The sequence below is a fragment of the Saimiri boliviensis genome, chromosome 9 (genome assembly GCF_048565385.1).
Source record: "Saimiri boliviensis isolate mSaiBol1 chromosome 9, mSaiBol1.pri, whole genome shotgun sequence".
In the NCBI taxonomy this organism is placed as follows: domain Eukaryota; kingdom Metazoa; phylum Chordata; class Mammalia; order Primates; family Cebidae; genus Saimiri; species Saimiri boliviensis.
Window position 1 is genome coordinate 30791643 of NC_133457.1, and position 113100 is coordinate 30904742.

The 113100-nt window shown below is 41.7% G+C and overlaps 2 protein-coding genes, 1 non-coding gene and 2 pseudogenes across 3 annotated transcripts; 2 read left to right on the forward strand and 3 right to left on the reverse strand.

Moving 5' to 3' along the window:
• The first annotated feature begins 1281 nt into the window (after nt 1–1281).
• Nucleotides 1282–94014, forward strand: PRKCI (protein kinase C iota). Its single transcript, XM_039480162.2, has 18 exons — nt 1282–1654; nt 16617–16738; nt 39838–39927; nt 43074–43124; nt 47917–48002; nt 50720–50860; nt 54477–54531; nt 56747–56805; nt 66481–66657; nt 67737–67834; nt 68450–68536; nt 70732–70867; nt 77976–78063; nt 79367–79492; nt 82467–82546; nt 84186–84275; nt 85854–85969; nt 90665–94014. The coding sequence occupies exons 1-18, from the start codon at nt 1554–1556 to the stop codon at nt 90750–90752; spliced, it is 1791 nt and encodes a 596-aa protein (XP_039336096.1). The 5' UTR covers nt 1282–1553; the 3' UTR covers nt 90753–94014.
• Nucleotides 36710–37985, reverse strand: LOC120368315 (heterogeneous nuclear ribonucleoprotein D-like). Its single transcript, XM_039480163.2, has one exon. It carries the CDS (start codon nt 37894–37896, stop codon nt 36991–36993), a length of 906 nt encoding a protein of 301 aa, XP_039336097.1. The 5' UTR covers nt 37897–37985; the 3' UTR covers nt 36710–36990.
• Nucleotides 57934–66474, forward strand: LOC141585613 (hematopoietic SH2 domain-containing protein pseudogene; annotated as a pseudogene).
• LOC120368409 (U6 spliceosomal RNA) lies at nt 90291–90392 on the reverse strand. Its single transcript, XR_005582554.1, has one exon. It is a non-coding gene; the product is annotated as a U6 spliceosomal RNA (small nuclear RNA).
• Nucleotides 94015–95016: 1002 nt separating the features above from the next.
• On the reverse strand, nt 95017–95135 carry LOC120368349 (5S ribosomal RNA; annotated as a pseudogene).
• Nucleotides 95136–113100: the final 17965 nt, after the last annotated feature.

The window sequence follows — 113100 nt, forward strand, 5'->3', positions numbered from 1 at the left end:
GACCAGGCTACAAGGACCATTCTTTCTAATCCTTGGTAAGCCAGTTACATTTATTTATTTATTTAAGACAGAGTCTTGCTCTATCACCAGGCTGGAGTGCAGTGGCACAATCTGGGTTCACTGCAACTTCCTGTTTTCCGAATTCAATCCCTTCTCCTGCCTCGGTCTCCTCAGTAGCTGGAACTACAGGCACGCACCACCACGCCTGGCTAATTTTTTGTATTTTTAGTAGAGACGGGGTTTCACCATGTTGGCCAGGATGGTCTGGATCTCTTGACCTCGTGATCTGCCCGCCTCGGCCTCCCAAACTGTGTTTAAAAAAAATTATTTATTTAGTTAGTTAGAGCCGGTTTTCTCCATGTTGGTTAGACTGGTCTCAAACTCCCGACCTCAGATGATCCGCCTGCCTCGACCTGCCAAAGTGCTGGGATTACAGGCGTGAGCCACCGCGCCCGGCCTGGTAAACCAATTTTTAACAGAATGAAATGCTCTTGGATTGACAGAATTGATTGGGTAAGTATTCCTTATGCTCTTGTTCCATGCAGGGGCAGTAGTCTACAAGTGCCTAGGTATGGGGGCCGCCAAAGAATAAAAATCGGGTTTTCATATCTTTTGGTTGTTTCTTCCTTTAACATATTTGCTACACATGTTATTAAATTATTTCCATAAAAAAAGGTTACGCTGAGTGAGCAGGTAACCAAATTCTTATTCCCCAAAAAGGCATGTATAATTTAGACGATTTATGCAAATAGAAGGGAGACTTCATCAGATAATAAAGTCTAGAACGTGAGGAAGCCCAGTCATTCCCAGTATTTTCAGATGCCCAAGCTGGATGCAGGTTTTCCACCCCGAGAGCTCCAGGGAGCACGCTGGGGAGGCGGACTCCACCAGCCGGACGGCGCGGCCCCCTAGGCGCAAGGAGCCTCAAGTCCCAGAATCCCATGAGGACTCCAAATCCCAGAAACCTGCACGCACATCTATCCCGGGTGCCAAGTCGGCCGACCGCAGACGTGACCAAGTTACGAGGCTAGGGTGAGGTGTCGCGGAATTTGTCCCTATCATTGTCCCTGCAGGGAAGGGACTTTCTAGTGAATCAGACCTGTTCATGTCTGTATCACAGCTCGCGTGAAAGCACCCATCCGGGGCGTGATGGATGCCATGATCAGGGTCTCCCATTTCCGCCGTCTCCTTTCTCTGCCCCCGCAAGGATGGTTCAGTCCGGCATCGAGGCTCCTTGAGTTGGCTCGATGGTTGCGCCCGCCCTACCCCGGAATGTGGGCCTTTGGAGCGAGCGGAGTGGGAGGGATCGAGGCAGGAGGTGTCCTGGGCCCGTGCGGCGGCGGAGGCGGCGGCGCCTACGGGCAGTGGGAGGAGCCGCGCGGTTCCGGCTCCTCGGGCAAGGCGACCCTTGGGTCGGCGCTGCGGGCGAGGTGGGCAGGTAGGTGGGCGGACGGTCGCAGCCCTAGGACAGGCGCGGGCGGCGGAGTCCCCCACGGCGTCCGGAGCGCCCCCGCGCCCCCCGGCCTCCAGCGTTGAGGCGGGGGAGTGAGGAGATGCCGACCCAGAGGGACAGCAGCACCATGTCCCACACGGTGGCAGGCGGCGGCAGCGGGGACCATTCCCACCAGGTCCGGGTGAAAGCGTACTACCGCGGGTGAGTCTCCTGGGGCAGGGCGGTGGGCGGGAGGGGACAGGCCGGCTCCGCTCGATGTGGAGGAGGGGAGGGTGAGGGGCTGGAGGTGTTGTGGGCGGGCGGGCGCGCGGGCGGGTGACTCAGGGTGAGTGACGGAGTGATGGGGGTGGGAGCGAAGCTAGGGGACGCGGGACTGGGGCCGCCCGCAGGTGTGGTAGGGTCCGAGGAGGAACCTAGGGATAGAGTAGGTGCACCTGGTGTGGACGAGCGACGCGTCTACTGAGAGCTTTGTAGGGGCCTTACATCCTTAAGTATGGGCGTGTTTGAGGTTGCGAGTTGAGGATTCCAACTTATGATGGCTTAGTTAACTCAGTTTGCTGTGGGCATAGAAAACGGGACTGCTTCAGTTAGCTGGCCCTTTTGATACCAGCAGGCCTAATGCCTCTGGTTTTCTTAGATTTACCTTCATCACCGTTGTGTTCACGAAGTGTATCTGTACTGCCAGTATATTAGACATAGGGCTATATTTAAGAGTCAAGTCGATGGCGTTTTCAGGGACGTGCACTGGGTACTTATGTCTCATCAAGTTGTATTATATGTAAGTCAAATTTTTGTGAGCCTTTCTTTCTCAGTGTTGTTTCAAAAACTACCCGATAGGGTGAAATACTGCAAAGTGAGGAGACTAGCTTAGGCACAGTTTTCAATTCTCTGATCTTCACTCCCTTGCTATGATTACAAGAAATAACCCAGTTCTAAGTTCATTTTGTGAAATCATTTTCTATGAGTGACGCAAAGTGCCCCCCTTCCTTTGAATTCAGTTGTGTTTTGAAATTTTTTTGAGATAATTATGTTTAGGAGCATTAGAAACGTGAGATGTGTGACCATGAAGATTGGAGACTGAGAAGTAACAAAACCCGGCTACTTTGGCTTACTTTACTGCTTGTCCAGGTAGAAGTAAATTGCTTTAAAAAGCAGTGCGAGGTTGAAATTGCAGTGCATACTTTTACATTCCTGAGAGGATCAGTGAAGATAGCAAACTCTAACTGCCTCTCTTGTTTTGATTTCAAAGAAAATCGAAGACCCGGCCGGGCGCGGTGGCTCAAGCCTGTAATCCCAGCACTTTGGGAGGCCGAGGTGGGTGGATCACGAGGTCAAGAGATCGAGACCATCCTGGTCAACATGGTGAAACCCCGTCTCTACTAAAAATACAAAAAATTAGCTGGGCATGGTGGTGCGTGCCTGTAATCCCAGCTACTCAGGAGGCTGAGGCAGGAGAATTGCCTGAACCCAGGAGGCGGAGGTTGCGGTGAGCCGAGATCGTGCCATTGCACTCCAGCCTGGGTAACAAGAGCGAAACTCCGTCTCAAAAAAAAAAAAAAAGAAAAGAAAATCGAAGACCCTAAATGTTATATTGATTTGATGTAAGGACTTACTGGTTTGCTGCCATGAAGCCTCTGGCCTGTTTATTATTAGCTTGACAGTATACAGGGGTAGTATATGGCAGTTATGTTGGACAGTATGATACCTTCGTATTTAAACACGGTTAAAATTGATTAAGAATATTTTGATTTTAAATCAGTACCAAGAAATGTGTGGATATTTTTTTAAAGTTTGTAGTTGTCACAAGAGCTATTTTGCCTTGAGGATGTTCAGCCATGAACTTTGCAAGGTGAAAAAAAAGCTTCCTTTGCTTTTTTTTTTTTTTTTTAACCCTTACCTTTAATGTGATGAGTGAGATGTTTCACTTTATCATTTTACTTTATTTTTGTTGGTTTTTGAGACAGGATCTTACTCTGTTATCCAGGCTGGAGTGCAGTGGCACGATCTTGGCTCACTGCAACCTCCACCTCCCAGGTTCAAGCCTGCCTCAGCCTCCCTAGTAGCTGAGATTATAGGCATGTGCCACCACGCCCAGCTAATTTTTGTATTTTTAGTAGAGACAGGGTTTCAACCTGTTGGTCAGGCTGGTCTCAAACTCCTGACCTCAAATGATTTGCTCGAGTCGGCCTCCCAAAGTGCTGGGATTACAGGCATGAGCCACTATGCCTGGCCCTAAGGCTTTCAGTAACATAAATTCTTGACTTATTAAATTGAGATAATCTTCTCCAATGAGTCTATGAAAAGTAAGAAATTAGTGCTTATTTCTATTTTCCCATTTTTATTAGTTTGACACATGTAAATGGGCCTAGTTAGTAAATGAAAATCATTGTAAGCTTCTCCTTTGAGAAGAAATCCAAGTCTTGCTGTACTTCATGAGTTTAAATAGCAAATTTTCTTGGATTATTGCTGCATTTATTAAAAAGAAGAGAATAAGGACCTATGGCTTTTTTAGTGTTTTACTAAAATTTTTTCAAGACATTCAAGGTAACGTTATTTTTTAAAACCTGTGAAATTTTGCTGAGGCACAAATAACCTCTTGCCTATTGTATACTGGTATTTGCTCAATGAAAGCTTTCTAATGGTACCTTCATTTCAAGCCTCATTTAAAGACAATATCAGAACTCTAAATTGTACCAACTTTCTGTCCTCTGAAATGAGATCTGTTAAGATTATGTGTTTATATAGTCTAAACTGATGGTTGTGGTATTACATAGTCAGCTGCTCATTAATATAGATGAAGCTAAAATGAGTCATGGATAAGCATAGTTAATAAACAGGTTGGCTAACTAGAACACCTACCTGATTTTAAAATAGAAAATCCTTCCTTTATAACAAGAAATACAAGAACATTCTGCATTTGAAAAAATTTTCTTTCTCTCTGATCTTCTGAAGGGCCATTATTACATCGCTTTCCCTCTTATCCCTCTACCCTTTCCTTTTTTTTTTTTTTTTTTTTTTTTTAAATAGAGGCAGGGTCTCACTGTGTTACCCAGGCTGATCTCAAACTCCTAGGCTCAGGTGATCCTCCCACCTCAGCCTCTCAAAGTGCTTGGATTACAGGTGTGAGCCACTGTACCTTGGCCCCCCTACCCTTTTCTAATATTATTTCTTTCCAGTGAATGTTGACTCATTTAATAGTAAGCATTTTTAAGTGAATAAATAGCCCTCTCCTTTCAAAGATGTATATAGTGTCGTTATTCTGTTAAACTTGATCTTAGTGAAAACATGGTATCTCTCTAATAAATATTTAATTATTTTCTAGTTTTTATTTAATTAATTTATTTATTTGGAGACAAGAGTCTCGCTCTGTAGCTCAGGCTGGAGTGCAGTGGCATGATCTTAGCTCACTGCAACCTCCACCTCCCAGGCTCAAGTGATTCTCCTGACTCTGCCTCCCGAGTAGTTGGGATTACCGGCATCTGTCACCATGCCTGGCTAATTTTTTTTAATTTGTATTTTTAGTAAAGACGAATTTTTATCACGTTGGCCAGGTTGGTCTTGAACTCCTGACCTCAAGTGATCCACCCGCCTTGGCCTTCCAAAGTGCTGGAATTACAGGCATTAGCCACTGGGCCCAGCCAATTAATTTCTAGTTTTTAAGCAGGAGATTAATAGCAGTGAAAATTTAATTTTATTGAACACCAAGTCTTACTTAGATGCCCTTCTTATGGTCTGCACCCATCTTTCCCTAGTATGGAAGGTTTTCAGTGAGTGGCCTTCAATCATTACCTAGTGGTATTAGTTTGGAGGAAGAGAAACAGGTTTTGTTAGTTAGTGATAAACTGTCGAAGTATGTGCTTATTCGTATATAAAATTACTTGATATTATGGGATAGACTTGGGCAGCATCTGGACTGCTCATTGCTTTACATTATATATGTACAGAAATTTTTGCAGAAAGCTTGTAAAAATTATTTTCAATCTGCTGTCAAGCAGTAATAATAAAGAGGATTCCTTCTGTGCACATCTAGAAATAAAAGATTGTTGACTCTGCATATTGGAAATAGCTGGTTCAGTGAAGACGTGTGTAAGATTTTTCTCACTGTGAACAAGTCTCGACAAGACTTGTTTTTGAAAGAAATGCAAGATTATTTTAGCAATATACTTTAGTAATGGTTCTGAGGAAATTCAAGAGGAATCTTGAATTGAGAGTTGGGGGGATGTTAGCTGATTGGTCCTGGAGCTTCAGCCACAGCACCCAACCCTAGGGCAACTGATCCATAGCTTGGCCACAGAGAGAGAAAAAAATAGAGCATGCTAGCCTGGTGCCAAAAAACCAAAACCAAATACGTACAAAAAAATCCTTAGAAGTTTGAATGAGATAATATGGAGATGAAATTGGTCAGCACTGGGGACTGAAGCTGAAGAGGAGTCTGGTGAGGCCAGAACCGACTATGTGCAAATGAAAGATGTGAAGAGGCAGAAACTGAGAAAGCAGGAAGAAGCAACTCTGTACAGAAAAATCCTCCCCAGAGGTCCTTAGTTCATGGTGGCTTTCTAACAATGGCAACTCCCACCTCCCTTTTACAATAAGCCCAATTTAGACATGAATTTTTAAAATTCCGGTCTTGTTTAAGGGTTCAAATATTAGAGATTATTCAAACTGAGTTTAGTAAATATTGTTGAACATCTTCTGTAATCCAGGCACGTGATGCTGTCGCAGGCACAGAGAGTATAGAGGTAGGTAAGGCTCTGCCTTTAAGGAACTGAGAGACTTTTGGAGGGAAAGACATGTAAGAGTTACAATATAAACAGTTACATTTGAAGTATGTGTGTAAGGCATTTGCAGGAATGGATATTGGGGAGAAGTTTGGGGTGATGGAAGTCTTCCTAGAAGAAATGTCTGAGGTTTTTTTTTTTTTTTTTTTTGAGACAGAGTTTTGCTCTTGTTACCCAGACTGGAGTGCAATGGCGCGATCTCGGCTCACCGCAACCTCCGCCTCCTGGGTTCAGGCAATTCTCCTGCCTCAGCCTCCTGAGTAGCTGGGATTACAGGCATGAGCCACCATGCCCAGCTAATTTTTTGTATTTTTAGTAGAGACAGGGTTTCACCATGTTGACCAGGATGGTCTCGATCTCTCAACCTCGTGATCCACCCGCCTCGGCCTCCCAAAGTGCTGGGATTACAGGCTTGAGCCACCGCGCACGGCGTGTCTGAGGTTTTTAAAGGATAAATAAGAGTTTGCCTGGTGAATAATGATGTTTGGTGGGTGTTATAGGCATTAAACAACCACATGGTAAGTTTAGTGAATTAAGATCAGTTTGGTTGTTAGTCATGCCTTATTAGGATATAAAGTGGGCACTGATAAGAAATGAGGCTAAGAAAGTTCACAGGGGCTAGATTGTGGAGACTCTTGAATGTCATACTGCAGAGTTCAGACTTTTTCTCATTGATGACATTTTTTTTTTTTTTTGAGACGATGTTTTGCTCTTTTTGCCCAGGCTGGAGTGCAATGGCATGATCTTGGCTCACTGCAACCTCCATCTCCCAGGTTCAATCAATTCTCCTGCCTCAGCCTCCTGAGTAGCTGGGATTACAGGTGTGCGTCATCATGCCCGGCTAATTTTGTATTTTTAGTAGAGGCATGGTTTCTCCATGTTGGTCAGGCTGGTCTCAAACTCCTGACCTCAGGTGATCTGCCCGCCTCGGCCTCCTGAAGTACTGGGATTACAGGCATGAGCCGCCGTACCTGGCCGATGAAAATTTTAAGAGAAATATGTGATCAGATTTGCATTTTAGAAAGATAACACTTGAAATTAGTATGGGAGATGGATTGGTGAAGGGTTAAACTAATTTGGAGGCTTTCGAAGCAGTCCAGGTGAGAGATTTTAAGGAGATAGAAAAGAGTATATGGATTCATTGGAAATTTTAAGGGGTAATATCAATAGAATTAAAGATTGCCTATTGGGGTGATGGGAGTTGGACAACTTACAGGTTTCTTTAACTCGTAGGTTTAAGAGAGACTAGGGAATGTAGAAGAGATTTGTGGGAGAAGTTAATTCATTGCCTGAAACAATTCACTGAGTTTGTTTTTTTTTTTTTAATTTTTTTTTTGAGACGGAATTTCGCTCTTGTTACCCAGGCTGGAGTGCAATGGCGCGATCTCAGCTCACTGCAACCTCTGCCTCCTGGGTTCAGGCAATTCTCCTGCCTCAGCCTCCTGAGTAGCTGGGATTACAGGCACACGCCACCATGCCCAGCTAATTTTTTGTATTTTTAGTAGAGACGGGGTTTCACCATGTTGACTAGGATGGTCTCGATCTCTTGACCTTGTGATCCACCCGCCTCAGCCTCCCAAAGTGCTGGGATTACAGGCTTGAGCCAACGCGCCCGGCCCAATTCACTGAGTTTTGAGTTCTAGGTGCTTGTGAGGTATTCAGGTGGAAATGTCCAGAAAGACCTGAACAATTGTTTATTGTCTGTCTGCTCTAAGTTGCAGTCACTGTGCATGACAGCTAACCTGTGTAGGAATGTGGCTGAGAATGATAGTAGAAACAAAAATGCCACCAGTGGCCAAATACAGAGCCCAAAGGCAAGACACTAAAACTAAAATTTAAAAACATAGAAATACAGAAAGAGGTTGGGTGTGGTGGTATTCATGCCTATAATTCCAACACCGTGGGAGGCCAGGACAGGTGAATCGCTTGAGCCCAGGAGTTGGAGACCAGCCTGAGCTGAACATGGCGAAACCCTATCTCTACAAAAAAATTAGCCTGCAGTCCTAGCTACTCGGGAGGGTGAGGGAGGATCACCTGAGACCAGGAAGTCGAGGCTGCAGCGAGCCGTGATTGAACCACTGCGCTCCAGGCTGGGCAACAAAATGAGACCCTGTCTCTAAAAAATAAAAAAGTAAAAATAAAGTAGAAAGTTCCCCTGTAGTCTCTCACTCCCACTTTGTTAGTTTATTTTTATTTTTATATATTTAAAGGGTACAAGTGCAGATTTCTTTCTTTCTTAGGTGCTTATATCATGTAGTGGTGAGGTCTGGGTGTTTACTATACCCATCTCCTGAACAGTGAACAGTAAAACCTAGAAAATTACCTGTAGCCTATAGGTATTTTTTAACCCTCACCCTGCTCCACCTTTGTAATCTGCAGTGCCTATTATTTCCCTCTTTATGTCCATGTTTACTCATTGTTTAGCTCTCACTTATAAGTGAGAATATGTGGTATCTGGCTTTGTGTTTCTGATTTCTTTCACTAGGGATAATGGCCTTCAGTTCCATCCGTGCTGCTGTGGAAGACATGTTTTCATTTTTTTTTATGGCTGTTTCGCTCCTACTTTCTAGGGTTAGCCATCATTAACAGTTTGGGATATTCTATATTATATCGGTGTATTTATAAGTATAGATATGTATGTGCATACACATATAGACATACCCTTTTATTTGTCTAGTTAATGAGTTCATATTTCTATACATGCATCTGCAACTTGATTTTAAAAATTGTGGTCATATTTCCGTGCCATGGTAGACAGACAGACCTCTTTATATTTGGTATATAGTGTTCTACAGCTGTTTTTTTTAAAGAGAGAGTCTCGTTCTGTTGCCTAGGCTGGAGTGTAGTTGCATGAACTAGGCTCTCTGCAGCCTCAGCCACCCCAGGTTCAAACAGTCCTTTCACGTCAGCCTCCTGAGTAGTACAATTACAAGCACTCGCCACCAGGCTCAGCTAATTTTAAAAAATATTTTGTAGAGACAGGGCTAGTCTCAAGCTTCTGTGCTCAAGAGATCCTCCTGCCTCGGCCTCCCAAAGTGTAGGAATTACAGGCATGAGCCATTGCACCCAGCCACCATAATATGTTTAATCTTTTTTTGGATTGATGAACATTTAAAGTTGTCTTCATCAGCTCACTATTTAAAATAATGTTAGCCGGGCGCGATGGCTCAAGCCTGTAATCCCAGCACTTTGGGAGGCCGAGCCAGGTGGATCACGAGGTCAAGAGATCGAGACCATCCCGGTCAACATGGTGAAACCCCGTCTCTACTAAAAATACAAAAAATTAGCTGGGCATGGTGGCACGTGCCTGTAATCCCAGCTACTCAGGAGGCTGAGGCAGGAGAATTGCCTGAACCCAGGAGGCGGAGGTTGCGGTGAGCCGAGATCGTGCCATTGCACCCCAGCCTGGGTAACAAGAGCGAAACTCCGTCTCAAAAAAATAATAATAATAATAAAATAAAATAAAATAATGTTGAAGGAGCATCCTTATATTTAATATATATTCTTGCAAATATGGTCAAAGATATGCCTATCTTGAAATTTGATACAGTTTCCCAAAAGAGCTTAATTTATATTCTTTTTTTTTTTTTTTTTTTTAATTAAGACAGGGTTTCACCATGTTGGTCAGGTTGGTTTTGAACTCCCGACCTCAGGTGATCTGCCCACCTTGGCCTCCAAAGTGCTTGGATTATAGGCGTGAGCCACCACGCCCAGCCTTGATTTATATTCTTTTTTTTTTTTTTTTTTTTTTTTTTGAGACGGAGTTTCGCTCTTGTTACCCAGGCTGGAGTGCAATGGCGCGATCTCGGCTCACCGCAACCTCCGCCTCCTGGGCTCAGGCAATTCTCCTGTCTCGGCCTCCTGAGTAGCTGGGATTACAGGCATGTGCCACCATGCCCAGCTAATTTTTTGTATTTTTAGTAGAGACGGGGTTTCACTATGTTGACCAGGATGGTCTCGATCTCTTGACCTCGTGATCCACCCGCCTTGGCCTCCCAAAGTGCTGGGATTACAGGCTTGAGCCACCGCGCCCGGCCTGATTTATATTCTTAACAACAGGACTAGTGAAGCTTCTCCCTCGTATTCCCATTGCATGTTATCTGTCTTTTAAATTTTTGACAATTGGATTGGCAAAAAATGGAAACTTTTTACAAGTATCTTTTTATATATTAATGATAATTTGTATTTTTCTCAATTGTTTTTCCATTTACCCATTTTCTATTGTATTATTTTTCTTATTAATTTGTTGACAGAACATTGACATTTTGTTAAAGTTGCCAGCTTTTCTCCAACCTGTTGGAGAAAAGGCTGGAGTTTTTCATTTTTATGTAATCAAATCTGTCGTTTTTAAAAATTTCCTTAATGGCTTCTGGACTTGTTATCTTAGGTGGATGTGTTTTTCATCTAAAAATATTCTATTTTTCTTCTATTATGCAACTTTTTATTTTTGAGACGAAGTCTTGCTTTGTTGCCCAGGGTGGAATGAATGCAGTGGCATGAAGAAGGCTCACTGCAACCTCCGCCTCCTGGGTTCAAACAGTTCTCCTGCCTCAGCCGCCTAAGTAGCTGGGATTATAGATGCACGCCACAACACCTGGCTTATTTTTGTTTGTTTTTTGAGACAGAATCTTGCTGTGTTGCTCAGGTAGGAGTGCAGTGGCACGATCTTGGCTCACTTCAGTCTCTGCCTCTGGGGTTCAAGTGACTCTCCCAAGTAGCTGGGATTATAGTCGTGTGCTACCATACCCAGCTAATTTTTTTATATGTTTAGTATATACTGGGTTTCACCATGTTGGCCAGGCTGGTCTCAAACTGCTGGGATTGTAGGTGTGAGCCACTGTGCCTGGCCTATTATGAAACTTTTAAAGTGATTATCTTTTCAGTGAATTTATTCATTTATAGTTTACTGACACAACCTTTTTTTCAAAATTTATTCTAATACCATTATTAGGCAGATCGTCTTTTCACCACTGATTTGAAATGGTAACTGTTATATACTAAATATAAAAAATCTTGACTAAAAACAATGGAACAAAAGAAAAAGAACTGTGATAAGTATTTTGCAGTTTTTTGTTTTTTTTTTTTGGAGAAACCAGTCATCCAGGCTGAGTACAGTGGTGTAATCATGGCTCACTGCAGCCTCAACTGCTCAGGCTCAAGCAATCCTCCTGCTGCACCCTCCCAAGTAGCTGGGACTATAGGTATGTACCACCATGTCTGGCTAATTTTTTATTTTTATTTTTTATACAGACAAGGTCTCTCTATGTTGCCCAGACAGGTCTTGAACTCCTGTGCCCAAGCTATCCTCCCATGTTGGCCTTTCGAAGTGCTGGGATTATGGCATGAGCCACCTCGCCTGGCTGCACTCATTTATTTTCATTTATTTTTTATTTTTTGAGTCAGTGTCTTCCTTTGTCACCGAGGCTCTAGAGTGCAGTGACATAGTCACAGCTCCCTCACTGCAGCCTCAACTTCTCAGGCTTAAGCTGCATTTATATTTATTTAGTCTTAATGCTAATACTCAGAGACAGATATCATTATCTCCATTTTACAGATGATAACATTGAGACTTAGTAATCCACAATACAAAGCTAGGTGTGTTTTCTTTTAGAGACACTCTTGCTCTGTTGACCAAGCTGAAGTCCAGTGGCTCGATTATGGCTCCCTGCAGCCTTGAACTCCTGGTCTCAAATGATCCTCCTGAGTAGCTGGGATTACACCATGCCCATCTAATTAAAAAAATTTTTTTAGAGACAGGATCTTGCTCTGTCACTCAGGCTTGTCTTAAACTCCTGAAGGGATCCTCCCACCTCAGCATCATGAGTAGGTGGGATTACAGGTGCGAGCTACCTTGCCCAGCCAAAACTGGACCTTAACCTTCAAAGAGATTTCTCTTTTCCCCTTACTACATTGACAGGGCTTTATAACATTGCTTTTTTGCTTTATTGTCATATTCTCATTTCAAAATTTTTATTTTTGAATTCACTATCTTCTTGATTATTAAAACATGAAAATTGCTTTATGCCTTCTGTTATAATTAATAATCAAGGAGGGTGATACTTTGAGATTATATGAATGCTCAGTCCCCCAAAAACATTTTCCCCAATGGTCTTACCATTCATAGATAATCCTGCCTAAACCAATTATTATAATAGTTATTGCAAATGAATTTTTTTTTCTGAACAGACTATATTTAATTTAGGAGAAAAGCTTACATTGAGGTAGCAGAAGGACTCAATGTGATTCTTTTGGGGATTTATTTTTAAAAGCAATTATTAGTCCTAAGGAAAAACTTTATGATAGATTCTATATTTTAGAATATAGGCACCTTGAAAGCAGTTTGTCTTCTGAAGCCCAATAGCAAAATTAAAAATGCTTCCCAAAAATTTCAGCTAAAACCATATCTAAATGTACCACTTTCGGAATCTGTGATAAAGCAGACTGTATTCTGTTGAAGATCAGGGGTAAAATCATTTATGCTATTGCTGACGTTAAACCAGAAAAAACATCATTCATGCATAATTTTTTATACCTTTAGAATGTAATATATTTTGCAGTTCAGTTTTAGCTTTGGCACTGTAACAAGGATCTGGTGATTGTGGAGTGTAATGAAGATAGTGCTTTCGCAATTCCTGAGAGAAGTGTTTATGTAAAACTCCCTTGAATGTTTTAGTGCCTGGAACTTAAGGAGTGGTAGTTGATAAAGCAAAACTCCTTCACTTGTGTCTCTTATGGGTGTCTATACTTAACGCTTTTTTTTTTTGGAACGGACTCTCACTTTATTATCGCCCAGGCTGGAGTGCGGTGACTTGATCTCAGCTCATTGCAGACTCCGCCTCCCAGGTTCAAGCGATTATCCTGCCTCAGCCTCCCAAGTAGCTGGGATTACAGGCGCCTGCCACCATGCTAATTTTTGTATCTTTAGTAGAGGTGGGGTTTCACCATGTTGGCCAGGCTGGTCTTGAACTCCTGACCTCAAGTGATCTGCCCTCCTTGGCCTGCCAAAGTGCTGGGATCACAGGTGTGAGCCACTGTGTCTGCCTTATACTTACACTTTTTAAGGATTACACAGATGTTTTAAAAGTTTTTGTATGGACCGAGCATGGTGATTCATGCTTGTAATCCCAGCACTTCGGGAGGCCAACCTGGGCAGATCACCTAGGTTGGGAGTTCGAGACCAGCCTGACCAACATGAAGAAAACCCATCTCTACTAAAAATACAAAAAAATTAGCTGGGCGTGGTGGCACATGCCTGTAATTCCAGCTACTCGGAAGGCTGAAGCAGGAGAATTGCTTGAACCTGGGAGGCAGAGGTTGTGGTGAGCTGAGTTTGTGCTATTGCACTCTAGCATGGGCAAGAAGAGTGAAACTCTGTCTCAAAAAAAAAAAAAGAATTTGTATGTTCTGCGAAATATTTTTTAGCTTTTGAAAAGTAAAATTTATGAAAGCCTTGTTGTTTGCAAATATGTTTACATATATGTTAATTTTAAATGTGGACTTCAATAAGGAAGTTACATTTTGGTGATATCCAGTGATACTAATTTTTCCCTTTAAGAAATATAATTTTACACTTTTTTTTTCCCATGTATAAACACATTTTTATATGAAATTATATAAAATACGGAAAGAGGCACAATGAATGTTGTGGATGGTGGTTACTCTTAGAGAGTAAGGGGGTGATCAGAAAGCAGCATGAAGCTTCTCAGGTGCTTTTTTTTCCCCTGAATTTGAATCCTGGCTCTACTACTTACTAGCTAGTGACTTGGTGAGCTATGTGAAAACCTCTCTCTCCATTAGTTTCCTCATATGTAAAATAGGTATAAAAATAGTACCAACCCCATCAAGTTGTTAGAAAATTGCCTGGCTTACAGTGAGTTCTAGATAATGTGCAATGAGCTCTATTAGTTATTTTCTCTAGACAGTTATATTCTTTTTTTTTTTTTTTTTTTTTGAGACGGAGTTTTGCTCTTGTTACCCAGGCTGGAGTGCAATGGCGCGATCTCGGCTCACCACAACCTCCACCTCCTGGGTTCAGGCAATTCTCCTGCCTCAGCCGCCTGAGTAGCTGGGATTACAGGCACGTGCCACCATGCTCAGCTAATTTTTTGTATTTTTAGTAGAGATGGGGTTTCACCATGTTGACCAGGATGGTCTCGATCTCTTGACCTCGTGATCCACCTGCCTCGGCCTCCCAAAGTGCTGGGATTACAGGCTTGAGCCACCGTGCCCGGCCCTTAGACAGTTATATTCTTAAAACCAGAGGTGATTATAAAAAAAAAAATCAGATTAATCCATCACATTCTCTATTTTTTAAAAAGAACATGTTCATATATTATAAATAAACATTAATTTTGTAATACAGGCCGGGTGCGGTGGCTCAAGCCTGTAATCCCAGCACTTTGGGAGGCCGAGGCGGGTGGATCACGAGGTCGAGAGATCGAGACCATCCTGGTCAACATGGTGAAACCCCGTCTCTACTAAAAATACAAAAAAATTAGCTGGGCATGGTGGCTCGTGCCTGTAATCCCAGCTACTCAGGAGGCTGAGGCAGGAGAATTGCCTGAACCCAGGAGGCGGAGGTTGCGGTGAGCCGAGATCGGGCCATTGCACTCCAGCTTGGGTAACAAGAGCGAAACTCAGTCTCAAAAAAAAAACCAAAAAATTTTTAATACAAATATTGTTGTATGTGCATCTGAGCCTAAAATTAGGTTTTATTATAAAAATGTAACTATAATTTTTTAAATAGTAAGCAGCTCAAGCCTAGCAAAAATACTGCTTCTGTTGCTACTCAGTGAGAAAACATAGTCGTATATTTAAAAAGCTAAGTGATTTGTAAAAGTACACTGAGACAGAAAAGTAAACTTCGAGTGAGGTTTCTGATAATGAAGGTTATTGTTTTTCTCCTCTATAGAGAGACAGAATATTCAAGCAGACAGTGAACAGAGCACAGATGATAACAGAACCCTGACCCTCAGCTAGGCAGCGATCAGCACAGAGATCAGGACGTAGTCAAAAATTGCAGGCTTCCTCGTGTTGTTGTTGTTCCTACTTTCAACTTGGAACCAGACAGAGAAAACCAAACATATTGCTCTGACAAATCACTTAGGATGTCCAGCTTCTAGTTGGAAAAAGAAAACCACGTTTTTCCTTTATCTCCTAAGTTCATAGCTGGAGCAGAGTCTGTTGTGGAGGCTCTAAGTCCAAGATCAGGGCTGAGCAGGTATGTTGTGTGGTGAGTCCTTGGTCTGTGCTCTGAAGACGGCACTGATACAGCTCTGATGAGTGGAAGAGCACCAGAGCTCTTGTCTCCTGCAAAATGGATAAAACGGCAAGGACACACTTGGAGTGGTTTTAAGGAGCAGAGAGTTTAATAAGCAAGAAAGAAGAGAGAAGAAAGAAGCTCCCCTGTACAGAGACAAAGGGAGGGAGGCTCCAAAGCCCAGAGAGGAGACTCCTACACTTATTCTTTGACAGAGAAATTCTATGGAGTTTTCTTCTAATAATAATAATTTAATTCCAGAATACATTCTCTCAACCCTATGCCCTCATACTAATAAACTTGAGGGTTCTTTGAAAGAAAGATTGCTTTAAAGCAAGCAGCTCTCTTTTGTCATTAAGATAAGCTATTTTCTTTTTTTGGAGATGGAGTATCACTCTGTCACCCAGGCTGGAGTGCAGTGGCACGATCTCTGCTTACCTCAACCTCCACCTCCCAGGTTCAATCAATTCTTGTGTCTCAGCTTCCCAAGTGGGTGGGATTATAGGCATGCACCATCATACCTGGATAATTTTTGTATTTTTAGTAGAGACGGGGTTTCACCATGTTGGTCAGGCTTGTCTCAAACTCCCGACCTCAGGTGATCCACCCACCTTGGCCTCCAGAGTGCTGGGTTACAGGTATGAGCCACTGTGCTGGCCCTATTTTTATTTTTTAAAACTATTTAAAACAGTATAATTATGTATGTGTTTATATATGTATTTGGTTTTTTTGTTTTCTTTTGTTTTTATTTTTATTTTTTTGAGACAGAGTCACCTCTGTTTCCCAGGCTGGAGTGCAGTGGTGTGATCTCAGCTCACTGTAACCTCTGTCCACCTCAGCCTCCAGCTAATTTTTTTTTTTAGTAGAGAGGGAGTTTTACCATGTTGCCCAGGGTAGTCTTGAGCTACTAAAGTGATCCGCCCAGCTCAGCTCCCCAAAGTGCATAAGCCACTGTGCCCAGCTTGATATTTTAACTTTTACTTTACTGAAATCGTTTACTGAAAGCAGTGCACATTGACGCACACGCAAAATTACCAAAGTTCATCAAATTTTCAAGCATTCAGTAATATATGCAGCATTGTTATTTTTAATCATTTTCAAACTTAAAACTCCTTTTCTTTTTCAGGGATATCATGATAACACATTTTGAACCTTCCATCTCCTTTGAGGGCCTTTGCAATGAGGTTCGAGACATGTGCTCTTTTGACAACGAACAGCTCTTCACCATGAAATGGATAGATGAGGAAGGTGAGTGGTAAAGAGAGGGTTGCCTATGTCAGCATTTGATTTAAGATCTTATTCTATCATTTGTTCTAAAAAATAAGAGTCCTAATAAATTTAAGGGGAAAGAATATTAGAAATTCGATGCTGTTCTTTTTCTTTAAGTACTTAAAAGAATACTGAAGAGTACAGTCTTTGCTTTGCCTCTTTTATGCCAAAATGATGTGAAATTAACTTGACTTTTTTTAAGCATAAGGTAAGCATCTCGTCAAATAGTGGGACATTTTAATTTTGTTTTTTCTTTGAATTAATTTTTTTTTTTTTAAGTTTTAGAGACAGGGTCTTGCTAAGTCCAGGCTGGTCTCCAACTCCTGGCCTCAAGTGATCTTCCCGCTGTGATCTCCCAAAGTACTGGGATTACAAACATGAGCCATTGCATTTAGCTTCACTTTTATTTTATTTTATTTTATTTTATTTTTTTATTGAGACGGAGTTTCGCTCTTGTTACCCAGGCTGGAGTGCAATGGCGCGATCTCGGCTCACTGCAACCTCCGCCTCCTGGGTTCAGGCAATTCTCCTGCCTCAGCCTCCTGAGTAGCTGGGATTACAGGCACGCGCCACCATGCCCAGCTAATTTTTTTGTAGTTTTAGTAGAGACGGGGTTTCACCATGTTGACCAGGATGGTCTCGATCTCTTGACCTCGTGATCCACCCGCCTCGGCCTCCCAAAGTGCTGGGATTATAGGCTTGAGCCACCGATCCCGGCCCACTTTATTTTTTAATTTAATTTTTTTTTAGACAAACTCTTGCTCTGTCACCCAGGCTGGAGTGTAGTGACATGATATCTGCTTACTGCAACCGCTGCCTCCCAAGTTCAAGCAATTCTTGTGCCTCAGCCTCCCAAGTAGCTGGTATTCCAGGAGTGCACCACCATACGCAGATCGTTTTTGTATTTTTAGTAGAGACGGGGTTTTGCCATGTTGCCCGGGCTGGCCTCAAGTGATCTGCCCATCTAGGCATCCCAAAGTTCTCGAATTACAGGTGTGGGCCACCACCCCTGCCCCCCTGCTTCACTTTAATTTTGAATATGTGTTGTCTTATATTTTAATTCAAGAGATTACCTCTTTTTAATCTGAATATTACCTAAAAGAAAATATGGAATGAAAGTGATTTTGACAGTCGTTATTTCAAAGTGGTGACAGAAACCTGATACCTCAGTGACTTGTATTCAGAAAACATTTATCAAATATGTAGGCTTACACCTGTAATCTTAGCACTTTAGAGGCCCGAGGTGGGAAGATCGCTTGAGGCCAGGAGTTTGAAACCAGTCTGGGCAACATTGTGAGACCTTGTCTCTACAAAAAGTTTTTAAAACTTAGCTGGGTATGGTAGTGTGCACCTGTGGTCCCAGCTGCCTGGGAGGCTGAGGTGGAAAGATTGCTTGAGCCTGGAAGATGGGCCCTGATTGTACCACTGCACTCCAGTGACAAGGCAAGCAAACAAGACTCTGTCTCAAAAAAAAAAAAAAAAAAAAATAGAAGCAAGTATCTTTGTGCTGAGGACAGACATCTTTTGTCCTCAAACCCAGAGTCTGATAGAGAGATGGACACATGTGTAACAAATGTGATAAATTCTGGAACATAAATGCATAGGGACCTTGAGGAATGCAAAAGAAGATGCATCGGTAATAAATCTACAATGTTTGACCTACATGTATACAGAGTAAGAGCTTTTGAGGTAGAGGAGGTGAGGAGAAAACCATATAGGCTAAAGAAGAATATATAGAAAGGCACAGAAATGTGAAGAACATGATGAGTGAAAAGCAATAATTCACTGTATCTGAAGTGTGGGGAGTAGTAAGGCATGAACTTGGGCTAGATCCTTGCAATTCAAAGTATGATCTGCTGAACTTATTAGAAATGAGGACTCTTAGGTCCCATAGCACGCTACTGAATTGGTCTACAGTTTAACAGGATCCACAGGTGAGTCGTATGAATACAGAAATTTGTTTGAGAAGCATGAGACTAGGTCCCCAAGAGCTTTGCAAATCACGTTAGATTTTATTTTACATGACGGACTATTGTTGATGTCTAGTTAAAAGGTACCTTATAGAAAGAGTGGGTTAGGGGTGAGGGATGAAGACCTACACGTTGGGCACAACGTACACTGCTCAGGTGATGGGTGCACCAAAATCTCAGAAGTCGCCACTAAAGAACCTACTCATGTAACCAAACACCACCTGCTCTCTAAAAACCTGTGGAAATAAATTTTGAAGAAGAAGGTACCCTAGATATACTACTTTTATACAGTTGTTTTCTATTAATCGTTATACAAATAGAATATTTATTTATTTATTTATTTGACGGAGTCTCGCTGTCTCCCAGGGTGAATGGCACGATCTCAACTCACTGCAACCTCTGCTTCTCGGGTTCAAGTTATTCTTCTTCCTCAGCCTCCAGAGTAGCTGGGATTACAGGCACCCACCCCCACGCCTGGCTAATTTTTGTGTTTTTAGTAGAAACAGGGTTTCACCATGTTGGCCAGGCTGGTCTTGAACTCCTGACCTTGTTATCCACCTACCTGGCCTTCCTAAGTGCTGGGATTATAGTCCTGAGCCACTGCACCCTGCCTACAAATAGAATTTCATTTTAAGGAATGTCATTATAACATTCAGCTCAATATGTGGGGCCATTTCTATCTTCCCTGGTCTAAAGAGCTCTGGAAAGTCATTGAGGCTCCAAGCTATAGGTAAATGCAAACACATTCTCATTTTTTAAAGCAGTGTTTCTGAAGTAATTCATGTCCACTGTTCAGGAAAAAAAATAGTGCAGAAATTTATGAAATGTGAAAAGAAGCCTCTTATTTTTCCTTTTTTTTTTTTTTTTTTTTTGAGACGGAGTTTCGCTCTTGTTACCCAGGCTGGAGTGCAATGGCGCGATCTCGGCTCACCGCAACCTCCGCCTCCTGGGTTCAGGCAATTCTCCTGCCTCAGCCTCCCGAGTAGCTGGGATTACAGGCACATGCCACCATGCCCAGCTAATTTTTTGTATTTTTAGTAGAGACGGGGTTTCACCATGTTGACCAGGATGGTCTCGATCTCTCGACCTCGTGATCCACCCGCCTCGGTCTCCCAAAGTGCTGGGATTACAGGCTTGAGCCACCGCGCCTGGCCTTATTTTTCCTTTTTTGTCTCTCCTCCCTCACCAATCCCAGTTGTAAGAGAATAACTTAGTATATAGCCTTCTATAAATTATTTATTAACAGTTTTATTAACATGACAAATGACATACAGCTGATATTTTGCAGTCCTGGTGGGCATGGGGAGCTTGGGACCCAGTGCCACCCATTTTCACCCTCCATGGCCTTCAAAAAAAAAATTACATGGGGCTGGGCATGGTGGTTCATGCCTGTAATCCCAGCACTTTGGGGGCTGAGGCAGGTGGATCACGAGGTCAGGAGTTCAAGACCATCCTGGCCAACATGGTGAAACCCTGTCTCCACTAAAAATACAAAAGTTAGCTGGGCATGGTGGTGTGCACCTGTGATCCCAGCTACTCGGGAGGCTGAGGAAGGAGAATTGTTTGGACCAGGACCTGGGAAGTGGAGGTTGCAGTGAGCTGAGATCGTGCCATTGCACTCCAGCCTGGGCTACAGAGCGAGACTCCATCTCAAAAAACAAAACAGAAATCATGTTATGTATCGTAAATATAATTTTTGTCAATTGAAAAAATTAAATTAGTTTTTCACACAACTGCATTGAATGAGAGGCTTTCTTTATTCTTGCCCTTACCAACCTTGGATATTATGAATCATTAACATTTTTAAAGATCAGTAAGTGAAATGCTAGCTTGGTATTTTAAATTTTGCATTATGAGGAAGGTTGAGGGCCGGGCGCGGTGGCTCAAGCCTGTAATCCCGGCACTTTGGGAGCCCGAGGCGGGTGGATCACGAGGTCGAGAGATCGAGACCATCCTGGTCAACATGGTGAAACCCCGTCTCTACTAAAAGTACAAAAAATTAGCTGGGCATGGTGGCATGTGCCTGTAATCCCAGCTACTCAGGAAGCTGAGGCAAGAGAATTGCTTGAACTCGGGAGGTGGAGGTTGCGGTGAGCCGAGATTGTGCCATTGCACTCCAGCCTGGGTAACAAGAGCGAAATTCCGTCTCAAAAAAAAAAAAAAAAAGAGGAAGGGTGAGTATCTTCATCTAACTACTTTTTGACCTACTCTGTCACAAGGGTAGTTTAAATATGGTTATTTATAAATGTCATGAATATCTCACAGTATGCCTTCAGACAGATAATCTGATTGTAATTTAGCATTGTGTGCAACTTATGCTTAGCATTCAGTAAAATGCTTCTTATCATAAATGAATATTATTTTCATTTTAATAATGTCCTGATCATTTCATACCATTTATTTGCTGATTAGTTTTTTTCAATCAATGATTTTCTTTTTCTTTTTTTTTTTTTTTGAGACATAGTTTCGCTCTTGTTACCAGGCTGGAGTGAAATGGCCCGATCTCAGCTCACCGCAACCTCCACCTCCTGGGCTCAGGCAATTCTCCTGCCTCAGCCTCCTGAGTAGCTGGGATTACAGGCATGCGCCACCATGTCCAGCTAATTTTTTTTTGTATTTTTAGTAGAGACGGGGTTTCACCATGTTGACCAGGATGGTCTCGATCTCTCGACCTCGTGATCCACCCGCCTCCCAAAGTGCTGGGATTACAGGCTTGAGCCACCACGCCCGGCCTCAATCAATGATTTTCAAACTGCAACACACAGAGGAATCACTGGATAATGTGTTTTATTAGAAGTACTTAGTTTAGCGATAGTCCATTAAACATTTTTATAATACCTTTGTACTATCCTTGCCTGGAGAGTTCTGTTCCTGGATTGTCACCTGATTGTCTCTCGTCATTTGGGTTTTGACTCAAATGTCATGTCCTCCAAGGCAGCTTCTTGTCTTCCTTCACTTTGTATCTTCTTGTCCTGTTTTTTCTCTTGTGTGTGTGTGTTTTCTTTTTTGTGGTTATTTTTGTTGTATGGTAGAATGTAAGCTCCATGAGAGCAGAGATCTTGTCTGTTCCATTCACATTGGAGCTCCAGTGGCTAGAGCAGTACAAAATAAAAAGCAAAAAATATTTGTGGCTGGTTGCAGTGGCTTATGCTTGTAATCCCAGAATTTTGGGAGGCCAAGGCAGGAGGATGCTGTGAGCCCAGAAGTTTAAGAACAGTCTGGGCAACATAGTGAGATAGTGAGGCCCTGTCCCTACAAAAAAAGTTTTTAAAAATTAGCCACCTATAGTCTCAGCTACTCGAAAAGTAGGTGGGAGGATCGCTTGAGCATGGGAGATCGAGGCTTCAGTGAACCCTGATTGTGCCACTGCACTCCAACCTAGGTAACAAAGCAAAACCCTATCTCCAAAAAAAAAGATACATGTGTATAAATGTATTTCTGAGTTTTACGAAAGGCTAGCATCAAGCCTTTCCCTGTTTTAATTTTACTTCGGTTATTGAAGACTTAAGCATTGGCAGTTACTGTTTATTCTTTTTTTCTTAAAGTAGCATATTTTAATTAACAGATGCACATAGTAAATCAACTTTCTGATGAAACAGTCCTATGATAATGTATTTCATACTGCTTTCTCCCTAAGTAGCTATTAAGTTTCCTAATTTTCTGCAGAAAGCTATGAAGCTGTAGGCTTTGTCTTGTTCAAGTAAAAGGTTAAATTTTTCATTAAGGTCTGTTGATTCCCATGTGATCCTTCTTACCTTGCTTAATTCTGATACCAATCTTTTCTTAATTTTAGACATACAGAGCCAACAGTAATTATTTTTAAGTTACTTTCAATTATTTTTCAGTTGTAATTTTGTCACCTTTGTCTTTAATCATGTAGGCATTGGGGCATGTTGGTCTGATCTGGAGAAAAAAAAAATTCCTAGGATCAAAGACAGGACAGTCATTTGATTTCTCTGGCATAGGAGAAGTACTGTTCCTCAAGCCAAACATTTAATTGTTGGAATTTTATGTTGGAGCAAGTAAAGCTTACTTCATCTGTGTAAAGAGGTTTAAGACAATGGTGCTTTTTCCTTGTACTCAAAACGAGTCTTAGTGATTTGTTTTACCATGGAAAAACTGGTTTGGTTAATCTAACTAAACATTTTAGAAGGAATAGTAATTTTGTAACCGTAATGCCACACTCCTCTTTCTCATAAATTCTTGTGTAACGAAAGAGTGTGGGACAGGGAATGACAAATGTGTCTTTTTTTGTTTTTTAAAACAAATGTGAGTTGTCAGTTCATATTTTTTATCTTAATTGACAGATACTAATTGTATATGTTTATGGGATACAGTGTGACGTTTTGATACATGTGTATGTTCTGGAATTAAAAAATCAGGCTAATTAATACATCTATTACCTCAAATACTTATTTCTTTGTGGTGAGAACATTTAAAATCCACTCTTTTTGTTACTTTGAAATACATAATACATTATTATGAATTGTAGTCCCCATGCTATGCAACAGATAACCAGAACTTACTACTCCTGCCTGACCACAAGCTTGTTTCCTTCAACTGGCACCTCTCCTTCCTCTGTCTAACCCACTCCCTCCAGCCTCTGGTACTCTCTACTTGTATGAGTTCGACCTTTTTAGATTCCACGTATCATGTGGCACTTGCCTTTGTATGCCTGGCTTATGCTTATTTCACTTAACATAATGTCCTCTAGGTTCATCCATGTTGTTGAATATGACAGAATTTTCTGCTTTTTTGAAGCTGAGTAGTATTCCATTGTTGCCTATATGACATATTTATTGTATCTGTTCATCCATTGATGGGCATTTCAGTTGTTTCTGTATCTTAGCTATTGCGAGTAATGCAGAACAATGCTACAGTGTAGTTCACCTTTGTTTTTAGAGTAAGAGAGAGAAGCCTTAGCCAGGAGTTGAATTCAGCCAACTCTTTGGCTGAATGTGTAGTCAATGATACTTCACCTATTTAGATAGCAGTATTATGGCTTTAAGCCTGAAAAAATTGAAAAATTAATATTAACAGCCAGGTATAGTGGCTCTTGCCTGTAATCCCAGCACTTTGGGAGGCTGAGGCTGGAGGATTACCTGAAGCCAGGAGTTCAGACCAGCCTCTGCACCAGGGAGACCTATTTCTACAAAAAAGAATAAAAAAAAGATAATTAGCCAAGTGTGATGGCATGAGCTACTTTGGGAGGCTGAGGCAGGAGGATTACTTAGCCTAGGAGGTTGAGGCTGCAGTGAACCAAGATCACACCACTGTGCTCTAGCCTGGGCCACAGAAAAGACAAGAAAAGAAAAAATTTAACAGTAATTAGAAAATAAAAGCAAGGAACCTCCAAGCATACCTAGTTTTGTAATTAACGTAGGTTTCCTTCTGTTTGAAGAACTTCCTTTGACATTTCTTCTTTTGTTTTGTTTTGAGATGGAGTCTTGCTCTGTCACCCAAGCTGGAGTGCTATGGTGTGATCTCAGCTCACTGTAACCTCCACCTCCTGGGTTCACGTGATCCTCCTGTCTCAACCTCCCGAGTAGCTGGGATTACAGGCACCTGCCAATGCCTGGCTAATTTTTGTATTTTTAGTGGAGATGGGGTTTCACTGTGTTGGCCAGGCTGGTCTCGAACTCCTGACCTCAGGTGATCCACCTGCCTTGGCCCCCCAAAGTGCTGGGATTGTAAGCATGAGCCACTGTGCCCAGCTTCTTTAACATTTCTTATAGAGAAGTTCTGCTGGTGACAAATTATCCATGTTTTTAACTTCACTTTAAAATAGATTTATTGAGGTATAATTGACATATAATAAGTTATACATATTAAAACTTTACAGTTTGATGAGTTTTGTTACGTAGGAACACATCAGCGCAAGCAAGATGGAGAACGTATCCGTTATCCCCAAATGTTGTCTTGTGCGTGGCAGCTCCTGACTTCTGCTCTTTCATCCTCTATGCCTGTTAGTCCCTGAAAAGTTTTCCTGTGCTCCAGTGGTATAATATCCCAATTAGAAGATCGCTGACTTAGAGATGTCTCCAACTAGTTTTCTTAGATCTGGCCTCTCCCCCACCTCTGTTCCTCAGACAGACCTTACACCCAGTAAATTCTGGCTGCTATCTTTTACACACCAAGCAGTCTGGAGGCCTGGAAGGAAAAGGAATTAGACTGGGGGTCACCCAGGAGAAACCCCTTGGAGTGGTAGAGTGGGGATGGATTCAGGGGTGAGGTGTGATACTATAACATAATGAAAAATATATATCTGCTATTCCTCCCTGGTTCCTCCTGACAGTGTCTAAAACCCTTGGAATGTCCTGAGTGATAGAAGTGAGAAGAGCATTTTTTGTTATTTATGATAAGCCCCTGTCAACCAAACCTGATTTATGCTAACGAGATGGCTCTTGGAGGATGACTTCTGGTTGCCAGAGTAATCAACCATGTGGTTAAGAGAGTTGGGGCTTTCAGCCTACCTTCCCTTATTTCTGGGGAGGGCAGAGGGGCCTAGAGATGGAGTTAATCACCAGTGACCAATGATTTAATCAATCTTGCCTAGGTAATGGGGCCCCTGCTTAAGAACCCAGAATGTAGGGATTCAGAGCGCTTCCTGCTCAGTGAACAAATCAAGATCTTGGGAGGGTGGTACACCTGGACCTGCCTTGGAAACTCTGCATCCCCCCGTACCTTGCCCCATGTACCTCTTCATCCTGCTCTTCATTTATATTCTTTGTAATATGTATTTTGGGAGCAAATTATTTAAGATGAGGAGGGGATTGTGGGTGTAGGGGCCAGGAGAAAGCGTCCCCCTTGCTCTCCAAAGGTTTGCTGAAAAATCAACTCACAAGAGGCAGATTAATTGGAGAAAGGGCATACAGCTTTTATTACGTGTACACAGGAGAACCACAGAGATTACTCACTACCCAATGGAGTTCAGAAGCTTATATAATATCCTGGTAAAACAGGTTGTATGGCTAGCCCAGGTGCCCTGGTGTTTACAACTAATTGATCACAGCCAGTTACAGATTTCTTTGTGCCTTTTCCACTCCCACGGCTTCACTTGACTAACCTTAAAAAAAAAATAATTAAATGAAACAAGTTATAGGCAAAGGGAGAAGAGGAATTCTGATATAGGGATTACTAGGAAGAACTGTTCAGATCAGGGACAAGAGATTAACTTGTACATTATCTTGTAGAAGGATCTGTTCAGGTGTGATTACATTCTTGGTCTTACTGGGAGGGGAAGACAAAACAATTGTTCTCCTTGGTGGGTCTGGATTTTAGGCGATAAAGGAACTTCAGAGAATGTCATTATGGCTTTGGGAGAGTCAGTTGTAGGGGTGGGTCATTGAGGGAGAAAGTCAGAGAGACCTTTAAGTATTGGTTACTGAGTCCCAACATGAGAATGCCCAGTTTGTAGCCAAGTCAGACATAAGTGTGGCTAATTTGAGGATCTACTACTTGCAGTTAGCATCTGAAGTGGGGGACAGTCTATGGGACTGAGCCCTAAACCTATGGGGTCTGTGTTAACTCCAGGTAGTGTCAGAATTTAATTAAATTGTAGGACACTTGGTTAGTCTCCACAGAGAATTGAAGATTTTCTTGTGGAAAACTTACACATTTGGTGTCAGAGCATTGTGAGTGGAGAAATAGTTATTTATAAGACAAGAGAGGCTGTGGGAGTCTTGAGATAGTGTTGGGGCTCTTAGGTGCATCTGCTCCGATATCTGGGAAGGTGTGTTTTTCTTTTTTCTTTTTTTTTTTTTTTTTGAGGAGGAGTTTCGCTCATTACCCAGGCTGGAGTGCAATGGCGCGATCTCGGCTCACCGCAACCTCCGCCTCCTGCATTCAGGCAATTCTCCTGCCTCAGCCTCCTGCGTAGCTGGGATTACAGGCACGTGCCACCATGCCCAGCTAATTTTTTTGTATTTTTAGTAGAGACGGGGTTTCACCATGTTGACCAGGATGGTCTCGATCACTTGACCTCGTGATCCACCCGCCTCGGCCTCCCAAAGTGCTGGGATTACAGGCTTGAGCCACCGCGCCCGGCCAGGTGTGTTTTTCTTATTGGCATCCCATCTCCATTTGCCCTGTCCTCTTCCTCTCTCTCATAGACAACTGCTCACATGGGGTATGCTTATGATCCCCACACTGTTTTCTCCTCCCTCTTACTTCTCCATCCCTAGGCAGTCACTGATCTGCTTTCTGTCACTATCCCATACATATAAATAACAAAATGTGATGGGTTTTCTTGTTTGTTTTTGAGAGATGGGACCTCGCTATGTTGCTCAGGTTGGCCTCCCAATTCCTGGGCTCAAGCACTCCTCCTAGCTGAAACTACAGATGCACGCCACAACACCCGGCTCAAGCATAGTGTTTTTATGTGCTTTTTTTTTTTTTTTTTTTGAGACAGAGTTTCGCTCTTGTTACCCAGGCTGGAGTGCAATGGCGCGATCTCGGCTCACCGCAACCTCCACCTCCTGGGTTCAGGCAATTCTCCTGCCTCAGCCTCCTGAGTAGCTGGGATTACAGGCATGCGCCACCATGCCCAGCTAATTTTTTGTATTTTTAGTAGAGACGGGGTTTCACCATGTTGACCAGGATGGTCTCGATCTCTTGACCTCGTGATCCACCCGCCTCAGCCTCCCAAAGTGCTGGGATTACAGGCTTGAGCCACCGTGCCTGGCCTTATGTGCTTTTTAATAAATGGCACTAGCTGGGTGCGGTGGCTCACGCCTGTAATCCCAGCACTTTGGGAGGCCGAGGTGGGCGGATCATGGAATCAGGAGTTTAACACCAGCCTGGCCAATATGGTGAAACCCTGTTTCTAGTAAATATACAAAAATTAGCTGGGCGTGGTGGTGCGCACCGGTAGTCCTAGCTGCTCGGGAGGCTGAAACAGGAGAATCCCTTGAACCTGGAAGGTGGAGGTTTCACTGAGCCAAGATCACGCCACTGCACTCCAGCCTGGGCAACAGAGTGAGACTCCGTCTCCAAAATAAATAAATAAATAAATAAAATGGCATTGTGTATCCCATATTCTGAAATGGTTTTTTTTCCCCTTGGATGTTATGTCTTTGTTTTTGTTTTTCTTTCTGACACAGATTCTTTCTCTGTCACCCAGGATGGAATGCAGTGGTGTGATCATGGCTCACCACAGCCTACCACCCAGGCTCACGCAGTCCTCCTGCCTCAGCCTCCTGAGTACCTAGAACTACAGGAGTTCTCCTCCATGCCCAGCTAATTTTTTTTTTTTTTTTTTTGAGATGGAGTCTCACTCTTATCACCCAGGCTGGAGTGCAGTGGCGTGATCTCGGCTCACTGCAACCTCCACCTCCTGGGTTCAAGCAATTCTCCTGCCTAAGCCTCCTGAGTGGCTGGGATTACAGGCCCCCGCCACCATACCTGGCTAATTTTTGTACTTTTAGTAGAGGTGGGATTTCGCCATGTTGGCCAGGTTGGTCTTGAACTCCTGACCTCAGTTGATTCACCTGCCTTGGCCTCCCAAAGTGCTGGGATTACAGGCAGGAGCCACCATGCCTGGCCTAATTTTTAATTTTATTTTTTGTAGAGACAGAGTCTTGCTATATTGTCTAGGCTGGTCTCAGAACTTCTAAGCCCAAGTGATCCTCCTGCCTTGCTCTCCCAAAGTGTTAGGATAACAGGCGTGAGCCACTATGCCTAGCAGAGCATTATGTCTTGAGATCTGTTAATGTAGTTAGAGAATTAGTGTACCCTTTTAAAACAATTTTAATTGTAATTAAACGTAAATAAGAAAATTTACCGGTTCAACGACTGTTAAGTGTATAGTTCAGTGGCATAAGTACTTTCACAGTGTTGTATAACCATTACCACTGTCAATCCATTTCCAGAACTTTTCATTGTCCCAATCAGAAACTGTACCCATTAAACAATAACTCCCTATCCTTTCTTTTGCAGTCCCTAGTAACCTGTGTTAAACTTTCTGTCTGTGAATTTGCCTATGCTAGGTCACCTTTGTTTTTGAAAGATGATTGTGATTGATAAATAACTCCAGGTTGGAGTTTTTTTTTTTCTTTCAGTACCCTGTCTCGTAGTTTGCATTGTTTCTGATGCAAAATCTACCTTTAACTTCCTTTCTGTATGTAAAGTATCTCCTCTCTGGCTACTTTTTTTGGAGACTGTCTCACTCTGCCACCCAGCCTGGCGTGCAGCAGTGCAGTCATGGCTCACTACAGCCTTGACCTCTCAGGCTCAAGCAGTACACCCACCTAAGCCTCCTAAGTAGGTATGTGCCACCATGCCCAGCTAACTTTTTCTTTCTTTCTTTCTTTCTTTCTTTTTTTTTTTTTTTTTTTTTGTAGAAATGGGATCTCACTATGTTGCCAAGGCTGGTCCTGAACTCTTGGACTCAGGCAATCTTACCTCGGCCTCCCAAAGTGCTAGGATTACAGGTGTGAGCCACTGCACTCAGCCTTAAACCACTGTTTAAACCAGTGTTTTAAAATTGTTTATAGATGGAGGCTATGTCTGTTCCTATTACTTCATCTCTTCAGATGTGAAAGTTAAGGCTGGGCGCAGTGGCTCACAACTGTAATCCCAGCACTTTGGGAGCCCTAGGTGGGTGGATCACCTGAGGTTGGGAGATTGAGACCAGCATGACCAACATGGAGAAACCCTGTCTCTACTAAAAATAAAAAATTAGCCTGGCATGGTAGCGTATGCCTGTAATCCCAGATACTTGGGAAGCTGAGGCGGGAGAATTGCTTGAACCCGGGAGGTGGAGGTTGCTGTGAGCCGAGATTGCAGATTGCACCATTGCACTCCAGCCTGAGCAAGAAGAGCGAAACTCTGTCTCAAAAAAAAAAAAGAAAGAAAGAAAGAAAGAAAGAAAGTTGAGCAGCTTCATGGATGGCATGTATTTCTATAACCACTGACTTTCACCTGCCAGAAAAAGGAAGCAACAAGCCAAAAATTCACTGCTGCTGTGATTGGGCCTAATAGTGAGAGGATGACCACCTAAACATTATGGCACTCTTGGAAAATTTTTGCGAATCTGTATTTTATTTATTTATTTTTCTTCTTTCTTTTTTTTTTTTTTTTTTGGTTGTTGTTTTTTGTTTTTTTTTGTGCGAATCTATATTTTAAGCAGTGTAACCCTTTTCAGTAGGGAGTACAGTGACTTTTGCAAATGGTTTAGTGTTCTGACCATCTATTCAGAGGCAGGGTGGCAATGTGAAGGTCCTGATGGGAACAGAGTGAGAGTCTTGTGAGTCTGTGGTCAACTTGGACATCAGGGAGGAGAATGTGTGTCTCAGAGGTTGCCAACTTTGGTATTAGACTGTGTTCTTTCATATGTGGGGCACTGAATTTAGGCATATACTGAAATAACTAAATAAAACAAGGGTTACATACATGTTTCACATTCTTCATTCTGTCAGGTTATCTCATATAAATAATTGGATCGTGAATATTTATCTAACTTTTTGAGGTCTAATGCCTTAATTTGCTTCTATCTTTTTGTAGGTAAAACAACAACAACAAAAACAAAACAGTAAATATGTTGGGAAAAAAAAAAAAACCTGCTGGTTAATATACAGATTCCATTACCTTGAAATTCACTGCACTGAGCAATTCTCACATGGGGTGGATTCCTGCACTAGGATGTGAATTTGGACTTTTGTAATAGAGTGGGCTTTGAGAAATAGCTTTTCTGCTCATTTTGTTTCATAATGACTGCATGGAATGTTTTGCTTCACACTTATGCATTCAGTTTTATCAAGCATTAAGCAGTTGGCCAAAACACGTAATACTTGAACTAAAGAGATTCAGTCCAAGAAAAACAAAATGGGTTTGAACATACGTAGAGTCATTAACTATTATTTTCATACTTCCTGATGGTTATTCAAAAGTGTTTGTCTCTAGGTACATTTTAAAAGCAAGTACTTGATCTGGCTTAGGTTTCAACCAATAGCAAACAGATACTAGCCTGATAAAAAGATGATGTCCAGTAAAAGTGAGATAGTTAGAATTGGCTTTTTTCATTCAGAGACTACTACAGTAAAATCATCCTAACTACAGAATTCACTTGAAATGTGGAATTACAGTTTGCTATGTATTCATCTTTTTTTGGTTCAATCTTTTTTGGCTTTCTGGGACATCAAAATTAGCCAGTGAGTCTAGGGAAATTTGGACTTAATGTTTTAATGTTTAGATTTTTGAAAAGTCAAGATGCTTGTAAAACAAATACTCATTGGTGTCATTTGTGACAGACAGAGAGAGAGAGAAAGAAAGAGAGAGTGAATCTTGTTTAAAAAACAGTCTGTATTCAGTTTTCTCACCTGGAATATTAGAAATGAAGTGTTTGGCTAGACATGAAGGCTCATGCCTGTAATCCCAGCACTTTTGGAGACCAAGGTGAGAGGATGACTTGAGCCCAGGAGTTTAAGACCAGCCTGGACGACATAGGGAAACAAAAAAAAATGTTCCTACAGAAAAATGAAAGGAAAAAAAAATTAGCCAGGCATGATAGCATGACCCTGTGGGGCTCAGCTTTACCTTGAAAAGCTGAAGTGGGAGGATTGCTTGATCCTGGAGGTCAAGGCTGCAGTGAACTGAGATCATGCCACTGCATTCCAGCTTAGGCAACAGAGTGAGACTCTGTCTCAGAAAAAACAAAAAGAAATACATAATGATACTGACTTTCATATTTGTGGCAAAATGAGAGAAATTTACATAACTGAAAAAGGGAGTGTTTTTTAATGCATTACTTTATTTCTTTGAGGAAAAGTAAAGCAGACTTATAAACTCTGTTCCTGGACTTGAATGCTACTTTGCAGGCAAACTTACTTTTGCAAAAGTGCTAGACTCTGGCTGCACATGGTGGCTCATGCCAGTAATCCCAGCCCTTTGGGAAGCTGAGGCAGGTGGATCACCTGAGGTCATAGTTTGAGACCAGCCTGGCCTCTGTCTTCACTAAAAAAACACACACACACAAAAAAAACAAAAAAATTAGCTGGGCATGGTGGCTCACACGTGTAATCCCAGCTATCAGGGAGGCTGAGGCGGGAGAGTCGCTTGAACCTGAGGGCTGGAGGTTGTAGTGAGCCTAGGTGGTACCACCACACTCCAGCCTGGGTGACAGAGTGAGATTCTGTCTCAAACAAACAAAACCTTTATTTTTAAATAAAACTTTATTTAGATATTATTCACCAGTTTAAAGTGTACGATTCAGTGGTTTTTAGTATAGTCACCGAGTTGTGCAACTGTCATCACTGTCAATTATAGAACATTTTCATTACCCCCTCAAAAAAGTTCCGTATCTATTAGCAGTCACTACTTGTTTCCCTCCTGCCCCTTTCTCTGCAGACCCTAGACCTAGGTAACCACTAATCCATGATCTGTTTCTACAGATAGACTGATTCTAGACATTTCCTATACAGTGTCATTACTAATTCCTTTCATGGCTGGAAAATATTCCATTGTATGGATATACACATTTATCCATTCATCAATTGATGGGCAATTGGCTATTGTTGAATAATGTTGCTATGACATTTGGTTACAACTTTTTGTGTGAATATGTTTTTATTTCATATGGTAATAATGTTTAACTGTGTGAGGAACTACTAGACAGTTTTCCAGAGTGACTGCACCATTTACTTTCCTACCAGCAGCATATGAGGATTCCAATTTCTCTACGTACAGTTAGACTCATTTTTTATCAGCGTACTGAGTTTTGATCCAGAAATAGTCTATCTGTGTGATGTGATTAAATCGTGTTGACCTCACTCTTTTTCATCTAGCCTTTTAAAATATCAACACAAGACGTTTATAAAATGAACATATGAAAACCAGTAACTTTTCTTCCTACGAATTGAAAATAATCAGAAAGTATATTCAAAGAAAATATTTAATCTACAGTAACAACATAAAAATTGTTGTTTTTTTTTTTAAAAAAAATCTAGTAATAAACCTTAGAGAAATGTGAAGAAAATGTATAAAGAAACAACAAAAACGAAAATGTGTCATAAAACAAGAAGTAGGTGAAAAATCTACATAATGAGGTAAAAATAGTCAATTCATAAATAACAGGCTCAAAGGTCACTAATAATTAAAGAAATTTAAAAATATTAAAGTGAGACATAACTTTTCACCTATTGGATTGGAAAATACAGAATTCAGTAATTATCTTTAAGAAATTAGTGCCAGGTGTGGTTGCTCATACCTGTAATCCCAGCACTTTGGGGGTCCAAGAAAGGCCGATCACTTGAGGTCAGGAGTTCAAGACCACCCTGGCCAAGATGATGAAACCCTGTCTCTACTAAAAATTCAAAAATTAGCCAGGCATGCTGGTAGGCACCTGTAGTCCCAGCTACTCAGGAGACTAAGACAGGAAAATTGTTTGAACCCAGGAGATGGAGTTTGCAATGAGCCAAGATCGTGCCACTGCATTCCAGCCTGGGCAACAGAACGAGACTCGGTCTCAAAAAAAAGGAAAGAAATTAGGAAAGATATACTGTTGGTTGAATGAATGTATGTGTTATAACTCTTTTGGAGGACAATTGGAAATGCTTGCCAAATTTTAAATGGGCAGACCTTTTTTGCTGTTAATCTTTTACTTTTAATTTTAATGGATACCTAGTAGGTGTATATGTTTATGGTGTACATGAGCTATTTCGATGCAGGCATACAGAGCATAATCATGTTGGGTAAATGGGGTATCCGTCACCTCAGGCATTTATCATTATGTTACAAACATTTCAATTCCAGTCTTTTAATTATTTTTAAATATCCAATAAATTTTGTTGACTGTAATTACCTGGTTGTCCTATCAAGTACTACATCTTTTTTCTTTTTTACTTTTTCTAACCTTTTTTTTTTTTCTGAGAGTGTCTCACTCTGTTGCTCAGGCCGGAGGGTAGTAACATGATCACAGCTCACTGCAGCCTTGACTTCCCCATGCTCAAGCAGTCCTCCCACCTCAGCCTACTGGGACTACAGATGTAAGCCACCATTCCTGGCTATTTTTAAATTTTTTTGTAGAGAAGAAGTCTCCCTATGTTATCCAGGCTAGTCTTGAACCAAATACTATATCTTACTCGTTCTATGTGACTATATTTTTGTACCCACCCACCACCACTATCGTTCTCAGCCTCAGGTAACCATCATTCTGCTCTGTCTCCATAAGTTCAATTATTTTAATTTTTAGCTTCCACAAATGGAACATGAGAGGTTTGTCTTTCCGTATCTGGCTTATTTCACTTAACACAGTGTCCTCCATTTTCATCTATGTTGTTGCAAATGACAGGATCTCATTCTTTTTTCTGGCTGAATAGTACTCCCATCATGTCGATGGACACTTAGGTTTCTTCCAAATGGCTGTTGTGAATAGTGCTGCAGTAAACATGGGAGTGCACATATCTCTTCAATATACTGATTTCCTTTCTTTTGGGTGTATAATCTAGCAGTGGGATTTCTGGACCATATGGTAGTTGTATTTTTTGTTTTCTGAGAAATCTCCATACTGGTTTCCATAGTGACTGTACTAATGTACATTCCCAGCAATAGCATATGAAGACTTCCTTTTCTGTACATCCTTTCTAGCATTTCTTTTTGCCTATCTTTTGGATAAAAGATATTTTAACTGGAATAAGATTATATCTTGATGTAGTTTGGATTTGCAGTTCCCTGATGATCAGTGATGTTGAACACCCTTTCATATATCTGTTTGCCATTTGTATGTCTCCTTTTTAAAAAATGTCTATTCAGGGCTCACACCTGTAATACCAGCACTTTGGGAAGCCAAAATAAGCGGATCACTTGACATCAGGAGTTTGAGACCAGCGTGGCCAACATGGTGAAACACCATCTCTACTAAAAATACAAAAAATTAGCTGGGCATGGTGACACATACCTGCAATTCCAGCTACTTAGGCGGCAGAGGCAGAAGAATCACTTGAACCTGGGAGGTGGAGGTTGCAGTGAGCCGAGATTGCACCACTGCACCTGGGTGACAGAGTGAGATCCGTTTCAAAAAAAAAAAAAAAAAAGCTATTCAGATCTTTTGCCCATTATTTAATCAGATTATTAGATTTTTTTTCCTATTTCTCCCATTTTGTGGGTTGTCTCTTTACTTTTTTGATTGCAGTGTTTTATAGAAACCTAACTTGATGTGATCCCACTTATCTGTTTTTGCTTTGGTTACCCGTGATTATAGGGTATTACTCAAGAATTACTTGCCTGGACCAATGTCGTGGAGAGTTTCCACAGTTTTTTCTTTTAGTAGTTACATAGTTTGAGGCTTTAGATTTAAGTCTTTAATTCATTTTGATTTGATTTTTGCGTATGGTGAGAGATAGGGGTCTAGTTTCATTCTTCTGCATGTGGAATATCCAGTTTTCCCAGCACTATTTATTGACAGTCTTATTTATTGAAGACTTGTCTTTTCTCAGTGTATGTTCTTGGCATTTTTGTAAAAAATGAGTCCGTTCTAGATGTATGGATTTATTTCTGGGTTCTCTCTTCTGCTCCCTCAGTTTATGTGTCTGTTTTTATGCCAGCCCCATCCTGCTTTGATTGCTGTAGCTCCATAGTATAATTTGAAGCCACAGAATGTGATTCTTCCAATTTTGTTCTTTTTGTTCAGGCTAGCTTTGGCTATTCTGGGTCTTTTGTGGTTCCATATGAAGAATGTTATTGGTATTTATTGTCATTTCAGGGATTACACTGAATCTGTAGATTGCTTTGGATAGTATGGACATTTTAACAGTATTGATTCTTCCAGTCCATGAATATGGAATCAATCTCTCTCTCTCTCTCTCTCTCTCTCGTGTGTGTGTGTGTGTGTGTGTGTTCTTCAGTTTCTTGCATCAGTGTTTTATAATTTTCATTCTAAAGAAAGAGATCTTTCACTTTTTTTTTTTTTTTTTTTGAGATGGAGTTTCACTCTTGTTGCCCAGGCGGGAATGCAGTGGCACCATCTCGGCTCACCACAACTTCCACCTCCCAGGTTCAAGCGATTCTCCTTCCTCAACCTCATGAGTAGCTGGGATTTCAGGCATGTGCCACCATGCCCAGCTAATTTTGTATTTTTGGTAGAAATGGGGTTTCTCCATATTGGTCAGGCTAGTCTCGAGCTCCCGACCTCAGGTGAACCGCCCACCTCAGCCTCCCAAAGTGCTGGGATTAAAGGTGTGAGCCCCTGCGCCTGGCCAAGGTCTTTCACTTCTTTTGTGGTATTTATTCATAGATATTTTATTTTATTTGCAGTTACTGTAAATGGAATTACTTTCTTGATTACTTTTTCAGATTATTTGCCATGGCATATAGATATGCTACTGATTTTTGTATGTTGATTTCATATCCTTCAATTTTACTAAATTAGTTTACCTGTTCTCATCTTTTGTGTGTGTGTGTGTGTGTGGAGTCTATAGGTTTTTCCAAATATAAGATTATATCATCTGCAAACAAGAATAATTTGACATCTTCTTTTCTATTTTGGATGCTCTTTATTTCTCTTGTCTCATTGCACTAGCTTCAACTTCCAGTACTGTGTTGAATAATAGTGGTGAAAGTGGGCATCCTTGTCTTGTTCCAGATCTCAGAGAAAGGCTTTCCATTTTCTCCCATTCAGTATACTAGGTGTGGGTCTGTCTTATATGGCTTTTATTGTGTTGAGGTATGTTTCTTCTATCCCCAGTTGTTTTAGGGTTTTGTCATGAAGGGATGTTAAATTTTGCCAAATGCTTTTTTAAGCATCAATTGAAATGATCATATGGTTTTTGTCCTTTATTCTGTTGTATCAATGTGATGTATCACGCTGATTGATTTGCATGTGTTGAACCATCCTTGCATCCCTGGAACAAATCCCAGTTGGTAATGATGAATTATCTTTTTAATGTATTGTTGAATTCAGTTTGCTAGTGTTTTGTTGAGGATTTTGTATCAATGTTCATCAGAGAGATTGATCTGTAGTTTTCTTTTTTTTTTTTTTTTCTTTTTTTTTTCACATAAGGAAGCATTTATTTGAAGTTTAACATGAAATCATACAAATAAAATGTGTATAAACAAACCCACATTGAGTCATAACACAAATAGCAAAGGACAAAGTAAAAACAAAGAAAACTAATTGGCAGCTATATACAGTTGGACACAATTGTGTCTTGTACACTAGAAAGTCTTTTACAAAATAATCATCTTAGATCAACAGAAGACCAATCTTCAATGTCGTCCTGCAAGATGGGTTACTTTAACAACTCCTCCTGTTTTCTCCAATATTCTCCTTTAGTATGGCTGGTAATTGTTTTGGTGATTGCCACCTCCTCGAGATGCCTTGCCATAAGTGCTCTGTTGGCCACTGTAGTCTGCATATCCCTGTCCATATCCATAGTTCCCATAGTTATACCCAGTATAATCATATCCGCCATAGCCACTATAGTTTTGATCACCACCATAGGCACTATTGTAATTTCCATATCCTTGATCATAATAGTTATTAAATCCTTGGTTCCAGTTTTGGCCCTGACCTCGGCCACGACCCCTCGTACCACCTCGTCCACCAGCTGCAGCACCTCTTCCACCTTTTTGTTGTTGCTGTTGCTGCCTATATACCTCTTTGGGTTGTGCAACTTTGATTTCACACTTCCCAGAACCAATTTGATGATATCTGCTTTCTAACAATTTTTTTACTGGCTCTTCATCAGTATATGTGATAAAACAAAATCCTCTTCTTTCATTTGTTTTTGTATCCATGGGAAGTTCAATGTTTTCAATCTCTCCAAAGGCTCCAAAATATTCTTTAATTTGTTCTTCAGAAGTATCCGGGCTCAATCCACCCACAAAGACCTTTTTGGGAGGTTCTTTCCCTTTTAAAGCTTTGGCCCTTTTGGGATCTATCAATTTGCCATCCAGTTTGTGTTCTTTCAGCTCCAAAACCTTATCAACACTAGCAGCATCTTTGAAAAGCACAAATCCAAATCCTCTTGATCTCCCAGTGACTGGATCTGTTTTAATTGTGCAGTCTACAACTTCCCCAAATCGAGACAAATATTCAGTCAGATCTTTTTTGCTTGTATCCCAGCTCAAGCTTCCAATAAACATTTTACCGTCATCCTGCTGATTCTTGCTCGCATTTATCTTGGATCCCTCTGCGAATTCCTCTATGTTGCTGTACTCGTGCATGTCCTCCATAGTGGCGGAGCTGTCGGCAGGGGGGTGCTGGCGCGCAGACCGGGTCGCGGCAGCAGCGGCGGCGGAGCGTTGTATGGAGCTGGATTTAAAATGGCGGCGGAAGAGAGCTAGTTTTCTTCTTTTGACTTATCTATCTGGTTTTAGTATTAGGGTAATACCGATGTCTTAGAATGAGTTTGGAAGTATTTCCTCCTTGGTCTCCGTATTTTGGAATAGTTTGAGTAGGATTGGTATTAGCTTTTCTTTAAATGGTACTGAAGCCATTGGGTTCCAGACTTTTCTTTGCTGAGAGATTTTTTATTATGGCTTTGATCTCACTACTTGTTAGTCTAGTCAGGCATTGGATTTCTTCATGGTTCAATCTTGGCAGGTTGTATATCTCTAGGAGTTTATCCGTTTTTTCCTAGGCTTTCCATTTGTTGGCATTTAGTTGCTCACAGTAGCCTCTAATGATCCTTTGAATTTCTGCAGTATGCTCCAACCTCTGCCTCCTGGGTTCAAGTGATTCTCCTGCCTCAGCCTCCCAAGTTGCTGGGACTAAGGCACACACCACTGCACCTAGCTAATTTTTGTATTTTTAATAGAGATGGGGTTTCACTATGTTGGCTAGCTTGTCTTAAACTCCCGACCTCAAGTGATCTGCCTACTTTGGCCTCCCAAAGTGTTGAGATTACAGGTGTGTTGGTATTACAGGCATGTGCCACCACACCTGGCTTGAATGACTTTTTCATGGAGGAATGCAGTTGTCCAGGCAGATGTGCCACCTCATTGATTGCCAGGGATAACTCAGTTGTCTGGCTAGTTGGGTAAGGGAGGTGTTTCTTCCTTCCCTTCTCTGTGTGTATGTTACTAAAAGTGTTCGTTTACTTTTCATAGTAGCTCAAGTGGGACTGTTCTTCAGTACTTTTGTAGCTTTTCCTTTCTGTGACTCCTTTGAGGAGGCTTTGTCGTATGAAGGGAAAAATTTGATGAAATGATTACATGGAGACTTCTGACTAATCATATTGTGGCAATGGAACTACTTTCACTTCCTCTTTTAAAGAAACAGGTAACAGAAAGCCTGCTCTTGTCCATATCCATTAGTCACATAGCAGTGACAATTTAAAATTTGGTCTGTTGCCAGGTGTGGTGGTGCATGTCTGTAGTCCAGGCTACTCAGGAGGCTGAGGCAGGAGAATCACTTGAACCCAGGAGGCAGAGCCTGGGCAACAAGAGCAAAACTCCTAAAAAAAAAATAATAGTTAAAAAAGAAATGTGGTCAGGAATAGATTCTGTGTGCTTTATTTTGGATATATACAATGTTAAGAACAAAATGACCAGGTGTGGTGGCTCATGCCTGTAATTCCATAACTTTGGGAGGCCCAGACGGGAGGATTGCTTGAGCCCAGGAGGTCGAGGCTGTAGTGAGCATCTATATAATTTGGTGTCTGTGAACCTCATGTAGTGTTTTTATATAAATATAAATGAAAGTTATGTGTTACCTACTTCAGAAAATTGAATTGTCTAAATAAATATCTAAATATCCCAGCACTTTGGGATGCTGAGGCAGGCGGATCACCTGAGGTCAGGAATTTGAGACCAGTCTGGACAACATGGTGAAACCCTGTCTCTACTAATAATTCAAAAATTAGCTGGGTGTGGTGACACACACCTGTAATTACAGCTACTTGGGAAGCTGAGGCAGGAGAATTGCTTGAACCCAGGAGGCAGAGGTTGCAGTGAGCCAAAATCGCATCACCGCACTCCAGCCTAGACGACAAGAGCAAAACTCTGTTCTCCAAAAAAAAAAATAATAATAATAATAAATATTTTTCCTTGTCACATATTTCTGTTTATAAATATGAGATTATTTTTTCACAAAATTTACATTATGAAATTTGTTTAGTGATCATCACGTTTGGGGTTTTAAAATGAGCATTACTTTGCTTTTGTATTTTTTAGGAGACCCATGTACAGTGTCATCTCAGTTGGAGTTAGAAGAAGCCTTTAGACTTTATGAGCTAAACAAGGATTCTGAACTCTTGATTCATGGTAAGAGAGTAGTCAATTCATACTTGTCCAGAGTGATAATTTATTTGAAATCATTCTTTATTCTTGACCATTTTGAAACATAATCCCAATGTCATTTTCTTAATCTCTGTGACTCATTCCTAAGTAATTGTTCTTATTCAGTAGTTTCTTAACATGCTACAGAAGGTAAAATTAATCTGCTTCTTATAGTCTGGGAAATTTTGTGATCTCTGTCAGTCTTGTTGGATATTAAAATGTGATTTCTCAGTGTATCACAGCAAGTTTATGATAGAACTTAAAAGTTGAAAGCCTGGGTAATCTAAGTCATCTCCTTGCAGTTTTGTAATGTATGGAAATAATGACCTCGAAAGGTAAGGTATCTTTAATATCTTTGCTTTTGCTTAAAGGTTAATAGTGAAACGATTTACATGATTCCTTTATTTTTGAGACAGAGTCTCACTCTGTCACTCAGGCTGAAGTGCAGTGGCATGATCTCAGCCCACTGTAACCTCTGCCTCCCAGGTTCAAGTGCCTCAGCCTCCCAAGTAGCTGGAATTACAGGCGTGTACCACCATGGCTGGCTAATTTTTGTATTAGTAGGAGAGACAGGGTTTCACCATATTGGCCAGGGTGGTCTCGAGCTCGTGGTCTCAAGAGATCTGCCTGTCTTGGCCTCCCAAAGTGCTGGGATTACAGGCATGAGCCACTGCACCCGGCCCATTTACATGATGCTTTACAGACACTAATATGTTTAAACCTCAGCCACTTTGAGATGTAGGAAGTGGCATAGAAGAAACCTAAACTCAGTTATCATGTAACTGACACATTGTAGACCTGGATTGTGAATCTATGAATTCTGATTCCAAATTTTTGTTTCTTTCATTCCACTATCCTCAAATTCTTTTTACCTTCAAAATTTTTTTATGTCATTTAAAACTTTTTTTTTTTTTTTTTTTGGAGGCAGTTTCTCACTCTGTTTCCCAGGCTGGAGTGCAATGGTGAAGTCATAGCTCACTTCAGCCTTGACTTCCCGGGTTCACGTGATCCTCCTCAGCCTCCTGAGTGACTGGGACCACAGGCACTGCCACACCACTATGACTGGCTAATCTTTTTTTTTCTGTAGACATCGGATATCACTATGATGCCCAGGCTGGTTTCAAACTCCTGAGGTCGAGGAGTCTCCTACCACCTGGACCTCCGAAAGTGCTGGAATTAGAGGTGTGAACCACCATACCCAGCCAAGAACCTCTTAACATACTGCATTTAATCGCAATATATTGGCAGTCTTTCATCTAACATTTTTGACAGTCATGACCAGACTTGGGAAACTTAAAAAAGTGAAACAAATGTAAATCTTTCCTCAAATATAATGAATCATTTTAGTACCTTATTATTATTCCTTTGTATTTTCCTTTACAATGTATTTGTTATTTAAAAAAAAAAAAAACACACACAGTTGTTTGATTTTATCTTTTTTTTTTTTTGAGGCACAGTTTCACTCAGTTTCTCTCGCTCTGTTTCCCAGGCTGGAAGGCAGTGGCACGATCTCGGTTCATTGCAGTCTCCACCTCCTGGGTTCAAGTGATCCTTATGCCTCAGTCTCCTGAGTACCTGGGATTACAGGCGCCGCCACCATGCCCAGCTAATTTATGATGATGATGATTATTAGTAGTAGTAGTAGTAGAGACAGGGTCTCACTATGTTGCCCAGGCTGGTCTCGAACTCCTGGCCTCAGGTGATCCACCCGCTTTGGCCTCCTAAAGTGCTGGGATTACAGGCATGAGCTACCACACCCGGCCCGAATTTGACATAGTGACTCACAAGGGATCCATAATCTACTTTGTTGAGATTCTAATAGAGCTTTAAGAGTCTATTTTTTTGTCATCTCTTTCCAGAATAAAATTACAATGAATGCATAAAGAAGTGATTGATGAATAGTATTAAACAGTCAGTTTTAAGTCTTACTGCCTTTTAATACTACATCACAGATGTTTTCAAACATTTGCTTATGTTTCAGCTTTTAGAAATATGCATTAGGAACTGTTCTTCCTATATTCTGTGCTCTTTATCTGTGTCCTTTAGTGCATCACAGACTATGAATAGCTGACTAGGTTTTCATAAATACATTGTTGCTTTATATTTTACCTTGTTATAAAAATGGTTTGAATTGGCATATAAATTTGTAGTTTCTAATGTAAATTTACACTTTTGGATTTTGGTACTGTTTTTGGTGTTAATTTAGTCCTAAGTTTAGTATACATCTTTTAAAAACAAATATTTTATGTACCATATTTGTATACATTTTTGTAATTTAATTTGCCTTCTTCATTGTGACAAACTTGTCCCACTATACCGAGGATTTAAGCAAATACTAGTTAATAATTTCTTTAAGGATAAGAAAATAATTAATGATGTAACAGGGATTGGAATGTCATTGGAGCTTCTAATGCATTGGTTTTGTTTTGTTTTGTTTTTGTTTTTGTTTTTGAGATGGTGTCTCACTCTGTCACCAGGCCTGGAGTGCAGTGGCATGATCTTGACTCAGTGCAACCTTCGCCTCATGGGTTCAAGCGATTTTCGGGCCTCAGCCTCCCAAGTAGCTGGGATTATAGGTGTGCCACCACACCCGGCTAATTTTTTTTTTTTTTTTTGTATTTTTTAGTAGAGACAGAGTTTTACCATGTTGGCCAGGCTGAGATCTCCTGACCTCAAGTGATCTACCCACCTAGGCCTCTCAGAGTGCTGGGATTAGAAGCGTGAGCCACTGTGCCTGGCCTGATGCATTGTTTATAGACATGTTAGTTTTCTTAAGACCTTTTCTTCTTTTTTTTTAACACCAACAAAGCAAAGGCAAATAAAGCTTTCTTTTATATGGCCTTGGTAAAATTAATTCCTTTGGCAAATAATACTGACCACATGCTATGTGTCTTGTCTCGTGAAGAGAGGGTCAAGTTGAAATCCGGTCAGTTTCTTTTACATTTGAATTTTATTTTTTTTTATTTTTTAAAAATTATTTCCTTGGGATACCAGAACAGTCTCAATCGCTCTGCCTGAACTACTGGCCTACAGAGCCAAGCTGGAGTGTTTTATACATTTGAATTTTAAATTATATGTAATGTGTATGTTTTAAATATGCTGTTAACTCATGCTAATTTGTTTTCTTCCAGTGTTCCCTTGTGTACCAGAGCGTCCTGGGATGCCTTGTCCAGGAGAAGATAGTGAGTGTTTACATACTTCATACCATTTACAAGGGTTACTATGCTGTTGTTCAAGTGAAAGGAAATCAGAAATAGAATTTTTAGCCAGGTGCAGTGGATAGTGGCTAATGCCTATAATCCCAGCACTGTGGGAGGCTGAGGTGGGAGGATCACTTAAGCCCGGGAGTTCAAGACCAGCCTGGGCCACAAAGTGAGACCTTGCCTCTACAGAAAAGACAAAAAATAATTAGCATGGTATGTGCCTATAATCGCAGCTGCCTGGGAGGCTGAGGTGGGAGGATCCCTTGAGCCTAGGGGTTTGAGACTTCGGTGAGCCAGGGTTGCTCTACTGCCCTCTAGTGTGGGCGACAGAGACAGGCCCTATCTCAAGTGAAGGGAAAAAAAAGGAAATAGAACTTCTAATTAATATGATTTCTTTTCCATTTTTTAGTCTAATTTAGAATATATTAGTTACTGCCCAAATGCTACTTTTGCCAGATCAAATTCAGATAGTTCTTAGTTACAACTTACATGGTTGTCTGTTGCACATATGAAAGGAAAATTAAGTCAAATTTAAGTTTTAAAATTTAATTTTGGAAATGTTCAAACCTATGCAGAAGTTGAAACAACATTGAAAACAAGGATACCTGCCTGAAAACTGAAGTGTTCTTTTAATTTAAAAGAAAAAAAAAGTAAAAAGAGGAAAATAAAAAGAAAAAAAGAAAGCAAGGATACCTGTATATCCTTTGCCCAGATCTACCAATTTTTTTTTTTTTTTTTTTTTTTTGAGACATAGTTTCGCTCTTGTTACCCAGGCTGGAGTGCAATGGCACGATCTCGGCTCACCGCAACCTCCGCCTCCTGGGTTCAGGCAATTCTCCTGCCTCAGCCTCCTGAGTAGCTGGGATTATAGGCACGCGCCACCATGCCCAGCTAATTTTTTGTATTTTTAGTAGAGACGGGGTTTCACCATGTTGACCAGGTTGGTCTCGATCTCTCGACCTTGTGATCCACCCGCCTCGGCCTCCCAAAGTGCTGGGATTACAGGCTTGAGCCACCGCGCCCGGCCCAGATCTACCAATTTTTAACATTTTTTCTGTTTGCTTTATCTCTGTCTCTGTGTCTCATATATGCATGCACAGTTACACATAACAAACGCATTTGTTTTATTTTTTTGTTATACCACTTCAGAGTGACGTGGCACTCAGCACATGTCATTAGGAATTGACTTCTTTTTCTGCGGTGTTTTGTTTTTAAACGATTATTAAGTCACCTTTTCTTTTTCTTTTTCTTTTTTTTGGAGAGGGGGCAGAGTCTCACTCTCTCACCCAGGCTGGTGTGCAGTGCAGTGGCACAATATCTCGGCTCATTGCAGCCTCCGCCTCTGGGGTTCAAGTGATTCTCCTGACTCAGCCTCCTGAGTACCTGGGATTACAGGTGAATGCCACCACGCCCAGCTTGTTTGTGTATTTTTAGTAGAGATGGTGTTTCACCATGTTTGCCAGGCTGGTCTCAAACTGCTGCCCTCAGGTGATCATCTGCCTCAGCCTCCCAGAGTGCTGGGATTACAGGTGTGAACCACAGTGCCTGGCCCCAAGTCATTTATTAAATGTCTTTAAATATTGCAGAATTCCTACCACTGACCCAGAGAAATGTGTATATTTATTAGATCTCAAACTCTTAGTAACTTTGGGTAACCATCTATAGTCCACAGTGGAATGGTGGTTCTCACCCTTGGACACATTAAAATTGTGGGATAGAGGAAATGGTCAATGCCAAATTTCCATTCCCAAGCCTAATGAATCAGTCTGGGGGTGGGATCTGGACGTCTTTAGTATTTTAAAACTGACTCTCAAAATGTAGCCATTGGGGCCTACAGCATCAGCATCACCTGAGAACTTGCTAGAAACTGCACTGCAGGTTGGGCATGGTGGCTCACGCCTGTAATCCCAGAACTTTGAGAGGCCGGGGCTGGTGGATCACCTGAGGTTAGGAGTTCGAGACCAGCCTGGCCAACATGGTGAAACCCCTTTCTCTGCTAAAAATACAAAAAAAGTTAGCTGGGCATGGTGGTGCATACCTATAATCCCAGCTACCTAGGAGGCTGAGGCAGGAGAATTGCTCGAACCTAGGAGGCAGAGGTTGCAGGGAGCCAAGATCACTCCACTACACTCCATTCTGGGCAATAGAGCGAGACTCCATCTCAAAAAAAACCCTGATTCATAAACTCTTGGACTGGGGCTGAGCTACCAGATTTAACAAGCTCTTCAGGTGATTCTGATGCACACTGAAGTTTGAGAACTACCATTTAAAAGCTTCTCCAGGTCAGTAATTGTTAAGGGAATTTCTTTGGAATAGCTAAGCCACTGCTTATTGTTTTGTATTGTTTTGTTTTGAGACAGAGTCTTGCTTTGTCACCCAGGCTGTGGTGCAGTGGCGCAATCTTGGCTCACTGCAGCTTCTGCCTCCCAGCTTCAGGCGATTCTCCTGCCTCAGCCTCTCAAGTAGCAGGGACTACAGGCACGTGCCACCATGTCTGGCTAATTTTTTGTATTTTGTATTTTTAGTAGAGGCGGAGTTTCACCGTGTTAGCCAGGATGGTCTCAATCTCCTGAACTCATGATCTGCCCGCGTTGGCCTCCCAAAGTGCTGGGATTACAGGCATGAGCCACCATACCTGGCCAATGGCTATTATTAATGAGATGAACTAAAAGAGTCAGACTACTCTTTGTTCTAATGTAATTTAAGTATACAAACTTATGTTTGAGTATGTTATTGCTTTTGATATTTGGCATAATTTACTAAGTATGGATTTTAGGCAACTCATTTTCATTTGTGGTTTCTGTACATGCCCATGTTTTGCTTTGAATTAATTGAAATAGCTCCAAACTTTCAATTCTGTGTTAAGCTATCCTAAGATTCCTCATTGAGAGCATTACAACTGCTCTTTAGTATCTTAATTTTAAATAGTAAACCCAGTGTTGCATTTGCTTTAAAATGTGACTTTGGGAACCTAGTGTAATCTTTCCATTGTATTAACTATTACTGTTATTACCGTTACTGTGGGATGTTATTATTAATGACTAATAGACAATATATATAATAATGATGAACTTAAAAATACGAAGGTGGACTAGATTTGATCTTTTGGAACCTCTTTCTCTAAGTATACTTAAGAAACGTTAATATAGAGACCACTGGAGAAAAGTTGTTGGGGGAAAAAATATGCTTGTGGTACAAAATATCACTTTACATATTAGTTACAAAAAGCAAAATGTACCTTTACAATGAAGAGATCTAGCAGTCACTACCTTTAATAGTGATTGAATATCAGTAGTGAGAGTTGATATTCTGACATTCGTGTACCCCGTGATGTAATGAGATAAGAAATACACAACACTACCTAGGTATTGTTTTTGCCAAAAGTATTTAATACTGCCTCGAATCATAAGTAAACAGATAATCCAGAATGTGGGATATAACATGAAACAACTAACCAGAGTCTTAAAAAAAAAAAAAAGTCAACATCATCAAAAAGAAATAACAACAAATACGGCAGAGTGAATGTTTTAGAATACAATAAGGAAACCAAAAAAGCACGATCAAATGCAATCCCTGAGTCTTGATTGCATCCTGGATAGAAAAAGTGAGCTTTGAAAGTCACTATAATCCCAGCACTTTGGGAGGCTGAGGCAGACAGATCACTTGAGGACAGTAGTTCGAGACCAGTCTGGCCAATATGATGAAATCCCTTCTTTACTAAAAATATAAAAATTAGCTGGGTGTGGTGGCATGTGCCTGTAATCCCAGCTACTCGGGTGGCTGGGACAGAAGAATCACTTAAACCCAGGAGGTGGAGGTTGCAATGGGCTGAGATTGCACCACTGCATTCCAGTCTGGGTGATGGAGTAAGACTCTGTCTCAAAAAAAAAAAAGGAAGAAAGAAGGTCACTTTGAGAGCAGTTAGGGAATTTGTATATGAATTGTTTATTGGTCGATACTGAATTAATACTAATTTTCTAAGATATGGCAATGGTATTGTGGTTATGTAGAATTGTGCAGGAACGTCCTTAATTTCAGGCAATGGATACTTAGGCATTTAAGGGTATTTAAGTGTCATGATGTCTGCATTTTACTTCCAAGTAATTCAGAAAAAAAAAAAAATGTATGTTTTTGTAGCAAAGAAAGTAAATATGACAAAACATGAATAATTGGTAAATCTCAGTAAAAGATACAGATGTCTGTTATTTTACCTTTTCTGTGGTATTAAAAGATGTTCAAAATACAAAGTTGGAGGAGAATTTTTAAAAAGAAAAGCAGTAGTAGGCTGGGCATGTTGGCTCACGCCTGTAATCCCAGCACTTTGGGAGGCCAAGGCAGACAGATCACCTGAAGTCAGGAGTTCAAGACCAGCCTGGCCAACATGGCAAAACCCCGTTTTTACTAAAAATACAAAAATTAGCCAGGCATGATGGCAGACACCCGTAATCCCAGCTACTCAGTAGACTGAGGCGGAGAATCGCTTGAACCCAGGAGGCAGAGGTTGCAGTGAGCTGAGACTGAGCCACTGCACTCCAGCCTGGGTGACAAAGCAAGACTCCATCTCAAACCAGTAGTAGTAGTCAAATATTAATACTCTGTGGTCTTTATTTTCATCTGGTTCCTTGAATCTATTTTAATTTTTGACGTTCAGGTTATCAGTATTTTTTTTTCTTGCAATGAGTATCATGAAAAAAATTACAGACTTAATTATAAAATGACTTTTACTCATACTTGCTCTTTTTTCTTTTTTTAACTACTAATCTCTCTTCAGAATCCATCTACCGTAGAGGTGCACGCCGCTGGAGAAAGCTTTATTGTGCCAATGGCCACACTTTCCAAGCCAAGCGTTTCAACAGGGTAAACATAGTTTGTTGATTGTTGATAATGTGAGATGGCTATTTTTTCCCTTTCTACTGTGAAAGAAAGGTAGTTTGTTATTAAGTCTTGTTACACAGTTTTAAATAAATAAGTAGCATAACCTTACATTTCCAGTTTGCCTGAGGCGGTATGCTTATATTTTTAAATAGCATCTCCTTTCACTCTCAAAAATGCTCCAGGCCAGGTGTGGTGGCTCAGGCCTATAATCCCAGCATTTTGGGAGGCCAAGGTGACCGGATTACTTGAGGCCAGGAGTTTGAGACCAACCGGGCCAACATGGCAAAACCCATCTCTATAAAAATACAAAAATTAGCCAGGCGTGGTGGCGTGCACCTGTAGTCCCAGCTACTCGGGAGGCTGAGGCAGGTGAATCACTTGAATCCAAGAGGCAGAGGTTGCAGTGAGCCGAGATAGTGCCACTGCACTCCAATTGGTAATGAAGCAAGACCCGGTCTCAAAAAGCTCCAGATTGACTGATTAATTATCCCACATAATATACCCTAGCTCTAAGAAAATTGGATTTTAAAATGCAGTTTGGGCCGGGCGCGGTGGCTCAAGCCTGTAATCCCAGCACTTTGGGAGGCCGAGGCGGGTGGATCACGAGGTCGAGAGATTGAGACCATCCTGGTCAACATGGTGAAACCCCGTCTCTACTAAAAATACAAAAAATTAGCTGGGCATGGTGGCGCGTGCCTGTAATCCCAGCTACTCAGGAGGCTGAGGCAGGAGAACTGCCTGAAACCAGGAGGCGGAGGTTGCAGTGAGCCGAAATCGTGCCATTGCACTCCAGCCTGGGTAATAAGAGCGAAACTCCGTCTCAAAAAAAATAAAATAAAATAAAATAAAATAAAATGCAATTTAAGGTAGCCAGAAAACAAGCAAGGTTTATTTTCCTTATTTAATATCTCTTTTGCCAGTTAATGTTGTAATTTGATTTTCACTGTTTAGAAAATAATAGTAGCAAACACTTATCTGGGTTGTACTGTGTACCAGGCACTTTTTCAAATGCCTCATATACATTGGTTCATTATATCCTTACAACAACCTTGTAAGATAGGTACTATATATTTCCATTTTATAGATGGCAAAACTGAAGAACAGGACAGTTAAGTAACTTGCACAAGATGATACAACTAGTAAGTGATAGAATCAAAGTTTGAAAGCAGCAGTCTCTCTTCAGAAGTCAGCTAATTTATTATGTATTTGTTTGTTTGTTTTTTAAGATGGAGTCCTGCTCTTGCTCAGGTTGGAGTGCAGTGGCACAGTCTCGGCCCACTGCAACCTGCACCTCCTGGGTTCAAGCGATTCTTGTGCCTCAGCCTCCTGATTAGCTGGGACTACAGGCATCAGCTACCAGGCCTGGCTATTTTTTGCATTTTTAGTAGAGATAGGGTTTCACCATGTTGGCCAGGCTGACCTCAGGTGATCTGTTTGCCTCACCCTCCCAGAATGCTGGGATTATATGCATGAGCCACCTTGCCTGGCCAGAAGCCAATTTTTAAAATACTCTTGATAACTGCAAATTTTGGGGTGCCATTGCCATTCTAAAACTAATGCTGTGTTCTAAATTAATTAATGTAAATAGAAACCACCACCTGAAGTTCCTCCCCAAACTATTGTACTGTACTTGCAGTAGCACTGACATTTAAGAAGGCTTTGAGGTTGGGTGTAATGGCATATGCCTGTAATCCCAGCAGTTTGGGAGACTGAGGAGAGGAATCACTTAAGCCCAGGAGTTCGAGACCAGCCAGGGCAACATAGTGAGATCCCATCTCTACAAAAAATACAAGCATTAGTGGGGTATGGTGTTGCATGCCTGTAGTCCCAGCTACTCAGGAAGCTTGAGCCCAGGAGGCTGAGGCTGCAGTGAGTAAAAGTGACTCCACTGCCCTCCAGCCTGACAGAGCAAGACCCTGTCTATTAAAAAAAAAAAAAGTTGGGGGGGTGGTAGGGGAGCGGTGTAGGGGGCTAAGCACGGTGGATCACGAATGAGGTCAGGAGTTCAAGACTAGCTTGGCCAAGATGGTGAAACCCTGTGTCTACTAAAGATACAAAAAAAAAAAAAAAAAAAAAAAATTAGCCGGGCGTGGTGGTGAGCGCCTGTAATCTCAGCTACTCAGGAGGCTGAGGCAGGAGAATCGCTTGAACCTGGGAGGTGGAGGTTGCAGTGAGCCAAGATTGCACCATTGAACTTCAGCCTGGGCAACAAGAGTGAAACTGCGTCTCCAAAAAAAAAAAAGAAGAAGAAGAAAAAGGTGGCTTTCAAATGAAAAGCCACTTTAGGCATTGCTCTTTAAGAAAACAGAGCTTGGTTTGACCTCTGAACAGCCTGGAAGGTTTATATTTGCTTAGGAGTCCTTCAATGGCCTTTTCTGCCATATGTATTTCTAGTTGAATTCACTTTTTCTGTTTTCATTATTCTGAACTTAATTATGTAAAGACTGAAAATTCTTAGACTTACTTCAGAAAGAAATGTGGTTGCAGATTTCACTGTCTCTCAAAAACAAGCTCTCCTGTTTCACTGACCTTCATAGCTTTTGAAAAATTATGTATGAGGAAACTTCGTTTTGCTTTTGTTGTTTTTTGTCATGGGCTGACAGTTGACACCATGATGAAGGGAATTGAGTCAGCAAATTGTTTGGGAAATGATTATGACCTTCTTTGTGGTTAATAAAATGTCGAATTGCTCTTTTCAGCGTGCTCACTGTGCCATCTGCACAGACCGAATATGGGGACTTGGACGCCAAGGATATAAGTGCATCAACTGCAAACTCCTGGTTCACAAGAAGTGCCATAAACTCGTCACAATTGAATGTGGGCGGCATTCTTTGCCACCGGTAAGATACAGTTGTCTGTCCTTTTTTTTAAGAGCATGCTTGATAACACTGCTGAAACAGAGTGCTAAAGTAGGGAGGTGTTCAGGAATTACAGCACAAGAGAGTAGTTACATAGTGTGGGTAGGAATACCTTACATTCCTCTTAACATACCGTGAACTTCCGAACTTCGAAATATCTGTGGTTATATTTGTTTGTGGGATATAGTTAGCTTCTTTGGCCTGCTGTAAAATCCTCTGGTCTAAATTAGGAGGATACGTGGAGAACATTTAAGAGTTTTATTTATTTATTTTTTTGAGACGGAGTTTCACTCTTGTTACCCAGGCTGGAGTGCAATGGCGCGATCTCGGCTCACCGCAACCCCCTCCTCCTGGGTTCAGGCAATTCTCTTGCCTCAGCCTCCTGAGTAGCTGGGATTACAGGCACACGCCACCATGCCCAGCTAATTTTTTGTATTTTAAGTAGAGATGGGGTTTCACCATGTTGACCAGGATGGTCTCGATCTCTTGACCTTGTGATCCACCCGCCTCGACCTCCCAAAGTGCTGGGATTACAGGCGTGAGCCACCGCGCCCGGCCCAAAAGTTTTTTCCCGTCTCCTTCAATCTGAACATATTAGTTTTTAGCTCACATTATTCTAGCAGCTATCTTAGAGCAGATAAGGTAAGAAGAGTCCGAGGTACCATGTTTGCTATTTAAAGTGTAAGATTACTGGGAAGAAAAGCATTTAACTTGTATTTATCACTTTCTATTTAAGTATGTAAGTAAAATGTGTTTGTTATGGAAAAAAATACAGAATATGGATGAATAAAGAAAAAATTAAGTAGAAGTCCACATATATTCTACCATCTAAAGGTAATTGTCATTTGGTGGATATCCTTCCAGAACTTTTCCTGTGCAAATTTATATGCATAAACATTTTAAATTTTCCATATGGAAAAAATGTAAACATATTTAAGAGTAGATGGAACACTGTAATGAAATCCCTTGTACTAGATACCCAGCTGCAACAGTTACCCACTCATGACTAATCTTGGTTTCATCTATACCCCCATTCACTTAACTTACCCTTACCCTGTGTTGTTTTCAAACAAATCTCAGACATATTTCAGTATGTACCTGTAAAAGATAAGGACTTTTTAAAAAAACCTAACTAAAAGCCAAATACCTTATGTCAAATATCCAGTCATTGTTCTCATAAATATTATTATTTAGTTTTTATAGTTTCCATTATGAATCAGGATCCAAATGAAGTCCACGTGTACAATTGATTGATCTCTTAGATATTTTTTAATTTACTGGTTCTTTCTTCATTTCTCTCTTTCTCTCTCCTTTTTTTCCTTAGAATTTTATTGTAAAAGTAATGGTTATTTGTTTGTCATTTACACTGTTGCAGAATTTTGCTCAGGACTTCTCCATGGTTATGTTCAGCATGTTTTCTGTCTTCTTTATTCTTTTCTCTTGTACAGTAGTTGGATGTCGAGGTTTAATTAGATTCTGGCTTTTGTTTTGGTGCGTTCTGAGTCAACTTTACAAAAGATCGTTTATCCACGAGAAGACACATGTGCTTGTGTGTGCCTTTTTTTGTTGTTATTTTGAGACAGAGTCTCTCTCTGTCTCCCAGGCTGGAGTGTAGTGCCACGATCTCAGCTTGCTGCAACCTCCGTCTCCTGGGTTCAGATGATTCTCCCACCTCAGCCTCCCAACTAGCTGGGACTGTAGGTGTGGACCACTATGCCCTTGGCCAGGCTGGTCTTGAACTCCTGACCTCGTGATCCACCTGCCTCAGCCTCCCAAAATGCTGGGAGACAGGAGCCACTGCGCCTGGCCAACCTTAGTGAACTTTCTTGCAAATCGTACTTCCTTAAGAATCCAGAACTAGGCCAGGCGCAGTGGCTCAAGCCTGTAATCCCAGCACTTTGGGAGGCCGAGGCGGGTGGATCACGAGGTCGAGAGATCGAGACCATCTTGGTCAACATAGTGAAACCCCGTCTCTACTAAAAATACAAAAAATTAGCTGGGCATGGTGGCATGTGCCTGTAATCCCAGCTACTCAGGAGGCTGAGGCAGGAGAATTGCCTGAACCCAGGAAGTGGAGGTTGCAGTGAGCCGAGATCGCGCCATTGCACTCCAGCCTGGGTAACAAGAGCGAAACTCCGTCTCAAAAAAAAAAAAAAAAAGAATCCAGAACTAGAATTACTGGGTTAAAAGATACGCATTTTAAAAAGTACCTGGATGCAGCTGTCTAAGCACACTGCCTACCAATTAGCCCTGCTCCACAGAAAAAGGAAGAAAAATACTTGGATGCATCTTTCTAAATTGTCCTTTAGAATTTTTTTTTTTTTTTTTTTGAGACGGAGTTTTGCTCTTGTTACCCAGGCTGGAGTGCAATGGTGCGATCTCGGCTCACTGCAACCTCCGCCTCCTTGGTTCAGGCAATTCTCCTGCCTCAGCCTCCTGAGTAGCTGGGATTACAGGCACGCGCCACCACGTCCAGCTAGTTTTTTGTATTTTTATTAGAGACGGGGTTTCACCATGTTGACCAGGATGGTCTCGATCTCTCGACCTCGTGATCCACCCGCCTCGGCCTCCCAAAGTGCTGGGATTACAGGCTTGAGCCACCGCACCCGGCGTAGAATTGTTACACCATATTTATTCATGGTATTTTCTTTGGATGTTGTTACTGGTAGCTCTTTGGTATTAGAATTATTTAATGAGTTCATATAAGCTTAGGAATGGATTTGTAGTTAAGGGGAAAATCTAAGGAAAAACAGAAGGCTGAATATTTCCAACATAATTTACATAGATTACTGTTAATATGTTTGAGTATTCTTTGGTGACATATGGAAGGAAAGGGGGCAGGGTTATTGATTATATTGAAATTTTAGGATGGAGGTTAAATGCATTTAAAAATCCTTAAGCTTACTTATGAGCCTGTCTTTAAGGCAGCCTTGAAATTATAACTGTATCATTAATGTTCTTTCTCAAGTTTACTTTTTCCCGCTGGTATTCATTAAACGTGAATCTAAGATTAATAAATTAGTAATAACTTGAGTTTGAATCTACATTTTTCCTGAGATTATTGGCCGTTATTTGGATAAGTTAGTTTCTACGAGGTATTTCTTTTCTCTTTTTGGGGGCCACTGGCACCTTTGAAAATCTTCAGGAAAATAGGAAACCCACAAAAATTTACATATAATTTTAAGGGGTTATAGATATCCTGAAGTCTACCCCTGGACCCCAACTAAAGAATGCATATTCCAGAGACTTCTTTTTGCCAAAGATTTGAAGTGGAGCTTGAAGGAAGAATAGGTAGTATCAAAGAGAAACTAATCAGAACATATAGCAGTTTAATTTGATTTCTAATTGGGGGTCTTAGATTAGTTTTGTATTATCTTTTCTGTAAAATATGACTAACATTACCTCATTCACAGGAAATATTGTATAGTTTCATAAAATAAATTAAAAGTAAATATAATTCTCACTTAAGTTATATTCTTTCAAAATTAAATTTTAATATGCCATATGTTGTTGAAGTAGTGTTATTTCTGGGTGTATTAGAGGTATTGGGATTTAAAAAGGATTCGTTGAGTTACTGTGTCTTTGGAAATGTTTGTAGGAACCAATGATGCCCATGGATCAGTCATCCATGCATTCTGACCATGCACAGACAGGTAAGAGTGGGGCTGGCACAACCCATTGTTCATTCACAGAATAGCATGTAAAAACTTAACTTAGGTGACTCTTACCCAAGTTTAAAAACATTTATGTTCTTCCTAAATAAAAGTAAATATATGTTTTGTAGTAGTAAAATGAGTCACACTATTTAACATACACGTTTGGCTTTTTTTTTTTTTTTTTTTTAATTTAAATGCAGCTGTGCTTAGAACATGTGGATTTTTTAAAGATAACTATGGGCTGGGCACAGTGGCTCACGCCTGTAATCCCAGCAATTTGGGAGGCTGAGATGGACGGATCACCTGAGGTCAGGAGTTTGAGACCAGCCTGGACAACAGGGTGAAACCCTGTCTCTACTAAAAATACAAAAATTAGCAGGGCATGGTGGCACATGCCTGTAATCCCAGCTACTTGGGAGGCTGAGGTGGGAGAATTGCTTGAACCCAGGAGTCGGAGGTTGCAGTGAGCTGAGATCACACCACGGCACTCCAGCCGGTGTAACAAAGCAAGACTCCATCTCAGAAGAGAGAAAAAAATGAAAAACAAAAAGACAGCTATGGGCCGGGTGTGATGATGGCTCATGCCTATAATCCCAGCACTTTGGGAGGTCGAAGCAGGAGGATCCCTTGAGCCCAGGAGTTCAAGACTAGACTGGCCTTGCTTATACCCATTACTGGAGGTAACAAAAAAAAGAAAAAGATTAAAAAAGAAAAAAAGAAAAAAATAAAAAATAAAAAGACTAGACTGGCCAATGTAGGGAGACCCTGTCTGTTTTTTCTGTTTTTTCAAAAAAGCTTTGTTAACTGTAACTAATGACCTTTTTTCCTAGTTCACATAAATTTCTTTTGAGACTCCTTTAAATTCAGCAAACTCAGTTTTTTTCCATAATGAAAAAACATGAAGCTGACTTTGTGGCCCAGGTTGGGTGTGTTCAAGTGACTTGGTTTTTTTTCTAAGACAGAGTCTTGCTCCATCACCTGAGGTGTCACCTCAGGTGATCTGCCCGCCTCAGCCTCCCAGAGTGCTGGTATTACAGGCATGAGCCACCGTGCCCAGCGAAGTGACTTGTTTTTATTAAAAGCTTTATAATCAGAAGTAGGAATTAGGTGAAAGGTAGAGACATGCAATATGGGAAATTCCAGGAAGATGGTAGAAATTAAGATGTTAGATAGATACCTTAAAAGAATGTTCAGTAGATAAAACCTTAAACACATATCTGGGAAGTTTGGAGAGCAGTGAAAGGAGGGGGAACAGCATGCTCTTCTCTGGTATAAATCAGGAAAGGGAAAACAAGGGAGTTTTTCTGAAAAGACAAAATGCAATCTCCTAGTCATGGAAGGATCAGCTCTATGAAATGTAGGCTTTTTTTTTGGCCCTAGGTAGCTTTAAGAAGTAGAAGCTCCATCCTGGTCTGTTTTGTTTTTGTTTTTGTTTTGAGGCGGAGTCTGGAGTCTCGCTGTTTTGTTTTTGGTTTTGTTTTGAGGCGGAGTCTCACTCTGTCCCCCAGGCTGGAGTGCAGTAGCATGATCTCGGCTCACTGCAGCCTCTGCCTCCATGGTTCAAGTGATTCTCCTGTCCAAGCCTCCCCAGTAGCTGGGACTACAGGTTCGTATCATCACACCCAGCTAATTTTTTGTATTTTTAGTAGAGACGGGGTTTCACTGTGTTAGCCAGGATGGTCTCGATCTTCTGACTTCGTGATTCGCCTGCGTCGGCTTCCCAAAGTGCTGGAATTACAGGCGTGAGCCACGGCACCCGGCCTGTTTTTTGCTTGACCACTGTGGTAGTAAGGAAAATTTTGAGTATGATGGAGCGAAAAGTGAAAACCAGAGGTCCTGTATCTCTGTGTCTAAGTCATACTAAAAAATTTAAACATCTCTTATAGAGCCATTCATTTAGAAGGAGTGTTTGATTAATTTGTAAAGAAGAGAAATGTTTTAAAAATAACAGAAGTACTTGTTGAAAGCAGTACTTGGCTACCAGGTCGTGATGCATGCTTTCTTTACCCTCCTTAAAGATTAGGATTTAACTATTGTATTTAACAACTTGTTATTAGTAGGACAAGTATTTAGTTTTAAATAATGAAAATTTATTCAGAAGTAAAAAGTAAAAATTAGAAAATTTTTATTTCAAACTCATTAATGGTTGCTGTGTTTTTCACCCACGTCTTTTTTTTTTTTTTTTTTTTAATGTTTGGTATTGGATTTTTAGTAATTCCATATAATCCTTCAAGTCATGAGAGTTTGGATCAAGTTGGTGAAGAAAAAGAGGTAAGATAATTTGTCTTATTGTACATTATGTCATTAGCTTTTTAGTAACACTCAGGAGTTTAAAAGTATGACCTACTGACTGACCTGCTTAGACTTTGGATCATAATGATAAAATACAAAAAATGATTTGTAACGATTCCAGAGTTTTATTCTGACTTAATTTAGTAATTACTGATTTAAGCTAGGAAGTAATTTAGTGGGATAACTTATTTTTATTTTAAAATAGCTTAATCTGAAAATTACAATGTATTTAAGGATACTGTTTAAAATACTTGGTAGTACTGTTTAAAATATATAGTAGACCCTTCCATTTTGTGTGTGAATTGCTTATTTAGACAATAAATTACTAAACATGTTAACTGTCACTATTTTTTTCTGACTATTAAGCATTTTATCAGTTTGTTTGTTTGTTTATTTTTTGAGATGGAGTTTCACTCTTGTTGCCCAGGCTGGAGAGCAATGGCATGATCTTGGTTCACCACAACATCTGCCTCCCAGGTTCAAGTGATTCTCCTGCCTCAGCCTCCCAAGTAGCTGTGATTACAGGTGTGCACCACCACACCTGGCAAATTTTGTGTTTTTAATAGAGGCAGGGTTTCTCCATGTTGGTCAGGCTGGTATCAAACTCCCAACCTCAGGTAATCTGCCCACCTCAGCCTCCCAAAGTGCTGGGATTTATAGGCTTGAGTCTCCGCACCCAGCCTACATTTTACCAGTTTTTTTTTTTTTTTTAAAGACAGAGTCTTGCTCTGTCGCCAGGCTGGAGTGCAGTGTTGTAATCTTGGCTCACTGCAACCTCTGCCTCCTGAGTACGAGCAGTTCCCCTGCCTCAGCCTCCCCAGTAGCTGGGACTACAGATATGAGCCACCACGCCCAGCTAATTTTTTTGTATTTTTAGTAGAGACGGGGTTTCGCCATGCTGGCCAAGCTGGTCTTGTACTCCTGACCTCGTGATTCACCCACCTCAGCCTCCCAAAGTGCTGGGATTACAGGTGTGAGCCACAGCGGGCTCTTATCAGTTTTTAAAACAAAACAAATGGGGCAGGGCATGGTGGCTCATGCCTGTAATCCCAGCACTTTGGGAGGCTGAGGCGGGTGAATCACAAGATCGGGAGTTCAAGACCAGCCTGGCCAGCATGACGAAACCCCGTCTCTACTATAAATAGAAAAAATTAGCTGGGTGTAGTGGTGGGCACCTGTAATCCCAGCTACTCAGGAGGCTGAGGCAGGAGAATCATTTGAACCTGGGAGACGGTGGTTGCAGTGAGCCAAGATCGCACGGCTGCACTCCAGCCTGGGCAGTGGAATGAGACTCCATCGGATAAATAAATAAATAGAACAAATTCTTAATTAAAATTATTTGATTAAAATAATAATAAGTTTTTGGGGGCCAGGCACAATGGCTTGCACCTGTAATCCCAGCACTTTGGGAGCGGGCAGATCACCTGGGGTTGGGAGTTCGAAACCAGCCTGACCAACATGAAGAAACCCTGTCTCTACTTTAAAAAAATACAAAATTAAGGCCGGGCACGGTGGCTCACGCCTATAATCCCAGCACTTTGGGGAGGCCGAGGTGGGTGGATCATGAGGTCAAGAGATTGAGACCATCCTGGTCAGCAAGGTGAAACCCCATCTCTACTAAAAATACAAAAATTAGCTGGGCATGGTGGCATGCGCCTGTAGTCCCAGCTACTCGGGAGGCTGAGGCAGGAGAATTACTTGAACCCAGGAGGCGGAGGTTGCGGTGAGCCGAGATCGTGCCATTGCACTCCAGCCTGGGTAACAACAGTGAAACTCCGTCTCAAAAAAAAAAAAAAAAAATTAGCCAGGTGTGGTGGCACATGCCCGTAATCCCAGCTACTCAGGAGGCTGAGGCAGAAGAATTGTTTGAACCTGAAGGTAGAGGTTGCAGTGAGCTGAGATCTCGCCATTGCACTCCAGCCTAGGCAACAAGAGCAAAACACCATCTCAAAATCATCATCATCAGTTTTTTGAAAAAAGCTTATAGTGAAAAAAGATGATCATGTCTCACACTACCCACTCCCAGTTGGACTTTTTAACAACTTTTTTAACCTTTTCTAGTTATGTCCCTAATGTTTGTATCTCTCTTTTTCAGTTTTTCATTTTTGTGTATTTCTGGACATGAAAGGTTTAGTTCACACTGCCTCCTCCTTTCCCCACATCTTTCTTCTTTTTTGAGTTGGGGTCTTGCTTTATTGCCCAGGCTGGAGTGCAGTGGTGTCATCATGGCTCACTGCAATCTTGAACTCCTGGGCTCAAGTTATCTTCCCAGCTCGGCCTCCCAAGTGGCTAGGACTGTAGGCACAACCCACCACACCCAGCTAATTTTTTCATTTTCTGTTGTGTAGAGACAGAGTCTCACTATGTTGCCCAAGCTAGTCTTGAACTCCTGGCCTTAAGTGGTTCTTCCAACTCAGTCTCTCAAAGTGTTAGGATTATAGGCATGAGCCGCCATGCCCAACCAAAAATTTCAAACATAAATAAAAGTAAACAGAATAATATAACAAAGCCCTTGTGTCTATTATTAGTGAAAACAATGATCAATTCCTGGCCAGTCTTATTTTGTCTCTTCACTTCCCTCACTCCTGTATTATTTTGAAGAAACCTGTTAGTCACCTATTTAATGTTGTTTTAGTTTCTTGTTCTGTTTGTTTGTCTGAAAAGCCTTTTTTTTTCACATTTTTCCTATTATTATTATTATTATTATTATTATTATTATTATTTTGAGATGGAGTCTTACTCTGTCACCCAGCCTGGAATGCAGTGGTTCACTGCAACCTCTGCCTCCTGGGCTCAAGCAATTCTCCTGCCTCAGCCTCCCAAGTAGCTGGGATTACAGGCGCTCACCACCATGCGCGGCTACTTTTTTTTTACCTTTTTTTTTTTTTCCACTGTGCTTAACACAGAAAATTTTATATTTTTAGTAGAGACAGAGTTTCACCATGTTGGCCAGGCTGGTCTCAAACTCCTGACCTCTTGATCTGCCCACCTTGGCCTCCCAAAGTCCTGAGATTACAGGCATGAGTCACCACACCCAGCCTTTCCTTTTTTTTGTGAGACAGGGTTATTGCACAGGCAGCTGTGCAGTGGTGCAGTCATGGCTCACTACAGCCTCAACTTCTTGAGTTCAACCAATCCTCCCACCTTGGCCTCTCAAGTAGCTGGGACTGCAGTCACGTATCACCACTGGACCCTTACTTATCACCATATACAAAAATTTACTCTAGATGGAATAAAGATTTAAATGTAAGACCTCAAACTATAAAAATCCTAGAAGAAAACCTAGGAAATACTCTCTTAACATTGGCCTTGGCAAAGAATTTTTGGCTAAGTCTCGAAAAGCAATTGCAACAAAGCCAAAAATTGACAAGTGGGACCTAATTAAACTACAGAGCTTCTGTGCAGCAAAAGAATCCACCATAGACTAAGCAGACAACCTATAGAATGGGAGAAAATATTCACAAACTGTACATCCCACGAGGTCTCATATCCAGAATCTGTAAGGAAATTAACAACAACAAAAAAAACCCTATTAAAAAATGGGCAACAGCCACCGCAAGGGCCTCGGCCATCCAGGGATCTCCCAGGTGACCTTCACCCCACCCCAGGAAGCCATGACAGAGGCCAGGAAGCTGCCCCCACCACTGCCCCCTCGACTGGACTGGTTTGTGCACACCCAGGTGGGCCAGCTGGCCCAAGACGTGGTCCCTGAGTGATTCAATGGTGCAATCTCAAGAGAGGAGGCTGAGAACCTGCTGGAATAACAGCCACCAGGATCCTTTCTCATCAGGGTCAGCCACAGCCACGTGGGCTACACACTCCTACAAAGGCCAAAGCAGCTGCTGCCATTTCATGGTGAAGCTCTTGGATGATGGGAGTTTTCATGATCCCCAGGGAGAAGGTGGCCCACAGCTCGCTAGACGCCCTGGTCACCTTCCACCAGCAGAAGCCAACTGAGGCGCTCGGGGAGCTGCTGACACAGCCCTGCAGGCAGAAGGATCCCGCAAATGTGGACTACAAGGATCTCTTCCTCTACTCCAACGCAGTGGCCGAGGAAGCAGCCTCCCAGGTGTCTGCACCTGAGGAGCCCTCCCCAAAGCCAGTCCTGCTTCACCAATCAAAGGAAAGGAAGCTGTCAGCAGAGATGAGCAAAATAGCCACTGAGGAAGCCACTTCCTCCTGCCCCCCAAAAGCCCCTCTTGGAGAGGCCCGTCAGAAACTCTGGAGGAACCTCAAAATGCTCCCCGAGAGAGGCCAGAGGGTCCGGCAGCAGCTGAAAACCCACCTCGCCACTGTGAACTTGTCATCACTCTTCGATGTCCAGAGATCCACGACGACCTCAGGCCCTGGGACCAGAAAAGGCAGCCAAGAACCGTCAGGGGACACCGCCTTAAGGGACAGAGTCTACACGGACCCCTTTGTGGCCACGTCCCTTGAAAACCTCTCAGAGCCTCAGGCGCCAAAAGACAGAAAGATTCCCACCAGGAAGGCCGAGAGGTCGCCAGCTGCAATGAGGTGAATTCAGGGCGCAGGAGTTGGCACCAAACGGTAGTGAGGGCTGTGTCCTCCCAGGAGTCCAAGCCGGAGTGCCAGGGCTTGGCAGAGCCTGAGAATGACCAGCTCCCAGAGGAGTACCAACAACCGCCGCCCTTTGCTCCTGGGTGCTGCTAGAGAAGGGGTCCACCCCAGTGCTGGGACTCTTGGTGCCAGGGGCTGCCACACTCCTGGATGTCCTAACATTTCTTCAATGGCCCCAGACCACAGCATTCGGGAGTCTTCGGGAACCCGGGAAATGGAATAAAGATGCTTAGTGAGTCTGTTCCTACAGTCAAAAAAAAAAAAAAAAAATGGACAAAAGCCTGGACATGGTGGCTTATACCGGTAATCCCATCACTTTGGGAGGCAGAGGCAGGCAGATCATTTGAGTCCAGGAGTTTGAGACCAGCCTGGCCAACGAAGTGAAACTCTATCTCTACTAAAAATAAACACACACACACACACACACACACACACACAGACACACAGACACACACACACCAGGGCATGGTGGCACACACCTGTAATCCCAGGTACTCAGGAGGCTGAGGCATGAGAGTCATTGGAACCGGTGAGGCAGAGGTTGCAATGAGCCAAGACTGTGCCACTGCACTCCAGCCTAGGTGACAGAGCAAGACTCTGTTTCAAAAAAACAAACCAAAGGACATGAACAGACATATCTCAAAAGAAGATCTATAAGCAGCCAACGAACATGAAAAATCGCTCATCGTCACTAATTATCAGAGAAATAGAATCAAAACCTCAGTGAGATACCATCTCACATCAGTCAAATAGCTTTTATTAAAAAGTCAGTCTGGGTGTGATGGCTTGCACCTGTAATCCCAGCACTTTGAGAGAATGAGGTGGAAGCAGTGTTTGAGCTTAGGGGTTCAAGACCAGCCTAGGCAACAGTTTCTACAAAAAATAAAACATTAGCCAGGTTTGGTGCTGCGCCCCAGTAGTACCAGCTCTTCAGGAAGTTGAGGTGGGAGGATTGCTTGAAACCTGAAGGTCAAGGCTCCAGTGAGCCGTGATTGCACCACTACAGCGTCGGTAACAGAGTGGGACACTGTCTCAAAAAAAAAAAAAAGTGAAAAAACAACAGATGCCCGTGAGGCTGCAGAAAAAAGGGAATGCTTATATACAGTTGGTGAGAATGTAAATGAGCTCAGCCACTGTGGAAAGCAATTTAGAGATTTCTTAAAAAACTTTAAACAGAGCTACCATTTGACCCAGCAGTCTCCCATTACTGGGTATTCCCAAAGAAAAATAGATCATTCTCCCAAAAAGACACATGCATTCACATGTTCATCACTGCACTGTTCAATAGCAGAGACATGGAATCAACCTAGGTGTCCATCAATAGTGGATTGGGTAAAGAAAACATGAAACCATGTAACTTGTGGCAATATAGATAGAGCTAGAGGTTATAATCCTAAACGAATTAATGCAGGAACAGAAAACTAAATACTACATTTTCTCACAAGTGGGAGCTAAGCCTTGAGCACACATAGACATAATGATAGGAACAGCAGACACTGTTGACTGCTTGAGGTGGGGCAGCATGGGTTGGAAAACTACCTCTTGAGTACTGTGTTCACTACCTGGCTGCAGTATACGCATGTAGCAAACACACACACCCCCTCTATGTAAGATAAAATTTGCATTTAAAAAGTATTACAAATAACACTTTTACCATTTCTCTAGAAAATGCAGTGACCTGGGCACACTTTAATATTTAGATTTACCCACATTTTACCCTTTTTGTTTTTCGTTTCTTCCTACATCTTTGTTCCTCCGAGATCACACTTTTTCTCCTTCAAGGACTCAATTTAGTCTTTTCTTTAGTGAGCACCTACTAGTGATGGATTCACTCGGTTTTTGTCTGAAAATGTTTTTCTTTCACTTTCACTTTGTGGCTACTTTTTCAGGATAAAGAATTCTAGGTCAGCTGTTTTCTTTTTTAGACCCTTGGAAGGTGACATTTCACTGTTATCTGGCTTCTGTCATTTCATTCAGCCTTACTACTTTGCTCTTTTTGTCTCCACTTGATTCTCTCTTATAGTTTCCAGTTAGTCATATTTCAAGTCTATGTGTTGACTTATTTTCTTACAATTATCTTCTTTCATTCATTCTTTTTTTTTTTTTTTTTTTTTTAATAGAGACAGGGTTTCACCATTTTGGCCAGGCTTGTCTTGAAATCCTGACCTTGTGATCCACCCACCTCGGCCTTCCAAAGTGCTAGGATTACAGGCATGAGCCACCACGCCCGGCCAGTTCTCTTCTTTCCTAACCTGCCCGAACCTGGTTTATTTTCGGGTGTGGCGGCTGGTACCTGTAAATCACAGCATTTTGTGGAGCTGGAGAATCATTTGAGGCCAGTAGTTTGGGATCAGCCTTGGCAATGTAGCAAGATCCCCCATCTCTACAAAAAATAAATAAAAATTAGCTGGATGTGGAGGCACATGCCCATAGACCCAGCTACTTGGGAGACTGAGGCAGGAGGATCACTTGAGCCTAGGAGTTCATGGCTGCAGTGAGCTATGTTTGTGCCACTGCACTGCAGCCTGGGTGACAGAGCAAGACCTTTTCTTAAAGAAATGAATAGGGCCGGCCACGGTGGTTTGTGCCTGTAGTTCCAGCACTTTGGGAGGCCAAGGTGGGTGGATCACAAGGTTAGGAGATGGAGACCATCCTGGCTAACATGGTGAAACCCTGTCTCTATTGAAAATACAAAAAAATTAGCTGGGCATGGTGGCATGCACCTGTAGTCCCTGCTACTTGGGAGGCTGAGGCAGGAGAATCGCTTGAACCCAGGAGATGGAGGTTGCAGTAAGACAAGATTGCGTCACTGCATTCCAGCCTGGGTGACACAGCGAGACCCCATCTCAATAAAAAAGAAAGAAAGAAAGGAATGAAGGAATAAAGGAATATCTGAGGCTGAGTATTTATTTGGTACATGGTTCTGCAGGCTGAACAAGAAGCATGGCACTAACATCTGCTTCTGGTGAGGGCCTCAGGAAGCTTTCATTCTTGGCAGAAGGCAAAGTGGAAGCAAGTGTGCCGCATAGCAAGAGAGGGAGCAAGAGAGTTGGGGAGATGCCACACTCTGAACTCACTCATTAACCACAGCAATGCACCAAGCCATTCTTGAGGAATCTGTCCCTATGACCCAAACACCTCCCATTAGGGATCACATTTGAGCATGAGATTTGATATTTGGAAGAGTCATATGTCCAAACTGTATCACCTTGTTACCAAATCAAATTATTATTATTGTTATTATTATTACATATGTATTTTTTAATTTTAGATGGAGTCTCACTCTGTCACCCAGGCTGGAGTGCAGTGGCGCGATCTCGGCTCACTGCAGCCTCCACCTCCTGGGTTCAAGTGATTCGTCTGCCTTAGCCTCTCGAGTAACTGGGACTACTAGTGCATGCAACCACGTCTGGCTAATTTTTGTATTTTTAGTAGGGACGTGGTTTCACCATATTGGCCAGGCTAGTCTCAAACTCCTGACCTCTTGATCTGCCTGCCTCTGCCTTCCAAAGTGTTGGGATTACAGGTGTGAGCCACCTGCCTGGCCTATTATTATTACTGACAGGGTCTCACCTTGTCAGCAAGCTGGAGCACACCAGCACAATCACAGCTTACTGCAACCTCGACCTCTCAGGCTCAGGTGATCCTCCCACCTCAACCTCCCAGGTAGCTGGGACTACAGTGCGTACCACCAACACCCAGCTAATTTTTGTAATTTTTGGTAGAGATGAGGTTTCTCACCACGTTGCCCAGGCTGGTCTTGAACTCCTGGGCTCAATCAGTCCACCTGCTTCAGCCTCCTGAGGTGCTGGAAATACAGGCATGAGCCACTGTGCACAGCCCAAATTATTATTTCTGAATTTTCACATATGACCTTTTTTTTAAGTTGTCATTCTCACTCAGTTTTTCTAATAACCTTCTTTCAGTTTTGTGCTTGCTGGTTTCTTTATCTTTCTCAAAATTTACTCTGCTTTTCTTTGTATTCTTTGGAGAATTCATATTTTATTCTCATGGGTCCATTGTGTGCTAATGATTTTGCAGGCATCTAATAAAAGACTATCTTGAGGCTTCTCTGTAAATTGCCAGAAGCTTACATTTGTAGTTGTGAATGAATTTTAAGGCTTTTTGTCGTCCCAAAGGGGCCTTAGTATTCTGTGAAAAGGAATGTCTTCCACTCGCTGAATGACTTCATGCTTGTTTTTCTGTCTATAGCATTAAAAAAAAATGCCTCTGAATGTGTCCTCTCACTAGCTTACATTTTATGTATCAAGCTTTCAGCAGACTCTTTCATCTTGATGTCTCCTTATAACTTCTGAATTTGTTATGAAAAACCCCATTGTTATCTCCAGTAACTTTGTCAATCTTATCCTAGCCACACACTTGATGTTCTCTGTCAGCAGGACCCCAATCTCTTGGTCACCAGAGTTAACGTCTTTTTTTTATTCCCGCATCTCTATTGCCTCTATACCCAAAAGTTACATCCTTTTAAAGACATCCTTTGATGGTTTTCTGATTTCAACTCCCTTCCCATTCTTATTACCATCCCTCTTAACTCATAAATTCATCCATATAATCTTTTTTTTTTTTTTTTTTTGAGACGGAGTTTCGCTCTTGTTACCCAGGCTGGAGTGCAATGGCGCGATCTCGGCTCACCACAACCTCCGCCTCCTGGGCTCAGGCAATTCTCCTGCCTCAGCCTCCTAAGTAGCTGGGATTACAGGCACGCGCTACCACGCCCAGCTAGTTTTTTGTATTTTTAGTAGAGATGGGGTTTCACCATGTTGACCAGGATGGTCTCGATCTCTCGACCTCGTGATCCACCCGCCTCGGCCTCCCAAAGTGCTGGGATTACAGGGTTGAGCCACCGCCCCCCGGCCTTCATCCATATAATCTTAACTCATTTGGATAGCTAGATTATATGGTTTGGGATGACATTTAAAAAATATTAAGAACTTAAAATATTTTTTATGTTAAGAAAATATCTTTAAATCATTATAGGTACAACAAGGTCTTAGAAATATAATGTACTGTGCAAAGCATTTCCCATTGTAACTCTGATACAAATGTTCTCACCAGGCAATGAATACCAGGGAAAGTGGCAAAGCTTCATCCAGTCTAGGTCTTCAGGATTTCGACTTGCTCCGGGTAATAGGAAGAGGAAGTTATGCCAAAGTACTGTTGGTTCGATTAAAAAAAACAGATCGTATTTATGCAATGAAAGTTGTGAAAAAAGAACTTGTTAATGATGATGAGGTAAGCACCACATGTTTTATTGCTTCTAAACTGTTAAACTGCTTAAGAATACTGTTTTAAATAAAACCTCAATCTTTGTGCTTTTTTTTTTTTTTTTTTTTTTTTGAGACGGAGTTTCGCTCTTGTTACCCAGGCGGGAGTGCAATGGCGCGATCTCGGCTCACCGCAACCTCCGCCTCCTGGGTTCAGGCAGTTCTCCTGCCTCAGCCTCCTGAGTAGCTGGGATTACAGGCATGCGCCGCCATGCCCAGCTAATTTTTTTGTATTTTTAGTAGAGACGGGGTTTCACCATGTTGACCAGGATGGTCTTGATCTCTTGACCTCGTGATCCACCCGCCTCAGCCTCCCAAAGTGCTGGGATTACAGGCTTGAGCCACCGCGCCCGGCTAATCTTTGTGCTTTATTATTTGATTCTTCTTTTCTAAATATGTGCTAAGTAAATGAAACATATTATTTCAGTTTACTTTTCTTTTTTTTTTTTTTTTTGAGACGGAGTTTCGCTCTTGTTACCCAGGCTGGAGTGCAATGGCGCGATCTCGGCTCACCGCAACCTCCGCCTCCTGGGTTCAGGCAATTCTCCTGCCTCAGCCTCCTGAGTAGCTGGGATTACAGGCACGCGCCACCACGCCCAACTAGTTTTTTGTGTTTTTAGTAGAGACGGGGTTTCACCATGTTGACCAGGATGGTCTCGATCTCTCGACCTCGTGATCCACTCGCCTCGGCCTCCCAAAGTGCTGGGATTACAGGCTTGAGCCACCGCGCCCGGCCTCAGTTTACTTTTCTTATAGATTGTATAAGATAAAGTAATTTGATTATTATTAGATTTTAAAAAACAAATCAAACCACATTATTAGAGGAAATACTTGAGCTTGCAAAAACTTTCTAGACGGTTTTATTATATTGAAAGATTTATTAGTGTTATTTTTCTCTTTGTAAATTTTTGTTTCATGATTATCAATGGTTTTGATATTTAGCCTAGTTAACAATTGCATTCGTGATAATTGAATTGCTCAGAGCAAATTTATCATTAATTGTGATGATTTCAGTTTGACATAGATTCCTTTCATGTTTCAAAATAGGATATTGATTGGGTACAGACAGAAAAGCATGTGTTTGAGCAGGCATCCAACCATCCTTTTCTTGTTGGACTCCATTCTTGCTTTCAGACAGAAAGCAGGTAAGACTGAAAGATAATAGAATGATTATTGGGCTTCATATTTTGGGCATATTACACAGAACCTTTCTGCTATAATTCATGAAGTAGATATCATGGAGGATGCAACAGTGTTAGGCTTATAACTTCCTGCTACTATTACTCCAGTCACTGATAACAGTTTGATATTGGATCAGCATTAGGAAATGACCTGCTTTAGGCAGAACAAGAAATAGCCATGTCATAATTATGGCAGTGGAAAGCCAACCTTTTAAATATCCCCAGTATTAATTTTAAATTAATTTTTTAGAGTTTAACAAAAAGGAAAAATGCCAACTTCTTAACCTTGACAGTCAAAAACAACTTATTTAGCAAAGGCTAAAATTAGGATGGTAATGAGTGGCTCTGGGTTGCAAGTGGTATTACTTTAGAAGTAGTAGGTTACAAAATTATGATCATGCTGGTTTACTTTCTCATATCTTCTATACCCTAGGTACTCTTTGTTTCCACCAAAATCTTGGCATCTTTTTAAAGGCTAAATAGTAGAGAATGCTCTCTGTTGTGACTGGTTTGTGAAAATGCAAAGCTACACTACCTTTTTTTGGATCTTGATTTCATGGGTTCTCTCCTGTGTTTTAGATTGTTCTTTGTTATAGAGTATGTAAATGGAGGAGACCTAATGTTTCATATGCAGCGACAAAGAAAACTTCCTGAAGAACATGCCAGGTAAGTTTTTGTTTACTGTGTGTGTGTGTGTGTGTGTGTGTGTGTGTGCGCGCGTTTCAGGGCCATGTGGCTTCTTATGTGCAATGGTTGGAAACAGTAGTTAAATAATTTATTTCGATAGTAGTTAATTCTTTGTAAGTCATGGATAGGCTGACCTAAAAGTTAATTTACATTATAATATATATGTAAAACAATTTTAGTATATATTCTTTTACATTTATACACACACGTACACATGAATGCACACAGTGCTTCCTAAGCCATTGAAAAATATAAACTATTAAAAGGGAAACCTTTGCTAAAACCAATCCTTTTCAAATATTTTGTCTATTTAGCATCAGCCATTTAAATAATTGAGACTAATAAACACGTATTAGTCTTTTCAGGTTTGTAGTGGTCTCTGAGAGAGTTTTTCGCTATGAGAGTGCTATTCATACATACTTGAGAGTAATAAAACCATTCATCTGACTGGGCACAGTGGCTCATGCCTATAATCCCGGCACTTTGGGAGGCTGAGGTGGGTGCATCACCTGAGGTCAGGAGTTTGAGACCAGCCTGACCAACATGGTGAAACCCTGTCTCTACTAAAAATACAAAAATTAGCTGGGCTAATTAATCCCAGCTACTCAGGAGGCTGAGGCAAGAGAATTGCTTAAACCCGGAAGGCAGAGGTTGCAGTGAGCCAAGATCACACCACTGCACTCCAGCCTGCCCAACAGAGCAAGACTCTGTCTCAAAAAAAAAGAAAAAAGATCCCTTTTAAACAAGTATATACTTCCGACTGTTCTTCCTATGATTTATTGTTCTTTGGCTTTTTTCCCCCTCTAATCCCATAATTATTGATAAATAAGAGAAAAGAGTATTGAATATTAATTTTGTGCTCTTAATTTGATATTGATATATAAGACTGTAAATTATGTGTTGGAGGAGATTGGTGGGAAGGGATCAGGGCCTTGAATAAACAGTTTAATCCATCAGTACCAGGTTTTGTTTTTTTATTCATAATCAGCAGTAATTCTCACCCTTTCCTGCTTCACAAGAGTAATACCAAAATGAGCATATGAGTTTGTATATGTTTGTAATTATCAAACAGGGAACAAATATTAGAAATTTCATTTAAATAAAAAACTTGTGGAAATTTTGCTACTTGATTACTGCTTGTGAAAAAGTTATAATATTCTTTAATTTCATTAGAAGATATAAATTGTACTTACCTTGAGGCCAGGCTGGGTTTTTTGTTCATTTGGTTTTGTTGTTGTTTTGGTGTTCGTTTATGTTCATTGTGCATTTAGGCTTTATCAAATGATCCACCCTTCATAGCAGAGCCACAGATGATATTTTGAATTGTGAACATAGCCAATATTTGTCCCTTGTCTGTTCAGTTGAATGTGGGGAAGCTAGTCTGGTTTTTACTGTATTCATGTGCCGATTCTGGCTTTATACCACCATCTTTGCTTTTGTAAGAACTAAAGCCCAGAATTAGGGCTTAAGTTCCCGAATCACAGAATTAAGTAGCTAGAAGGTGTACGTTATGTACCTCCACATGTAATCACGATAATGTGCCACCAAAGCAGCCATACAACAGCTCGGATGTTCCATTTTCATTATTCAGGCCAAAAGTTCTGGGTTGTCAGCAGTGAGTTGGTAGCAGTTTTTTAAAGTTCTTTGTTTGATATTAAATTTTATAGTTGTAGAATAGTTCCATTTAATTCCTTTTCTAAAAGCTTTATGAGGATTTTATGGTGTTGAATAGTTACCTTGTAGCAGTGTTTCTATTCTTGACCCTGTCAGTGGTCCTTATCCTTCTGAGTGGTCGTGGGTTCCTTGGAGGAGTGAGGAAAGCTGTCAGGACTCTGTAGCTACTGTGCATGTACATACGTGCACGCACCTTTGCCCCCAGTTGTAGAAGTGTGAACTGCCTGAACTTTCCCCAAGGACCCAGATTAAGAACCCCTGTTTGAGACTTCCAAATTAATAGTCTTATGAAAAATGTGAGTTTAAGTTAGACAGGAACTTTTATAATTGTGTCGTGGGCTCAGATGTTTTACAGTGGTACTTCAGTTTGTTTTTTAAATTTGTTTCCAAAATCACTGGGAGGAAAAAATATGTTTTGATATGAGTTTTTATGTTTCCAGTTGCAAGTTTAGAACTTAAGTATGATTGAATCAAATGACTTATTTTTTATTTTATTTTAGATTTTACTCTGCAGAAATCAGTCTAGCATTAAATTACCTTCATGAGCGAGGGATAATTTATAGAGATTTGAAATTGGACAATGTGTTACTGGACTCTGAAGGGCACATTAAACTCACTGACTATGGCATGTGTAAGGTGAGGAAAACTTTCTAGTTATTTAAAAAGGTCTTCAAAAGCTAGTAGTCTTTGTAAAACAACTTCATGTTTAAAGATGGGGAAATGATTACTAATTTTGCTAATTTGCTTATGAAGCTTTGTGGAATTCTAGCACAAAGACAAATGTATTATTTTTCTAACCATTTGCAAAATTTATCTCTTCTGTTTTATGTGTACTACAGTAAGAGTTAATTTCTTTTTATTATATATAACTTTTTATCTTGAAAGTTGTAATACAATTGAAGAAAATTTGGAAATAAAAACTCTGCAATTCTACCACTTAGCACAACCATTTGCATATGACCTTCCAATTTTTGCCATTTAGTAGTGAATCTTATATAATGCATTAAGGATTTTCCTCGGAAGTCAAACATATTTTATATTTAAATTTTAAACACCTGACATAAAGTATAATATGTAAAAAAATTTATAAATAAAAATATAGTGGCCGGGCGCGGTGGCTCAAGCCTGTAATCCCAGCACTTTGGGAGGCCGAGGCGGGTGGATCACGAGGTTGAGAGATCGAGACCATCCTGATCAACATGGTGAAACCCCGTCTCTACTAAAAATACAAAACATTAGCTGGGCATGGTGGCGCGTGCCTGTAATCCCAGCTACTCAGGAGGCTGAGGCAGGAGAATTGCCTGAACCCAGGAGGCGGAGGTTGCGGTGAGCCGAGATCGCGCCATTGCACTCCAGCCTGGGTAACAAGAGCGAAACTCCGTCTCAAAAAAAAAAAAAATAAAATAAAAATAAAGAATTTTAGTTACTCTCAGAATATGCCTTCTTTTTTTCTTGATATTTTATTCTTTTTGTAACAGTGTTCCATTTTAAAGGTCTGGTATTTTTCCCACAAAATGTGTAAGGAACTACTCCTTTTTAAGGTAACTGGTACAAAATTATCCTCACATAGTAATACAACAACCAGTATGTAAATGTGTGAATGGCATTCCCTGTTCACCTGTGGGAAGTGCCTCCAGAGCCTGGAGATTATCTAAATGCTAACATGGCATATGATAGCCTAATTGTATTTAAGATTTAACTTTTAACTTTATTATCTGTTCAGCATGCATTAAAGAATAACATTGTAACATAAAGTATGCTTGCTTTTATGTACTGAATTCAACCATATTTTTCACATGATACTTATTAATTAAATAATTAATTTTTTTAAAGACAGAGTCTTGCTCTGTCATCCAGGTTGGAGTGCAGTGGCATGATCTTGGCTCACTGTGACTTCTGCCTCCTGGGTTCAAGCTATTCTGTTGCCTCAGCCTTCCAAGTAGCTGGGATTAAGGTGTGCCCCACCATGCCTGGCTAATTTTAATTTTTTTTTTTTTTTAAACAGAGTTTTGCTCTTGTTGCCTATACTGGAGTGCAATGGCATAATCTTGGCTCACTGCCACCTTTGCCTCCCAGGCTCAAGGGATTCTCCCACCTCAGCCTCCCAAGTACTGGGATTATAGGTGCCCGCCACCACTCCCAACTAATTTTTTTGTGTTTTTAATAGTGATGGGGTTTTATCATGTTGGCCAGGCTGGTCTTGAACTCCTGACCTCAGGTGATCCACCTGCCTTGGCCTCCCAAAGTGTTGGGATTACAGGTGTGAGGCACCGTGCCCGGCCCTTACATATTTTTTTTTTTGAGACGGAGTTTCACTCTTGTTACCCAGGCTGGAGTGCAATGGCGCGATCTCGGCTCACCGCAACCTCCGCCTCCTGGCTTCAGGCAATTCTCCTGCCTCAGCCTCCTGAGTAGCTGGGATTATAGGCACGCGCCACCATGCCCAGCTAATTTTTTGTATTTTTAGTAGAGACGGGGTTTCACCATGTTGACCAGGTTGGTCTTGATCTCTCGACCTCGTGATCCACCCGCCTCGGCCTCCCAAAGTGCTGGGATTACAGGCTTGAGCCACCGCGCCCGGCCCTTACGTATTTTTATTATACAAGTTTTCAATAATAAACAATTAGAATGCTTATCGAGCGGAACCCCTGTGTACCTATCGCTTATATTTGTGGTTCCTTTTTGATATCTGTGTCATTTTTTTTTCTAAGGGATTTTTTTCTCATTTCAAAAAACAGTAACAGTGATAAAGGAGTCTTATCCCCAAGAATAAATGAAATTGAACAAAAAACATGGAGAGGATTAACCTTAATACAAAGTGCACAAAGTGAAACAAGGAGACTTTTTTTCTTTTTTTTTTTTGCCTGTGAGATACTGGTTTTAAAATCAGAATAATCTGTATGTTTAAAGAAATGGGCATATGTCACTGGTGTGTATATAAATTGTTACAGTGGTTTGAGAGCAGTTTAATGAGGAATTATCAAGAATCCTATAGATGGCCATGTTCTTTGGTCCAGTAATTCTGTCTCTTGGATATTCTGAGTAAGTATTTTGGTTTATGAAAAGAGATTTCTGTCCAAAATGTTTATTGTAGTTTATGATAAATATTATAAAGTCATTTAAGAATATCTTTATTTTTATTTTATTTTTACTTTTTTTTTTTTTTTTTTTTTTTTTAATAGAGACGAGGTCTCACTGTGTTGTCCAGGCTGATCTCAAAACCAAGAGTTCATGTTAGCATTTAGATAATATCCAGGCTCTGGAGGCACTTTTCTCAGGTGAATGGGGCGTGCAATCACACGTTTACATATTTGTCATTGTGTTACTATGTGAGGATAATTTTGTACCAATTACCTTAACAAGTAAAGCAAGCCACCATACCCAGCTGAAGATATTTATAAAAAATGCGTAACACATGATGGCTCACATCTGTAATCCCAGCACTTTGGGAAGCCAAGGCAGGCAGATCGCTGGAGCTCAGGAGTCTGAGACCAGCCTGGGCAACATGGCCAAACTCCATCTCTACAAAAAATAGAAAAGTTAGACTGGCTTGGCCGGGCGCGGTGGCTCAAGCCTGTAATCCCAGCACTTTGGGAGGCCGAGGCGGGTGGATCACGAGGTCGAGAGATCGAGACCATCCTGGTCAACCTGGTGAAACCCCGTCTCTACTAAAAATACAAAAAATTAGCTGGGCATGGTGGCACGTGCCTGTAATCCCAACTACTCAGGAGGCTGAGGCAGGAGAATTGCCTGAACCCAGGAGGCGGAGGTTGCGGTGCGCCGAGATCACACCATTGCCCTCCAGCCTGGGTGGGTAACAAGAGCGAAACTCCGTCTCAAAAAAATAAATAAATAAAATAAAATAAAATAAATAAAATTTCTAAAAAAAAAAAAAAAAAAAAAAAAGGCCGGGCGCGGTGGCTCAAGCCTGTAATCCCAGCACTTTGGGAGGCCGAGGCGGGTGGATCACGAGGTCGAGAGATCGAGACCATCCTGGTCAACCTGGTGAAACTCCGTCTCTACTAAAAATACAAAAAATTAGCTGGGCATGGTGGCACGTGTCTGTAATACCAGCTACTCAGGAGGCTGAGGCAGGAGAATTGCCTGAACCCAGGAGGCGGAGGTTGCGGTGCGCCGAGATCGCACCATTGCACTCCAGCCTGGGTGGGTAACAAGAGCGAAACTCCGTCTCAAAAAAAATAAAATAGTCCGGGCGTGGTGGCTCAAGCCTGTAATCCCAGCACTTTGGGAGGCCGAGGCAGGTGGATCACGAGGTCAAGAGATCGAGACCGTCCTGGTCAACATGGTGAAACCCCGTCTCTACTAAAAATACAAAAAATTAGCTGGGCATGGTGGCGCGTGCCTATAATCCCAGCTACTCAGGAGGCCGAGACAGGAGAATTGCCTGAGCCCAGGAGGCGGAGGTTGCGGTGAGCCGAGATCGCGCCATTGCACTCCAGCCTGGGTAACAAGAGCGAAACTCCGTCTCAAAAAAAAAAAAAATAAAATAAAATAAAAAAATAAATAAAATAAAATAAAATAAATTTCTATAGGCCGGGCGCGGTGGCTCAAGCCTGTAATCCCAGCACTTTGGGAGGCCGAGGCGGGTGGATCACTAGGTCAAGAGATCGAGACCATCCTGGTCAACATGGTGAAACCCCGTCTCTACTAAAAATACAAAAAATTAGCTGGGCATGGTGGCGCGTGCCTGTAGTCCCAGCTACTCAGGAGGCTGAGGCAGGAGAATTGCCTGAACCCAGGAGGCGGAGGTTGCGGTGAGCCGAGATCGCTCCATTGCACTCCAGCCTGGGTAACAAGAGCGAAACTCCGTCTCAAAAAAAAAAAAAAAAATTAGACTGGCTTGGTTGTGCTTTTAGTCCCAGCTACTTGGGAGGCTGAGATGGGGGGATCACTTAAGCCTGGGAGATTGGGAGATTGGGAGATTGAGGCTATAGTGAGCTGTGATCATGCCACTGCACTGCAGCCTGGGTGATAGAGTGAGACCCTGTCTAAAAGGGGAAAAAAAAAAAAAGAAGACTAGGCTTAATGGCTCAGGCCTGTAATCCCCAGCACTTTCAGAGGCTGTGGTGGGCGGATCATGAGGTCAGGATTTCCGAGAATAGCCTGACCAACATGGTGAAACCCGGTCTCTACTAAAAATACAAAAATTAGCCGGGTATGGTGGCACACTCCTTTAATCCCAGCTACTCAGGAGGCTGAAGCAGGAGAATCATTTGAACCTAGGAGGCAGAGGTTGCAGTGAGCCGAAATCACCCCACTGCACTCCAGGCTGGCAATAGTTCGAGACTCCATCTCCGCCAAAAAGATTTGAACAAAAGGTAGAGCTAAAATATATATACTATATACATATATATATTGTATTATATGGCATCACACATTGATTTTGTTTACTTTTCCATATTTTTCAAGTTGTTATTTTAAAATGTTAAATGTGGTTGCCAATTGCATTACAGTACACAAATGCATTTTGATAACATTTTAAAATGTTATCTTAAAATAATACCTTTAAAAATAATGGAATCGGGCTGGGCGCGGTGGCTCACGCCTGTAATCCCAGCACTTTGGGAGGCCGAGGCGGGTGGATCACAAGGTCAAGAGATCGAGACCATCCTGGTCAACATGGTGAAACCCCATCTCTACTAAAAATACAAAAAATTAGCTGGGCATGGTGGCGCGTGCCTGTAATCCCAGCTACTTAGGAGGCTGAGGCAGGAGAATTGCCTGAACCCAGGAGGCGGAGGGTGCGGTGAGCTAAGATCGTGCCATTGCACTCCAGCCTGGGTAACGAGCGAAACTCCGTCTCAAAAAAAAAAAATAATAATAATGGAATCATTTCATTATTTAAACAATGAAAATTGGAGAGCATGGTGGCTCACACCTGTAATCCCAGCACTTTGGGAGGCCCAGGCAGCCAGATCACTTGAGGTCAGGAGTTTGAGACCAGCCTGGCCAACACGGTTAAATCCCATCTCTACTAAAAACACCAAAAAATTAGCTGGGCGTGGTGGCACACCTGTGATCTCAGCTACTCAGGAGACTAAGGCAGGAGAATGGCTTGAACTCGGGAGGTGGAGGTTTCAGTGAGCGGAGATTGTGCCAGTGCACTCTAGCCTGGGCAGTACAGTGAGACTCTGTCTCAAAACAAACAAACAAAAAACAATGAAAATATAATCACAAAAATGAATTAAGACTTTCTTCTCTTTTTGTCCATCTTAGTCTTTTGTTATTCTTACTGAAAAATAATATTGGCTTCTTAAACATGTTCATTTCTTACAGGGATCTTCAATCAAGTTAGTTATATAACTATATATATTACAACTATATATATAATAATAGTTATATATAACTATAATATATAGCTATTATATATAATACATATTTAATCTATATATATATATATATATATATATATGTATATATATATTAGCTGTAGCTTTTGTCCAAATCTTCCTCTGCCTACTGGTTTTTAGTATGTGTGGTCTGTCATTTTCTAATACAGATTATCCTCATATTAACTTCTCCTATCATGCTTGGAGATTGTGAAATTCTAATAATTTTGTCCTTTTTTACTCTTTGTATTTTGAGGCCATGTTGTTAAGTGTATGCAAATTTGTATTTGTTACAACTTGTTGGTGATTGTCCCATTAATTATTGGGTAGTTCCTTTACTATACCTGTTAGTGTGTTTTGCCTTAATTTTTTTCCATCCTGTAGCTATTAAAATACAGGCTGGGCTGGTGGCTGATGCCTGTAATCCCAGCACTTTTTGTAGGCCAAGGTGGGTGGATCACTTGAGGCCAGGAATTCGAGACCAGCCTGGCCAACATGGAGAAACCCCGTCTCTACAAAAAATACAAAATTAGCCAGGCATAGTAGTGCATGCCTGTAATCCCAGCTGCTTGGGAGGTTGAGGCAGGAAAATCGCTTGAACCTTGAAGGCAGAGGTTGCAGTAAGCTGAGATCATGCCATTGCACTCCAGCCTGGGCAACAAGAGTAAGCTCCGTCTCAAAACAAAAACAAAAACAAAAAAACACCTTAGGAAAATAAACAGAAGGAAAATATTGTAGTCTTAACAGTGGTTGTATTAGGAGGTGATAGTTAAAGTGCTTCTTTTCATCAAGAAATATGCCTTATTCTAATATCATTAAATTTTTTGTATTAAATTTTAACTTGTATGTAAGTTATTTTAAATGCAAGTCTTACCTTAATTGAATCAATGGTATCAATATCTAAGGAGGACAGTTCTTTAAGCTATTTAGTGGTGATCTGTGATTTTAATAATAAAGGCAATTGCCAGACATGATGGCTCACGCCTGTAATCCCAACACTTTGGGAGGCTGAAGTGGGTGGATCACTTGAGGCCAGGAGTTTGAGACCAGCCTGGCCAACATGGTGAAATCCTGTCTCTACTAAAAATACAAAAATTAGCTGGGCATGTTGGTGCACGCCTATAATTCCAACTACTCAGGAGGCTGAGGCACAAGAATTGCTTGAACCTGGGAGGTGGAGGTTGCAGTGAGCTGAGATCATGCCACTGCATGCCAGCCTGGGCAACAGAGCAAGACCCTGTCAAAAAAAAAAAAAAAAAAAAGGCAATCGTTTTAGTGATGTTAAGTAAATTTAATGTATCACTACAGACACTGAACTTACAGGTGAAATAGAAAGGGTGAATTTAAAACAATTTTTAATCTTATTCTTTCCTTTTTTTTCTTTTTAATAAAAGGAAGGATTACGGCCAGGAGATACAACGAGCACTTTCTGTGGTACTCCTAATTACATTGCTCCTGAAATTTTAAGAGGAGAAGATTATGGTAAGAAATAAATTGGTGGTATTATTTTAGCTGTTGCTAGATGGGTGGTTAAATGTGTTACCAATTGCATTATAGTACACTAATGCATTTTGATATGATCTTATTAATGTAAGCATTCTTGATCCTGTTCTGAAGAGCTCTAGACTTTAAAATCAGAGACAGTGGGACCTTGGCAGTGTTTAGGGATACCAAGCTGAATAATAGTTTATTAGTGACAAACACTAAACAGTAGCAGGCACTATTCTAAGCAGTTTATATATATTAACTAAGTTAATCCTCTTAATCCTATGAGGTAAATGCTGTTAATTCTCCTTTTACAGATGAGGAAACTGACATATAGAAAGTTTAAGTAACTCCCCTAAAGTCAAGTATTCAGAACAGCACCCATGTGACTCTGGAGTCATGAACCCCTGGAAGATTTTTCAGATTTCCTGGGATATTTCCCCCTTGGAATCTGAGAGATGGTGGGAAGATTAACTGTATCTCAGGCACCCAAAGATATACTTGTCTTGAGAAAGCATTTGACTTTTTGGGTTCTGGCCCTCTGCCTTGAGCAGATGTAAAGGAGAATTTGGTACTTGTGAAAGCTGCTCACTGAATCCACTGTCCTTCACAGGTCTTTATCAGCTAGCAAAAGATCAAGTTTAAGACCAAGGAGATTACTCTTAAATACAATCTAATTATATCCTCAACACACAATATTCAATTTGGGCGTGAGTTTGAAAGTAGACATACATGGAAAAACAAAGTTCTTTTTTTTTAATCATAATTTTATTTTTAAAATTATCTTTTGGATACCTACCCTTGTTAATAAATGAAGCATTGTTATAATCTTCAGTACCTACCATGATAGTTGTAATGCATTTAGAGTTGACTTTTTCATTGTTTCTTTTTTTTTTTTTTTTTTCTTTTTTCTTTTGAGACAGAGTTTCGCTCTTGTTATCCAGGCTGGAGTGCAATGGCGCGATCTTGGCTCACCGCAACCTCTGCCTCCTGGGTTCAGGCAATTCTCCTGCCTCAGCCTCCTGAGTAGCTGGAATTACAGGCACGCACCACCATGCCCAGCTAATTTTTTGTATTTTTAGTAGAGACGGGGTTTCACCATGTTGACCACGTTGGTCTCCATCTCTTGACCTCGTGATCCACCCGCCTCGGCCTCCCAAAGTGCTGGGATTACAGGCTTGCGCCACTGCGCCCGGCCGACTTTTTCATTGTTTCTTTTTCCTTTATGTGATAAAATCTCGTTATTAACTTTCAAGAATGCAAAGTGTATAATTTATTGCTTTAAAATTTCTTTCTGAAGGTTTCAGTGTTGACTGGTGGGCTCTTGGAGTGCTAATGTTTGAGATGATGGCAGGAAGGTCTCCGTTTGATATTGTTGGGAGCTCTGATAACCCTGACCAGAACACAGAGGATTATCTCTTCCAAGGTAATTTGGAGTATTTTACAGAGATTCTCTTGAGAAAAACCTATTTTAGAGTACACATGAGAGTGATTCAGATTACTTCTTTGAGTAAGAAAAATGAGCATAATCTGGAAAGTATACTCCTGACTAAATTTATTAAGTTTTGTTGTTGGTTTTTTTGTTTGTTTTTGCGACAGAGTCTCACTCTTTAGCCCAGGCTGGAGTGCAGTGGCACAATCTTGGTTCACTGCAACCTCCGCCTCCCGGGTTCAAGTGATTCTTCTGTCTGAGCCTCCTGAGTAGCTGGGATTATAGGCACACACCACTACACCCAGCCTATTTTTGTATTTTTAGTAGAGACCGGGTCTCACCATGTTGTCCAGGCTGGTCTTGAATAAGCCTGACTTCAAGCGATCTACCTGCCTCAGCCTCCCCAAAGTGCTGGGATTACAGGCATGAGCCACCGCACCTGGCCTCCATGTATTAGGTTTTGATGTTTTTTAACACATTCTTTCTTCTCTGTAGTCTTCACTCCTGTTCGAAGTTACCTTCTCATATTCAAAATCATAATAGGCATTATTTAGAATTATCCATCACAAACAGATTAGAGAAAGGAATCCTGTGGCTCGAGAGGATAATCTTTACACAGGGACCCTGAGGCTGAATGCATAAGTTCAAGACAGTATGAGGGGAAAACAGAGTACCAAGATGATGAGTGATCAGAAGATGGAGGGGAAAGGCCCCACATCAGGGAATATGAAGAATCGGCAGGCTGGATGCGGTGGCTCACGTCTGTAATCCCAGCACTTTGGGAGGCTGAGGGATCACCTGAGATTGGGAGCTCGAGACCAGCTTGACGAACATGGGGAAACCCCGTCTCTACTAAAAATACAAAATGAGCTGGTGGTGCATGCCTGTAATTCCAGCTACTCAGGAGGCTGTGGCAGGGGAATCCTTGAACCTGGGAGGTAGAGGTTGTGGTGAGCTGAGACTGTGCCATTGCACTCCAGCCTGGGGAGCAAGAGCAGAAAAGAATTGACAGAAACAAGCAGACAAGTATAGGGACCTCTAGCACAGAATCCAAAAAAGTATGGAAACTATAAAATTCTACATTTAATTAAAGCCGTAACAGAATATAAATAGGCATTTCATATAATAGAAAACCCAAATGGCCATGGAATATGTGAAAAGACATTCAGTCTCTCTAGCCATTAAGGGAATGTACATTAAAATGTTAATGAGTTACCATTTCATACAGTGTATTTGATTAAACTGTTCAAGTCTGATAATCCCAGTGCTGGTGAGGATGTGAAGCACCTGGAACTCTTCTAGGCTGCTGGTAGGAATGAAAATGGACACAGCAGCTTTAAAGAAGAATTTGGCAGTGTCCAGTAAAATTGCATATTATATATGCTAAGCATTTTACAAATGTTAACTCATTTAAACCGCATAAAAATCCTGTGAAGTATTTTTTTAATTTATTTTACAAATGAGGAAACTGAGGTACAATCAGGTAGTCAAAGAATAGGATTCATGTAAATGATAAATAGTATTCAGATTACAGGCTATCTCTGAGAAGATAGAAGAAGAAGGGGATTAGGAATGTACAGGAGGCACTTCAGTTATATATATAATATCTTATTTTTTCTCCTGGAATGACTTAAATATCTTACAATAAAAATTTAGGCTGGGCCTGGTGGCTTATGCCTGTAGTCCCAGCACTTTGGGAGGCCGAAGCAGGCGGATCACCTGAGGTTGGGATTTCAAGACCAGCCTGACTAACATAGTGAAACCTTGCCTCTACTAAAAATACAAAATTAGCCAGGTGTGGTGGCGCATGCCTGTAATAACAGCTACTTGGGAGGCTGAGGCAAGAGAATCACTTGAACCCAGGAGGCGGAGGCTGCAGTAAGCTGGAATCACGCCATTGCACTCCAGCCTGGACAACAAGAGCAAAACTCTGTCTCAAAAAAAAAAAACAAATTTAAAGATTACAGCCAGGCTCAGTGGCTCATACCTGTGATTCCAAAGCTTTGGGAGGCCAAGGTGGGCGGATCACTTGAGGTCAGGAGTTTGAGACCAGCCCGACCAACATGGCAAAACTCCATCTCTACTAGAAATACAAAAAAATTAGCTGGGTGTCGTGGCGAGTGCCTACAATCCCAGCTACTCAGGAGGCTGAGGCAGGAGAATAACTTGAGCCTGGGATTGCGGAGATTGCAGTGAGCCGAGATTGCTCCACTGCATACCAGCCTGGGTGAGACAGCGAGACTTCATCTCCAAAACAAAAAAAAGAAAGAAAAGAAATGTAAAGATTGCCAGGTACTGTGGTTCACACCTGTAATCTCAGCACTTTGTGGGGGCCAAGGCAGGAGGTTTGCTTGAGCCCAGGGGTTCAAGACCAGTCTGAGCAACATTGTGAGACCCTTGTCTCTACAAAAAAAAAAAAAAGAAAAATTTTAATTAGCTAGGCATTGCTGGACGCAGTGGCTCACACCTATAATCCCAGCATTTTGGGAGGCTGAGATGGGTGGATCACTGACCTCTGTGAGATCTGGAGTTTGAGACCAGCCCAGCCAGCATGGTGAAACCCTATCTCTACCAAAAACACTAAATTCACTGGGCATGGTGGCACACACTTGTAATCTCAGCTACTCAGGAGGCTGAAGTAGTAGAATTGCTTGAACCTGGGAGGCAGAGGTTGCAGTGAGCTGAGATCTTGCCACTGTACTCCAGCCTGGGTGACAGAACAAGACTCTGTCTCAAGGAAAAATTAGCCGAACATGATGGTGGCGTGGCACCTGTGGTCCCAGCTACTTGGGAGGCTGAAGGGGAAGGATTGCTTAAGCCCAGGAGGTCAAGGCTACAGTGAGCTGTGATCACACCACTGCACTCTAGCCTGGGCAACAGAGCGAGACCCTTTCTAAAAAAAAGAATTAGAAAAAAGATTAAAGCCATGTAAAAATTAAATATAATACTATAATTTTTATCTTTCTAGTTATTTTGGAAAAACAAATTCGCATACCACGTTCTCTGTCTGTAAAAGCTGCAAGTGTTCTGAAGAGTTTTCTTAACAAGGTATAAATTGTGTATAAGAATATTTTGTGATTTGTTTCTGTCTATATATATCAAACTGGTCAGGAGCTGTTTGGAAAATGTAAAATTCCAAAACAGTAGAGAATGTAACTTTTTCTGTTTGATCCAGAATTTGTCTCTTACCCAAAGAGGAATTGACAGCATTAGATCCTGAGATAAGTTAGTTGTCCTTTCCATTTTGGCAATAAAATTTACTCCCCAGCTATATATTGCATATGATTTTTTTTGTGTGTAAATAATATGTACCATATTCTCACATAGGGGAAGATTTAATCTTTGAGTTTAGCCATAATTGTACTTTCAACTCTGTTTCCATTTTCTCTGTGTCATCCATAGAATCTATTTATTGCCGTGTACTTTTTGAGCACTTCAGCCATAGTGCTCCCTACAAATTCTCATGTCAAAAATGCTATATAATTAGGTAAAATTCAGAAGAAATGAAATTCTATCTTCGGCTCTTAAAAATGTGAACATCTTTCCATTGTGTGTTGGTTTGTTGCTATTGGTAGGCTAGAAGAGTTTTAGGATTTAAGAGTCTTGGCAATCATAAACTCTGCTTTAAATAAATGGTATGATAGGTTGATGTAGGCCGGGCACAGTGGCTCACGCCTGTAAGCCCAGCACTTTGGGAGGCTGAGGTGGACGGATTACCTGAGGTCAGGAGTTCTAGACCAGTCGGGCCAACATGGTGAAACCCTATCTATACTAAAAATGCAAAAGCATTAGCTGGGTGTGGTGGCGTGCGCCTGTAATCCCAGCTACTTGGGAGACTGAGGCAGGGGAATTGCTTGAACCAGGGAGATGGAGGTTGCAGTGAGCCGAGATCTCCCCACTGCCCTCCAGCCTGGGTGACAGAGCAAGACTCCATCTCAAAAAGAAAAGAAGGTTGATATACATTTACCTTCCAAGGTAAATAGATAAGATAATGATGCATTTTAATAAAATAAGAAATTGAACCCTTTAAAAAAAATCAAGAAATTGTGAGGAAAGATTTAAACTTGAAACCTAATTTTTCACATAGTGAAAAATGAAGGCAAGAGGTGTTGATATGCAAAATAAAATGCTGTTTATCAGAAAGAAAAATGGGAACATATTCTCATTCATAGTAATGAATAAGCCAAGACTTTTTCTAAGTTGCAGGCTCCTTCTCAGTCCAGTGATTCAGATAATGGTTGTATCATTGTCTTACACAGATTATGGTTCGTTGCTGTAACTGGGCATGGGCCCTTTAAATTGAGCTATAAACAAACTTCTGATGAAGTTTGGAGGTTTACATGTTTTGACTGTCACTCCAGGTCATGCCAGAGAAACGGCTGGGTGCTGCTCAAAGGATTCTGCTGTTCTCTTTTTCCTCCTGTTTTTCTTTAGCAAGAAAATGGTAATGATTCTCTTGTTTTAATTTCATGATAGGTGGAGAAAGTGCCATGAGGAAATCTTAACCTATCGCAGGCTCCAAATAACTCAATTTGTTCTAGAGTTGTACTTTCTATAAATAAAAGGTAGATCATTCCAACTTCAGAAATAAGAGTATCATGTAATAGGCACAAAACACAGATCACAAACATGATTTATTTTAAAGTATGACATTCACCCAATTATTGAAACATTTCTTTCACCATAGGACCCAAAAGAACGATTGGGTTGTCATCCTCAAACAGGATTTGCTGATATTCAGGGACACCCATTCTTCCGAAATGTTGATTGGGATATGGTATGTAAATTTTAATTACTTTCTCTATTAGATTAGGTTTCATTATTATCTTGGGCCAATATTTTTTTTTTTTTTTTTTTTGGAGACAGAGTCTCGCTCTGTCACCCAGGCAGGAGTGCAGTGGCATGATCTTAGCTCACTGCAACCTCTACCTCCCGGGTTCAAGTGATTTTCCTGTCTCAGCCTCCCGAGTAGCTGGGACTACAGGTGTGTACCACCATGCCCAGCTAATTTTTGTATTTTTAGTAGAGACAGGGTTTCACCATTTTGGCCAGGCTGTTCTCTTGAATTCCTGAACTCAGGTGATCCACCCTCTTCGGCCTCCCAAAGTACTGCACCTGCCCTATCTTGGGCCAAATTTTATTTTCTTAGCTAACATATTACAGCTTTAAAAACTTAAAGCCACTCTCTAAACTGCTTTTTAGAAAACTTTTAAAACAAAAAAAATTGAGTTTTTTTCCCCCCAAGGCAGAGTCTCATTCTGTCGCCAAGGCTGGAGCGCAGTGCTGCAATATTGGCTCACTGCAACCTCCACCTCCTGGGTTCAAGCAGTTCTTTTGCCTCAGCCTCCTGAGTAGCTGGGATTACAGGTATGTGCTACTATGCCCAGCTAATGTTTTGTATTTTTACTAGAGACAGGGTTTCACCATGTTGGCCAGGCTGTTCTTGAACTCCTGACCTCAAGTGATCCATCCGCCTGCCCCAGTCTCCCAAGGTTTTCCGGGGTGAGCCACAGTGCCTGGCCAAAAAATTGAACATTAATGTAATAAAGCAGGTTATAATGTTACTGAGGCCCATATCAATGTTTATGTTTGTTTTTATTTTTATTTTTATTTTTATCAAGAGACAGTCTCACTCTGTTACCCAGGCTATAGTGTAGCTCACTACAGCCTTGATTGAACTGGGCTCAAGCAATCCTTCTGCCTTAGCTTCCCAAGTAGCTGGGATTACAGGCATAAGCCATGGTGCCTGCTAATTTTAATTTTATTTATTTATTTTTTTTTTGAGATGGAGTTTTGCTCTGTTATCCAGGCTGGAGTATAGTGGCATGATCTCAGTTCACTGCAACCTCCACCTCCTGGGTTCATGCGATTCTCCTGTCTCAGCCTCCTGAGTAGCTGGGATTACAGGCAGGCGCCACCACGCCTGGCAGATTTTTGTATTTTTAGTAGAGACAGGGTTTTGCTGTGTTGGCCAAACTGGTCTTGAACTCCTGACCTCAGCTGATCTGCCCACCTTGGCTTCCCAAAGTAGTGGGATTACAGGCATGAGCCACTGTGCCCAGCCAATTTTTAATTTTTTATAGAGATGGGATCTTGCTGTGTTGCCTGGCTGATCTTGAACTCCTGGCCTCAATCGATCCTCCCATCTCAGCCTACCAAGTGCCAGGGCTTACAGGCATGAGCTGCCAAGCCTGGCTCATATTTGTAAATTATGTTCATCATTGCTAATATCATGGAACCATGCTTCAGGGCTCACTTTAATAAAGGAAACAAACAATGAGGGCAGGGGAGAACTGTAGAGGTGAAATTTTTCTAAGAATACAGACTTGGGCTGTCATCCAATATGTCTTTTCAGATGGAGCAAAAACAGGTGGTACCTCCCTTTAAACCAAATATTTCTGGGGAGTTTGGTTTGGACAACTTTGATTCTCAGTTTACTAATGAACCTGTCCAGCTCACTCCAGATGATGAGTAAGTAATTCTGTACACTGAAAAAATTTTTCAAGTTCTTTGGAAACTCTGTTTTTAGTGACTATGCAATGTTTCATCAGACTATACTATAATTAATTTAATTTAATTTAATTTATTTTTGAGATGGAGTCTCGCTCTATTGCCCACGCTGAAGTGCAATGGCACAGTCTTGGCTCACTGCAGCCTCCACTTCCCAGGTTCAGTAGAGGCAGGGTTTTGCCATGTTGGCCAGACTGGTCTCAAACTTCTGACCTCAGGTGATCTGCCTGCCTTGGCTTCCCAGAGTGCTGGGATTACCAGCATAAGCCACTGCGCCTGGCCTATACTATAATTTTTCTTTCTTTTTTTTTTTTTTTTTTTTTGTTTATTCCATAATTTATATAACCATTCGGTTACTGGTATTTGAATCCATTGTATCATTATAGGGTGTTTTTTTTTTGTTTTTTTTTTTTTTTTGAGGCGGAGTTTCACTCTTGTTACTCTGGCTGGAGTGCAATGGCGCAATCTCGGCTCACCGCAACCTCCGCCTCCTGGGTTCAAGCAATTCTCCTGCCTCAGCCTCCTGAGTAGCTGGGATTACAGGCACACGCCACCATGCCCAGCTAATTTTTTGTATTTTTAGTAGAGACGGGGTTTCACCATGTTGACCAGTATGATCTCGATCTCTCGAACTCGTGATCCACCCGCCTCGGCCTCCCAAAGTGCTGGGATTACAGGCTTGAGCCACCGCGCCCGGCTCATTATAGGTTTTAATATTAACTGTCATTTTCTCCTTTGCTTTACCATGCATTATCTCTCATTTTTGCAGCAACTTTGTAAACTAGTTATTGTCATCTTCGTTTTACAGATGAGGAAACCGAGGCTCAGAGAGGTTAAGCAAAGTTACACAGCTATCAGGTGGCAGAGTCAGGATTCAAACCCAAATCTGACTGACTGAGGCCTGTGCTCTTTCTACTGTGCTGCACTGTTTCCCATTTGACAAGGACTGTCTTTGTCTGAGTTCCTGAGTATTGCCTTAAGATAGATTCCTAGAAGGGGAATTAGGTCAGAGGGTATGAACATTTTAATGCTCTTGATATGTATTGACAAATTGCTTTTCTTTTTTTTTTTTTTTTTTGAAATTACGTTGAGTGATTAAATCCAACCAGCAGTGATCTGAAATATTTTTTGTGCTTATGCCGCATCTTTTAAAACTACAGTTTAGAATAATTGGGGGATATTTTGATTATTTACCTGTTGTTACAGATTCATTCTCTCTGATCTCAAGAAGGCCCTTATTGTTTGGCAGTCATTTTACTTCTATCTTATTTCTTAACCACATTCCTCCCAGCGCCTGCTCCAAACAGCCTCTGCATTTCAGAAGCCTTCAGTTCTACTCCTTTCTCCATCACTGCTAATGGATTAACCTTGACTTAATTTGACGCAAGGACTGATAACCTCTCTGGGGGGCCTTGCATCCTTTCCCGCTGTCCCCAGACCAACTTGCATCTCAGAATTGCTTTCTGACTCTTCTCCACATTTTCTCATTCCCTACTCATGGAAGGCTCTCCTTTACAAGGGGTGTTCCTTCTATTTTCCTGGACCCGTTTCCTTAGTTTTCTCCAAGATTTCATTTTGTCAGTTATCTTGTTATTGGAACTTGTTTGATTTAATTTTTTCTAGTTTGCTTCCCTCTGTGTAACCATGCTCAGATTTTTCCCCCTAACTCATGGCCTCTCTTTGCATAACCACATTTTTCCTCATTTTCATTTCATCTTTAAGCCTCAAAAAAAAAAAAAAAAAAAAAGTTAACAGATGCTCATGGTAAAAGAAAAATAAATACAAAGCACTTCTTCTTTTTTTTTTTTTTTTTGAGACAGAGTTTCGCTCTTGTTTCCCAGGCTAGAGTACAATGGTGCGATCTCGGCTCACCGCAACCTCCGCCTCCTGGGTTCAGGCAATTCTCCTGCCTCAGCCTCCTGAGTAGCTGGGATTACAGGCACGCGCCACCGTGCCCAGCTAATTTTTTTTTTTTTTTTTGTATTTTTAGTAGAGACGGGGTTTCACTATGTTGACCGGGATGGTCTTGATCTCTTGACCTCGTGATCCACCCGCCTCGGCCTCCCAAAGTGCTGGGATTACAGGCTTGAGCCACCGCGCCCAGCCCAATACAAAGCACTTCTAATCAAACTTCATACTAGTCAACGTTGATTGTCTTAAATTTTTTTTTTTTTTTTTTTTGCTGCCAACACTTCAACCCCTTACAACTGAACCTGTCCTCCAGCTTTTGAAGGTTGAATCAATTTAATTTCTAAATTGTAAAGCATTTGGGGATCAGTCCTCATCTCCCTTGATGTCTGTAAAGCATTTGGGTATTCACGGCTTTGCCTTAGGTGGCGCTGCCTATCCTGGTTCTGTTTCATCTCTGTGACTACTTTTCTCTCATGTCTTTTCCCTGTCCCCTTGAGACCAGGATGCTCCATGATTCTGTTCATGACAGCCTTCTCTTTGCTAAATGCAGTTTGTACCTTGGAGGTTTCAGCCAGCCCTGTAGCATAGATACCAGCTAATTAAATGACTCTCTGTTAAATGCAAATGTTTATTGAGCAAAAGGCATCATGCTAAATACTAGACAGTCAAAGGCAATCAAGACAGTCTAATCTCCCCAAAAGCATCCTGTCTACTAGAGGAGAAAGATGTATACCAAATTATTATTTCTAACAGCATCATGTATTAGAAAGAACACTGGATTTAATCAAAAGATAGGAGTTTGAATCCCGATGCCACCTCTTACCAACTGGGTAACCTTGGATAGGACTTGCATAACTTCTCTGAGCCTGTTCTTAAATTGCCTACCTCATACGGTTGCTGTGAAGAATAAATGCATGATGGTTGCTGAAACACTTAGCCCCTCCCCTGATAGATCTCCTGAGCTGTGTTTCTTTTTGTTTAACATGTCCCCCAGTTTGTCAGCCAAGCAGCTCAAATATATGAAGTCTAAAATCCAAGTAATGACCCATTATGGTCTCTTTCTATTGTTCTCAATCAGTTCCTTCTTTTTAGTTGCTATTTCTGCTTACCATGCCACGATGTGTTCCTGTCGTTCAGATTCCAAATGTCAGTGACTGTGGACTCCTCCTTTTTCTTAACAGATTACATAAGACCTGTGGTTGCCAAGTCTTTGTGTTTTCATTATATCATCATTTACATCAGATCCTTCCTTTCTTTTCCCATTGACACACCCTAGTTCAGGCCTCATTCAAGTCATACCTGGAGTATTGTATCAGCCTCCTAAGTGATCTTTACTCCTTCACTTTGCAACCTCTTGTGTATGCTTTGTGAAGTATCACTCCAATTCTTGAACCCCTTTAATCAGAAACCTTCAATAACTCCTTCATTGACTATCAGGTAACATCTCTCCTCTTGGCTAGCATTTAAGGCCTCCCTACATCTGCTCCAGCCTGACTTTCTAGCGATAGCTCTCACCGTAATACAAATGCTGTTCTGATTGGTCTTAGCTACTCATCATTCCCTAATAGTATTATTATCTTTACTTCTGCCTGCTCATTCCTCTATATCCCTCCTTCATTTTTACCTATTGAAATCTTCCCATCTTTCAGAGACCCCTCAGATGCAACCAGATCTTTGATGGATCAAGGTGAAACTCAGTGTAAACATCACTGGCTTCTTTGATTTAGCCATTATTTTTCTTCCAGCATCATCTGCCATCTAACACACTTCCATTCCTGTGCTCCACCCAAATAAATTACTTGCATTTCCCCAGACCTACCACATTCTTTCATCATTCCATTCATTAAGTCTCTGCAGAATGAATACTGCCTTCCTCGATTTCTCCAACCAGAAGCCCCTATCTTTAGAACTGTGGTTAGAATGGGACTTAGCTTATTGTGAATAAAATTTAACAAGTACTGCTTTCTCTTCTAGTATGAGTTACCTCCCCTCGTGTATCCTCTGTAACTTTGTGCTTCTTAGTATGGTGTATACGTTTATGTATGAAATATTTGATAGTACTACTCACTCTTACTGTGTGTTGAACTAGAAGCCCAGTGTAACAAAATGCCAACCTCTCCACTCTCTGTGACCCATGACCTCCCTGTGGTGTTCTCTCCGTATTCCAGGTCTCTCAGTGTGCTTGTTCCTATTGCCTTTTCCTTTTGGCTAACTTCTGGGCTTCACCATCTAACATCTGACTGTTGAGGTGACTACTAAATTGAATGCTAATTCAAACCTGGATGTTCACCTATAACTAAGAATGTTGTTCTGGTCAAAAGTTAAGATTAACTGGAATTGTGACAACTTGTGCGTTGTTGTTTTTGTTTTTACAATGATGCTTCACGAATTTGCGTGTCATCCTTTCGCAGGAGCCATGCTAATCTTCTCTGTATTGTTCCAATTTTAGTATATGTGCTGCCGAAGTGAGCACAACTTGTGCCTTTTTTATTTACAGTCTTCAGTTTTGAACTCCTTTTTGTCTCTAAACATGCTTGTGGGATTAACGTTTTTGTTTTGTTTTTTTTTAATTTCAGTACTCCATTCTTGATTCGTCTAGAAAATTTGGGGGATTAATCTAAGAATGTACAGGGTTTTTTTTTCAATACAGTTAGCCTAATTATTTGTTTTTTAATCTTATTTTACCATTTAAAGGTTGAAGAAATCTTGATTATGATGAAAATAAATTTATTTTTCTTTCAACAGTGACATTGTGAGGAAGATTGATCAGTCTGAATTTGAAGGTTTTGAGTATATCAATCCTCTTTTGATGTCTGCGGAAGAATGTGTCTGATCCTCATTTTTCAACCACATATTCTACTCATGTTGCCATTTAATGCATGGATAAACTTGCTACCAGCCTGGATACAATTAACGATTGTACATTTGCCACCTACAAAAAAAAACACTCAGTATCTTCTCTCATAGAGTATATGAATCAATTACATCTGTTTTACTATGAAGAAAATTAAAACTAGCTTTCAGACAATCATGTCAAAATTTAGTTGAACTGGTTTTTCAGTTTTTAAAAGGCCTACAGATGAGTAATGAAATCCTTTTTTTTTTTTTAAAAAAAAAAAAAAAAAGAAAGAAAACCACTGCATTTAAAAATAAAGTATCTGTTGCATTAAGGCACATAGTGGGATTACATCATAAACCTCCCATGATTTTTGTCATTCTGTGTTAAATCATTTCAGGGTTTAGTTTTGAAATAAACTATTAATATAAAATGCAACAACTTTTTATATTACCTATTGCTTTTGGAGTTCTTTATGTTTAAAAATTCAGGTGTAAACTTTAATAAGTACTGCTTTGCCTTGGATAAATAAATTATCGATTTTTTAAAGCAGCAGTTATTAAATTGGTAATAGAATATGCTGCTTGCTTAGAATTGGGAAATTCAGCTGGGTGCAGTGGTTTATGCCTGTAATCTCAGCACTTTGAGAGGCTGAGGCAGGCAGATCACTTGAGGTCAGGAGCTCAAGACTGGCCTGGTCAACATGGTGAAATCCTGTCTCTACTAAAAATACAAAAATTAGCTGGGCATGGTGGCACATGCCTGTAATCCCAGCTACTCAGGAGGCTGAAGCAGGAAAATCACTTGAACTCAGGAGATGGAATTTGCAGTGAGCCAAGATTACTCCAGCCTGGGTGACAGAGTGAGTGAGACTTGGTCTCAAAAAAAAAAAAAGAATTTGGAAATTCTTGAATTAAAAAACAGACTTTTTTAAATTATGAATCAGATTCCAAATCGTTAACTGTTTTTGCAAAACTGATACAAGTAATTTTTTTTTCTAAACATATTAATGGGATAGCTCCTGAACCTGTCCCTTTATTTTATTTTATTTTATTTTATTTTATTTTTTTTTTTTTGAGACGGAGTTTCGCTCTTGTTACCCAGGCTGGAGTGCAATGGCGCGATCTCGGCTCACCGCAACCTCCGTCTCCTGGGTTCAGGCAATTCTCCTGTCTCAGCCTCCTGAGTAGCTTGGATTACAGGCACGCACCACCATGCCCAGCTCATTTTTTGTATTTTTAGTAGAGGCGGGGTTTCACCATGTTGACCAGGATGGTCTCGATCTCTTGACCTTGTGATCCACCCGCCTCGGCCTCCCAAAGTGCTGGGATTACAGGCTTGAGCCACCACGCCCAGCCCTGTCCCTTTATTGAAAACATTAACTGGAATGTTAATATATATCTTGCAAAAGACCAAGGATGTGTATCTTGCAAAAGACCAAGAATGGAAAATTACTCAGTATATAGAAAGAAAAAAAACAGTAGTTTAAAATAGATACATGAAAGTACAGTGGTAATATTTTTATTTCCTATTGGAGAGTGAATCCCCACAGTTGCTTTTTGTGACTTGATTTAAATGAGGTACTCATTATTGTTACTGAACTTGTAAAAGCATTCCATGTATTCAATGGAGGCAGAATGTATATTTTTTCCTTATAATTTAGTTTACAGGAAAATTATTTATTTTTTAAGTAGGGTATCTTAATTATGCTCATTTCTTCCCCTAAACCACATTGTCTATATGATTGGCCCCTGTTTTATAGAGTATTTGTGAAATCAGAAAAATAAAGTAGGCATGAATAAATGTTCAGGACACACATATACACTCACACACATCAGTTTCAGCTCTTTAAGTGAGTTTGTATTAACTGGGTAACACATGTAACACATAGTAGAATACATTTCAGAGGCCGAGTTCTTCAGATTATTTTTTATTAATATTAGTCTTTAGCAGTTTATTATTTAAAGGGGTGCCAAATATTGCATCCTTGTGTTGTTTATTTTAAATTTTTTTTAATGAAAAGGGACTTAACCATGATCATCTAAATTACTTAAAATTTTTTAATCTTAGTAAAGCTTAATTTTAGGAAAGTTATCTAGTTTAAATTTCAAATGTTTTAAAATTTGTAGGCATTTAATAAACTATCTTTTTTTTGGGGGGGGGGTGGATGCTGCATTTCATTGGAAATGTCATTTTTCCAAAGTTTCTAGCTATGTACTCTCTTTCCTTCAAATAACTTAAGTCTGAAAGCAATGAAAACCTCAAAAGAAAATGTTCATATACATCCACATTTACTTAACATGTTAAGTTTCTCTTAACACCTGAAACTTGTTTTAAAACAAAAAGCAGTCTTCACTTCAAATCATAAACTTAGAATTCCGTATCTCATGTCAGAAATATGTTTATGATCTTCCTTTTAAGTGGTGCTGTTTCCCATAGGGCATTACTTCTCACATTTTGGAATGTGAAATAATCACCTAGGGAGTTTGTTTAAAATGCACACTAGGGGGCTCACCTTAGGCTTCTTTGGGGGCTACTTTGAGAAACACCTCCTTCAGGTTATTCTCAGTTTGTCCTGTGGTTAAATATTAGAGTATTCATGATAAAACATGTTGAGAAGGGGTGAGCAGTGAGTTATTACCCACAATTTAAAGCAAATTTTGAATGAATAACTTTAAGTTAGGTATCTAACTTTAAGTTAGGCAGTATCTAACTGACTCCCAGCCCCACCCCCACAAAATTCCTCTCAGTAGTTTCTATTAATAATGTACAAAATGATGAGCATTTTTCTATCATGAGGTTCTAACCATTATTCAGGGTGGTCTTTTGTTTTTAAATCTTTTTTTAACTAATAAGATTTATGGTGTATATTTTATACAGAAATGCATTATAAATGTTTTTAATTGTGTTCTGTTTTTTGCAGTCTTTAAGTGCCATGCCAGTTGTTTTTGTATTCTGCAGAGGTTCACTCAAAGTACTCAACAGGGGAATAGACAGTGGACAGTCAGAATGGTTGGAATTTTGGGGTGCTAAGGAAAACTTTATTTTGCATAAGCATGTGGTCAGATCATTTTGTGCATATGCAGCCTGGATTGGATGTTAAATAAATGCTTGTTCTGTGCCGGTACATTTACTTTATAAATCTGTTTTTATTTTTGTCATGTAGAATACTACTGTGGTCATCATAATGTAATCTGTATTTCTGTACCTTTTTTTTTTTTCTTGGCAGTCTAAATAAAATGTATAATGCCCATCAGGAGTGGACCATTTTTAATATGTAGTATGTCAGAAATTTGTATTAAGAACAATGATGTATCAAAATTTGTTCAAGAAAAAATTAAAATTTTAGAGTTTGGAATCGTGCTTTACTTAAAGCAGCATTCTGGTGGAACTGATGCTGTAGTATTTACATTTAATAATGTTACATTTAGCTGGAGGATCACTTGACCCTAGGAGTTTGAGATCAGCCTGGGCAATATAGTGAGACCCCATCTCAAAAAACAGAAAAATAAGAAATTAGCCAGGCATGCTGGCAAAGTGCCTATAGTCCCAGCTATTTGGGAGGCTGAGGTGGGAGGATTGCCTGAGCCCAGGAGGTTGTGGTTGCAGTGAGCTGTGATCATGCCACTGCACTCCAACCTGGGCAAAAATAAAGACCCTGTCTCTAAAAAAAAAAAAAAATTTAATGTTACGTTTATCAATGTAGACATTATTAAAAATTAGGAATTAAAATATTGTCCACTGTTTTATTTATTTTAGCAACAGGGTCTCTGTCACCCAGGATAGAGTGCGGCAGCATGGTCATAGCTCATTATAATCATGAATTATACACTTAGGAGATTTTCAGCTTGGAGTAGCTGGGACTACAGGCATATGCCACCACACGTGGCTATTTTTTTTTTTAATTTATATTTATTATTTTTTATTTAATTTAATTTATTTATTTATTTATTTATTTTTGAGATGGAGTTTCACTCTTGTTACCCAGGCTGGAGTGCAATGGCACGATCTCAGCTCACCGCAACTTCCGCCTCCTGGGTTCGGGCAATTCTCCTGCCTCAGCCTCCTGAGTAGCTGGGATTACAGGCACACGCCACCATGCCCAGATAATTTTTTGTATTTTTAGTAGAGACGGGGTTTCACCATGTTGACCAGGATGGTCTCGATTTCTTGACCTCATGATCCACCCACCTCGGCCTCCCAAAGTGCTGGGATTACAGGCGTGAGCCACCACGCTCGGCCTATTTCTTTCTTTTTTAAAAGCTTACAGCACCCAGTATTCCCAGGCGGTCTCCCATCTAAGTACTAACCAGGCCCGACCCTGCTTAGCTTCCGAGATCAGACGAGATCAGGCGTGTTCAGGCTGGTATGGCCGTAGATGGCTAATTTTTTATTTTTTTTATTTTGGTAATAGAATAGGTAGAGATGAGGTCTTAGGTAGAGATGAGGTCTCACTATGTTGCCGAGGCTGATCTCAAACTCCTGAGCTCAAGCAGTCCACCCACCTTGGTCTCCCAAAGCACTTAGATTGTAGACATGACCACCACACCGACCCCTCTCCACTATATTTTTAACTCCTCTTGCCATACATCTCTTCTAATTGGAAAAAAAAAAATGAGTAAAACATCAGCTGAACATAGAATATTTTAACTGGTTTTAAAACTGAAGCAAGGCCGGATGCGGTGGCTCACTCCTGTAATCCCTGCACTTTGAGAGGCAAAGGGAGGTGGATCACCTGAGGTCAGGAGTTCAAGACCAGCCTGGCCAACATGATGAAACCCTATCGCTACTGAAAATACAAAAAATTTGCCAGGTGTGGTGGCAGGCACCTGTAATCCCAGCTACTTGGGAGGCTGAGCCAGGAGAATCACTTGAACCTGGGAGGCAGAGGTTGCAGTAAGCTGAGACAGGGCCATTGCACTCTAACCTGGGCAACAAGAGTGAAACTCTTGTCTCAAAAAATAAAACCGAAGGCTGGGCGCGGTGGCTCAAGCCTGTAATCCCAGCACTTTGGGAGGCCGAGGCGGGTGGATCACGAGGTCAAGAGATCAAGACCATCCCGGTCAACATAGTGAAACCCCGTCTCTACTAAAAATACAAAAAAAAAAAAAAAAAATTAGCTGGGCATGGTGGCACGTGCCTGTAATCCCAGCTACTCAGGAGGCTGAGACAGGAGAATTGCCTGAACCCAGGAGGCGGAGGTTGTGGTGAGCCGAGATCGCGCCATTGCACTCCAGCCTGGGTAACGAGCTAAACTGTCTCAAAAAAAAAAAAAAAAAAAAGAAAGAAAGAAAAAAAAAACTGAAGCGAATGTAGACATTCAGAACAGATTATTCTTGTTATGCTTTATAGTGATCTAAAATCCAATATTCTTTTTCAATTTTAACTAGTGTCCATATTGTGGCTAGTGTCTGTATAAACAAGTGTGAACCTGATGTGCTATACAATCCTTACTGTAACTTAGTTTTTCTTCCCTTCACAAGAGAATGAAATCGTAAGTGCCTTTACCTTTATTATTTTTTTTATTTTTTATTTTAAAAAGGCAGGGTCTCACTGTGTTGTCCAAGCTGGTCTTGAATTCTAGCCATCCTTCTGCCTCAGCCTCTCAAAGCACTGGGATTACAGGCGTGAGCCGGCCTTGCCCCACCTCTGCTTTTCTTGATTACAGGCCTGAGCCACCACACCCAGCCTTCCCAGATAGGATAATTATTTCATCCTAGTTTCAACTCTTGCTTAAAATGGGGTTCTAGGCAGTATTAGGAAAGTGCTTTCCAGGCTACTGCCTGTATCACATCATAAATGTGGTGGTTTTCTGTGAGTTAGTAAAATCTTAAAACAGACTCCAAAAGAGGATCTTGAAGCTTTAGGGAAATTTTGCATTAAGGCATTCCATCACTGGGATAACCAGTTTCTCCCCAAAAGGTACAACCAGTCTCCAGTCCTTGAAATTCAACAGCTTGCTTTCTGGACAACACCCAACAATGAGTCATTTGGTCTGTCTGAAAGTGTCCTTTCCTGGATTTGCTCCTCTTCTATTTTTTGAGACGGAGTTTCACTCTTGTTGCCCAGGCTGATGTGCAGTGGCACAATCTCAGCTCACTGTAAACTCTGCCTCCTGGGTTCAGGTGATTCTCCTGCCTCAATCTCCTGAGTAGCTGGGATTGCGGGTGCACGCCACCATGCCCAGCTAATTCTTTAGTAGAACGGGGTTTCTTCACGTTGGTCAGTCTGGTCTCGAACTCCTGACTTCAGGTGACACGCCTGCCTCAGCCTCCCAAAGTGTTGGGATTACAGGCATGAGCCACCACACCTGGCCAGATTTGCTCTTCTTTGCTTTAGGATTTAAGAATCGGTTAAGAACCAGATGGCTGGGCATGGTGGCTGACGTCTGTAATCCCAGCACTTTGGGAGGCCAAAGCATGTGGATTGCTTGAGACCAGGAGTTTGAGACCAACCTGGGCAACATAGTGAAACCCTATCTCTACAATTTGCTGGGCGTGGTGTCATATATTGGTTGTCCCAGCTACTCGGGAGGCTGAGGTGGGAGGATTACGTCAGCGCTGGAGGATGAGGCTGCAATAAGCATTCCAGTCTGGGTGACAGAGCAGGGCACTTGTCTCAGATAAAAAGTAAAGATAATCTGAATAGTTTATATCCAAAGCCTATTCCAGAATATACTGGAATTTACTGTGAGTGATGCTAAATACAGTTAATAAAAAGAGCCTCTTCCCTTGATGTTAAACGTAGAAAACAGACATACTGAAATGTTCATCTCCACAATAAATAGTCCAGTAACAAAAGCCAAATAAATGCATCAAAATATACATTATGTAGTCATGATAGTTTACTAATGAAACTTAGAGGAATTTTAACATTCTTTTGTAATAAATGTATATTTTTCAGATTTATGGTAGATTCCACAGCTTTCTGAGTTTAATTTTTTTTTTTTTTTTTTTTTTGAGACGGAGTTTCGCTCTTGTTACCCAGGCTGGAGGGCAATGGCGCGATCTCGGCTCACCGCAACCTCCACCTCCTGGGTTCAGGCAATTCTCCTGCCTCAGCCTCCTGAGCAGCTGGGATTACAGGCACGCGCCACCATGCCCAGCTAATTTTTTGTATTTTTAGTAGAGACGGTGTTTCACCATGTTGACCAGGATGGTCTCAATCTCTTGACCTCATGATCCACCCGCCTCGGCCTCCCAAAGTGCTGGGATTACAGGCTTGAGCCACCGTGCCCGGCCTCTGAGTTTAATTTTAACATTCTTTTGTAATAAATGTATATTTTTCAGATTTATGGTAGATTCCACAGCTTTCTGAGTTTATATATATATACATAGAATCTTTTTTTTTTTTTGAGAGAGAGTTTCGCTCTTGTTACCCAGGCTGGAGTGCAATGGTGCGATCTTGGCTCACCGCAACCTCCGCCTCCTGGGCTCAGGCAATTCTCCTGCCTCAGCCTCCTGAGTAGCTGGGATTACAGGCACGTGCCACCATGCCCAGCTAATTTTTTGCACTTTTAGTAGAGACGGGGTTTCACCATGTTGACCAGGATGGTCTCGATCTCTCGACCTCGTGATCCACCCGCCTCGGCCTCCCGAAGTGCTGGGATTACAGGCTTGAGCCACCGCGCCCGGCCAGAAAACTTTTTAAGAAAAAAAAATTTTTGATCGAGTAGATTTTTATTTCTTTTATTTCCTTTTTTTTTTTTTTTTTTTTTTTTTTTTTAAAGACAGGCTTGCTCTGTCACCCAGACTGGAGTGCAGTGTCTTGGCTTGCTGCAACCTGTGTCTCCCAGGTTCAAGCAATTTTCATCCCTCAGCCCCCTGAGTAGCTTGGACTACAGACACGTGACTCCACACCAGGCTAATTTTGTATTTTTAGTAGAGATGGGGTTTCACCATGTTGGCCAGGCTGGTCTCAAATATCTGAACTCAAGTGATCTGCCGCCTCAGCCTCCCAAAGTGTTGGGATTACAAGCATGAGCTCCCACACCCAGCTCAGATATTGTAATCTAAAGATCATGGGCATGGTGGCTCATGCCTGTAATCCCAGCACATTGGGAGGCTGAGGCAGGAGGATGACGAGGTCAGGAGTTCGAGACCAGCCTGGCCAGCATAGTGAAACCCTGTCTCTACTAAAAATATAAAAAATTAGCCAGGCATGGTGGTGTGCACCTGTAGTCCTAGCTACTCAGGAGATTGAGGCAGGAGAATTGCTTGAACCCAGCAAGCAGAGGTTGCAGTGAGCCGAGATCGTGCCACTACACTACAGCCTGGGTGACAGAGCAAGACTCTGTCTAAAAAAAAAAAAAAAAAAAAAAAAAAAAAATCACGAAAGAATATACATTTGTGTACAGTTTGACTCAAGTTTATCCAGTTAGAAAGTATTCATTTTCGCCGGGCGCAGTGGCTCACGCCTGTAATCCCAGCACTTTGGGAGGCCGAGGCGGGTGGATCATGAGGTCAAGAGATCGAGACCATCCTGGTCAACATGGTGAAACACCGTCTCTACTAAAAATACAAAAAATTAGCTGGGCATGGTGGCGCGTGCCTGTAATCCCAGCTGCTCAGGAGGCTGAGGCAGGAGAATTGCCTGAACCCAGGAGGTGGAGGTTGCGGTGAGCCAAGATCGCGCCATTGCACTCCAGCCTGGGTAACAAGAGCGGAACTCCGTCTCAAAAAAAAAAAAAAAAAAAGAAAGAAAGTATTCATTTTCTTTTTTTTTTTTTTGAGACAGAGTCTCTCTGTTGCCCCAGCTTGGTGTACTCTCGGCTCACCACAACCTTCATCTCCTGGATTCAAGCAACTCTCCTGCCTCAGCCTCCCAAGTAGCTGGGATTACAGGTGCGCCCCACCATGCCCGGCTAATTTTTTTTTTGTATTTTTAAGTAGAGACGGGATTTCACCATGTTGGTCAGGCTGGTCTCCAATCCCTGATCTCGTGATCCGCCCACCTCAGCCTCCCAAAGTGCTGCAATTACTTTGGGAGCCACCATGCCCTGCTGAAAGTATTCATTTTCTTTTCTTTTTCTTTTCTTTTTGTTTTGTTTTGTTTTGTTTTGTTTGAGACGGAGTTTCGCTGTTTTTACCCAGGCTGGAGTGCAATGGCACAATCTTGGCTCACCGCAACCTCCGCCTCCTGGGTTCAAGCAATTCTCCTGCCTCAGCCTCCCAAGTAGCTGGGATTACAGGTGTGCACCACCATGCCCGGCTAATTTTTGTATTTTTGGTAGAGACGGGGTTTCACCTTGCTGACCAAGATGGTCTCGATCTCTTGACCTCGTGATCCACCCACCTCGGCCTCCCAAAGTGCTGGGATTACAGGCGTGAGCCACCGCGCCCGGCGAAAGTATTCATTTTCTAACAGGGAAATTTGAATCAGTGTTCTAAAGACTTGGTATTTTCCTAGATTATTTTATGTTTTAAATTTTAATTTATGTATTTATTGAGGGCCTTACAATGCATCTAGCACTATGCTGAATCTGTAGGATTTGGGAATGTGTTATGTTAAAGAATCTTTTGTGACATCAGGAATAAATACATTTCAGAAAAGTTGGCTTAAAGTTTTTTTTTTCAAAGGCCCGTGTGCATGTTATTCCTTTACTTAGAAGATCTTTCCCATGATTAAAATAAAAATGAATGTTCTCCCCAGTAGTGAGGTCTGGGGGAGTGAGTGGTAAAGGGGCAGGGTAGGCCTGGTAGACTGCAATTTGCCTGGTTCACAGAATGCTGATTCTATCTGCTTCACCACCACCAGGGGCCAGTCTCTTACTATAATGAAGGTCAGAGTTACCAGCACTGTAACCCTCTGGAGGAGCCAGGGTATCTACTACAGGCCAGTTACCTAGAGGTTCCAGGATTTATTAGTGCTGATCATGTGTATTTTGATTTTACAGAACTATTAAAGGTCAATATACCAACCGAGCAGGGTGGCTCACGCCTGTAATCCCAGAACTTTGGGAAGCTGAGGTGGTGGATTACTTGAGGTCAGGAGTTTGAGACCAGCCTGGGTAACATGGTGAAATCCTGTTTCTACAAAAATACAAAAATTGGCCTGGCGTGGTGCCGCATGCCTGTCATCACAGCTGCTCAGGAGGCTGAGGCAGAAGAATCGCTTGAACTGGGGAGATGGAGGCTGCAATGAGCTGAGATTGCGCCATGCACTCCAACATGGGCGCAGAAGCAAGACTCGGTCACACACACAAAAAAGTCAAAATATGCTTTGAATTGTGCTTCAGAAGGAACTCTCTAGAATGTTATCAGGGAAGCTGAAGGGGTTTTTTTGTTTTGTTTTGTTTTGTTTGTTTGTTTGAGAAGGAGTTTCGCTCTTGTTACCCAGGCTGGAGTGCAATGGCACAATCTCGGCTCACCGCAACCTCCGCCTCCTGGGCTCAGGCAATTCTCCTGCCTCAGCCTCCTGAGTAGCTGGGATTACAGGCACGCGCCACCACGCCCAGCTAATTTTTTGTATTTTTAGTAGAGACGGGGTTTCACCATGTTGACCAGGATGGTCTCAATCTCTTGACCTCGTGATCCACCCGCCTCGGCCTCCCAAAGTGCTGGGATTACAGGCTTGAGCCACCACGCCCGGCCCAAGCTGAAGGTTTTGTAATATAATTGCTCTGCCTACTTCAACCATTCCGGATGTTAGAACTTCCATGTAAATTAAACACGGATGGGTCCTGCTAAGCGCCAGGCACTGGAGATACATCTAGCAAGAGTCTAATTGTGTCATGTTTCTTCTGTGAAGAATACTTTCAGTTAAAAATAAAACCAGGGCTGATTTTGGTCATTAAAATACGAAGGAGGGGCTGGGCACGGTGGCTCACGCCTGTAATCCCAGCACTTTAGGAGGCTGAGGTGGGAAGATCACCTGAGGTTGATGGTTCAAGACCAGACTGACCAACATGAAGAAACCTCATCTCTACTAAAAATACAAAATTAGCCAGGCATGGTGGTGTGTGCCTGTAATCCCAGATACTCGGAAGGCTGAGGTGGAAGCATGGCTTGAACCCAGGAGGCAGAAGTTGCCGGTGAGCCAAGATCGCGCCATTGCACTCCAGCCTGGAAAACAAGAGCAAAACTGCGTCTAAAAAAAAAAAAAAAAAAAAAAAAAAAAAAAAAAAAAATCCACAAAGGAATTCCACTAAAACAAAATCCAGAGAATTATCCACATTCTTTAGTTGTTGTGAACTTTCTTTTTTTTTTTGAAGTGGAGTCTCTCTCTGTCACTAGAATGCAGTGGCACGATCTCAGCTTATTGCAACCTCCGCCTCCCGGGTTCAAGCGATTCTCTTGCCTCAGCCTCCCGAATAGCTGGGATTATAGGAGCACACCACCGCACTTAGCTAATTTTTGTGTTCTTAGTAGAGACGGGGATTCACCATGTTGAGCAGAATAGTCTTGATCTCTTCACTCACCTCATGATCCACTCTACTCAGCCTCCCAAAGTGCTGGGATTACAGGTGTGAGGCACCGTACCAGGCCAGTTGTAAACTTTCTATATCAAACATTGCATGGCATTAAAATATTGTCATTCAGTATGACCTGGCATTCATATGCAAAGAAAACTTTTTTTTTTTTTTTGAGCTGGAGTTTCGCTCTTGTTACCCAGGCTGGAGTGCAATGGCGCGATATCGGCTCACCACAACCTCCTCCTCCTGGGTTCAAGCAATTCTCCTGCCTCAGCCTCCCGAGTAGCTAAAGAGGCACACGCCACCATGCCCAACTAATTTTTGTATTTTTAGTAGAGATGGGGTTTTACCATGTTGACCAGGATGGTCTTGATCTATTGACCTTGTGATCCACCCGCCTTGGCCTCCCAAAGTGCTGGGATTACAGGCTTGAGCCACCGCAGCCAGAAGAACCAGTAATGTTTTAAGGCAGAAAGCAGGAAGCAACAAAATATTTTTGGCTTTAGTTTTTAAAGTATTATGCCTTTTTTTTTTTTTTTTTTTGAGACAGAGTCTTGCTCTGTCTCCCAGGCTGGAGTGCAATGGCGCAATCCTGGCTCACTGCAACCTCCGCCTCCTGGGTTCAGGCAATTCTCCTGCCTCAGCCTCCTGAGTAGCTGGGATTACAGGCACATACCACCATGCCCAGCTAATTTTTTGGTATTTTTAGTAGAGACGGGGTTTCACCATGTTGATCAGGATGGTCTCGATCTCCTGACCTCGTGATCCCCCCCCCCTCGGCCTCCCAAAGTGCTGGGATTACAGGCTTGAGCCAGCGCACCTGGCCTTTTCTGTAACTTCTTAGGTTGACTAGGGGTGATAATATTCCTGCTTAACTATAAGGGTCTTTTGCACTCAGGGTAGAGACGAGCTTAGTTAGAAAGCATTGGCATGGCCGGGTGCGGTGATTCACACCTGTAATCCCAGCACTTTGGGAGGCTGAGGCTGGTGGATCATCTGTCAGGAGTTCAAGACCAGCCTAATATGGTTAAATCTCGTCTCTATTAAATACAATAAATTAACCAGGCATGGCAGAGAATGCCTGTAATCCCATCTACTTGAGAGGCTGAGGCAAGAAAATCACTTGAACCCGAGAGATGGAGGTTCCAGTGAGCTGAGATTGAGCCACTGCACTCCAGCCTGGGTAACAAGAGCGAAACTCCTTCTCAAAAAACAAAACAAACGAAAAACAGAAAGCACTAGTATAGTAAGCTCTATTTATAACTTTTGATTTTTAACACTAGGTGATATTTGGAAGCTAAGTGTTGAAGAAAATATTTAGGGCCGGGCGCGGTGGCTCAAGCCTGTAATCCCAGCACTTTGGGAGGCCAAGGCGGGTGGATCACAAGGTCAAGAGATTGAGACCATCCTGGTCAACATGATGAAACGCTGTCTCTACTAAAAATACAAAACATTAGCTGGCCATGGTGGCGCGTGCCTGTAATCCCAGCTACTCAGGAGGCTGAGGCAGGAGAATTGCCTGAACCCAGGAGGCGGAGGTTGCGGTGAGCCGAGATCGTGCCATTGCATTCCAGCCTGGGTCACAAGAGCAAAACTCCGTCTCAAAAAAAAAAAAAAAGAAAATATTTAGTAAGCTTTTCTGTATTCCTAGACAAAGAGTATAACAATATAATATTATATTATATAATATATTATATATATTATATATTATATTATGATAATAGACAAAGAGTATACCAATATAATCCACAAGAGTAAAGCAAAATAAGTAAAATTTTTCCAAGTAAACTAAATTAGAAGGCTTTTTGTGAACTGGGCAACTGTTGGAACTAAGCTGGTATAGAGTTGTTAACTTATTGTAATGTGCCCAGAATTAGAATATTAGAATATTGATCCAGATTTTTACATTATCCATTTCTTTTCTTTTTTTTTTTTTTTTTTTTTTTTGAGGTGGAGTTTTGCTTTCACTGTTCAGGCTGGTGTGCAATGGTGCGATCTCAGCTCACTGCAACCTTCACCTCCCAGGTTAAAGGGGTTCTTCTGCCTCAGCCTTCTGAAGGGCTGGGATTACAGGCATGCACCACCACACCCAGCTAATTTTGTATTTTTAGTAGAGACAGGGTTTTTCCACTTGGTCAGGCTGGTCTTGAACTCCCGACCTCAGGTGATCTGCCTGCCTCAGCCTCCCAAAGTGCTGAGATTACAAGCATGAGCCACCGTGCCCTGCCCATAGTTCTCTTTACAAAATTTTTTTTTGCTGGGCGAGGTGGCTCATGCCTGTAATCCCAGCACTTTGGGAGGCCGAGATGGGTGGATCACCTGAGGTCAGGAGTTTGAGAACAGCCTGACCAATACGGTGAAACCCCATCTCTAAAATAAATAAATAAATAAATAAATAAATAAATAAAATTTTTTTCAGATCTCTTATTATTTCACTTTAGCCATGCCAAAGGGCCAACACTTCCAGCTTTTGAACTTTACCAAAGGTAACCTTCTAGGTGCTTAGAGAAAGGAAAATTTAGGATAGTCCACGGGGAAGAAAATAGACAAGGACACTCAGATATTAAACCAGAAATAACTTACTTTCTAGGTGGAGATTTGAACCTGGACCACCACTGTGAAAGTGCAATATCCTTGTTACTGAACTATAGCAGGAAGCATTCTGCATGTCTCTTCCCAGGAGGAGACTAGAATAGTTAATTTTTTCTTTTCTTTTTTGGGGGGGATGGAGTTTCAATGTTGTTGCCCAGGCTGGAGTGCAATGGCGCCATATCGGCTCACTGCAATGTCTGCTTCCCGGGTTCAAGCGATTCTCCTCCATCAGCCTCCCGAGTAGCTGGGATTACAGGCATGTGCCACCATACCTAGCTAATTTTGTGTTTTTAGTAGAGACAGAGTTTCTCCATGTTGGTCAGGCTAGTCTCAAACTCCCAACCTCAGGTGATCCGCCAGCCTTGGCCTCCCAAAGTGCTGGGATTATAGGTATGAGCTACTGCACCTGGCCAAGTAGTTAATTTTGAGTTTGAAAAGGCTTTTAACTATTTAATATAATTTTTAGAGATAACTATGACATGAACCCTAAAATTCCTGTTCCCTGGAAGGTGAAGACCAAAAGAAAGTACCACTAAGTGGTTAAAAAGTCAAGCTCCCAAGGACATAAAACAAGTGGACATTTCATACAGTTTTTTCGTTTGTTTCAGGACCTGCAGCCAAGTTTCTTACTGAACACCTTGCTAGGTTATTTTGAAAAGTGGACTTACAGGTGTTCTAAGCCTGTGTTTTATTCTAAAGCACCCCTGACACAGAAAAACAAATTTATAGCACAAAATACACCAGTAGCCTTAGAATTTTTTTTCTCATTAATGAATACAGAGGAGATAAACACTTTTTATTTATTTTTTTTTTTTATTTTTTTTTTTTCTCCATTTATTCAACCATTTGCACAGAGAGAGAAGCCAGATATCTGATTGGTAAGAAATTCTTACCCCTTTGTCAGTATGCCAGGCTTCTGGGTTCCGTTTCACTGAGCAGCCCTAGTGATCAGGCTTGTGGCATCATTACCCTGGGGGCCAAGCCACATCATAAAGGGAAATTATTTGTTTTTGTTGTGGCCAGAGCAAAATACATGTAATACAACATAGACATGGCTGGCGTGGTGGCTCACGCTAGTAATCCCAGCACTTGGGAGGCTGAGGTGGGCAGACCATGAGGTCAGGAGTTTGAGACCATACTGACCAAAGTGGTAAAACCCCATCTCTACTAAAAATACAAAAATTAGCTGGGCATGGTGGCATGCACCTGTATTCACAGCTACTCAGGAGGCTAAGGCAGGAGAATCGCTTTAACCCAGGAGGTAGAGGTTGCAGTGAGCCAAAATTGCACCACTGCACTCCAGCCTGGGCAACAGAGCAAGACTCCGTGTCAAAACAAAACAAAACAAAACAAAATAAAACAAAAAACATAGACATTAGCCACTCTGCTTTGCACCCAATATAAAACTGGCAAAGCTTAGGGCCGGGCGTGGTAGCTTACACCTGTAATCCAAGCACTTTGGGAGGCTGAGGCGGGTGGATCACGAGGTCAAGAGATCGAGACCATCCTGGTCAACATGGTGAAACCCCGTCTCTACTAAAGGTGCAAAAAATTAGCTGGGCATGGTGGCGCGTGCCTGTAATCCCAGCTACTCTGGAGGCTGAGGCAGGAGAATTGCCTGAACCCAGGAGGCGGAGGTTGCGGTGAGCCGAGATCGTGCCATTGCACTCCAGCCTGGGTAACAAGAGCGAAACTCCGTCTCAAAAAAAAAAAAAAAAAAAAACTGGCAAGCCTTAATTTTGCCCCCAGATGGGCCCTGTCATCTTTGATCCAACCTCCGACTTGGGGTTTCGGCCTGAGTAATAGAAAAGATTAGAAAGGGAAAGGAAAAGTAGAGAAGGAAAATATTGCCTGCAGCAGGGTGGGGAAGGCAAAATGATCAAGGAGGCCAGAGAAAGATCCCCTCATTGCAGCAACACTGAAAAGTTCAGGTGACTGCAGTTGCCGTAGTGAAGGGATCTTTTCCAGCAGTCCCATCAGCTCTCAGGTTTCCCCTTTTGGGGAGGAAAAAGCTCCCCATGTCCCACGATCCTTCGCATGCCTAACCCGGTCACCCACAGCCAACAGCAACGAGTGCAAGGCAGATTAACCCAAAGAGAACAGCATCCCATAGTGCCAAACCTGTTCTTAGCCGAGAGGGACTTTACCAAGAGGTGCCTCAACCCCCTAAATCTTAGAAGGGACTCTAACCCTCCTAAACTGGGCCTCTAACCCAATCCCATTCTTTATCTGGGTATATGCACCCCACTTACCCAAAGTCAGCCAATTAGTTGAGGGTCTCTTCAGTATCGTTCCTTTTGTAGTTCCGAGAGAAAGATGTTACCGGATCCCAACTCATACCTAAAGGTAGCCGTTGGGTCAGTGTTCCTGCACTATAGTCCTTTCTGTAGCTGCCAGAAATATGTTACAGGAAAGGGGTCCCGATCCAGACCCCAAAGGAGGAGTGTTGGATTTCGGCAAGAAAGAATTGAGGGCAAGTGCCTAGTGTCAAGTGAAAGAAAGTTTATTAAGAAAGTAAAGGAATAGGCTGGGCGCGGTGGTTCATGCCTGTAATCCCAGCACTTTGGGTGGCCGAGGCGGGTGGATCACGAGGTCAAGAGATCGAGACCAGCCTGGCCAACATGGTGAAACCCTGTCTCTACTAAAAATACAAAAAATTAGCCGGGCATGGTGACACATGCCTGTAGTCCCAGCTACTTGGGTGGCTGAGGCCGGAGAATTGCCTGAACCCAGGAGGCAGAGGTTGCAGTGAGCCAAGATTGCACCATTGCACTCCAGCCTGGGCAACGAGAGCGAAACTCTGTCTCAAAAAAAAAAAAAAACAAAAAAACAAAAAAAAAAACAACTAGATATTTCCTATGCCATTCTGAAGCTTGCTTTGTCACTGTGCTTATCATATGGCCTTGCCATGTTTTCTACAGCACAATAACTACATTTTAAATGAGGATCTGTTTTGATAAAAATATGAAAGCTATAAAGAGAAATATGTATGCAGCCTAAAAGTTGGACTGACCAAAAATTCTTTACAGACTTATGTGTTGTCGGGCCACGTGGCTCACGCTTTTATTATTCTAGCACTTAGGGAGGCTGAGGCAGGTGGATTGCCTGAGCTCAGGTGTTCAAGACCAGCCTGGGGAACATGGCGAAACCCTGTCTCTACGAAAAATGAAAAAATTTAAAAATTAGCCAAATCGTGGTGGTACGTGCTTGTAATCCCAGGTACTCAGGAGGCTGAGGCAGAAGAATCGCTTGAACCCGGGAGGCAGATGATGCAGTGAGCAGAGATCGTTCCACAGTACTCCAGCCTGAGTGACAGAGCAAGACTCTGTCTCCAAAAAAAAAAAAAAAAAAAAAAAAAAAAAAAAAAAAAGGCCGGGCGCGGTGGCTCAAGCCTGTAATCCCAGCACTTTGGGAGGCCAAGGCGGGTGGATCACGAGGTCGAGAGATCGAGACCATCCCGGTCAACGTGGTGAAACCCCATCTCTACTAAAAATACAAAAAATTAGCTGGGCATGGTGGCGCGTGCCTGTAGTCCCAGCTACTCAGGAGGCTGAGGCAGGAGAATTGCTTGAACCCAGGAGGCGGAGGCTGCAGTGAGCTGAGATCGCGCCATTGCACTCCAGCCTGGGTAACAAGAGCAACACTCTGTCTCAAAAAAAAAAAAAAAAAAAAAGACGTCTTTTGGATAAGTGGACCTGGAAAAGGAATCGTAAGTTATGGAATGATAGAAATTAAAAAGGGTATGCTAGGTAGGAAACAAATTCTTTGTTACAGAACTCGACTTATTTGAAATAAGAAGAGGAAAAAACAAATGGATGGTTTAAAAGGAAATGTTTGACTGAAGCCTGCCTTCTGTACCCATAGCTACCTGCCCACAAGAATGTGGCTCCCTAGTGACAGCTGCACTAATTATAGAAAAACAAGTTGAGTGGAAGAAGATGAATTATGTAAATTTACATTGAGGATCCTGCTGGAGCATTTAGGAATTTTGATTATTAAGAATAAAGTGAGGATTTTCATACATTGAAAAGCAATGAAAACATGAAGGATAATTTGCTATAGTCTTAGAATAAACTTTGGATTGGCCAAAATAACGTTTATTAACGTTACTATAAATTATTTGCAGGTAACAGCCATTTTGTGGATTTGAGAGGAACTATCAAGTGGGTTTTAGGCTGCAAATTTACCTTGTTTTTTGTTTTAACTACAAAATGAAAGGTACCAAAAAATTCACCTTTTTTTGTAAACCCTTGCTGTTATGTAAAATAGAAGTCTCCAACTATCTCTGGGTTGTTTTATGCTGCTTTCTTATTTTTAAATAGCAACCTAGCTGAAAAGCTGATGATTAGAAAATATTAAAGAATGGAAAAGCAATCTTCCACAAGAAAACATTTTTTGTGTGTTTCCAAAGATGGTACATATGAAATCAAATACCTGAATAAGCATGCTTAACATGATTCTTTACACCCATAGAAATGTGACAAACTCAGGTTTTGTGAACATGTTAGCAAAAGCAAATGAAACTGGTATTTAACATTTTTCTTAGTAAATATTACTGAACACTTAAAGTGCTGTAATTTTAAATGAATCCATTTTCCTACTCAGACACACTGGAAATGCAGCTAAATTGTTTTAGTCGCCCACTCACTGAACAAACAAAACGAAACAAAAACCCAACCATGTATTATTTGTTACATATCAGGAAGGTTAAGGGTTTGCCACACAAACAGCGCAATTCACAGGGAATGTTCTTTTCTCACTCCGAATCAGAACATCACACTTCGAATAAGTGGAGAAAGCGCTGGTGCATCAGGGTCAGAAAGCTGGGCTAATGCAAAATGTCCTGTGTTTACTGCCATTTTTGATTCCCAAGTATGTATATTTTTGTAATCTACAGTTTAAAAACAGAATAGGGAAGCCTTTTTCCAAGTGCAAATCTCTCTCACAATTTGCGTTACACTGAAAACCCCTGTGCAGACAAAGGAGAGCTTGAGGACACCCGAATGTTCACATTTAGCACTGACACAGCACTTTCATCTGTAACGTGCATTACAAACATCAACTAATTAAGAGGAACAACACCCCTGCAAGGTATTTAACAGGAAGTAAAAATGAAAATCTACAAGCAAGACAGCCAGAATGCATAAATCATGAAGTGTTAAATCAACATGACCTGAAAACCAGCAGGACTCCCTCCCTCTTTTCTTGCCATGACAGTCTTTTGGGAAAGGCAAGAAGTTAGATTTTATGCCAAGTGAAGAGGGGGAAGGGGTGATGTCTGGGTGGAGGTGGGTGGGAGGACCGTAATAAAATTCTAAGTATTACATTTGCAAAGCGGAAATGTTCTGCTAACTCCGAGAAGGGGCTTCAGGAATATAACCCTTTTAGAAGCGCCCCCGAGAATACAAAATCAATACAGTGTTTAATTAATCTACTACAGATTGACTTCACATAAAGAAGACCCAACCAGGAGAGTTCCATGCTGAGAAATCAGACAGAGCACAGTAGGAGGGTATGAGTGGCCTGTATAATATGCATTTTTTGGCCTTTCGGGGGTGGAGGAGGGCATTCTGACTGCCATGTGGTCTGACTGCATAGACTTTGCTTGCTTGCTCTATGAAAGCATCCTCAATAGGTAACAGCATTACACCACAGTGAGTGAAATGAGCTCAGCAGCTTTTAGAAGAAGTAATGAGCCGGGCGCGGTGGCTCAAGCCTGTAATCCCAGCACTTTGGGAGGCCAAGGCGGGTGGATCACGAGGTCGAGATATCGAGACCATCCTGGTCAACGTGGTGAAACCCCGTCTCTACTAAAAATACAAAAAATTAGCTGGGCATGGTGGTGTGTGCCTGTAGTCCCAGCTACTCAGGAGGCTGAGGCAGGCGAATTGCCTGAATCCAGGAGGCGGAGGTTGTGGTGAGCCGAGATCATGCCATTGCACTCCAGCCTGGGTAACAAGAGCGACACTTTGTCTCAGAAAAAAAAAAGAAGTAATGAGTGTTGTTCAGAAGAATTTGCGGTTCAGGGGTCTGGATGAAGACTGGGATTCTTTGGCCTGATGGAAAGATGGCTGAAAAAAAGGTGGGGGTGGTGGGGTGGGAAAGACTGGGATTCTAACTAGTTCTATAACCCAAGCTTCCATTTCTTCATCTTTGACATACCTCAGCGTAGGTGCTAGAAAATTAAATGAAATGGGCATAAAAGTGCTTAACTGAAAAGTAGATGTTTAATAAGTTGTAATTCACTTCTTTCTGCCTTGGGTGTACTGCAGAGATGAGGCAGGTACAGTTATGTCTCAATCCCAAGAGGTCTGTCATCAGTTACAGAGGCAGGACTTGTCTCAAAGGTCTGCTAATATCCAGGACCTAATACCTGGGAGCTGTGCTGTCCAACATGGTGACCAGCAGCCACATGTGCTACTATTGATCACTTGCAATGTAGCAAGTCCAAACTGAGACTTGGTGCCACTGTAAACTACATGCTATATTTTAAAGATTTAGTGGAAAAAAAAAAAAGAAACTTTTTTATAATCTGGATGTTGCTTACATGTTGAAATAAGAATATTTTGGACATAAGGGGTCGGGTGCGGTGGCTCAAGCCTGTAATCCCAGCACTTTGGGAGGCCGAGGCGGGTGGATCACTAGGGCAAGAGATCAAGACCATCCTGGTCAACACGGTGAAACCCCGTCTCTACTAAAAATACAAAAAATTAGCTGGGCATGGTGGCGCGTGCCTGTAATCCCAGCTACTCAGGAGGCTGAGGCAGGAGAATCGCCTGAACCCAGGAGACGGAGGTTGCAGTGAGCCGAGATCGCGCCATTGCACTCCAGCCTGGGTAACAAGAGCGAAACTCCGTCTCAAAAAAAAAAAAAAAAAAAAAAAAGTTCTAGAATGCACTCCCAAATATATAAAATTTTTGTTTATAAATATACTGTAGCCAGGGGCGCGGTGGCTCATGCCTATAATCCCAGCACTTTGGGAGGCTGAGGTGGGCGAATCACGAGGTCAATAGATCAAGACCATCCTGGCCAACATGGAGAAACCCCGTCTCTACTAAAAATACGAAAATTAGCCTGGTGGGAATGGTGGCAGGCGCCTGTAATCCCAGCTACTCAGCAGGAGAATTGCATGAACCAGGGAGGCGGACGTTGCGAGGTTGCGGTGAGCCGAGACCGCCATTGAACTCCAGCCTGGGTAACAAGAGCGAAACTCTGTCTCAAAAAAACAAACAAACAAAAAAACAGAGTAGAACATGACATGTAATTGGGAAGACGCCACCTGTTTGAATGAAAGATTGTGAAGGAGGACTAGGGCAGGCGCCAGGTGCTCCTTGGTACCTTCTCTCACCCTCCCCCACTGGTTAACCACTGGGTTCCCAAAGGTTCTTTTTTTTTGAGACAAGAGTCTTGCTGTGTTGCCAGGCTGGAGGGCGGTGGCACAATGTGGGCTCACTGCAACCTCTGCCTCCCGGGTTCAAGCAACTCTCCTGCCTCAGCCTCCAGGGTAGCTGGGACTACAGGCGTGTGCCACCATGCCCAGCTAATTTTTGTTTGTTTGTTTGTTTTTGTTTTTGTTTTTGTTTGAGACGGAGTTTTGCTCTTGTTACCCAGGCTGGAGTGCAATGGCGCGATCTTGGCTCACCGCAACCTCCGCCTCCTGGGTTCAGACAATTCTCCTGCCTCAGCCTCCTGAGTAGCTGGGATTACAGGCACATACCACCATGCCCAGCTAATTTTTTGGTATTTTTAGTAGAGACGGGGTTTCACCATGTTGACCAGGATGGTCTCGATCTCTTGCCCTCGTGATCCACCCACCTCGGCCTCCCAAAGTGCTGGGATTACAGGCGTGAGCCACCGCGCCCGGTCTGCCCAGCTAATTTTTAAAAATATTTTTAGTAGAGACGGGGTTTCACCCCGTTGGCCAGGATGGTCTCGATCTGTTGACCTCATAACCCGCCCGCCTCCGCCTCCCAAAGTGTTGGGATTACAGGCTTAAGCCACCGTAGTTTCTTTAAGTGAAGATATTTTCCTGATTTTCTCAGATGTGGAGGAGAGGAATGGGGGTGGAAAGAAGAGAGTGCTGGGAAAGCAGTAACTGCAACCTGAGAAGGCAGCTGTGTCTGTTTTCAGGTTCTGTGAGCAGAGAAATCCAAGTCCCACTCCATGTAGGGCCCGAAGAGGCAACAAGAACCTTCTGATGAGAGGTAATAGGGGATGCTAAGATTTGAGGGCAGCAGTGAAAGACTCCTTCCTGCAAGTCTGGCCCAAAAACTCAAGAAATTATGGGTTTGGGCAATGTGTGGGAACCTATGTGAACTGTAGACCAGACAGTCTGCCCCA

Bases quoted from the DNA above. Each gene is read 5' to 3' on its own strand.
- LOC120368315 (XM_039480163.2), bottom strand. From the start codon at position 37,896: ATGGAGGACATGCACGAGTACAGCAACATAGAGGAATTCGCAGAGGGA.
- PRKCI (XM_039480162.2), top strand. From the start codon at position 1,554: ATGCCGACCCAGAGGGACAGCAGCACCATGTCCCACACGGTGGCAGGC. The intron at 66,658-67,736 runs GTAAGCACCACA...GTTTCAAAATAG, and splicing joins AACTTGTTAATGATGATGAG to GATATTGATTGGGTACAGAC. The intron at 70,868-77,975 runs GTGAGGAAAACT...TTTTAATAAAAG, and splicing joins CTGACTATGGCATGTGTAAG to GAAGGATTACGGCCAGGAGA.